Raw genomic sequence first — 144,179 nt, forward strand, 5'->3', positions numbered from 1 at the left:
TTTGCTTAATATCTTCAGCCAGCTAGTAGTTCTTCCTTTAGACCATTGATTTTCGATCATATTCAACCTCCTAAAATGGTACAATAACTGTATATTCTTTTCATCCTCTGGTGATGTTACCTGTATGTTCAATATTTTGCCCACAGCATCTTTCAATATTGCGACTGGATGCTTGAATTTCTGCCCCTCCCCACCCTCAGTTTTTTTTTTTTTAGTTTAAGATGTACTGAGTGTGCTCTACATTTTTTGTTTTCTAACTCTAGGTCTTTGCACATTTCCTCACAGAGTTTTACTTTATCTTCTCAAGTTGCCTTTGCAATTTTAAATTCAGTTCTTCGGCATCACCGTTTCTTCCATTTGCCTTAGCTGCTCTATAGGGAAGAGGTTGTTTCCAAGTCAGTTCTGCCATTCACTTTTTCTTTTTTTCTCATCTCTTCATGCTTGATGTTCATAGTATCATCCCACAGTGAGTCGGTTCCTCTGGCATTAGGGTTTATTATGTGAAATCTCTTCTTGATGTGTTCTCAAAATTTGAGTCAGCTACTCAAGGTCAAGGGTCGTCAAACTTTTTAAACAGGGGCCAGTTCACTGTCCCTCAGACCGTTGGAGGGCCGGACTATAGTTTAAAAAGAAAACTATGAACAAATTCCTATGCACACTGGATGAATTGGCTGCTAAGCAGGACAGGCAGCGGTGGCAAAAACACCCGCAGGCTGGATAAATGTCCTCTGTGGGCTGCATGTGGCCCGTGGGCCATGGTTTGAGGACAGTCAAGGTCATATTTTGTCTCTGGTAGACTTCTTTTCATTTTCTTCCATTTCAGCCTAAACTTGAATATGAGCACAATCAGCCCTTGCCTGGTTTTAGCTACTGAAATTGAGCTCCTTCACCATCTCTCTCCACAGATGCAGTGAATTTGATTTCTGTGCATTCTCTCTAGAAGTTTCAATGTACACACTCACCACTTGTGCTGTTGAATGATGTTATTTGCTCTTAAGAAGTCATTGATCTGGCAAAATTCTGTCATGTGATCTGCAGATGTAGTTAGTTTAAAATGAACACCTTATCATTTGTTATCCCTTTTGACATGTTTTAAGTATGCTATAGTTTTCATTATTTCCTGTTACCTTTTTTCAAATAAGGTTTTTCTATATTTTATTGTGTTATTCATATTGATTGCGTGTGTGTTTTCTTTTTGTTTTTGTATGCTTTTCTGTATATAGAATACAAGATAAGTAAATCTATAGAGACAGTAGCTGCATTAATAGTTTCTCAATTTTATGGCAGGCGGTGGGGAATGGAGAATGTAATGGCTAGAGACAATGTCGATTAGACACCTGTGGATGAAGTTAGGAGTGGCATCCAGCCTACCAAGCAGGTTGAAGCCTGATGGCACCTCCTTGAGCGTGTGCCCTTTCATACAAGAGGGAGACAGAGCAGAGCCCTTTACCTTCTATGGAACTGGATCCTGTGTCTGGTTCCTCAGACTCCTGCCAAGAAACTACTAATGGTGGAGTCATTCAGCTGGTCTGGGATTTATTTACCTCTGCATCCACCAGACTGTGAAACCTCCCCGCTCATCCCCCGGGTTCCTCATCCTGCTTCCTATTTATCTCTTTCTATAGCTATATGAATCAGAAGAAGCCTGCCTTGGACTTACCTATTGCTGCAACTGTGTAACCCATTTCTCAATATAAATCTCTCTGCATACAAACAGATACAATGTTTTGCTTCACTAGGGAACCCAACCTAACACAGGGAGCTAAGAATGAAGAAGAGGATGTTCTAAAATAGACATTAGTGATGATTACACAACTCTTTTGAACATCTTTAAACTGATGAACTGTATGATATGTGAATTGTCAGTAAAATTGTTAAAATACTTTTAATATAGCTGGTTTAGCACTAGCTAGCTAACAAATGATTCCAAGTCAACTTTATCCCATTCTGTCTTCCTCACAGACCTATTTTCAAGATCAGGTGGTTGATTAACCTACTGACAAATAATTTAAGCTGCATCCTAGTATTCAGTTTATACTTCACACCTGAGATTCTGGGAAATATGCTACAGTTCAGATGCTCTTAGAGTGTTGTGTTCTGGGGATTCTCAAGGACTGAGCAATCTCCTACTACCAGTTTGGGAAGAGATGAGGAGAACGATAAAAAGGCAACAAGTGAGGAGCTGTATCAGCTGGGGAAATTTTTATGAGAAACAGATGGCAGGAGGTGGGAACTAACCCAGAGAAGGAATAGATTTAAATGATGCTTCGCTATCTAGCAAGCCATCTACAAAGGACAAAATATTAGTTGCCCACAACATTAATCCAGATGGATAAAAATGAGACAATCACACAATTTCTCCAACAAAGCAAATAAAAGGTTGAGGAAGAGTTTCCCTTACAATCATTAGAGAACCTTCTGTTTTTAATATTCTGATAAACTGGCTGGACAGACCACTGTTTATACCTCTTACCTGGTGCGCCAAGCCTTGAGAGCGCATACCAGCATGAGGCAGCACAAGGGAACTAACTGAGAGATCTCGGGGCAGGCTTCAATCCCAGGTACAGCGACCCCCGCCCCAGAAGATTGCACTACACAGGATACTGAAAATGCAGCCTGAGGAAGGTGGCCGGTCTGCCCAGACCACAGGGGAGCAAACAAAGCGGTAGAGAGAGATTGAGAGAGAAAGAGAATTGCCTGGCCCACCAAGCCTCAAGGACTACATTCCTGCTCAGAGCAGCCAATGCACAGAAAGGACCATTGGACTGGCCGCATTATAGGACATGACTTCCCCTCACTGACCCGCGGTGCTGCAGGGGAAGCCCTGGAGACACAGTGTAGGACTGGTGCCCGGTCTAACACCCACTCCGCCCCCCCCCCCCCCAACCACCACCACCAACCAGGATGAAACAGGAAGGGAGCACAGCAGAGCAACAAAGTCCCAGGGAATTCCCAAAAACAGACTTCAGACTAAGACGGCAGGGCTTGGCACCTCTTCAGACCTGATTGGAAATCATTCATACAAGCCTGGAACTATTTATAGGCTTTTTTTCCCTTTTCTTTTTCCCTCCCTATGTTTATCTATACATAATAGTCAAGATAAACAATCCCCAGAAAAAGAAAAAGACTGGACTGATTGTTGAGGGGACATGGGAGAAGAGGAGTCAGGAGAAAGGGAAAGGGGAGCCAACAAACTCAGGGACAAGAGAAAAACAAGAGATCAAAAACCGATGGCCAGGAGGGTGTAGACTGCCTAGTGGAGTTTGAGGAAGTGTAATATAGCTGAGAGGAACTACAGAGAGCTGAATGAAGGTCGAACAGGAGAGTGGGACAGGAGAAAAGTAAAAGGAAATAGAGGAAAGAATTAGGAGGTAAAATACATTTATAGAGTTATAAATATAGGTAATACATATGTTAATATAGTAATAAATAACAATAGGCATATGGGTCTATGTACATATATTTATATGTTAAGTATTAAGGCAGCACAGGTATTGGACCTCTACCCAAGTCCTCCCTCAAAGCATGAACACTTTGTTCTAATAACCTGCCATTCTGATGCTCACTTGCCTGACACAATCGCTGAAGACAAATGTGGTGAAGAAAGCTGATGGTTCCTGGCTATTAGATGATATAGTGTCTTGGGTCTTAAAGGTGTGAAGATAAACAAGGACCATCTGGCAGGGAAGCAACAAACCCCAAATGGAAGAGCACACCAGCTTGTGTGATTATTAAGTGTCGATAGGATCCAGTATCAGGCTTCAAAAGATCCAAAACAAACTCCTTTCTGTGAACAAGGAAGGTCTGAGTGGAGACCCAAAGCCCACCTGTAATCAACTGGACATCCTCTCACAGAAGGGTCACAAGGAAGGAGTAAGTCAGCCAGGGTGCAGTATAGCATTGAATGTTGTGAAACATACAACATTCCTGCAGCTCTTTAGTGCGCCTTCCCCCGCAGGCTCATGATCCAGTTGTACCTTATGAATCTGGCTAAACTACAGCATGCACATTGGTACAGATAAGAGTTCTCGATCCCGGGAATCCAGGATAAACCCCTCAGGAACAGTAATGGGAGTAGTGAAACCAGGAAGGTAGGGGAAAGGTGGGGGGAGATAGGGAGAACCAATGGAAAGGACCAATGTATAACACCCCTCCCTAGGGGAAATGAACAACATAAATGTGGGTGAATGGAGACAGAAGATGGTGTAAGATATGAAATCAATAATAATTTATAATATATCAAGGGATTATGAGGGTAGGAAGATGGGGGAGGGAGGGAAAAAAGAGGATCTGATACCAAGGGCTCAAGTTTAAAGAAATGCTTTGAAAAAGACGATGGCACCGTATGCACAAATGTGATTGATACAATTGGTCTATGGATGGTTATAAGAGCTGTAAAAGCCCTCAATAAAATGATTAAGAAAGAAAAATATTCCTCAGTTCACTATATATATACTATACATGTATATATAGTATATATATAGTGAACTGAGGGATTTTTATTATATAAATATATATATAATGCCCAAGAGACCAATGTGACCATAGTGAGTAAAGTTGCTATGCAATATCAGAAAGTGTTGCTATTCATGTTATCATTTGATCAATTTAAATTTGTTCTAGCTTTTAATATTTTCTACTTTTTTGGTTGAAGTTTTTGTTTGTTTACTTTGTTATTTTTTGCTAGGTTTCTCTTCTTTCTTTGTTAAATTTTCAATGTTTTTCAATATATATGAAATCCCGGATATGTAAATGTATAGATAACAATCGGATTAAATATCCCTTGACAATATGTAAGGGAGGTTGTCGGGGAGGGGGGAGCTAATGACAACGAGTACACAGACTGAAGAAACTGTTTTAAATTGATTGTGGGGATGATTGTATGGCTCTGTGACACGAGCGAACTATTGAATTATGTGCATGCCAAAAAACCTGCTTTGAAAAGAGAAAATGTTTTTATTTATTGAATTGCTTTTATAAAATTGTAACTAAAACTATTAAAGGCAGCTAGTTATCATTATTCATATTAAGGATTTCAAGGGTTGCCTTATAACTTCTTTTACAGAGCTTTTAAACTTAATACTTGCAGCTTCACAAACGTTTGCTTTCCTTGCTAATGTTCCAGTAAATTTAATGAATATTCACTCAATAACAACTACACGGTGGCTTCATGAATGAAGAATGCATTCTCCTTTCTACCTGACAATACTCAATTCACTAGGGGAGACAACGCCCCAGTACCCATAAGGTGTGATATGCCTGTGATAATTCAATTACAGACTGATTGAATCAGAAACACAAAACACTGGACTTTGTTACAAAAATCCCAGAGCACTCCACATTTTTGTTTGTCATTCCCCTGGTCCCAACACCAAATCCCCTAGATCCTGGGATTGAGTTGTTTGGAACAATTTGTTATACCACATTGATTTCTTTCTCTCTACTTTTCTTCTTCATGCTGGGAAAGAGTCAATATTTCATGCCAGTCATGTACAAAGAGGTTGTAAAAATACTGTTGCACGCACTTTCAAACAACATCCAACAAAGGGATTTTTAAATCTAAGAAAATTGTTTTCCTGAGGGTTAAGCCTCCCCAACCCCACTCCCTGTCTGACTTGTGAGCGCAGTAGGGTATGGGTGAAATAATAAGGGCTGTAAGTCAGGAAGCCAAGCACTCAGGCCCTACCCGACAAAAAGAACGTTAGCCGACAGGCCACTTCATCCCTCTGATCCCCAATAAAATTCAGAGACCATAATTAATGTTATTCATAATTTGTTATGATCCACACAGTTGATGGCTTTGGTATGATCAATAAAACATAGGTAACCATATTTATGGCATTTTGTGATTTCAACCAAGATCCATCTGACACAGCAATAGTATCCTTCATTCTATAGTCTCCTCTAAATCTTGCTTGGATTTCTGGCAATACCCTTTTGATATATGACTGCAATCATTTTTGAATTATTCCCAGTAATACTCCATGAATTACACTCCAAATCCTCGGATATATCAATATCTAAGAGTACCAACTTGCTAATATTCTGATCTTGCTGTTGTTTGAACAATTACTGTGTCCACTATTTCATCCCAATACATCTGTATTTATTTTGCAGTGTTAACTGTAATTTATCCAATTTACTTTTCCAGATTGCATTTTTCAAAAAAAATAAAAAAAAACCTGTTTCTCCTGTGATCCTAACAGTATCTGCATTCTAGTGGCCTCGCATGCTTTCTCGTTCTCGTTTCTGCTCTTCTTATAAAGTATAGAATTTATGGGCATCATGACAACCATTTTCTTGAATATATCTTTATCTTTCTTGCTTCCCCATTCCACTTTATTTACTAGGCAACATCTCAACCTTCTTTAATCCTAACACTACATATTCTGTTCCTGCTTCTGAGCATATGAACGATTTGGAGAAAACCATACATGTCTGTGTGATTGAATCTCCTAAGTGACTACTTGGTTTAGGAGGTCCTCACTGGCAATCTATTATTTCCTTGACCAACTAGCAGAAATCAGAAGACACTTTTGGCACATGCTCACAACCGCTTCTCCCAAATGCCTGAACCTGTGTGTATATAAAATGTCTGCGCTTTTACCTGATGCCAGGGGCTTGGGTGGAGAGCAAATGTTTTGAGAATGATGAGGGCAACGAATGTACAAATGTGCTTTACACAATTGATGTATGTATGAATCGAGATGGGTGGTGTATGAGTCCCTAATAAAATGATTTAAAAATGTCTGTGCTTTTATATAATGCCAATATATGAAACTCCTTCCTTCACACCCTTTCACAGATATAACTCCAAGACTGAATCTTTTCTCTCAAGAAGCCCCATAAGGTAAATCTCCAGGAACTACAATTCATTATGTAGTCTACTATTCTCTTTATTGGAAAATACTTCTCAGCTAGAAATATGTCATGATTCTTATTAAAATCTAAATGGAACAACACTTTCCCTCATCCATGAACAATTGCTTAATTTTTCTTTTGTACTAAATTCCATGTAAGATTTATTTACAATCGGCATCTCCATTCCCTTGTCTCTCTTCATTGCTTTTAAGAGAGTCTTTTCTCCAGCCGAAGCACACTTTTCAAGATCGCCAGTAATCTCCACACCGATCAGACCACAAAATCTCATGGCCAGTCTCTAGTTCTTGCTTCTCTTGATGAGACTGTTACCTGCTTTTTGACACAGTCAGAGTCTGTATCACTGACTCAAACCCTTCCCCTCCCCTGGCCCTTAAGAACATCCCCACATTTTGGTTCTCCCTCTGGGGGAGGACCTAGTTCCTCTCACTAGTTTTCGTTGCTTCCCTTCATCTTCCTGTCTTAATCGTGGAGGATTCCAGGGCTCAAATTTAAGCCCATACTCCACTCGATTCCAGAACAATTTTATAGAATTCCATGATATTTAGCACCATCTTGGGACAAATGCTTCCATCATTTAATCTCCAGACCAGACATGTTTCCTGAATTCGATACTTACCAAATGCCTACTAAATATCTCAATGTCGATGTCTAGTAGGTATCACATTAATATGCACCCAAACTTCTTATTTCCAACCCCCACATTTATCCTTCCCACATTTTCCCTGCCTCATAAATGGTAACTCCGCGTTTAATAACATAGATAAAAAATATTGGAGTTATCCTGGATTTCATTTTTTAATCTCAAAACTCACCTTCAATCTGTAAGTAACATGTATTGGTTCTACTGTCAATATATATCAAGAATCTGGCCCACCATGTCCACCACCACAACCACTACAGTCTAAGTCACCATTACATTTACTTGAGTTATTGAAATGTCTTCTTAACTATCTCCTTGTTTGTACTTGACCTCTATGAGAATTATCAATAAAAGGAGCAATTTAAAAACTATTATGTCACTCCTGAACTCAAAATCCTTCATTGATTACCATCTTGCTTAGAATAAAATTATTTTCCTTCAATAATATAATGAATCTAAAGGATTTTCACTCTCCATTAAATCTCTAATTTCCAGACACCTATCCCCACCTACACATACACCCGGCCATGTACACACACTCACTTTGTTTCTACCACTAGCCTCCTTGTTAATCTTCAAACATTAAACATATTCCAGCTCAGAAAAATTGTATATTCCTATAATACTCTTTCCATAAATCTCCCCAATTGATAATGCCCACTTCTTCAGATGGATTGATCACTTTCTAACTCTTTTTTATTGTTTTATTTTATCTTTAAGTCTTATTTTATCTGACATATTCTATGTCTTTATACAAAATTTGTCTTTTTGTTCTTAACCTAGGCTTCAGATAGATTTCACTTCCGCCCAAAGAAGACTAACATAAAGCTTGCGTAGAATTAGTCACAGAAATGATCCCAGAAAGCAGCAGCAAAGGATCAGGGGAGAATAGGAAATAGGGAAAGCCTGTACAGGGATGAATGATCACTTTGGTCTTCTCTGAGTAATTGGTACTCAATTACACTGGTGATGGAGTGAATTCTGCATTGAGCTGCTAAGTACAAGGTTAGAATCCACCGGCTCCCCTAAGGGAGGAGGCTGAAAGTCGGCTCCTGGAAAGGTTGAAAGGTTCAGAACCCCAAAGGAGCAGTCTCCTCTGCCTCTTGAGTAGCTAGGGGTCAGAATCTGCTCGATGGTAGTGAGAGGTTTTGTGTTTTTGGTGAATCTTACTGGTTCCTACAGAGGAGCTTTCTGAAACGTAACCTGAAATGACTCATCTGGAAGCAAAAAAGAGAAGACCCAGTTTCCATCTTTGTTCTTATTAGTCAAGAAGGTTCCTCTGGTGGCTGGCAGCTTCCTACTTTGAGGTGGTTCACATGTATAAGTGTTGAGAAAGGTGAAGAGGGAAGAGCAAGGCTTTGTTCAATTGTAGCTACAATATGATGGTAAAACCTAGTGGAACCAGCTAGAATAAAATGTAGAACCCAGAAGATGGGAAATGGTCATAAGAAGTGTCCAATATTTGCTCCAAGATGTCAAACTGTGTCTGTTTTACACTGTTTTACACACAATATATAAAAGTGCATATAATCATGATAATTTTAAGCATAATGAAGTCCTGACAATTATGCACTCCTTATTAATGCAAGATAGTGTTCTGTGATAGCTAGGGCTTTTTTTGTGCCAACATGGCTCCCATAGGCACATGTGGGCAGAGTGTAGGCTATCAATTAGGTCACACCCTGATTGGATACTGACAGAGACAAATGGCTCTTTGAGGCCGGTCCATTTCTCTTTTTCCCTCCCTGGTGATCAGACCAGCACACTGCTGCCTGAGTGAGCCGCTCTGCCCCTGGACATGCACTGTTCTACCTGTGGATCGAGCCAACCCCAGGACTATTGTGGACTGGGTCACTGTGGTATGCTAGTCTAAGTTGCTGTGCCACCCCACCTTGCCGTGTTTGCTGCCTGCAGTCCAACTCCACTCATCTTGCACCTCCTGTTGTTTTGCATCTTATACCTTGAGGTCCACTGTGACCTGCTTTGCTATGCCTCTACTTTTTATCTTCCTGCTGTCTGCTTCCTTGGCCTTGGGCCAGTGGCTGGCATGAGCTTGAAGGGCCTTAAGTACATTAACTTTCCCACAACAGTGATTTGGACTGAGCTCTCAGTACTGCTGTGTGGATTAATTTGCTGGTGTATCCCTTTTTGTTGTATAAACCTATCTATCTATCTATCCATTAGAAAATCAGCAGTTTCCTGGTTTTGTTTCTCTAGAGAGCCCTGCCTAATGCATGTTCTAAACATCACCAAGTACCTAGGAGCAGTACTATTGTTGATTTTGGGTTACAAATGAAAACATAGAGAGTTTAAGTGAAATTTTAGTTGTCTGGTGATCCTGTGACAGAAATACCACATGTTGGTGGTGTTGTCAAAGAGAAATGTATTCTCTTACACATTAGAAAGTCAACATTTTGAGTGTAGGACTCCATCTCTAGTGGAAGTCTTTTCCCCTTCGTTGGCTCTGGACGGAGGTGCTTGTCATCAGTCTTCCCCGAGGCTTCGAAGGTGCTCAGCACAGGCTTCCTGGCTCCTGGGTCAAAATGATGCACTTTGCTCCCCTTCTTCTTTCCTGGTGATACTGGGCCGCCACCGCCTCTGCTCAGTTCTTTCTCCCTTTACCTCGTAGAAGGTAACAAGTGCTGCAGGGTGTACTGCAGGGACTCCCTCTTCCATCACACCAGGACACTGACTCCATCGGAGTGCCCTCGTTCCCTGATTACATCAAGGAGGATGATAATACCATTATAGAACTGCCAAAGGGCGTCACTGCATGACTGCCCAATTGCTGAGAACCATGGCCCCACCAAGATGACACATATTTTGGTGTGATACATTTCAATCCGTGACAAGGGACTTATAGTATTCAAAACAAAAATTGAACGCTGTCACTTCATGTTTCCAAGTATTACACTATATAATAGTGTTGGGACATGGTAGTGGCAAATAAACATTAGTGGATGGACTACAGCTCATGGGATTCTCCGATCTCTGACATTCCTCACTTTTCGCTTCTAAATTTGGCTTGACTCGAAGTGAGTGATCACTCATGGATCATAGATGTAGTCAATGTCTCCCTATCCGGAGCAGAACCACCTATCTTGAAAATGTGCTCATGAGCTCACTAACGCTACACACATTTTGAGCACATACAATGAGATGCATTTTCTAACAGTTATTAAAAATGTATGATGCTCTCTTCAAGAACTTAAAAGTCTAGTAGGACTTTCACAAGAGTATCCTGGGTGGCCCAAGCAGTTTATGATCAGGTGTTAGCCTAAAGGTTGGTGATTACAACTGCTAACTGCAAGGGCAGGAGTTCAAACTCATCAGCTGCTTCATGGGAGAAAAGTGAGGCTTTCTACTACCAACGAGATTTGCAGTTCTACCCTGTTCTAAAGTGTCACTGTGAGTTAGAATTGATTTGATGGCAGTGAGGTGTTTTTTGTTTGTTTTTAATGTCTCTGTAGAAGAATGGTCTAGTAATCTTCTTTCTTAAACATTACAGCCCAGGAACTCCTATGGGAAAGCTCTACTGTGAAATGTGTGAGGTTACTCTTATTCAGAATCAACTCCTGGGAGAAATAACATTTGTAGTAATAACCTCACTACAACTGCGAACAAGCATCAGGAGTATCCCTGAGAAGGGAATGGTTTTCTCTGCCTGAGCAGGGTGTGGAAGTAGCATCTTACTGTCTCCGCATCTTTAGTGACTAACAGTGAAGGACTGGTCCGCTCATAAAGAGAGAAAATTCCAGGCAAAGTAGCAGCAGATGCAATACATAAATTTGAAAAGGTAAAAATTCAAATAGCTATTGCTAACTTTGAATTTCCAAAGGGGCAGTTGACGAGAACAAAGAAGAAGAGAGCTTACCATGCAGATCACGTATAGTCTTATATGCTAAAGCCAGGAGAGCTTATTTTGAAGGTAAGTCACAAAATATTATTCAGGACAATGAGTTTGTGAAATTTATTTTCAAAATATCATCTGGGTGGCTGTGTGGGGAGGAGGGTGGTGAAGGTAGGCGACGGGGTGTGAGGTGATTACAATAATCTATAGGCCTGATCACTATATTTCTCTTTAAAGAAGACAATTCCATCAGTGGGGAAAGACATGTGGAAAATAAGTCTGAGGAGTTTAGAGGATGGTTTAGCTTATATTTTGGTTTAAAATATTTCTGAGTGCTTTGAACTTTCCCTATTTGCCATGCCCTCCAGGGAAGCTAATGAATGTGACCATCAGAGAATGCTCCCGTGCCCAGACAGAATTGTCCCATCCATACATCATTGTTGACAGCCTGCCACTGCAGTGCCAGGAGTCCCATAACCTTATTCTGTCATGAAGGTTGCTGAAGAGATTTACTGGGAATGCCTAGCAAATAAGCACTCCATACAGGTCTCCTCATCAGCAGCTTAGGGCATGATAGCAGGAATATAAAGTGCTGCATTATCAACACAGTTCTGCTCACAGACAGTGCTGGGCAAAGACTGCTTTCCCAACGTCAGGCAGGGCAACAGACCTCATCATCTGTAATCTCCCCAGCACTCACCACCTCTGTGTCAGGAGGGTCAGGTGAACTGGAACAAGAACAATAATCTAAACTAGCCAGGAAGGTAATAAGTTCTCCATGTGACCCCCCACTGATCAATAAGGTTTCCCCAATTGTGAACTTTATTTGATAGCCTTTTAGGTGTATTAGGCATGCAGTTTTCACCATAAATATTGTAATATAATTTGTAGAAATAATCTTATATTCTTGATAGAAACAAGTAAAAAGGATCTGTTCCTTCTTGTGTACTTTGTATTTAAGGTAAGATTATTGATTGTAAAAACAAATAACAATCTAAGAACCTATCAACATTGACAACCGATTTTTCCTTTCATTGAAATGTGATTCACATATACAATTCAATATATGTCAGTTATATCAAAAAGATTTATGAAAGCATCGCCACAATCAATTTAAGGACATCTCTTCTTTCTTGCACTCTTTCTTGTTAGCTCCCCATTTCCCTCCAAATTCAATGGTTATGCTTCTAGGAAACTATTAATCCAGTTACTGTCTTCATAGATTTATCTCTCCTAGATTTCATATACAGAAAATTAAAACAAAACACCAACAACAATGACAAAATAAAACAGAAAAAAAAACTCGATGGAAAAGAAAGCAGAAAATATTTAAAACTGAGACAAATATGAAATGAGTCAAAAGGCAGAGCATATCTGCAGTAATCTACCCTACAATGATCTGCATCTGAGACCGAGGCTATTCACATCCTTTGTCCAGAGTCCGAAGGTGAGTCAACAGGGGCTTATTCCCATGGGGACTAGGTAAATGGATTTGATTCTTTTATCGATATGATTGATGCTGTTGTTAGGTGCTGTCAATTAGTCCACTAATTCATAGTGACCCAGTGGACAGTCGAACAAGATAGAACCCAGTTGTGCCCCATCCTCACAATTGTTCCCATGGGTGACTTTGCAGTCACTGTATCAATGAACCTCCTTGAGGAATTTCCTCTGTTTTTGCTGTCCCTCTACTTTACCAGGCATGATGTCTTTCTCTAAGGACTGGTTTTGTTTGACTCTATGTCCACAGTGTATGACATCCAGTCTCACCATCCTTGCCTCTAGGAAGAACCTGACTGTACTTCTTTAGAGACAGATTGGTTTGTTCTTTTGGAAGTCCATAGTACTTTCAGGATTCTTCACCAGCACCCTCATTCAAGTGCATGGATTCTTCTTGGGTCTTCCTTATTCAGTGTCCAACGTTCACATGCATAGAAGGGTACTGAAATTACTACAGCTTTAGTCAGAGATATTTTAGACCTCAAAGTAATAACCTTGCTTTCCCACACTCTAAAAAGGTTTAGTGCAACAGATTTACCCAATGCAATGGATCACTTACTCTCCTGACTACAGCTTTGATTGTGAGTCCAGGCAAGATTTTGACCATAACTGCACTTATCATGTTATTTCTTATTGGTTTATTGTGAGAACTATGGTTGTCTTAAAAAAAACCCACTGATTTTATTGACATATACTTCACATATCATACATGCTAACCATTCAATCATCTACAGAAGATTGACACAATCAATTTCAGCATATTTTCTTCTTGTCTTCATTGTTACCAGCTCCCACTTCCAGCCCCATCCTCTTCTGCCACGCCCACAGGCAATTATCAATCCAGTTACTGTCTTCGTAGCTCTGCCTATCCTGGTTTCATGTACAGAAAATCATGCAAAACACAACCAGGAAGAAAACAACCAAACAAAATAAAAACTAACAACAATAGAGAAAACAGAAACATCTCAATAAAAATGAAATCAGAAAATACTAAAAGCTGCAATAAACTTTAAAATAGGTCAAAAGGGAGAGCAAGTAATTAGAATCGAGGCATATCTCCCCAAATCAGCTTTACAATTCTATGTAATGGCAAAGCTATTCACATCCATGAGTGTAATCAGAGGGCATTCACGGTAGGATTAATCCATGTGTTAAGCCGGCAAGTGGATATTTTTTGTTTCCACTATCATCTATAGTTTCCTGCAAGCCTGTGTTCACAATTGTTCGGAATTGAAGCTCTGATTCCATCCTCTCCTTCAGATTATTATTTTACTATCTACAATCCTTGGATCACACAGGCTGGTGTGCTTCTTCAATGTACACTTAGTTTATGTTTCATTTAGATTGGTAGTTGCTTTAAGACAAGACTATAAGACCTCAGATCCTATATTTATTGACAGTGAGACACTATCGGGTTTCTTCCTCACAACTTGCTTTAGCTCCCATATCTCCAGTGATCTCTTCATGAGAGTGAGCACTGAGCAATTCCAGGTCCTCCAAACTAATTGTTCTTAGATTGGGGCTAGATTTAAGTGCAAGTCCAAAATCCATTTGTATATCTATGGTCTGTATATGTCTTTCATTCACCATAAGCTATCATTATTTTATGATTGAGAACATTATAAACTATCCCTCATGGGGTACAAAGTAATTCTATTGACCATTTTGTTAATTTAGTCAATATGTAGAATTTAAAGTACTGTTGATAATAGGAAATTAAACAAGTATAGGTCAGCTTCAGATAGAAATACAAGAATTGTTGAATTCTACAGATTAAACTTGTAATGATTAGAGGCTGTTTACACAAAAGTGTGGGGGATGGAGATAAAGCAAAACTTTCAATAACACCTATTCACAAAGATAATACCATGCCTAAAAGATTAATGCATGCCATAATAAAGTAAGAGGACATTAAAATAGAAAATAAATGGTAGTTCCCAGCCATCAATCATTGGGCGCCCTTAAGGAAAGTGTTCCAAACCAAAGTTGCCACTTTCTTTATATTGAGTTTCAATCTATACTGAAGGCTGCAATTCTTGGTTTTCATCATCAGGTGCTTCAAGTCCTTCTCATTTTCAACAAGTTACGTTGGGACATCTGTATATTTCAGGTTGAAAATAAGCTTTCTCCCTATCCTGATGTTACATTATTCTCCATATAATCCAGTTTCTCTGATTATTTGCTCGGCATATAGACTGAATAACTGTGCTGATAGGACACAACCATAATGCACATTTTTCGTGATTTTCAACCATGAAGCACTTGCTTGTTCGGTTTGCACAACTGCTTCTTGATACATGTACAAGGCCAAAATGAGCAAAACCGAGTGTTCTGGAATTCTCCTTCTTCTCAAGGCTGGCCATAGTTTGTCCACACAGTTGGACATCTTTGAACAGTCAATAGAACAAAAGTAAACACAACACAAAATTTGTTTTGTGGTATTTTATACTTCCAACCAAGGTCTAGCTAACATCAGCAATGATATTCCTTGTTGCATATCCTGAGTATCTGTCAGTTCCCTGTCAATGCACTACAGAAACCATTGTTGGACGATGTTGAATGAACAACATTTTATTTGCATGTGCTATCACTGATACTATTCTATAATTTGAGCATTCTGTTGTATTACCTTTCTTTGGAATAGGTACAAATATGGATCTGTACCAGTCAGCTGGCCAAGTTATTGTCTTCCAAATTTCTTGGTATAGACAACTGAGTGCTTCTACACTTTATCAATTTGTTGAAACATTTCAGTTGGTGTTTCATCAATTCCTAGAGTCTTGTTTTTGGCTAATGATTTCATTGCAGCTTGTACTTCTCCAATACCATTTGATCTTGTTCAAAGGCTACCTCTTAAAATAGATGACTATTGACTAATTATTTTTGATATAATGACTCTGTACTCTTTCCACTTTCTCTTGATGCTTTCTGCTTCATTCAATATTGTGTTCATAGAATTTCTCAACATTTCTGTTCAAGGCCTAAATTTTTCTTTATTTTTTTGTTTAAGATATGCTGAGAGTGATATACATTTTTAGTTTTCTAAGTCCAGATCTTTGCATGTTTTTTCATAATATTTTACTTTGCCATCTCAAGCTGCCATTTAAAAAACAAGATATCAAGTCTTACTTAATTATTCTTTCTTAATCATCCACCTTAGCTACTCTGCTTTTAAGAGCAAGTTCCAGTCTCTTTTGACCCCAAACTGACCTTTTTTTTCATTCTTGCCTTTTTCTGTCATTTTGCTTTCTTCATGTCTGATGTTCTTGATGTCATCCCACAGCTCATTATGTCTTCTGTCTGTTATCAGTATTCAACGTAGTAAATCTGCTCTTGAGAGGTTTTCAAAATTCAGGTGGTATGTACTCAAATGTTCACTTTGACTCTTTTACGTTTGTTTTAATTTTTCTCAACTTCAATCTGAGCTTTTCTATGAGTAATTGATGGTCTGTTCTACAAACAGCCCTGACCTCATTTTAGCTGTGCATCTCGAGCTTCCCCATGGTTTCCTCTCACAGATGTAGTCAGTTTGATGTCTGTGTATTCCATCAGGAGAAGTCCAGGGTTATAATTGTCTTTTGTGTTGTTGAAAACTATATTTTCTCAGAATAATTTGGTGGTCTTAAAAGTTTTATAATGTCATTTACAACTTCCTTTATATCACCAAGATCAAAATTTCCAACTACTGCTTCTCCCTCTTTGTTTCTATCTTTCACATTCCAATCACCAATGCTCGATCAGTTTCAGACTGAAGACATGGGTAGACTTCCTTAATTTCTTCATCACTAGCTTCTGTGGTTGGTTCAGGAATTTGAATAACAGTTTTATTGATTGAATATCCTTGGATATGGATAAATATCATCCTATCATAGAATGTATTGTATTTGAAGATAGATATGAAACATCCTATTTGAAGAAGAATGAAATGCCATTCCTCTTGATTGTTTTATTCCTAGCATAGTACCCCATATGATTTTCTGATTCCAAAAACTCAATATCAGTCCATCTGAGCTCAGTAATGCCTAGAATAACATTTTATGTGACATTTAAATTTTTGCAACTTCCAATTTTCTTAGATTCACACTTCAAAAATACTACAAAAATGTATATACAACAAAATTAACGTAAGAAATAGTTACACTCAATGATACGCAAATGCATAACAGAAATAAATCCAAAAATCTTTGTTCAAGCTGTACTTCAAGCCAGCTGTCTATGGAGGACAAGGCCAGAGAATCAAATGCCTTAAATGCCCCAAATGCTACATGCAGACCAAGCAAGGCACATTGTCTGAAGGCAGCTTAAAAGCAATAATGAATTTTACTAATAATAGGTAAGTTTATATTTTTACCACTCATCAGCAACTCTAGACATCAGTGACACTCCTCTTCCCAACTATCTTTATTCATCCAAATTCTGAACCATTGCTCTAGTTATTGAAGTTCTTCCTAGGAACAGCTGGTATATACCACTTGTAGTATTAAGTCAGTTGCCATCTACTTAACCATGGCACCACAAAAGATTAAATGGTGACAGTGAAGAAATTTAAAAGTCATAGAAGCAGCATTTGAGTTAATTCAATATTTAAATTCAGTGTGAAACTTGGAGTTTTCATTTGTGTTTAAAATTTAAAGCTGAAGCAACATGAATGTGAGATGTGATGCTTTTGTTGGGTAAGTACGAATTCTAATACATAAATGAGATGGTTGACTGATTTTTTAGTAACTCTAGAATTTAAATTTGTTTGTACATATTGTCAATTATTTACAATGTTAGTAGCAACAAGAAATTAATAATTAAAAAGGAAGATTGCATAATGATTACTGACAATAATTTTGTGATATGAAGATGAGAGGTGTCTGTCAAAAACTAAGCCTTCTTGGGTATGAAACACATACAAAAAAACACTACAGCTTCAGTTACTTGCTATCAGAGTGATTTGGGGCAATCATACCTTCCTGAACTGTCTTCTTGTCCTCTGAAAAATGGCTAATGAAAAATAAGACTGAAATGGCAATATATACCAAACAAACAAACAAAAACATAGTTACTAATGATGACCATTTATTCAATGTATGAGGGTATATCCAAACCAAAAAAATGGATTTTTTTTCACTTAAAAAATGGATATTTTTCAAAGCTATGTATTTAAATTTTTATATCAAAGACCTTATCACTTTCAAAGTACTCTCCTTTACACTTAATACATTTGTCAAATATGTGATTCCATTCTTGGAAACATTTTTCAAATCCCTTTATTTGGGTGACTGACAGCAGCTCCCTCATTTTTTCATCATTTCTTCTATGTTATCAAATCGCTATCCTTTCATACCTCTCTTCATTCCTGGAAACAAAAAGAAGTTGGACCAAGTGAGGTCAGGCGAGTAAGGTGTACAAGGCAAGAGAGGCATGCTGAATTTTGCAAAAAAATCTGGTACACTGAGATGGCTGCACAAGTAGGTGCATTGCCATGATGGCAAAACCAGTCCCTCATTTGCCACAAATCAGTCCTTGTCACACACTGTTATGCAACCTTTTCAGAACCTCTAAATAGAAAGCTTGATTAAGAGCCTGACTTGGTGGGAAACAAATTCCAAGTAGACTATCCCCCTGACATCACATCCGAGTTTGGGGGCACCCCCGCTGTATAACTATGTGCCAAACCTGTGCCAAGCACTCCACGCACGATGCTGGATATATTCTATTTGCCCTTGCTAACACTTTCTCCAATATTCACCTTCCTCAGAGCCCATGGGAGGATTACACCGATAGAGTCCCTCATTCTCTGGTCTGCCTTCAGACTCAGTCATTTAGACACACTTCAAGGGAAAGAGGAAAATACAATAAAATCCAGGTATTTATGCCCCTGTCTCTTCCCTGGCCAATTCCTCTGCTATTTACAATAGCCTTAAAGCATTGATCTTGTTGGTACCTTCTACCAGCCCTCTCTCTCTTGGAGGTCCAACCTGGTAACACTCCCTCCTCTTGCTCTTTAATCCTTGATTGCTAATGTATACCTTAATCTCATATAATCATCCTCAACTTCTATAATAGCCCCACATACAGCACTGTATCTTTTAGTGTCTCAGACTCTGGCTATACTTTTTGAATGGTCGCTTTTTCATTAACCTTGAATTACCCAATTTGAGTATGCCAATTTGAAATTGTCAACAATTTTATTTTACTTGGATTAATGTTCAACACTCATGAAAGTAGCAGTGAAGAATTCAAATTATACATTTCATTGGTCAAGTCTAGTACAAGACTACTGCAAAGGGCTTAAGAGCAAGGATGTCACTTTGCAGACTAAGGTGTGCCTAACCCAAGGTATTTTCAATCACTTCATATACATATGAAATTTTGACAATGAATAAGGGAGAATGCACAATTGATGCATTTAAATTATGGTGTGGTTGAAGGATATTTAAAGTATTATGGACATCCAGTAGAACAAACCAATCTCTCTTTGAAGAAATACAGACAAATTTTTCCTTAGATGTGAGGATGGCATGACTTCATAGGGTATTCCAGACATGTTATCAGGAGAGACCAATCGCTTGGAAAGGACATCATGCTTGGTAAAGTAGAAAGTGATGGAAAAGGAGGAAGATCCTCCATGAGATGAATTGACAAAGTAGCTGCAACAGAAGCTCAAATATGGCAATTGTGAGGATGACACTGATCTGGACAATGTTTTGTTTTGTTGTACGTGAATCCTCTATTGTTGAGAATGGACTTGACAGAACCTAACAAAAGCAATGATCTCTTTCCTGTTGAATCATTGACTGCTATGGATACATTATATTACTTAATCTACACAATTTTACAGAGGAGATAATATCAATAAACCCATTTTACAGATAAAGAAACCAAGCTTTGATGGTTTATTTTATAAAAAACTGTGCATACTTTTAAATCAAATCACTGCATCAAAATATTAAATTGTATCTGTCTGTAGGCATGCAGAATCTGGGCACTTTTACTACTGAGTAAAGCCAACATTCATTTTCTGCCTTCTGCATGCTACAAAGTATTTGACTTACTTTATCTCTTTAGAGCCTCCTACCAAGTCAGTAATGTGGATATTACTTATATTTAAAAAGGAAAAGAGCTAGGGAGGGTAAAAGATTTGTTTATGTGCCTCTAGAGATTTGCAGTTGTTTACAAAATATATAACAGCATAACAAGTGAAATTAGAAACCTGATAAATTTTAAAAATAGCAATCAATTGATGCTAATTGAATCTGAGCCTAAATCTCTGTTGTTTGAAGACTATGGTGTAAGGAGCTGCTTTCCTTTCTGTCCATATGACATAGCCACCAAAACAAACACTATTATTGAAATAAAAGAAAGAATAAAATAAAACAGCTTATCTATTCTATTATTTATTGACAACAAAATCTACCTTCCATGTTGATAAGGTTTGTACTAGATAATCTACTGTCTGTCAGTTGACTTGTGTGTTGCTGTGATGCTGAAATCTATGTCACTGCTATTTCAGATGGCAACAGGGTCATCCAAAGTGAACAGGTTTCAGCAAAGCTTCCAGACTCAGAACAGACAGCAAAGAAGAACTCATCTCCTTACTTCAGAGGAAGAAGCTGCTGAAAAACCTTATGCATAGCCTCAACGTATTTTCAAATACTGAAAGCCTAAACAAAGGAAGCAGAACATTGTTGGCGATGCAGCCAGCAGATACACCTGTCAGGTCCATTAAGAGGAGCTGATTTCTAGGAAGGGAGTAGACCATGGTGATATGAGTTGGGTAAAACTTGTGGGAGTGGAGTCTACATGCTCTTCATTTGCTGATGGGCCATGACTCAAGGCAAAAAGAAGAAAGCTGAAAAAATATTCTAATGGCTGGAACTTGGAATGTGAAAAGTATGAATTTAGAAAAATTCACAGTGGTTAAAACGAAATGGAAAGCATGATGATTGATATCCTAGGCATTAGTGAGCTGAAAGGCACTGGTATTGGGCATTTTGAATCAGAAAACCATATGATTTACTATGCCAGGAATAACACAATCAAGAGGAATGACTTGGCAACCATTGTCAGAAAAGATCTTGCTAACTCTATCATGAAGTATGATGGTATCTGTGATCAGATTATACCTATCTGCCATCAAGGAAATCCAGTCAGTATATCTTAAATTTATTCAAATTTTTGCACCAACCAAAAATTCAAGTGATGAAGAATGTGTTAGACAGTTAATATACTGGAAGTCCTTCACCACACAAGGGCTACTGGATCCAAGGTCAAGGAAGCAGACAGCTATGGCAATGCAGGCTGTATAGCCACAGGCAGCTGATCGGGTCACCGATAGTCAGCAGCTCAGGAATTTAATGAAGCAGCCTGGATGGCTACTGAACTCAAGCAATGCCAGGTGACAGGATCCAATAGTTTCAAGCTCAAGCACTGTATATACCACTAGTGTGGCAAAGCAGGTCTCAAAGGAACCTCAAGTTCTAGTGACATTATTCATGGGTTGACTGTACCACAGGTATGTAGCTCACAAGTTGAGGCAAAGAACTAGCTAAAGCAGCCACACACTGGTCCAATCACCAGAGAGCAAGAGAGAGAGAGACAGGGCTTGATGAACCATTTATCTATTTGCCCTCCAATCAAACTTTAAACTTATTAACCCCATATATTCCTATTGGCCAGGTTGACACAAAAAGACCTACCTATCACAAAGAAATTGAAGAATTCTACCTTTCACAAAGAAATTGAAGAATTATATCAATGACTTCCGTTGGAAATGGATCACACATTCCACCTAGGTGCACTGATAGTTACTGGTGATTGGAATGCAGAAGTTGGAAACAAAGAGACAAGAACAGTAGTTGAAAAAGATGGACTTGGTAATAGAAATGAAGCTGGAGATCACATGATAGCATTTTGCAAAATCAATGACTTATTCATAGCAAATACCCCTGTGAACAACACAAAAGGTGACTTTCAACAACACAAAAGGGGAACATAAAGTTCCCCAAATGGAATACCCATAAATCAAATTGACTATATCTGTGAAAAGACACGGTGGAGAAGCTAAAAGTCAGCAGCTAAAACCAGATTAGGGGCTGACTGGGAAAGAAAGCACCCATTGTTCCTATGTAAGTTCAGGGTAAAACTGAAGAAAATGGAAACAAGTTTAAAGGAGCCAATACTCACTTGAATCTATCCCACCTGGATTTTGAGAACATCTCCAGAAATGACTTGACCTGTTGAACCCTAATGACAGAAGACCTGGTGAGCTGTGGGAGAACATCAAAATCATAATTCGTGAAGAAAGTAAAATCTCATTTAAAAGACAAGGAAGAAAGAAATAGTCAACGTGGATATCAGGAGAGACTGAAACTCACTATTAATTGGAGGTTAGCTAACGAAAGTGGAAGAAAAGATGAAATTTCAAAGACAGCTCAAGAAGACAAAGCTAAATACCTTAATAAAATGTGAAAGGACCATGAATTGCAATTTTGAAAACTTTTATGGGAAAATTATTGAAGGATGCAGGAAGCATCAAAAGAAGATGGAACAAATACAGAGTCATTGTGCCGGAAAAAACAAAAACAGTCAACAGTCCATCATTTCAGGATGTAGCATATGAACAAGAACCAGGAAGAAGTTCAAATTGCACTGAAAGCCTTAGCCAAAAATAATGAATTGACGACAGAGGACCCATTAAAATTTTTTAGTAAGCTGGAGAAGCCCTGGAAGCATTCACTCATCTATGTTAGGAAATTTGGAAGGCAATTGGCCAACTGACTGGAAGAGATCCATATTTGTGCCTATTCCAAAGAAAGGTGACCTTACAAAATGCTAGAACTATAGAATAATATAATTGATATCGCGAACATGTAAAATTGTGCTTAAGATCATCCAACCATGATGGCAACAGCACATTGAAAGGAAACTTTCAGAACTTCAGGCAAGATTCAGAAAAGAACATGGAAGAAGGGATAGCATTGCTGATGTCCGATGGATCTTGGTTCAAAGCAGGGAATGCCAGAAATGTATTTACTTGTGTTTCACTGACTATGCATGGGCATTTGACTGTGTGGATCATAATAAACTGTGGATAATATTAAGAAGGTTTGGAATTCCAAAATACTTCATTTTGCTCATTCATAACTTGTACATGGATTTTGTACATGATTTGGTTTGCAGTAGTAAGACAAGGAATACATGACAGACTAATTCCTACAGGTTATGTCCTGAAGGAGCAGTCTAGCATTTCTCTTAAAACAAAATAGTTCATTATATATGTAATTGTCCTTAAGTGTAAAGATATTAATAAGACACTGTCCTACCCCCCCCCCCTGAATCTCATAATGTGGAGTGAATAGACAAACCATAACCTGATGATGATATCAAAATATAAGGAATGTCACAACTGAGGACAATTACAGTATGTTGACAATTTATTTTACTTGCTTTGGAAAAACAATTACTGTATATACTCGTGTATAAGCCGAGTTTTTCAGCACAAAAAAAAATGTGCTGAAAAACTGGAGTTCGGCTTATACACGGGTCAGTGGTACCCCAGCGAGATGTAACCTTGCTGGGGCCCCCAAGGTAATGGGATATGCGCCCGTTATCTCACGGGTGATTGCCGTTTTTCCACTGTTCACTGACACTGCAGGGCTTTGAATGTTTGTTTACTCACAGCTAACCAATCAGAGCCATCCTATGACATATATTTATATTGAATAAGCCTTTTAAAGACCATATGCGAAGGATGTGGCATGAATGGATGTCATCTGTTCAAGCCCAAGTAACCAAAGGAGGAAATCTCATGAAGCCTGACATAGAGTTCATAGCAAAGTGGGTTCGAGATGCATGGGAAGACATTCCAGAAGACATGGTGCGACGTGCCTTCCAGAAATGTAGTATTAGTAATGCTATGGATGGCAGTGAAGATTGCGCTTTGTATGAAAATGACAGCAGTGATGGTGATGATGGAGATCTCAGTGAGGACAACGTCTATGATGACCTCACACCAGCTGAAGCTCTGCATTGGGATATGGATGATGATGAGGAATCCAGTTTTGAAGGATTTTAACTCTTTACATTTTAACTTGGTTGCTGATTGAGCTCAGGGAAGAGTAGTCTTACGGTATCATTGTTGATACCTTATTGTTTTTGTTGAACCTATTTTCCACTTACTGTATTGGTTTAAATGACTTGCTGTCCTTTTATTTATGTTTTTATTTAAAATAAATATTTAAATACATTACCCACTGATATCTCAATTTTTAGTAATTTTATTTTCATTTGTTTTGATTATTGAAACTCACCAATAGCTTCTGCATTTTCCACCCTAGGCTTATACTTGAGTCAATCAGTTTTTCTGGTTTCCCAGGTAAATAATTAGGTGCCTCGGCTTATACTCTGTCGGCTTGTATTCGAGTATGCAGGGTAATTCTTCCTGTGAGAGGGCTATGGGGTGATGAGTAGCAACAGAACAATTGGAAAACACAAATGGCATTTACATTGTGCTTTGAAAGTTGAGTGAGTAGGTATTTGGTAGACAAAGGGATGAGGAAAAATGTCACTAATAATTTTGTAAACAATGATAGGAAGGTGAGGGAAACATGTACAATTGGGGAAGTAAGTGATCCAGTGGAGTTTAGGTGAGCAAAGTTCAGGTTAGGTAGTTGAAAGGAAAAGAATGCATGCCAATGTGCAGGCTTGTATGGGTATGTGCCACGCTTTTTACAGTCTTGCAAAGAACAGGACTAATGATGGACACACGCAAACATGATGCACTTCAGCAAGCCAATCCCTGCCTGAATATAAATAAGTTCTGCCATACATTCTAAGTCATGCATATCACTAGGTAAATGATTATGTAGGTGTGTATGTATATTTATCTAGGGACATAATTAAAATGTCTCATAATTTCTGACAGTACCTTATAGACAAATTGCAAAATAGGGATAGAGAGGAGAAATGACAAGAAAAGAGGCAGTGCTGTAGAACTGACAAGAAAAGAGGCAGTGCTGGAGAAATGACAAGAGGCAGAAATGGTCTGCTTCTCTGTAGTTTCTTCTTATCTTTAAGTATCAAAGATCCCCCTACCCTCTGAAAATAAGCCTCTGATCTTTCAACCTCTACTTGGTTCATATTCTCTGTTTTCATATAAAAATCCCCATATTTTTCAGCCTCTCTCATTTCCAGAAGTATGGTAATAAATGTTCATTAGAGAACTGGACTCTACATCAAGCACACCTGTAAACTGAGGACTTAAACGGAAAATCCATGATGTTTGAAGAAGCAGAAGACAGCTGTACCAAGAGTATCGATCTGTCAGTAGGCCAATAAACATTGACTCAGTATATCAATGCCCTAGTTTCTGTATTAAGATATGTATCATTTTGGAAAACCTGTGACTGACATTTCAATGAATCCCTAGGGCCAATATAAGTCATATACAACATGATGGCAATCAGTTGTTATTTTCTTTATAGTAAAAATAATGCACAATAGTAGTTCTAATAAACCAGCTAAGAAACAGAAGAAAATAAGACATACATAGTCACATACTTTAGAAGTAACTACTAATAATCTTCTGTCATATGTCTGCTAGGTTGTCATACTGTAGTGCAGTGGTTCTCAACCTTCCTAATGTTGTGACCCTTTAATACAGTTCCTCATGTTGTGGTGACGCTCAACCATAAAATTATTTTTGTTGCTCCTTCGTAACTGTAATTTTGCTACTGTTATGGATCAGGCGACCCCAGTGAAAGGGTCCTTCAACCCCCCAAAGGGGTCGCGACCTGCAGGCTGAGAACCGTTGCTCATATTGGCTTGTGTGCTGCTAGGATCCTGGAAGCTGTCACTCGTATTGCAAATACCAGCAGGACCACCCATAGGGAACAGGTTTCAGTGGAGTTTCCAAACTAAGAACAAGCAACAAAGAATGAATTAGCTGCTCATTTCAAAAGAAATGGCCAATGAAAACCTTATATATAACATGGAAACATTGTCATATATGAAGTGCTTAATGAATGAATGGAAGCTGAACACTGTTGGAGATCATGCTCGAGGATGGAGCCCCCTGGTGGGAAGGCATTCCAATGTGACTGAGAAGGCGCTTCTTTCTCGGAGTTCACCAGGAGATGTAAATGGACTAAAGCTAAAGGGAGTAAAGACACCAAAATCTGTATTTGTTGATGTGGAACAATTCAAAAGTAGAAGAAACAGCTGGGGGGAAACCTACTAATAATTGGAACTTGGAATGTATGAAATATGAATCTAAGAAAACTAGAAGTCATCCAAAAGGGAAATGGAGATTATTTTTTTTTAAAGAATGGAATACAGAAAGATCAATATCCTAGGTGTTAGTGGCTGAAATAGGCTTGTAAAGGCCATTTCGAATCTGAAATTCATATGGTTCACTATGCTTGGAATGACAAAATCAAGAGGATTAGGGTTGGAATCATTGTCAAAAAGGCATTTCATGATCCATCTTGAAGTATGATGTTGTCTTTGATTGGATTATATCTATCTATCTTTAAGAAATCCAATGAATACAATGATTCAAACTTATGCACCACGGCAGAAGCTAGTGATGAAGGAATTGAAGGATTCCACAAATGTTTTCATTTGGAAATTTATCAAACTTAAATTCATTGATGTTGTCTAAGATTTTGTCTTGCTTGGAGCCACAGTCAGTGTTTATGAAAGCAATAGTCAAGAAATCAAATAATTTATTGTATGAAGTAGAAGTGTGGCCATCCTTTCCTCTAAGGAGCTCCCTGGTCATAATTCTTTCAAGATAGATTTGTTTGTCTTTTTGGAAGTTTGTGGTACTTTCAACATTCTTTGGCAGTAGCACAATTAAACTGCATTAATTTTTCATTGCCCTTACTCATTCAATGTCAAATTTTCACATGGATATGAGGCAATGGAAGATATGATGGCTTGGGGCAGACACACCTTAATTCTCAAAGCAACATCCTTGCTTTTCAAAACTCTAAATATGCCTTGTGCAGAAGATTGACCCAATGCAATACATTATATGATCTCTTGCCTTTCTCTCACAGGACCTTTCTGACCTCGTGGACAGTAGTCACCTTGGGTATAAAAGATACAAACATCACATCCACATCCTTCTCGACCCTGAACTTCAGATTCTGAATGTTTCTTTTTGAATGTGCAGGCAGGTCCACAGCAGTCCCAGGAAGGTTCACACCCTTCTTGCTGCCCAGGGAACCATTGTTATCCACCTGTCACCAGGAAGGCAGCACCTTCTTTCTTTACCTGCAGAGAAACAAGCCCATCATCGTCTTAGATCTTGCTACCCATTTCCACCACATGGCAAATATTCCTGTAGTCTAGCTACAGCACATTCTCGTCACACTTTTCCATGTACTTATTATTCAGAACCATCTTGAAAGTATTGACCTCAAGGAAGCCGCTGCCCTTGGTGAGCCAGTTGGGATCTCAGGTGCCTTAGTGTCCAGGGCCACAGCAACTGGCTGCTAGAGAATGGGGTCAGAAGAGAAGTTTTCTGTGGTGGCATGCACAACATGCCCAATCTGGATGGTTTCATGATTTCCATGAGAGAAGTTCGTCTGAGCCATGTTCATTCCAGACTTAATCATTTTCAATATTTCCACTGACCAGGAGGCCCAGCCATCATATCTTCCATTGCCTCATATCCATGTGAAAATTTGACATTGAATGAGTAAGGGCAATGAAAAATTAATGCAGTTTAATTGTGCTACTGCCAAAGAATGTTGAAAGTACCACAAATTTCCAAAAAGACAAACAAATCTATCTTGAAAGAAGTATGACCAGGGAGCTCCTTAGAGTGTTCTGGGCTATGATGGGGCCGAGGAGACATGCAGGCAGCACACATGATCTAGGAAGATGTGTGCCATGGCGGTGCACAGCTGCTGGGTCTGGATGAAGGCAGACCCCAATTCCTTATGGGGCCTCGATGTGGCTTCTGAGGTCCTCTGGAGAGGTCCCCACGGTCTGGTAACCTGCTTCCAAATTTTAAAAATCTTGAAACCTTTGTTGTGTACACATTTACTCAAACATTGGGTCATCAAGAGTAAGAATCAGAATTTAGTATTATGTGGTCTAATCTTATGCAGTCACGCATGCTTCTTCTTTTCTTGCAATGTTAGTCATTTTTATATTTTGTTATGTCTGTTCATTTTCTGCTTTGGGGCCTTTTTTGGTAATAATTAAGAACAGATCTGGGTTATATGTTGAGTTGCTAACTGAAACCGCCAGCACGACAGCAGGAGAAAGGTGAGGCTCTCCACACCCAGAAACAGTTGAAATCTTGGCAACTCATAGGAGCACTCCTACCCTGTGCTCAGATGGATGTAGTGAGTTCGAATTGTGTTGATTGTATGGGAGAAATTGGAAAACATTTCATGTTTCTTCTATATTCTTAAGAATTTACATCAATTGGGAATTGTCAGAAGCTTAAAGGTTTAATATGTTTCAACTTAGTAACTATCATGGGGTAATAATTTGGCAGGTTGGAGACAGGAATAAGGTGGTGTTAATTTGAAAGTTTTTTATTTTTAAATTTCTCCCATGTTTTGTTCTTTAAACATTTTCTTTAATTTTCTTTAATTGGTACACACAGTTTGTCTTTCAACACGTGAGCACAGAGTATTTAATCCAATCTCGTACATCTGTTTCATCTCCTCCCCTTTCTAGGTCATATTTATATTTTCATCTTTTTTTATTCCTTGATTAGTCTTGGTTAAAGATTCAGTTATGGTAAAGTTCTTGAATTTAGCTAGCAATCCCTACCGCTTGACTGTTTTCCAACTAATGTCTCCGTTGACCTTTATTAAAGCCTTCTGCCTACTCTTCTTAAGTAAATCTTATTGTTATCAAGCCTATTCACGCAAACCGTGATGATTTTCACTAACTTCTAGTACACTTAAGTTGCCAAAGACTGAGGAAGACCTTTCACTATGCTCTACACGTTTAACAAGTTAGTGTGACATTATTGGACACGTAAAAGTTTAAATCTCTCAGAGCTTCAGTAAAGATCATACCTTTACCAGCATAAAATAATCTTCTTCAGCCCACTCATTGAGTTTCCCTGGAAATTCATTAATTTATTTTTTAACTTATTTGACTATATTCTGACAGGTGTATTTTAAAAAAATGCATATATTTGAATTTTGTTTTCAGTCAATCAAAAAATCTGCTGCTTTTATCTTTCAAAGGGTTAAGTGTATTTTCATTTATTGTGATAGATTTGGCCAATCTTTTAACATTTTGTTGAACCAAAAATTTTTACATATCCTTGATCAGTTTTTTGCATATTCTTGATCTTTCTGTTTTCCCTAGGTTTATTAAAATTATTTTATTTTTTGATGTCAAATTACTATTGAAGTTTATCATTATGAACTAGTTCATAAAATGTGCATTATTCACATTATTGACTTTATAACTATATACAAAACAACTATTTCAACATTAACCTTAAATAGTATTGGTTTTATTAATGAATACTAGTTCTCTTATAACCTGACATAATTGCAGTTTGCAAGCTCTGAAATAGTTCCCGGGCTGTATTCACCAAGAGGAGGAAAACAGCCAGGGCTAGCTTTACTTCTAGTACATTCCCACTTCCCCCAAAACAAAGCAAAACCTACTGGCCCACGTTGTTTCCAACTCATTTTCTAGCTGTGCATACCCTCTTCTGTAACATTTCTAGCATTACCAAAAGAGAATACCCACCATTTTTGTGCACTTTCTTGGGATTATAGGTGGAGAAAAATATATTTTAAGTATATTGACCCAGATCAGAATCTTGAATTAAAAAAAAAAAAACCTTTTGAAAAAAAGGCATTTTAAAAACATGAAAGCTTGGTAATTGAGAGATATTTAATTCATAGTAATATAAATGTTGTGTTGTTGTGTGCCAGAGTTGATTCTGATTCAGTGATTCTATGGAAATAGGAATTTTGAAATTAAAATTGTACTATAAACCAATGGCATCCACCCTTTAGCCAAAGCATTTTGCCTTTCCATGAAATAATAGACACGGGAGCCTAGAGAATAATCTTACATGTTGTGTTTCCTAGGTGTCCATCATCTGTCCTTGTGAATTATAAAGGTGCTTTTGATTGATTAACCAATTATAGATCTTAAATAAGAATTATACTCCTACATAGAAAAGACAGACAGAAGAGAAGCAATATCTAAGGTTTACATTTGATAGCTATCTATAATAGAAATTAAAGATTATTCTTTTACTGTAACTTTTCTTAGAAATGATGCATCTGAGATTTGACATAGCAATAAATTGAAGTAGGTGGGGACTTTAAAATGTTCATGGAAACTGGAATTTTAAAGAATTGAATGATTCCACACATTTTTGAAATTTCTTTGTGTTGTTTTTATGGGGAAATGTATTTGTGAAGTTTGAAAGGGAAAAGAGACAAATTACTTGTATAGGAAGACCGTGAGCATGAGGCCACAATAGTGTCCCAGGACTGTGGACTTGGCATGGGGCTGCAAATACGGAAGTTTAAAACGGTGTCCTGAGGTGCTGGTGAGTCATTTGTGACTTGTAGGAGCTCTGTGAATAGCACTCTGAAAACACTGCCTGGTCCTGGACGGTCCTCACAATTCTGGATGAGCCCACTGTTCCAGCTACTGTGTCACCTCGGCTTGTTGAAGACTTTTCTATTTTATGCTGCCTCTGTTATTCATTGGCCAACTTGCAGATGAAGTGATTGAAAACACTGCATGCATCAGGTGCACCTGAGTCCTGGTTATGGCACATTGTTTAAAAGAGGAAAGGTGTGGGGCACTTGCTGAAGCCTGAGTAACCTAATCATCTTCCAGCCATTGGCATCCACACCATAGTTATCCTCCCAAGCACATCTCAAAGCCTAGAGGTTCTGAGCACTTTGAAACATTTATGTCTGTGTAAATGGCATGTCAAAACATTTATATCTGTGTAAATGGCATGTCAAAAATCAATATTAAAACTGGTTCAACAAAAATACTGTAAACTTGTGAACCACTGTCTAAATAAAGTATCATAGTTACTGCGACAATCAATTATGTCATTCAGTGAAAGGACAGAGAAAATTTCATTGTAATTCATGTGTGTCCCTTTACATCAACACATCCAGGTCACTTAAATAAAATGTTACTTGTTTGGGGAACCTGAACCTCATTATTAACAGTGAGATATCTTGATTAAATACTTATATGGGGGAGGCCAGTCTCTAGCCAGACTGGGCAGGGGGCGACCCTTGGGCGCTGCACCCTGTCTTGGACATGGGGGAGGGGGCGTTGCCACGCAATCAGAGTCCCTCCTGGAGACGCTGTGGAGAAGAGCTGAAGAGCTGGACACGCGGGCCATGCACAGGCCAGGGTCCCTGGCCTAGGGCGAGGTCAGTGAGTTCCCACCGGTGGGCGCTGCGATGGCGCCAGGTGGTGGTGGAAAGCGCGGCCCAGGGACCCCAGAGGCCTCTGGGCCAGGGATCTGGAGGGAGAGGGAGCTGACTCCCAGGCAAGCTGGAGTCACCCTAACTGGGCGGAAAGTCGTGTCCTGCACTGGCGTCTGCCAGCAGGCGCAACCCTGTCCTGGGCACACGTGCTGCGAGGGCAGGTGAGAAAGGGGTCACTCTCCTCTTCCCTGTCCCGACCCCATTGTCTTGGAGTCGCAGTGGCCAGAGCCCAGGTCCTCAACAGGTATTGCCTACACTGAGAGGAATGCCTTCAATGTTTTATCGTTACTCTTTTTCATTAGTAGTTGATCAATGGGCTCAGACTTGGGCTCACTGTTGTGCTGCGGGGGGGTGGGGGTGGTGGTGGTGGATTTTAAACGGTTCAAGAAGCCTAGAGTAAAAGACCACACAGAGCACCTTTGTCCACCCCCTCTCCCTCTCCTTCTAGAGCCACTCGGAATGAACGTTTTGTTTTGTTCCAGCCAGCCACGTGTTTTCCAGGCTTCTCGGTTTTGCAGTGTTTTCCTTTCCATGGGGCAGCAGAAATACACACACACGCACACACACACGCACACACACACACACACAAATAAATAAATACTTATATTGACTTACAAACATGGAATCAAAGAATTCTGAAATCAATGAGATTTTAGAGTTCATATGCCCCTCGTGTAAAATTCAGATGTTGCAGGTGATTGCATGTTTGACTGCTAAACTCAAAGTCAGCAAGCAGAAACCACTAGCTGCTTAGGCAGAAAAAATGAGGTTGTCTGCTGTTGCAAATATGTATAGCCTCAGAAACCTTACAGAGGCTAGCCATGGTTGGAATCATCTCCATAGCATTGGTATTTATACACCTCATCGAACTTCTAGGTCTCCATCAACGCAGCCTTGTGTATTGTGATGCTGAACAAGTTTCAGTGGAGCTTATAGACTAAGATAGACTAAGAAAAAAGATCTTGCTATCTATCTCAAAAAGCCAGCTATTAAAAACCCTATAGATTACAGCTGTTCAATCCTCAACAAGTCATGGTGATGGTCCAAATTTAGCCTTAACGTCATTATCTATGCTGTTGCCATGAGCTAGGACTGACTCAATTGCAGTTCGGAGTAAACAGTCCAAAAATTATGTTGTCAAACAATTCGACCCTTCTCTACATCCATGGCACTTGAACATGTCTTTACTCTAGGCCCTTCATGTTCTTTAAAATCACTTATATATCTTGACCTCCTTCTTTCTCCATTACCACCACTAGACTGAGCATGATTCAGGGCAGGAATTTCACCTTATTTGTTTTTATAATATTATCTCTTATGGTGAAGAAAATCAGGTGGCATAGTGGTTAAACACTGGGCTGCTAACTTGAAGGCTTGTAAATCACCAGCCACTCTATGAGAGAAAGATAAGATTTTCTCTTCCCACACAGAGTTACAGTCTCAGAAACTCAACCAAAAACTGCTTGACAGCAGTGAGAGCTTATCTCTTGCAATAGTGTGTGGCTGTTTTGATAGGAAAAAACCCTTTCTATTTTTTGTACAAAAATAAAATCATTCTCTGAAAAGGGGGGTTGTTTGATCTCATGGACACTGAATAAAGAATGGCTGACAACAGTTTCCTTCTGAAGACATTTTTTAGAATATCCAGAAACAAATTTGTAGGTACTGATTTTATATGCAATGAATACATTTATGAGTAATAAAAATATTAAGAGCTCATGTTACTTTTTCCAAGGCAAAAGTCATAAATTTGGATTGACAATGGTTAAAAAAAAAAAAAAAAGGAGCCCTGTGGTGTAGTGGTTTCACATTGGACTGCAGTCCCCGTGGTTAGCAACGCTGTGGGCCAGAGCTTGGGCCTTCTACTCCAGTAAGCAGTTACAGTCTCAGAACCCCCAGGGGGTCTCCATGAGTCAGCATAGACTTGAGGGCAGTGAGAATGGTAAACGAAGACTGTGACATCTGTGGTTTCTTACCACTTTCCTCGGGTGGCATCCGATTGATCACTACAAAATTAGCTTAATTTGGCTGTACATCTGTGAGATGTCAGCAGTTTCCATTATTGCTTGTTCTCACAAGCAGGCTGTTGAAACTCAGTATCAGATCCCTCATAAGGTTATCACTAAGGATCTTATACCAAAAAATTTTGGCAATGGCCTCTGCATGACCTTCAGAGAAATCCTTGTTTGCTGATTTTGGTACCAAGATGAACAACACATTCTCTGCATACTGAGTTGGTGAATCTCATGGACACGGAATAAAGAATCACTGATAACAGCTCCTTTTTGGCCGACATCATAAGGAAACTTGGAACTACGTTTCAGCAAACTCATGTGTTTATGCTATTTCAGTTTCCATTTCAAATTTGACTTCTTCCTTTGCTGATTTGTCACCACCCTCCCTTTTGTTCTCCCTTCACTTCATCGTAGCTTAGCTTTCTTCACTGTCTTTTTGCATGACTAACCAGAATCCTTGAAGGTAAGTGGATAGATAGACTCCTCTGTCGAAAGTCTCTCCGTCACTCTAGCTAGCATACTGGCCCAATTGCCACTATGAAAAATGCTGTTTTCAAATGGCTCAGCTTCGGTCAACCAAAATCAAAAATAAGGAGTTACAATTCGGCTTTCCTGTTCTTTCGCATTTCTCTGTTCCTTTTTTAATCTTTCAGTGTGTATAACAGCCATTCTCAACCTGTGGGTCGCGACCCCTTTGGGAGTTGAACAATTCCTTTCACAGGGGTCGCTAGATTCAAAACAGTAGCAAAATTACAGTTATGAAGTAGCAACCAAAATAATTTTATGGTTGCGGGGGGGGGGTCACTACAACATGAGGAACTGTATTAAAGGTTCGCGGCATTAGGAAGGCTGAGAACCACTGCCCCAGAAGCTTCAAATGACCTTCACCACAAGCTAAGTATACAAAATTGCTTCTTCCACTCAAACTCCACTAACCAGCCCTCTGCCTCACAGGGATGAAGAGGATTGATTAGAGACTAGATTTCTAAAAAATGTATAATCTCATCATAATTTCCTCTGCCTCTGTACTAGCATTAACATAGTGCCTAGCATCTAACAGATATCTGGTCATTGAAAGAATAACATCCATAACCCAATCTTTGCCATTTATCTTAGTTTCCTAGTGCCACTGAAGCATAAAGGGGGTGGCCTTTGAGGACATAATTTTATCTTCTCACAATTCTGGAGGCTAAAAGTCCAATTTAGGGTCTCAAATATGTTGATTCTTTCTGTGAACCTTTCTCCTATTTTCTGGTTGGCAATTCCTGATGTTATTTTTCTTATATAATGAAATCTACCATTTCCTATGTCTGAGTGTCTCTTTGTCTAATCTGCTTTTTTCATACTTCAGAAGTGATTTAATTTAGAATTCACCCATGTATAATTACCATAACAACAAGACTTAATTTCCTAATAGTTACAAGCGCAAGTACTAGGAACAGTAACTTCAAAAAATTTTGTAAGAGAGAATGTGAAGACACAATTCAATCCAAAACATTATCCTACACAATCAAAGAAGCATCAAAGAAGGATGGAAGAAATACACAAGTCATTTGACCAAAAAGAACTAGTCCACATGCCTCATTTCAAGATATAGCATAGGATCAGGAGCCAATGGAAGAAAGAATCCATGGCTTCAACAACAACCAAACACACCAGGGCTCCAAGAACTGAAAGAATAAAAAGTGAGATGTTTCAACATACTGATGAAACCCTGGAATTACTCACACACCTATGCCAAGAAATCTGGAAAACCACTCCCTGGCCAACTGATTAATAGAGATCTATTCCAAATTCCAGATCACCTATTCCAAAGAAAGGTGACCCCAAAGAGCATAGATATTATGAAACGCTATCAATGACATCACACACAAGTAACATTTTGCTGGAGATCATATAACAATGGTTCTAATAGTACATTGACAGAAATACAAGAGGACATGTAACAAGAGATATCAATGCCGACCTCAGTTAAATCTTAGTTCAAAGTAGAGAATAGCATATTTACTTCGTTACATGAAAGCATTTGAATATATATCAACTGTGGATAAAAATGAGAATAAGAATTCCAGAACACTTTGTTGCATGCATGGGGAACTTGTACATGGGTAAACAGGCAGTTGTGCAAATAGAACAAGGCAATCTGCCGAAAAAATATAATTAAAACATAATTCTTGAGCATATATTTTATAGGAGTTCCTGATGTAAGATCTTTGTGGGTACAAATAAAATTTTTAACTTTTTCTTAAAAAATGTGTGATACAGAAGGTGAACAATGTAATAAAGCCTAAATTTATAGTACAGTTCCTTAGTGGTACTGTAGGTTGGGCATTGAGCTTCTAACAGCAAAGTTCACAGTCTAAAACCAACTAGTGGTTCCCAAAGGACAAAGATGATGTTTTCTGCTTTTATAAAAATTCCCAGTCTCGGAATCCATTCACAGGGCTACTATGGGTTAGAATCAACCAGATGGTAGGAGGTCTAAGGTTTTTAACTTTTGTTAAATTTATAATACGGCCAAAGTTGAGCTACTCAGAAAATGGAACACTGAATGCTCTCAAGATAGAATGTTACTGTCCAGTATGGTAGCCACAAACCACATGAGATTGTCAGTAATTCAACATGTGAGTGGTCTGAATTGGAAAGTGCTGTAAGTGTAAAATACATACTGAATTCCAAAGACTCAGGGTGATTGCAGGACACCCCATTGCTAATTTTAATGCTGATAATATGTGGAAATGCTAGTTTGGAGATATTACATTAAATAAAATACATCATTAAATATTGTAATGTAATGTAAAAATAAAAATGACTAATATGGCTTATATTAATTTTCTGCTCAGCAGTGCTAGTCTGGAGCAGTTTCTTAGCCTCAGTGCTTAGGTAGTTATGGACCAGATAAACCTTTGTTGGAGGAGCTGTCCTATGCATTGCAGAATATTTAACAGTACTTGATAGATGCCAGTGGCATTTTCTTCTCCACGTTGACAACCAAAAAATACCTCAAGATTAGCATATGCCACCTGGGAGATAAAAATCACTCATGTTCACCACCACAGGCTTAGAGTAAGCAAGGAAGAATTCTAGGAAGAAGTTAGAGGTGGATGTAACTGTAGTTGACTTTTTCTCCTCTAAGGAGCTTATGTATTATCAGCATTTATGAGGAAATGTCATAAGACTTTGGCAATATGTTATGCAAGGTGTGTGTCATGATCTCATTTTGAAGATATAAGAAGCATAATGAAGAAAATATGAACTGTGTGATCCAAGAACTGGGTTGTTCTAACTCTGTCTCTCCTTGCTGTGTGGAATTTACCAGTCTTATTTGAGAATAGGGCTAGTAAGTAACTTTTGAAGACAGAGTTGTTATGTAGCTGGAAACAAAGGAATTGTTCCATATGAATAACTTTTAAAAATCACTTTATTGGGGGTTTGTGCAATTCTTATCACAATACATACATCCACCCATTGTGTCAAGCACATTTGGACGTTTGTTGCCATCAACATTCACAAAATATTTGCTTTCTATTTAAGCCCTTGATATCAGCTCCTCATTTTCCCCTCTCCCTCCCCCTCCCTGCTCCCTCATGAACCCTTGATAATTTATAAATTATTATTATTTTGTCATATCTTACACTGTCTGACTTCTCCCTTCACCCACTTTTCTGTTGTCCATTCCTCATGGAGGAGGTAATATGTAGATCCTTGTCATCAGTTTCCACTTTCTACCCCACCTTACCCTCCACCCTCCAGGTATCGCTACTCTCACCACTGGTCCAGAAGAGATCATCCGTCCAGAATTCCTTGTGTTTCCAGTTTCTGTCTGTACCAATGTACATCCTCTGGTCTAGCCATATTCGTAAGGTAGAGTTGGGATCATGATAGTGGGGGGAAGGAAGCATTTAATAACTAGAGGAAAGTGGTATGTTTCATTGATGCTACCCTGCACCCTGACTGGCTCGTCTCCTCCCCACGACCCTTCAGTAACGGGTGTCCAGTCGCCTACAGATGGGCTTTGGTTCTCCACCCTCATTTACAATGATATGATTTTTTGTTCTTTGATACCTGATACCTGATCCCTTCAACACCTCGTGGTCACACAGGCTGGTGTGCTTCTTCCATGTGGGCTCTGGTATTAAGGCAACAGATGGACATTGGACCTCCACTCAAGTACTTATTCAATACAAGAACACTTTGTTCTATTAAACTGGCATTCCGTAATGCACACCTTCCTGACAAGATTGCTAAAGCCATATGTGTGCATAAGCAAATGTGGTGAAGAAAGCTGATGGTGCCTGGCTATCAAAAGATATAGTGTCTGGGGTCTTAACAGCTTGCAGGTAAACAAGCAGCAATCTATCTCACAAACACCAAAGCCCACATGGAAGAAACACAGCATCTTGTGTTACCACGAGGTGTAGAAGGCACCAGGTATCAGACATCAAAGAACAAAAAATCATATTAGTGGGTGCACACCTTCCCAAAATGACCACTGAAGACAAATAGTGAATAAGCAAATGTGGTGAAAAAAGCTGATTGTGTCCAGCTAGCAAAAGATAAAGCATCTGGGGTCTTAAAGGCTTGAAGATAACAAGCAGCCATCTAGCTCAGAAGCAACAAGGCCCACATGGACGAAGCACACCAGTCTGAATAACTTTTGAAGCTTTGTTTTATTAGCGATAACTAAGAACCGCATCACCACATATATCTCCCACATTTGCTACTTACTGCCTGAATCACAGATTTTTTTTTAAAGAAAGAAAGCCATCATCCATTATAAGTTCCCTGAACTGTAAGAGGTTAAGGCTTTGAATGCAAGTCTTGAAGTTATCCTCATTTTTATTTTCATGTAGAAAACATAGATTCAGAAAATTAGAGGGTGTCATGTGAAAAATCCTGAGAAAAAGGAGGCGGTATTCAAACCCAGATATACTTTGGATCCAAACTATGTTCTTTCTACAATATCATAAATCCCTAAAGTGCTGCCCCACAGCACCCCAGAGCGCTGATACTTACAGATAGAGTGAAATATGATCAAACTGACCAAAGACATTTCAAGAATTCTTTATTCAAAACAGAAATCACTGGAGGGGAGAGTCAAGATAGTATCCAGGTAGAATCACCAGCTCAGTGCTTCTGTTGCTAGATCAGAAATTTAAGAGGTAAGGAGGAAAATTTTGGAATGCTGGCTGCTAAAAATAGATAAAGTTTAGTAGGCTCTGGTTCAGACCTCCCCCTGAGATGTTCATCCACAGAATGATTCGAGAAGTGGCTGAAATGCTCTACGTTCACCACATCTGCCCATGGCTCAGCTATTCCCTCACTAGATCCCGAAGCACAGTGTCTGCCACTCCTTCCTACACCCAAGGTACAAGACTCACACTGTATTTTCCCCAGGCTGCTGTCTAAAGGTGGTTGTAATCGCAGGCTCACAGACAGCCTCTGAGAACTAGCCACAAGACCACTCACTGGAGTTCCCCTTTCTGCTAGCCACACTGCTCCTGCATTCTCTGACTTTGCATCCTCCCTCCAGAGCCAGGAACAGAATGACTACATTGGCCTTCCCCTTTCCCCATCTCCCCAGCTCTGCAACTGCTACTATGGGTAATGATAGATAATTAGACACTAATTTTCAGCAATTGAAGAGCGCCTGGAATTTTTACCCATGACAGAACACAGATACCCACAGCACAGCCTGCAGAGGTGTGTAGGAGAATGAGAGAGAGTGAGAGAGAAGGGCGGGGGAAATGGGGGATTCAGATCCAGTTAGCCCCAAACCCACTGAGCTAATCTGGTCCCCCTTCCTTGGGGGACAGCATGGCACAGCCCTAATAACTGGGCACTTGAGCTATCTATGAAAAGCCAATAGCCAACATCATAGTCAATGGAGAAAAGACAAAAACAATGTCACAGAAAAGGGAAGGCTGGATAAGGATGGCCCTTATCCCCACTTCTTTTCAATATCATACTGGAGGTCTGAAGTAGTTTATTGTACCAGCCTGGCCAATAAACACATATGGGATTAATTGAAGGATGACTCGGCCAGCCTCTCTTTTCTTGTCTCTCGCTCTTTGATCATCAGACCAGACTGCGACTGCCTTGCTTGTTCTACGCGTCAATTTGCAAGCTGCACTACCTGTGGAACGCATAACCTGTGGACTGTGTCGCTATAATTTGAGGTTCCTTCAAGACCTGCTTTGCCACATCATTGGAATTTACATCTCTTGAGCTGGGGAATGACTGTTGGTGACCTGGCTGACTGTTAGTGACTTGCCTTGTTGTTTACTGCCTGTTCCGGTATAGCCGTAATTCTCTCTACTGAGGACTACCTGGTGGCCCTCAAGACTTGAAGGACTGCCAGTGTCTCACAACTCTCACAGGAGTGAGTTGCACTGAACCATTTATACTGCTTTATAATATAACTGTTCCTTTCTTGTGTTATATATCTATCTTTCTGTATAAAATGTTTAGCAATCTGGTTTGTCTCTCTAGAGAACCCTGTCTAACACAAGGTCCTAGCTAACAACGTAAGGTAGCAGAAGGACATTAAAGGTATCCAACTGAGAGAGGAGGAGGTAAAACTATCACTAATTCTAGACTACAAGATTCTTTATATTGAATACCTCAAAAGCTCCACAACAGGAGTACTTACAGACATAGAGGAATATGGAAGAGTGGCCGAATACAAGATCAACAAAGAGAAGTCTATTGATTTGCTATATACATGAGACAAAACCATGGAAGAGGAGATCAAGAAGGCAGTACCCTTCACAATAGCCAAGGACAAATAGAAATATCTGGGGATATATTTAACAAAACAAACACCAAAAGACTTATATAAGGAAAACTCTAGGACCTTCCTATAGGAAGCCAAAAGCAATCTCCATAAATGGAAGAATATCTCATGCTCATGGATTGGAAGATTCAATATAGTAACAATATCAATCTTACCCAAGGCACTATATAAGTTTAACATTATCCTGATTCAAATACCAACAACCTTCCTCAGAGAATTGAAAAAAACTGACCACCAATTTCATATATAGAGAGAAGTAGCCCAGAATTAGAAGAGAACACCTCACGAAGAACAGAGTTGGAGGGCTTGCCTTATATGACTTTAACACCTACTATAAAGCCTCAGTGGTCAAAAATCATGGTACTGGAATAATGATACATACTCAGAACAATGGAAAAGAACAGAAAACACAGAAAGAAAACCATCAGCATATAGACAACTGATTTCCTTGACAAGGGTCCCCAAAGTATCAAGTGGGAGGTGGATGCCCTCTTTAACAATGGATAGTCACCTGTGGAAAAATGAAACAAGACCCTTACCTCACCCCATACACAAGAACAAAATCGGTATATCGCAGCCAAAAAGTAAAACCCCAAACTATCAGGTCATCAACAAAGGAATCGGGACAAACCTAAGAACCTTGGCACAGGGAATACAAAGGCTAACTGTAATAGGGAAGGGCACAAAAACAGATGAAGCTAAAATTTAAAAAATGGGATATATTAAGGATAAAACACCTATGTGCATCGAAAAACTTCACCAAGAGATTAACAAGAGAACCCACAGAGCAGGAGAGAATATTGAGCAATGACACATCTAAAGGCATATTACTAAAAGCTACAATACCCTCCTATCCTGCAAAGAGAAGAAAACAGTTAAGCCCAGGAGGAAGTGGGAAAAAGTCCTCAACAGAAGTTTCACTAGGGAGGAGACCTCAATGACCAATAAACATATGAGAAAATGTTCCGGGTCATTAGCCATTAAAAAATGCAAATGAAACAACTATGAGATACCACCTAACACCCTTGAGGATAGCCCAAATCAGAGAACATTAAATGTTGAAGGGGATGGGGCGAGATAGGAGCTCTCCTCCACTACTGGTGGTTGTGTAGCTATGTACAGTCACTGTGGAATGCCATCTGGTGAAATTTAAAGCAAATAAAAATTGAGTTACTTTACGACCAGCAATCCATCTACTGGGCATAGACCCAGAAGGGGTAAGAAATAGACCACCAAGACCAGTCATCTGTTCTCCAAGGTTTATTGCAGCACAATTCAAAATTGTAGAGAATTGAAAACAGCCTAATTTCCATCAGCAGATGAGCGGATAAGAAAATTCTGGCACATAAAAACAATGGATTACTACGTATCATTAAAAAGCATTGATGATCGCATGAAGCATGTTGTCTCATGGGAAGAGTTGGAGAAAATTATGCTAAGTGCAGTTAGCCAATCACAAACGAACAAGTACAACATGAGTCCACTGTGGTAAGTATAACCAACACAATAGACTTACACGCTGAGATTCAGACAATCAGGCAGGAGACAAACCAAACCTAAGGATGTATGTGCCATTCCACACAAAGAAAGGGAAAGGGATGGGTGGGGTGAGGAGAAGGGATAAAACTAAAAAGAGGGAGAAGATGGCACTTGGGGAGTAGGCCACCTAGTAGGGGGAGAGAATTGCTGAAATGTGCACAGAAATGGGAGAGTGAGTGCAGATCCCACCATGGCATGCCAAACCTTGAGAGCAGTTTAACCACATAGAGCAACTCATGAACAGAGAGGTCTATAGGGCTGGCCCCTATCAGCGTCAAACTGACACCCACAACCACCCCCTGCAGTATGTACTCCAAAGGGACTACACTAAACCTACAGGCTGGGGAGAGGGGCCAGCCTGCCATGCCCATACAGAAGCAAGCCAAGAAGAGAGAGAGAGAGCAAGAGAAGAGACTAGACCCCATATTAGCACACCAAGCCCTGAGGCTGATGTCTGCAAGCAGCTGATAAGGCACAGAGAGGACTCTCAGCTGCCACAACAGCTCCAGACAGAATGTCCCCACCCTGGAGCATACTGTGACATGGGACAATACTGGGGACACACAGTGGGGCGTGAGTCTTGTCTGACCACCCCCACAGTGGGGCAAACTAAGAAAGAAACATACAGATTAGCAACAGGAGCAAAGCAAAGCCACAAAAGCCTGGAGGAGCTGCAAAAATCAACTTCAGGCTAGAAGGGGCAGTTCCCAGAACTCCCCAGAACATGTGGAGAGATAGTCATAAAGGTCAGCAGACAGACCTGGAATTATGTATGCTTTTCATTGTTTGTTTGTTTGCAGGTTTTTTGCTAGTTTGTATTTTCTTCTCTTTTTATTCAATCTTTTATTTTCTTTTTGTTTTGTCTCAATTACTGGTGTTTTGCATACCTATATGCGATAAGCATGAGAAACAAGTCAGAGGAGAAAGCAACAATTGGGACAGAGTTCCAGAGGGACCTGGGGAGAGGAGGAGATGGGGAAAGGAGCAGTGGTCAAACAAAGCCATAGACAGGGGAACAACTAAGGAATTAATAGCAGCAATGAGGAGGACCTGTAGGGACACTGGGGTGGTAGAACAACAACAATCTAGCTGAAAGGAGTTACTAAGAAGCAGAAGAAGGATGAGCGTGATGGTGGGGCAGAAGGAAGGTACATTGAAACAGAGGAAAGGTCTAGGAAGCAAAGTTAGGGATAGAGTTATAAACATAGGTGTGGACATATGTAAATATATCAATTCATAAAAATGGAGGTATTGACCTAAGCGCATATATTTATATGGAAATAGATTGAGGAAGTGGATGGACTTTGGGCCTCTACTGAAGCACCACCTCAATGCAAGAACACTTTGTTCTAACAGCCTGGCATTCTGTGATGCCCATTTTTCTGGGACAATCACTGCAGACAAAATGGATACATAAGTAAATGTGGTGAGGAAAGCTGATGGTGCCTGGATATCAAGAGATATCGTTTCTGGTGTCTTAAAGGCTTGAAGTTAAAGCAGCCATCTAGCAGAGAAGCAGCAAGCTCATATGGAAGAAGCACACCAGCCTGTGTGATCATGAACTGTTGATGAGATCAGGTAAGAGGCATCAGAAGAACCAAAACAAAACAAAAAACACATTGTTGAGAATGAGGGAGTTACAGCAGAGACCCAGACTCAAAACCCATCTGTAGGCAATAGAACATCCCCTCAAGAAGGATCACAAGAAAGGGATGAGTCAACCTGGGCACAGCATAGCACCAATAAAACACACAGCATTCCTCTGGCTCTTTGAGGCTTCCTCACCCCCCACTATCATGACACCCATCCTGCCTTTCATTTCTGGCTAGACTGGAACATGTACACTGGTACAGATAAGACACGGAATCCAGGTCAGACAAACCTTTCAGGAACAGAAATGGGTATAGTGCTCCCAGGAGAGTAGAGGGAAAAGTGAGGGGAGGGAGAAAGGGGGTACCGATAGCAATGATCAATGCATAACCCCTCACCTTCACCCCTGGGGGGGATGAACAACAGAAACATGGGTGAAGGCAGACAGCAGTCAGTGTAAGATATGAAAATAATAATTTTTCAAGGGGTCACGAGGGTGGTGGGAGGGGAAGAGGAGCTGGTACCGAAGGCTCAAATAGAAAGTAAATGTTTAGAAAATAATGATGACAACATTTGTACAAATATGCTTGATACGATTGATTTGTGGATTGTTATAAAGAACTTTAAGCGCCTCCAATGAAATGTTCTTTGAAAAACAAAAACAGAATTCACTGTCTCTACCTCCTTCTATAGGGTCACTCCCATTCTTAATAATTCTATAGTAATGTAAGACTTGTGGGTCTGGAATTTCTTCTAAAGACTCTGTCCAGGGAACTATGCTCACTACATAACATTTCTTAATATACCTGCATTCCGATTAGGTCTTTGTGTCCACCCTGCCACATGAAGGACCAATGGCATATATAATATTGCCTGGAATATGGGGAAGGAGAAACTAAATTCAGGTCATGTAGACCCAAAATAGGGGCAGGGAACATGGGGAGGTGCACACCAGCATCAACAGAAGGCTTTGCCATAAGACCACTTACTAGAGAGTTCTCTGGAAGAATAAGCCAAAGCATTTGTCATCAAATCAATTCCAGCTAATTGCAAACTCGGGTGTTTCAGAATAGGATTGCACTCCTATGAATTCCATGCTTTTGACCTTTCAGAACCATATCATCAGGCCTTTTTCCAAAGGTACCGTTGGGTGGGTTGGGTGGGTCAGATGACCATAGATTAGTAGTCCAGCACTTAACCATTTAAATCACCCAGCGACACAGATAACAACAGGAGGCTCTACCACTCTGCCCTATACCTGGGGTCCCTGAGTGAAGAGAACTTGAGCAATAGGCAAGCAGGCCCCATTTGAAAGCTCACTTCCCTGATGTTCTCCTATGAGCTGATGTAATACAAATAGGCGAGACAGATTCTCAAAGAGGATTACAGGGTTTAAGTGTGCAGACTATTCAAGAGTTTGAATTAGTTCAGTCACTGGAAAATATAGATGTCTTTATTCAGTTCCTTTTTCAAAGCTGGGTGCTTCTTATCTATCAATTGGAGGATGCCGAGAGGCAGGTTTACCTGGTTAAATAAGGATTATATTCATTTTTTCACGCAGACGAGACTTTTCTCAACATTTAAATCTTTAATGCGCCCTCGGATAACAAAGTGCTGGTACTGCCTGCGCATGGCTGCATGTAGCAAGATGGCTTTGAAAAGACAGTCTCCGGGATGTCAGACCTTCAAAAGAAACCAATTTGCTTCTTGTTTACACAGCAAATTACATTTTTAAGCGACACATCATAACCGATTAAACCTGAAACATCTTTCTTTAAGGTCAGTGTATACCTTATAGGATTACTCAATCCAAGGGATCTCCTGACCCCTCCTGCCATCAAGGTCAGAAGGAAGAAAGCATCCCATAAATAGCCTCCCCCACTCCCATCTGAACCTGAAATATAGCCTCTTGCACACGACACAGAGCACCCCAGGTGAGAGTTACAGCTACGGCCATGCCCAAAGGAACTAATCAATACTTAACTTTTCCTCGGACAGCCATCAAGCAACATTTTATTCTAAAGCAAATAGATTGCACTTAATTCAAGCCAGTGACTTTTTTTTAATTACCAGGGGGCTTCATTTAAGGCTCTTGTTTTTTGGGGGTCTAGTTTCTGTGTGGATCACATCTTGATTGCTTCAGCCACTGAGACCCATGAACACATTTTTACCTGTCAATAACATGCTACACAGAGTCAAATGAGGTGCACTTAGCAAGAGGGCATTCAAAAGATCTAATTTTTTTTTACCGGTAGGCAGGAGAAGCAGGTGTAGCATGCTTTCAAAAGATTCATAAGTCTTGAGACAGATATGTCCATGAAAGACCAATGGAATGTTGGGGGTTGCTTTCTGGAACTACATACTGCCAACATGCTATTGTTCTCCACCATGGTCCCAAGCCTTCCTCTTCCTCTTTTGGTTTTCAGGCTCCTAGATGTGCCACAGAGGGGGATGCTCCTACTTGTACAAGGCCAACTGTTCAGAATGGGTTCTGAGGCTCAGTGAAGGCCTACCTGAAAACTTATTATAATGACTTTTCCATGAATAAAATGCACCATGAGGGAATCAGCTCTTGGACTGAAAAGCTATCAAGCAGCAGAGGAATTAATAAAATTAGTTCTGGGGTAGAACAGAGGATATAACTGGGGACAGTGACTAGAAATTTATTCTTTGAGCAAATATTTATTGAGTACTTAATATACACAGTGCACTGGGCTAAGAATTAGAGATGAAGTAGTGAACAAGACAACCAAGGATAATATATTCAAGCAGAAAAGAAATATAAAACATAGTTAACATATAAAGAAGAAAATATGCCAGGAGCAACCGTGATACAAACAACTAAAGCCAGAGACTATAATGGAGGATTATTGGGAGGCTATTTTAGATTTCTTAGCTGTCTGTCACTTCAGCAAATATCTAAATCACAGGCTGAAGTGAACAGTGTAAAGATCTAGATAATTCCAGGCAGAGGGGAAAACCAGAGTAACCTTAAGGAAGCGAGGAGTCACCTAAGTTCACAATGAGGAAGCACACTAGCTTGTGTGCTCCAGAGATGACAATGACATAATTCGAATCTGGTAAGGAGAGAAGCATCAGAGCAAACATTTTGACCACCCAATTTGTGGAGGGCTACGTGGGCCTGTGGGAGCCCGAAACCCATCTGCAGAGTATGTAGTCAGGCTGCGCCACTGGCAGACCTGCAAGAGTCTTGAACGGCCAAGGGCAGAGACCGCTTTCATCTTGATTATGCTGGATCGACCTTGATACTTGGCCAGCTGACCACCCCATGGAGCTGAATTTGTTCTGGGTGCAAGAATCTCTTATCAGTTCCATTACAGAAATTCCTTCCCTGGCTCTTTTAGTGTTTGGGGGCAGGTGGGTTGGGAATGGGGGATCTGTCCATTCTTACACATTATTTGCATCTTTGTCTGTATACTATTATGTGTTTAGCCTTTCCACCTTAGCGTAATTTTGGTTTTTATTGTTTTCCCTTGGGTTCTCCCAGCTCTGAAGCACAGGAGGACTGGATGCATAATGAGAAACACTGATGCAAGGGGTTCTAGGGACTGCAGGGATGGGGTGGGGTGGATGATTGGGAGGGCAAGGGGATCTAGGGAGTGATTGGTGAAGACAGGAGGGGGAGAAACACAAGAATGGATTGAGGTCTCATAACTCATCTTGGAGAAAATTTAACCATGGGAGGGGGAATGCTGTAAAAGAAATTGATGTAGACGATTGGACAATTCTCCTTGATATGATTGAACTATTCAACTATACAATATGTAAATTACTTGCCAATAAAACTTACATGGAAAAAAAGTGACTGAGCTTAGGTTGTTTGCAGTTAACAAAGAAGCCCAGTGTGACTCAAGCAAAGTAAGTCAGAGAGAAAGTGGGAGGACATTCGTTTGGAGAGGGATCAGAGGCTGATAGACCAATGATAAAAAGTTTGGAGTTTGGAGCATTTTAGGCTGGCGTGATATCACTCGCTTTGCATCTTTAAAGAGCCACTCGTCTTAGAAGAGGAGAGATAAAGACAGGCACATGTGAGTGCGAAGAGCACGCAAGCAGTTCAGCTGAGAAATATGGTGGTGCATCCTAATGCGGTACTGAGGTAGATGAAGACGGGAAAGGAGATACTCTGAATCATGAGGACATGCTCTGAGTTTGGATATTTCTGATGAGTCAAAAAGAAAAATGAATATTTAGAAAGGAAAATATTCTAAATTATAGGAGGGGTCCATCATTTATTAGAGCTTTCCAAAATCATCATGGACAACTTCAGAAGGAAGTCCGTACCCTGGAGGTAAGTCAGTCTTTCAGCGGGGATATTAAGAAAGAGGCAGCTCTGAACACTGACTAGTAAGAAGGAACAAGTTTCCGTTTTATTTTGAATCCATTAATTTTATGCAAAATCTCTAGAAGAGGCTCCACAATCCACATCATCAGCTATTGATATTCTTATTTGAAAAACATTATTCAAATGCTCTCTTCTCTTTACAGAAAGTTGAGAGAAAGAAGCAAAATAGTAGTGAGGGGCATGGTACAAATAACCAGATACAATGAAGCGCAAAGGGGATGAGGAAGGACTGCGCTAAGCAAGGCTAGTGCTGCTGCCTTTACAACACCGACTGGCAAGCCCGTTACCATGATGGAGGTTACAGACAAAGGCAATTCAATTGACTGACTACATGGTGAGAGCCCAATCTACTCTAGACATTGTATAAGAGAGTAGGAGCATGAGATGAACCAGACATGGTTACTGCCTGCAAATAACAAATAGCTGCATTCTCACCAGAAGTAATATGACATTCCTCTGAAATTAATTTTCATGGATCTTTAATATTTAAATATATAGAGTAAGGACCTCTGAGTGAAGTAGAAACATACCCACACATCCACACACAAATGCAGGCATTTTCTAAAACCACAATCTCTTTCTTGCATAAAGATCAATCAATAAGTCCTTTCTTTGGTGAGAATTATGATCCAACTTAAAATGTTGAACAAACAGCAACAATTGACAGGACGGTAAAAGGCTGGGAATGCTGGATGCTGTGATATATAAATGAAGAAACGGCATAGAGGACAGGTCTGACCCCTTTGACGGCACAAGGGGGATGGAGAATCCAACTCCACACCAGTCCAAGCCAAGACACAAGGCAGAGGGCAGACATGTCTCCACCCTCCAACTTCCTGTCCCTTATTCTGACATCAACTGCCCTTCTCAGGACCCTATGCTTAACTGGGTTAGATAAGCCATTGCAATGGACAAGCAGAACTCATAGACAATACTCACGATTATGGGGATTACGGGATTTATTAGGGAAGCTAACAGGTTACAAACTGCTAAGGAACAATTATTTTGTCAGTTGTGTCAAATGCTAGCAGGATTATCTATCTGTCTCTGATGCTCAACTTCTCGGTCACATGGTCCCTTGGCCTCTGCCTTTATTCATTTCATGGGCCAAAAAGGTCACTGCTCTGCTTCCTGGGTGTGGCACTGCTCTCTTGCTCTTTCGCTTGGTCTGGATGCCATGACCTCTCCCATTGCAAACAAGGATCTTGTATGTGTTGTGGCTCTTCTTTCTTGGTGGTCATGGAGTTTCTTTGTTCCTGCTTCTGAAATATCTCACCTCTATGCCCAGTGGAATGGCAAAGCTGACCAATCCTTGAGTTCTCATCCTCTATATCTTATATCAAGATCATTACAGTGTTGAAAAGCAAGGGTATTACTCTGGGGACAGAGGCATACCAGAACCAAGCTGTGGTATTGTCAATTGCCTCATGTGCATGTGAAAGTTGGATACTCAATAAGGAAGACCAAAGACAAATTCATGAATTTGAATGATGGTGCTGGTGAAGAAAATTGAAACTACCATGGACTTCCCAAAGAACAAACAAATCTGTCTTCAAATAAATACAGCTAGAATGTTCCTTAAAAGAAAGAATGGCAAGACTTTGTCTCATGTACTTTGGACATATTAGACTACTCTCTGGATAAGGATACCATGCTTGATAAAGTAGAGAGGCAGCAAAAAGCTAAAGACCCTCGACAAGATGAATTGAAGCAGTGGCTACAAAAAGCTCAAACATCACAATTGTGAGGACAGCGCAAGACCAGGCAGTGTTGCATTCAGTTGTATATCTCTCTGAGTCCGAATTGATTTGACAGCACCTACCAACAACCGTATATCTTACTTACATGTTCCCATCTAGTCACGTGGTGGAAGTTACCGAGACTAGATAGAAGAAAACTACCAAAGAACTTCAGCTCACTGCAGTAAAGGCGCCTTGAGTGAGAGCTATGTTGAGAGTATTTAACAACTTCAAAATGTCTTTTGATGCTGTGAGATCATGTATTCAAATTTTAATATAATCTATTCAAATATATTCAAATTCAAATATATTATAGGAAATGCAAACAGGTTTTAGTCTAGCATGGTAGTTGAATGAAATCTTCAGATTTCACAAACACCATAGAATCACACCCATTCTTGTTCTCCTCTAAATGCAATGTGTGTGTGTGTGTGATTTCGTATTTTTATGTTGTGTTTTATAATGGAAATGTACAAAGAGTTCAAAATTAGAAGCAATGATGTGTCAGACAAGATGTGCCCATCACCTGCTTCAACAGTTTTGTGGGTTTATTTTAATCATTTAAAAATACTTTTATTAGGGGCTCTTACACCTCTTATCACAATCCATACTTTCCTCCAATGTGTCCAGCACATTTGCACATATGCTGCATCATCATTGTCAAAGCATTCTCTTCCCACTTGAGCCCCTCATATAAGCTCCCCATTTCTTCCCGCTCCCTCCCCCGCCCACCTTCCCTCAAGAACCCTTGATAACCCAAGGTGAATGGGGGAGTGGGGGGCAGAGAGTGGAGACCCAAAGCTCAATGCCAATTGGACCTCCCCTCACAGAGGGGTCACAGGGAAGAGATGAGCCAGTCAGGGTGCAGTATAGCACCGATGAAAAACACAACTTTCCTCTTGCTCTTTGGTGCTTCCTTACCCCCATTATCATGACCTCAATTTTACCTTACAAATTGGATTAGACCAGAGCATGAACACTGCTACAGATAAGAGTCCGTAACACAGGGAATCCAGGATAGATCAACTCTTTAGGGCCAACAAGGAGAGTGGAGATACCAGGAGGATTTAGGGGAGGGTGTGGGGAGAAAGGGCGAAACAATCACAAGGATCAATCTAGAACCCCTCCCAGGGGGATGAAGAATAATGGAAAAATGGGTGAGGCGTGACAGAGAATGATGTAAGATACGGAAAAAATATTTAATTGGGGGCTCATACAACTCATCACAATCCATACATCCATCCATTATGTCAAGTACATTTGTACATTTGTTGCCATCATCATTTTCAAAACATTTTCTTTCTATTTGAGCCCTTAGTATTAGCTTCTCATTTTTCCCTTCCCTCTTCCATCCTCCCTCCCTTTTGAACCCTTGATAATTTACAAATTATTATTATTATTTTTCATGCCTTACACTGACCGATGTCTCCCTTCACCTACTTTTCTGTTGCTCACCCCCCTGGGAGGGAGTTATATGTCGATCATTCTCCCTCAACCTTCCCTTTACCCTCCTGGTATCCCTACTCTCATTATTGCTGCTGAGGGGTTTATCTGTCCTGTATTCCCTGTGTACTCATGTACAGATCAGAGCTGTATTATTTCATCTGTGTTAAGTATCTCTAACAGATGAGAACAATTTAAAAATATAATTGTAATTTTATCATAAAAATCAACTTTACCTACTTAGTAAAATAAAATACTCTGGTACAGTGCTTTTTCTATTATTTACTTCCAATGATTCACATATTTTATATTCCCCAATTGAATTTGGACAAAGTCTGGAATTTGCCTGACCAATAGAATACTGAAGATAGTATGTTCTGCCACGATGATGCCTCTGGCCCCTAAAGGCCTGGTAGCGTCCCCTTTCATTCTACTGGAATCCCTGAGTTGCCATATAAAAATTCAGGTTCCTTACTGGCTCATCCTGTAGAGATCATGTAGAAAAGCCTTTGGAAGAAAAACAAAGGACCCTGCTTACTTTCCTACTTTGTAAATGCAGCTAAAATAGAAACATCATGAGTGGTATCCTTAACACACACACTTTTCCTTACACTTTAGGAGGGCAGAGGTTCAAAGTCAGTGCTCTGAGTATAGGGAAAGCCTTTCCTCTCCATCAGCTTGGGATGAAGGGTTCTGGCTTTTCATCTTCTGTTCCTTGATCCATTGGCAATCTGTCCTCTCCCATCTTTGTGTGTGTGCTTCCGTGCCAACTGTACTCCTTTTATGTCTCAAAGTTAGTGATTTAAGACACATCCCACACTGAGAGTGCCTTATTGACATAACACATAAAGCCTATTCGCAAATAAAATTCCATCCACATAGACAGCATATGCCGACACACTTATGCCAGCACACATTTATCTATAACACCAACCAACAACAACGAAAAAACAGAGACCTCAGTCATATAACTCTAGTTAATCTATTCCAATCTGTCCCAGGAATTCAAGTCTTTCTCACCCAGTGTCAGGCACTGGGCAACAAGATCTGAGATGTTCTGCCCCAGCAGGCATTACATACATGATGACCAGCTATTTCTACTGTCACCTGACTCACAGAAAGGTGAGCAAACATAAAGGTTTCACTTTTAGGCAACTACATTTTGGCATAGTATGTTACACAGCCACAGAGAGCCTATACATCCATATTCTCATCTCCTCAAATTTTATATAATAAATTTTAAAACTTTTTGAGTTGTGTCTTTACTTGATTAGTTAATGTGTCTACTCAGTCTCTTCTTAAATTTAACCCTCCAAAACTCTCTTTATCCTTACAATATTTTTATTGATGACACTGGATGGATTCCCATATGTAGTTTTCCATAGTCTAAATATTACTGGGAGACCTGGGGAGGAGTGGCTTATGAATTGGCTGCTCACTGCAAGGTCAGTAGGTTGAAGCCACCAGTACCTCTGCAGGAGAAAGATGAGGCGTTCTACTTTGATAAAGGTTTACAACCTTAGTAACCCAAGGGGCCAGTTCTATTTTGTCCCATTGGATTACTTTGATTTTGAGTTAATTCTATGGCAGTGAGTTTTGGAATTTTTGAGAGGATTTATTGATCATTCATCTTGGAGTATTGAGCATGTTTCAGCATCTTCCATGGTTCCTGTAAATTAGTATTTACAGGTAAAGGTTTGAATAGATTCAGGTATATATATTTTTAAATTTTAATTTCCATTTTTTCCAGGTATTCAGAATTCTCTCTATCATTTTTAACTGAAAGTTCTTATCTGCAGTGTATTCTCAAGACTTCTCATCCACCAAAATTATTAAGTAATTTTCCTTGCCACAGTAAATCTGTGGCCAATATTATTCTGTCTCACACAAGATACTGTATGTAGCCTTCATCATCATATCACAAAAAGTAGGTGACAAACCTGAAGACCAATCCACAAAACAATGAATGTAATAAAGTCGTGTGTGTATCTTAACTGTTATTCTACACCAATAAATCTAGAGTACAGTTATATGGACAACTAACTGGAAGAGATCCAAAGTTTTGCCCATTCCAAAGAAAGGGGACCCAAGAGAATGTGGACATTATTGAGCAATAGCATTAGTATTGCATGCAAGTAAAATTTTGTTGATGATAATTCAGAAATGGTTGCATTGGGCAGCTGCCAGAAATCCAAGCCATATTGAGCAAGAAATATCATTGCCCACATCGGATGGCTCTTTCAATCAGGAAGATGTTTACTTATGTTTTATTGGCTATTCAAAGGCATTTTACTGTATCAACCTTAACAAATAGTAGGTAATATTAAGAAGAATAGAAATTCTAGAACTTCTTATATTCATTGCAGAAGCTAGTTGGAACTGCTTAAACAGAACTCAGGAGTACTAAATGATTTAAAAGCAGAAAAGTTTTGGACCATATTTGTATCCTTTTATGACATCTGATATTTGTGCTGAGCAAATAATCTCAGAAATTTGACTGCATGAATTGATGGGAGGGCAATTAAGAATATGAAATATGCTAATGATGCTATCTTGCTTGCTAAAAGCAAGGAGGACTTGAAGCAACTTGCTGCTAAAGATCAAATACTGCAATCCTCTTTATGGATTGCAACTCAGTGAAAACTGAAATTCTCATAACTGGACAAATTGAGAAAATGTTAAAATTATCAAGGGGTTAATTTTGCTTGGCTCTACCACGAACACTCATGTAGCAGTCAAGAAATCAAATGGCATATCAACACATGGGCAAAAATACCATACAAGAGTTATTTAAAGGGGTCAAAGAGCAAGGACTGAAGTACACCTGACTGGTTGTATTTTTTTCACTTATCCCATATGCATGTGAAATTTAGACAATGAATGAGGAAGACTGCAGAAGATATGACGTATTGAAATTATGATTTTGTTGAAGAGTTTTGAAAATACCATGGATTACCAGCAGAACATATAGAGCTATCTTGGTAGAAGCCAGAATTCTACTTAGAAGCAAAGACAGTAATACTTCATCTCACATACTTTGGATCTGCTATCATGAGAGGCCGGTCCCTGGAAAAAAACATGATGCTTGGAAAAGAGGAAAGGCAGCAAAACGAGGAAGATCCTCAATAGATGGACTAACAGTAGCTGCAGCAAGTGACTCAACATAACAAAATAACAATTGTAAAGATAGGATGTGTGAATATTGTTTCATTCTGTTGTACATGGAGTCACTATGGATTAGAATTGACACGGTGGCACCTCCCAACAAGGATATGGACTGTTAGAGGCATGGATGCATCTGTATGGGAGGAAGCACAGCCAGAAATGGCTTAGAGCCATGGTCCTCCACCTTCCCGATGTCACAGCCCTTTCACACAGCTCCTCATGCTGTGGGGTCTCCCAACCATTACATTATTTTTGTTGATACTTCATCACTGTAATCTTGCAACTGTTATGAATCATAATTTCAATATCTGATAGGTAGGATATAGTTTCATTGTTGCAAATTGAACATAATTAAAGCATAGTGATGTATCCCCCAAACAATATGTAATTATATATGGCAAAATATTTATTTCTAATTACAAACAATTGAAATTTTGTCTTGAACTATGGTGTAGCATGGTAACACTCTTCATGCCGGGCACTCCTATGTGGGTATATCTGCATGTGGGCGGACCCACCTGGAGATGGATAGAGAAGCGGTGTCTCGATTCCTAAGACCATCGGAAATATGTGTCTTCTGATGGTCTTAGGGGTGATTGATCCCTGTAAAAGAGTAGTTCAACCCCCAAAGGGTTCATAACCCATGGGTTGAGAACCAAACCACTGCCTTAGAAGCTAGGATGGTCAGACTGTGTTTCACATACTTTGAGCATGTTATTAGGAGAGACCAGCCCCTATGAAAGAAAGCATGCTTGGTAAAGTCCAGGAAGACCTTCATGGAGATGGACTGACATCGTGGCCGAAGCAATAGGCTCAAACACAACAATTTTGAGGATGGCCCATGGCTGGGTAGCATTTAATTTTATTTTACATAAAGTTGTTATAAGTTAAAACAGACAGCTACACCTAACTACTACAATTTATCCTACCTATGAAGATTAAAAGGACAAGAATAGAGTTACTCTAAATATTTTAACCAATACATAGCATGGAAAAGAGAAACACAGTTTGTTCACCAAAATTTCTCCTCCAAATTCAGCCTTTCATGGACACATCTGACACATCTTAACTGTGCGTGTGAGTGCATTTCAAGGTGAAAAAGCATGGTTTCACTTCTCAGCTATGGGTAGGAAGCATATGAGTAATTAGTTTGAATTGTATATTTAAAAGTCTGTAATAACAAAATCAGACAAAATGTTAAGTGAATCTTAGGACAGGGGAAAAAAAAGTATTCTGCCCGAGAAAAGGGGGGAAGCTTTACAGAGAAGGTAACAATTTGCTGTTGTATTTTGATGACCTTATTATGTAGAAAGATACTGGACTCAAATTCAGCTCAAAACCCCCATAAAAGTGCCTGAACAAACATGATTTTTGAGGGTTTGTGTGGTTAAAACTTTGAAAATAATGTCTTGGAACAAAGGTAGAAAATACAGAAAATGTTTTTTTCTTTCAAATGTTTGGTATGTGTTTGTCAGTTTTTCAGTACCTGAAACCCGGACTAGATGGACCTATAGATGAAACAACAGGATAAGGGTTCCTGGGGTCTATGCTGGAGGTGATGGGTGGGAAGCAGACAAGAACTGATGTCAAGGAGTTCAAGCAGGAAGAAAATGCTTTGGAGCTTATCGTGGCAGCAATTGCACATTACTGCTAGGTGTGATATTTGGAGCAGCTCCTAATAAAATGGCTTGAAAAAACAACAACAATGAAAAGTGAGTGGAGGGAGTAGAGTTGGAGAAGAAAAATGAATGTTAACTGAGAATATCCTTATAGAATACACTAAAGTGGCTAGCATTTTTCCTGTAGACAAATGGAAAGTTTGTAGATGTTAACAAAAATTTGTTTTTAAAAGAGCAGTTCTACATTTAAAAAAGACTTGTGTTTTAAGTTAAATAGATGAAAACTAATTTAATTCCTAGAATACTCTATCACTTCACTTCCTCTATCCTATATTCTGTCTTATGACCTTTTTTTCACTTGTAAGTGTCTTTTGCCATATTGATTTTTAATCCCACAAGGTTGTATTTGGCTGATTTTTTTCTCCCTTTTAACTGGTATGTTAGACAGGGTTCTCTAGAGAAACAAAAGCAGAATGCTAATATATATATATATATATATATATATATATATATATATATATATATATATTTATAGATAGATAGATAGATAGATAACATAAGAAATAAACAATTAAATTATAAAGCAGTACAAATGACTCAGTACAACTCACTCCCATGAGACAGTTGTGAGACCCTGGAAGTCCTTCAAGTCTTGAGGGCCACTGGGTAGTCCTCTGTAGAGCAATTCAGGCTATCTGGCCACAGGCAGCAAACAGCAAGGCAGGTCACCAACAGTCAGCCAGATGACAGGGTCCGAGGGTCCTTAGCTCAAGATATGTAAATTCCAATAGTGTGGCAAAGCAGGTCTTGAAGGAACCTCAAGTTACAGTAACGCAGTCCAGGGATTAGGTGTCCCATAAGCAGTGTAGCTTGGAAACTGAGGCATATGTTTATTCTAAGACCTCATATGTGCAAGGATTTTGGAGTAATCTTGTATGTAAAAGAGTTTTAGAACTTCATGTTCAAGTATTTAGGAGTAATCTGAATTTGAAGGTGGGTTTTAATATTACTAGGTAGATAACCCTCAGAACTTGGAGTAGAGAGATGCCAAGGTTAATCTGTTTCAGTTCCCAGTCCAAGCCCAAAGAATTTCTCTAGCATTCAGACAGAGAGTGCTCCACTAAGCTGTGAGAACAAGGAGTCTAAACCTCTCTGTTTATGTTGGAAATGCTTTACAAGATAGGCTCAAAATTCCCTGACACCACTCATGTCCTATCCCATGCACCTTCAACATCAGACGTCATGGTACCTCAGCACAGGCTGCACCGGCTGGCATCACACACTGCTGGTGGTACTGATATTAAAGAACTGTACTGTCATGCAACCTTGTAAGGCAATGATGAATCAAGCTTAGGAGAATTTGCACAGCATTAGAAGGTGAGGTTTCTAAACTCTGTCCCCTCTAAATGGGCAGACCAGCAGGCATTTTCCAAGTCATCGCTCTTTGCCCACTAATCTCTATCTAATCTTCAGAGTTCACAATGGAAAACAGTTTTCAGAAATGCTCCAGTTGATCTCAGTTCTTGGGATCAAATTTAACTTAAACCATTTCTAAACAATCAAGCAACTGACAGCTTTCTCCCAAGTAGAAAAATGTATATGCCACACTCTACTGTTCTTTGGGAAAACTCTCCTCTGGCAGGGAGCTTGTCGGCCAGGTCTTATATATAAGAACCAGAATGTGACAAGGCTGAATGATAAATTCCCTGAAGAAGGCAGTTATGGAAAGTTAATGCAGTCAAATTATCCATTACACTTATGACTTGGGGGTGTGCAGGGGAAATCAAATAACAGATGAGTTCAGTTTTTTAAAAATGTTTCAACATGTAAGAAGACAGGATAGTTAAAAAGGAACAAATAGTAAGATTAATGAAACATAAACCCACAGGTTAATTTCAAGTCACATGTCAGGGACTTGGTTTAGATCAACCCTCAACAAGAGAAAAAGCATGAACCCAATTTCCCACAGGCAGCACAACTACCTTTCTAGATGATTGCTGTAAGAAGCTAATTCCTAAGTCCAAAGCCCCTAGTGTACAAGCAATTTATTAACATGTGACAGTCTCACAAACTACCCATCTCATGCTACTCCAGAGGATGTCTGTAGGTTGGGAGCATGTACAGTATGTTCTTTTCTTCTACTGTTTGATACCCTTATTCCTTAGCACCTTCTCAGAATAAGAGAAGAGTGAAATTATATTTCTGCTTCTGTGTGATTGTAAATGTTTTGGGACATTTCTTTTCTCATATTGTCTGGAGAGGCCAGTCCCTGAACAAAGCGTGGCGGGTGGAGTTTAGGGACAGGGAAAGAGAGGAAGGTCCTCGACGAGATGGATTGACACAGTGGCGACCACAGTGGGATAAAGAATATGGTGAGGATGGCACCAGACTGGGCAGTGCTTCCTTCCATTGTGCATAGAGTTGCTATGGATCATAACCTACTTGATGGCACATAACAAGAAAAACAACACGAATAACAAACATGTTTTGGAAACAATATAGCTTAAGAAGCAAGGATGGCAAGACTTTATTTCCTGTACTTTGGACCATTCCCCAGAGAAGGAAATCATGGTTGGTAACTTAGAAGAAGAAAAAGAAGAAGAAGACATTCAAGGAAATGGATTGGCACAGCAATTATAACAGTGGGCCCCAAGAAGCAACAATTGTCAGGATGGGGCATGGTGGGAGTGCTTTGTTCTCTTGTACATAGAGTTGCTATGGGTTAAAAGTGGTTTGACAGCACCTTAGAACAACAGCATATTGTTTAAGAGAGGCATTTTCTTTTTTAGATCATTTTATTGGGGCTCATACAATTCTTATCACAATCCATACATCCATCCATTGTGTCAAGCACATTTGTACATTTGCTGCCATCATCATTCTCAAAACATGTGCCTTCTACTTGAGCCCTTAATATCAGCTCCTCATTTTCTCCCTCCCTCCCCACTCACCACTCCCTCATAAACCCTTCATAATTCATAAATTATAATTTTGTCATATCTTACACTGTATGACATCTCCCCTAGCCCACTTTTCTGTTGTCTATCACCCAGGGAGGGGGTTATACGTAGATTCTTGTAATCGGTTATCCCTTTCGATCCCATATTCCCTCTACCCTCCAGGCATCACCACTGGTCCTAAAGGGGTCATCTGTCCTGGATTCCCTGTGTTTCCAGTTGCTATCTGTACCAATGTACATCCTCTGGTCTAGCCAGATTTGTAAGGTAAAATTGGGATCATGATAGTGGTGGGGAGGTAGCATTTAAGAACTAGAGGAAAGTTATATGTTTCATCGTTGCTACCCTGCACCCTGACTGGCTCATCTCCCCCACAACCCTTCAGTAAGGAGGTGTCCAATTGCCTACTGAGGGGCTTTGAAACTCTACTCTGCACTCACCCACATTTACAATGATATTATTTTTTGTTCTTTGATGCCTGATACCTGATCCCTTTGACACCTTGTGGTCACACAGTCTGGTGTATTCTTCCATGTGGGCTTTGTTACTTCTGAGCTAGATGGCTGCTTGTTTATCTCCAAGCCTTTAAGAACTCAGACGCTATATCTTTTGATACCCAGGCACCATCAGCTTTCTTCACATTTGCTGATGCACACGTTTGTCTTCAGTGATCATATTGGGAAGTTGGGCACCTACTGATAAGATTTTTTATTCTTTGATGTCTGATACCTGGTGCCTTCTACACCTCGTGGTCACACAGGCTGATGTGCATCTTCCATGTGGGCTTTGATGCTTCTGAGCTAGATGGCCACTTGTTTACCTTCAAGCCTTTAAGACCCCAGATGCTATAACTTTCGATAGCCAGGCACCATCAGCTTTCTTCACCAGATTCGCTTATGCCCACATTTGTCTTCAATGATCGTGTCAGGAAGGTGTGCATCATGGAATGCCAATTTAATAGAACAAAGTGTTCTTGCATTGAGTAAGTACTTGAGTGAAGGTTCAATTCCCATCTGTTGCCTTACTACTAAACCTATAAATATATGCATGTAGGTCTATTTCCCCACCATCCTATATAAACATATTTACATATGCACATGCCTGTATTTAGACCTCTATAAATATTCTTTGTCACCTAGTTATTTCCGCTATTTCCTTTTACTTTCCTCTTGTCCCACTATCATGCTCAGCCTTCACTTGTGTTTCAGTAATTTCTCTTGGTTACACTGCCCTTGCTGAATCCCTACCAGGCTTCGAGAGCCATTTTCATAGAATTGCTCAAAAGCATACAGCATGGAAGAGTGCCTGCTTAGAAATTAGTTGTGAAATAGGAAAACTAGCTGGAAGCTTCTGGAAGATAATCTTGATTTAGACCTATTTTCTCAGTGGTTACCTCAAATGTTGTCCTCCACATCCTCAGTTTTGCTTTCTCTAAAACTGTCTCTGCTTAGACAATCAATTTTGTGATGATCATCGAAAGGGGCACTATACCCTAGTGTTTAAGATCATGATGTCAATAATGAGAAGCTAATGATCACCTCTGGAGCCATGCTGCCTGGATAGAAGTCCTTGTTCTGCCCTATACTCACTATGCATTGCAGAAAGGCTACTTATATTCCCTCTGCCTCCACTTTTTATCTGTAAAGTAGGAATAACAATGTACACCTACATCATCATTTCTTTGAGAAGATTAAACTAGTTACGGTGATAGTTGGGTTTTGTGTCAACTTTACTTGCCCATGATTCTCAGTGGTTTGGTAATTAGGGGCTGGTAATCTTCCACGATGTTACCTAACAGTGTAATTAATCCCATGATGGAACTGCTGTTGGCAGCAAAGCACTTGTTAAAGGATTGCAGAAGAGTGAAGCCTCTTTTCCCACGTCAGAGTCCTCATGCAATGGAAAGAAAGTTCCTCGGCGGTAAGGCCTACTCTTGTAGCAGACTCTTTGGAAAGACTTCTCTCTTCTCACTGGTCTGGATCCTGCATTTCTCACATACTTGCAGTTCTTTGGACTTGAGCCAAACCCCCGCTGATCTGGGGGTTGGCTATCAGAGTTCAGACATATTGCCTGCAAAACTTAGGTTCACTAGACTTCACAGCCATGAACATGGCCTGCTGACCTTAGAATCATCCTCTGTGCCTCCACTAACCTGAATTCTTCCCAATTCCTGGTCCTTCTTCAAGCTTCTTAGTTTATCAGTTCTGGGAACCACATGAGTCAGTAAAAGGTTCCACATTACATCTGACCCACAGATTTGAACCTGACTGATTTTATCTGCTTCTAAAATGTATAAGCCACTGCCTTGACTGAAATTTATATAAATATATATACTATAAATTTATATAAATATATACATATATATTTCTCAGACACAGAGAAATTTTTTAAGTGTTAAATAAATTAGAGTCATCAATGTCCAGAAACAAATGAGAAAACACCAAACATAAAGCTGTCTGGCGTTGGGTAATTAAGGGTGATTTTTATCACATGTAGAATGTGGCCTATATATACGTCAGCCTTTTTGCTAGCTCTGAGGCCTGTGCTATGTGCTAGTGAGGCAATTTATCACTGACTTGCCAGAGCAAGGCCCTAACTGGACACAGAGGGGATAGTGCTGCCCTGCAGGGAGCCAACCCATGTCCTTCTGAACACTCAGTAGAGCTGCTCACAGCCAGGGGAGATTCTCTGTGGATAATGCACGGGTCATTAAAGTCCTGCCTTGGAGATAATGTTCTGCCTTCCCATAGTTCTCAGTTCTTTTTTAGAAATATCTGGCCATTTTATCAAGCGAACTATAGCTAACATAAATCAGTAACTTCATTTTTGAATTTTAATTTTTTTCCTGAAAATTCCCAGAAGAAAGATAAAATTATTTTCAGTTAAAACTCCCTGGTAAATTGTAAAAGGGCCAGATATTTGCTCATATGGCAAGTGATTTTAAAATGTGAAACACTGATATGAGAGACTCCTCGCCAGCTGGAGAACGAGTTTTCATTAAAAACCAAACAAAAGAAGACTTGCAGAATATGAGGCTCTATTTTAACTTTAGCGTATTATGAAAGGCTTGTTTAGGTTAAATAAACCAAATATGTCCATTTTGTTTATTTTTTTGTTTTCAAAATCAGAAAGGCTTTATTTTCAAAGACAAACCCAAGAGCACTGAGGCCCACTCCCCCCTCCCCAGGGAAGTGGGGAGAGAAACAAAAGAGAAAACGCCAGTCAGTCCGGCTATCAACGAAAAGCCAGAGGGGTCTGCTGCTGGTGCCGATAGGGGCCATGGGTTTGGAGGGCCTTGCAAGGCAAGGCCAAGAGGGGAGGTGGGTGACAGTCTTCAGGGCCTCTCTTGGCTTTCTCCGTGCTAGGGAGCGTGCTCTGGTTCAGTTTGGGGGAATAAAAACCACCAGCTGAGCATTTTACAAAGAATGAAATGGCAAAGAGCAATGGCAAGAGGGCACGAGGGGACTGGAGGCTGGTGCTAAAGAGATAAGGCGGGTGGGGGTGAAAACTTTTCCACCCTGGCTGGCACCAGGGGAATGGGGGCCGCGTTAGTAAAGGCTGGCCTTCTTCATGTTGCGCAGGACCTCCTGCTCGCTGACACCCCATCACCGTCCATCCACCTCATCGATCCTTCCTGCAGCTCTTCTTCAGTAAGATCCTCGCCCAACTCCCTGGCCACGGGCTTCAGATTTTTGAAAGAGATCTTGCCAGTTAGCTCATCGTCGAAGACCTTGAAGGCTTTCAAGATTTCTTCTTTGGTATTTGTCAGACATTTTCTTAGTCATCACAGCCAGAAAGTCACGGAATTTCATTTTCCCTGTGCCTTCTTTGTCAATTTCATTGATCACTTTCTTGATCTCTTCCTTCTTGCGCTCAAAGCCGAGGGCACTCATGGCGACCTTCAGCTCTGACACGATGCTACAAGTTCCATCTACATCAAAGAGATCGAAAGCTTCGCTGATCTCCTGTGTCTGGTCATCAGCGATTGCAGGCTTAGAAGACATCCTCTTGGCTGGGAAGTTGATGCCCTGCTTGTCTTTTTAAAGTTGGAGGCCATCACGGAACAACTCCATTGAGCGCTGTTATGGCAACCCACATACGTCCATTTTAACCCTGGGCAGAAGAGAGTTTCATCCAAATCCTTCTTAAAGAATTTCAAGGTTCAAATAAACAGTTACCTGTCTTTAAGAGAGCACCATGTTTTGGTAAACAGAAACACACACACAGTCAAAATTATTGCTAGTAGTTGAATTCATGCACAGGTTCATTCTGAACCACTGGTGTTTGAATATGCTGCTCCAATCAGTGGAGGACGGAAGACAAGTGTTCTCAGTACTAAACTTGTCTTATCTCATTAAAACCTTCATAATAAGGCCAGATGAGAAAGAGTGGCTTCCACAGGAATCTGCTCACGCAGATAAATTTAAGGCAGAGAGATCAGCTCAGAAGATTATGGCTACTTGTTTTGGGAGTTACAAAGAATAATCTTGAAAGACTTCTCAAAGGACATAAGATGACCACCGGGCCTTGTATGAAGAAGTTTTAAGAAAATTGTAAACTACTTGTTGAGAAGAAGGCCTGGGAAGTTGCAACAAGGAACTTTGCATTTTCTTTTCCATTCAGAACAATGGTCCTGCTTATTCTTCAAGTGACTGCTCATTCTGGGACTGTTTATGGTCATTTCACTGGGAAAACTGTGACAGGCAGGTTTATTGTGCCAACATAGCCAATGAACACATGTGGGATTAATTGGAGGGCAGAAAGAGAAATGGCTTGGCAAACCTCGCCTTTCTTGTCTCTGATCATCAGACCAGTGTGGGGCCACCTTGTTCTCTGCCTCAATTTGCAAGCTACACTAACCATGTGACATCTAACTCATGGACTGTGTCGCTGTAGTTTGAGGTTCCTTCAAGACCTGCTTCACCACGCTACTGGAGTATACATCGCCTGTGCTTGGGACTGTCAAACCCTGCCATCTGACTGACTGTTGGTGACCTGCCCTGCTGTTTGCTGCCTGTGGTCGGATAGCCTGAATTTTTCTACAGAGGACTATCCTGTGGCCCTAAAGACTTGAAACACTGCCCGTGTATTAGCTGTCTCACAAAAGTGAGCTGAACTGAACCATTTGTACCACTTTATTGATTAATTAACTGTTTATTTCTTATGATTTATATAGATATATAATCATTAGTGTCCTGTTTTTTTTTTTTCTTAGAGGACCCTGTCTAACATAATTGGTACCAGGAGTGGTTCTAGAGAAATAAAATCATAAATATGGACTTCTTAAATTGATTCTCCAGTTTTATTGTGCTTAAAAACACTGATAATGCTACTTCTGCAATGAAGGGATGAATAAGTCTGTGACTCTTACTAATCCATGACGTGAAATAGGAAAGGTAATATTTACAGTATCACCACTAATAGATGAAGTGCTGGTTAAAGAAGAGGCTCTGGGTGATTGTAGGGTTGATATTTTCCAGCAGTTTTGTCAGGATGACAAGTATATGGAAGCTGGTTGGCTAGTCCTCCTTGCAATGGAAAGTATGATTAAGGAGAGGGATGGCCTCAGAGCTTCAGAAGCGCACCTCAAGTACTTAATAGCAGACCTAAAAGCTTCTGCATGTGCTACAAAGGAGAGCCTTCCCTCCTCTAGTAATAGAGTTGACATTGCTGAGAAACAGGTCCAGAGTCTCATCATGCGAGTGGCTGAATTACAACAACAGCTGAATTGCAGATTTAAAGCAGTGTCTGAAAATAAAGTGAGGGCATCGATAGGAAAAAGTTGGGACCCTGAAACATGGGATGGGAACATATGGGCTGATGATCCAAAAGAGGAGGATATTGATCCCCTAGAAATGATTGAGCCACTCCAGTCAATAGATCCACCCCTACCATCTGAAGGTATTAATCCACTATCAATAAAACAACCCATACCTGAGCAGATTAACCAAACTGTTCAAGCTGAAATGCCAGGTGGGGTTGCATCAATAGCATTTCCCAAGGGAGATGCCTTACAAGATATTGCTGAGAGGACCCGGGAAATACCCTCACCAGCCATTATTTCCTCTAGGCTTGTAACTAAAATTAAGGCTCTGAAAGCTCCTAAAGGTGAGGTGAGATGATTACCCAAGAAGAAGCATGCTATACTCACAAAGATCTGCTCAAGTTTTCTAATGCATATAAGCAGAAGCCTGGGGAATATCCCTGTGAATGGTTACTAAGGGTGTGGAATACTGGTGCAAAAAATGCAATATTAGACCGATCTGAGTTTCTGGATATGGGACCCCTAAGCACAGACTCTTCTTTTAATGTCTCTGTGAGAGAGGCTAAAAGAGGATCTGATTCTTTGTTTGGTTGGTTCACGGACTGCCAGATGGTCTAAAGTAGACCAACTTGAAGTACCTGACCTACCTTGGTACACCGTAGAAGAAGGCATCCAAAATCTTGGGGAAATTGGCATGTTGGAATAGATCAGGATATTCCAATAGACCTAATAAGGGGCTGTCCTGAGGACATATCTTTCACCACAACCATAAGGAAAAAGTTTGTGAAGTGGGCCCCAGTATCTCTGAAGACTCCTGTAATTGCTATTTTATGAACACCAGGATTAAGGGAGAGAACTGCCGTAAACAAACTCCAACATTTGCCCACAATGGGGCTGATTGGGCCCCGTGATGGTAGAGGTCAGGTGTCAGCACTGAATAAACAGAGACAGGGTGGGCGTGGTTATAACAGACAGCTAGTTTTCCTGTCCTAATCAAAGCAACCTGTCTCATGTGGACTTCTGGCATTGGCTACTTAGCCACAGTGTCCCTAGGAGTGAAATACATGGGAAATTTACTAAATATTTACGTGATCTTTACAGGCAGAAGAATGCTCGATCAGGTGAACAGCAGAATAGACGCTCATGATCATTCAATAAATTCTCAGACCCATGTCAGTTTACAGACAAACAACCCATTGAATGAAGGGAAGGCCAGGTCCCTTTGAAGGAGGACCCTGCTACATCACCAAAGGTCTATACTGTTAGTCCTTCTCCTAGCCTTCCCCAAAGGGACCTGTGGCCTTTCACAAGAGTGACTGTTCACTGGGGGAAAGGAAATAATCAAACTTTTCAGGGATTACTAGGCACTGACTCTGAACTGTCACCAATTCCAGGAGACCCAAAGTGTTTCGAAGGCCCACCAGTCAGGGTGGAGACTTATGGAAGTCAAATTATCAATGGAGTTTTAGCTCAGGTATGCCTCACTGTGGGTCCAATGGGCCCCCAAACCTATTTGGTGGCTATTTCCCCAGTTCCAGAATGCATCATTGGAATAGACATACTTAGTAACTGGCAGAATCCCCATATTGGATCCCTGAATATGAGGGTTCTGTAATGTGGAATAAGGGCTATCATGGTAGGAAAGGCCAAGTGGACACTAGTAGAACTGCCATTGCCTGGGAAAATAGTAAACCAAAAGCAGTACCGCATTCCTGGAGGGATTGTAGAGATCAGTGCCACCATCGAAGACTTGAAATATGCAGGGGTGGTGATTCTTACCACATCACTGTTTAACTGACCTATTTAGCATGTAAAGAAAACAGATTGATCCTGGAGAATGACAGTGGATTATCATAAACTTAACAGGTGGTGACTCCAATTGCAGCTGCCATTCCAGATGTGATTTCATTGCTTGAGCAAATTAATACTTCTCCTCGCACTTGGTAGGCAGCTATTCATCTGGCCAACAATGCCTTCTCAATACCAGTCTCGAGACTACCAGAAGCAGTTTCCCCTCAGCGGTCAGGGGCAACAATACACTTACACAACTCTCCCCCAGGGGTACATCAACTGTTCTCCCTGTGCCAAAATTTAGTCCAAAGGGACCTTGATTGCTTGTCTATTCTGAAAAATGTCACACTAGTCCATTGTATTGTTGGCATTATGCTGATTGGTCCCACTAAGGAGGATGTATCAAAGACTCTAGATTCATTGGTACAACATCTATGTACAAGAGGTTGGGAAATTAACCCAAATAAGATTCAGGCACTCTCCACTTCAATAAAATGTCTAGGGGTCCAGTGGTGTGGGGCATGTTGAGACATGCCTACTAAAGTGAAGAATAAGCTACTGCATCTGGCCCACCTAACAGCTAAACAGGAGGCACAACACCTAGTGAGCCTCTTCGGATTGGGGAAGTAACATATCCCTCATTTGGGTGAACTACTTCAACCTATTTACCAAGTGAGATGAAAGGCCTCCAATTTTGAGTGGGGCCCAGAACAAGAAAAGACTCTTCAACAGGTTCAGGCTGCCATGCAAGTTGCTTTGCCACTGGGATCATATGATCCAGCTGACCCAATATTGTGCTAGAATTGTCAGTTCTAGATAGAGATGCAGTGTGGAGTCTCTGGCAGACCCCTATTGGTGAATCACAGTGTAGACCACTGGGATTTTTTAGTAAGTCCTGCTATCTTCTGCAGACAACTAATTCCCCTTTGAAAAACAGCTGGTGGCTCTTACTGGGTCTTGGTGGAGACTGAATGCCTCACCATGAACCACCAACTCACCATGAGGACTGAACTGCCCATCATGAACTGGGTATTGTCTGACCCACGTAATCATAAAGTTGGACATGCGCAGCAACACTCCATTGTTAAATGTAAGTGGTATATATGAGCTTGGGCCAAAGGAGGACTTTAAGGTACAAGTAAGCTACATGAAGAAGTGGCCCAAATGCTCCCAGTCTCCACTCCTGTCACAGTACCTTCCTTCTCCCAGTCTGCACCTGTGGCCTCCTGGGTAGTTCCTTACCATACTTTAACTGAAGACCAAAAAGGCCATGCTTGGTTTATGGATGGCTCTGCATGGTATGCTGGTGCCATTCGTAAGTGGAGAGCAGCAGCAGTACAGCCCCTTTCTGGGTTCTCCCTAAAGGACAGTGGTGAAGGGACATCCTCCCAATGTGGAGAACCTGGAGCAGAGCACCTAGCCTTTCAGTTTGCCTGCAAGGAAAAATGGCCAGATGTGAGACTGTGTTCATGGACTTTGGCTAATGGCTTGGCTGAATGGTCAGGGAATTGGAAGGAATATGATTGGAAAATTGGTGACAAGAAACTATGGGGTAAAGGTATGTGGCTACACCTCTGTGAATGGGCCAAGAAAGCAAAGATAATTGTGTCTCATGTGAATGCTCACCAAAGGGTTACCTCTGAAGAGGAGGACTTGAATAATCAAGTGGATAAGATGACACATGCTGTGGAGACTGGTCCTCTGCTTACCTCTGCCACTCATGTTATTGCCCAATGGGCACACAAACAAAGTAGACATGATGGTAGGGATAGGGATGGTGGCAGGGATGGGTGCACCAATGTGGACTTCCACTCACCAAGGCTGCCTTGGCCACTGCCACTGCTGAGTGCCTCATCTGCCATCAGCAGAAGCCAACAGTAAGTAAAAAATATGAGACCATTCCTTGGAGAAATAAACCTGCAACTTGGCAAGTTGATTCCATAGGACCACTTCCGTCATGGAGGGGGCAGCGTTTTGTTCTTACTGGAATAGACGCCTCCTCTGGATATGGATTTGCCTTCCCTGCACGCAACGCTTCTGCCAAAACTACCATTCGCGGACTTACAGAATGCCTCATCCACCGGCATGGCATTGCTTCAGATCAAGGAACTCACTTCACAGCAAATGCAGGGCAGCAATGGGCCCATTCCCATGGAATTCACTGGTCATATCATGTTCCTCATCCTGAAGCTTTTGGCTTGATAGAACGATGGAATGGGCTCCGAAAGACACAATTATAGTGCCAAGTAGGTGGCAACAACTGGCAGGGCTTGAGCAATGTTCTACAGGAAACTGTGTATACTCTAAATCAGTGGCCAATATATGATGCTGTGTCTCCAATAGCCAGAATTCATGGGTCCAGCAACCAAGGGGTGGAAGCTGGTGTGGCACCATTTACTATTACTACTAGTGATCCCCTTGTAGCATTTTTGCTTCCTGTCCCAGAAATCCTATGCGCTTCAAGCATGGAGGTCCTGGTACCAAAGGAAGGAACTCTCCCACCTGGAAACAGAGCCTGGATTACACTGAACTGGTGCTCCTGGACACTTTGGGCTTCTCATGCCCTTGGATCAATAGGAAGGGTGTCATTGTACTGAGTGGTGTGATTGATCCCAATTACCAAGGAGAAATTGGACTGGTGTTACATAATGGAGGTAAAGAAGAATATGTCTGGATCCAGGAGATTCCATAGGCTGACTCTTAGTGCTACCACACCCTGTTATTAAAGTAAATAGTAAGTTACAGCAATCCAATCCTGACAGGACTTATAATGACCCTGACCCCTCAGGAATGAACGTCTGAGTCACTCCACCAGGCAAAAAACTACAGCCAGCTGAGGTGCTTGCTGAGGGCAAAGGTAATACAGAATGAGTAGTAGAAGAAGGTAGTTCTACCTATCAGTTACGACCACATAATCATTTGCAAAAGTGAAGTTTGTGATTGCTAATTCATTTTCTTTATATGTGCCTATTGAATATCTTTTATTTGTTCATGTAAGATGTAGCAGATATAATTGGACTCTGTGTGTTTTCATTTATATGTATGATAGATGATTGATGTTAAGTATAAGTGGAATTTCATTCATGTCTGGAAATTATATATGGCTAAAGAATTGTTTACCAGTGCCAAGTTGACAAGGGGTGGATTGTGACAGGTAGGTTTATTGTGCCAACATGGCCAATGAACACATGTGGGATTAATTGAAAGGCAGAGAGAGAAATGGCTCAATGAGCCTCACCTTTCTTGTCTCTTGCTCTTTGATTATCAGACCAGTGTGAAGCTGCCTTGATTGTTCTTTGTCTCAATTTGCAAGTTACACTACCCATGGGACACCTAACCCATGGACTGTGTTGCTGTAGTTTGAGGTTCCTTCAAGATCTACTTTGCCACGCTACTGGAGTATACATCGCTTGAGCTGTAGACTGTCAGACCCTGTCATCTGGCTGACTGTCAGTGACTTGCCTTGCTCTTTGCTTCCCATGGACAGATAGCCTGAATTTTTCTACAGAGTGGCCCTCAAGACTTGAAGGACTGCCCGTGTATTAGCTGTCTCACAGAAGTGAGTTGCACTGAGCCATACATACTGCTCTATAGATTAACTGTTTATTTCTTTATATATATAAAATCATTAGTGTCCTGATTTTGTTTGTCAGAGATTCCTATCTAACATAAAATCTGATCTTATTCAACCTAAAACTCTGATCTGTACCCTTCAGATTTTTGTTTGTAAAACTGAAAGAACCCTGAAAATAAACATAATTTGATTCCCTCATGGATTATACAACAGCCATTTTGATATGATGTATCAAAATGATGATTGCAGAACTCTTCAAAGATGGGTTAGGAAGATGGAGGATGTGCTAAACACCAATGGACTCACATTTTGGTATTTTTGTTTAATGAAAGTTTCTGTAATTTTGAACCCCACCCTCCTCTATTAGTATGTCATATTGTGGTAGCTTAATGATTGTGATGCTGGAAGCTATGTCACCAGTATTTCAAATGCCAGCAGTGTCACCCAAATGGAACAGGTGTCAGCAGCTCTTCAAAAGAAAGCAAAGAAGGAATAAGCTGTCCAATGTTGAGGAGTTAGCCAATGAAAACTTCATGGAAAATATCGCATTGCTATCGGAAAATGAAAAGTATTGGAGACGAAGCAGCACATGGTCACAGATAGTGTCTAGAGATGAACCCACAAGGTCAGAAGGTAATCAAAACATGACTAAGGAACTGCAGCCAGCTCAGAGTAGAGTCTACTGTAATAACATGGATGGAATAAAGCCTGGGGGAGTAAAGCTTTCAGGACCCTTATTTGTTGACTAAAGATGAGAAGAAACAGCTATAAACACCAATTAATATCAGAACATGGAATGTATGGAGCATGAATTTAAAAAAATGGAAGTTATAAACAACACGATGGGGTACATGAAGATTGACATTCTAGACATTAGTGAGCTGAGATGGACTAGTACTGACCATTTTGAATCACAAAATCCTATGGTTTACTCTGCCAGGAAGGACAGATTCCAGAGGAATGGCATTGCTTTCATCATCAAAAAGACATTTCAAGATTGGTGTTAAAGCAAAATGTTATATTTTGATTTAACACGAGTTTCTGTAATTTTGGACCACTATTTATGTGTCAATGTTGGTCTACGCTGGCTTGTGTGTTGCTGTGATGCTGGAAGATATATCATTGATATTTCAAATACTAGTGGGGCCATTAAAGTCAACAAAAATATGCTCATATGTAAGTTCAAGTTGAAGCTTAAGAAAATTAAAATTAGTCAACAAGCGCCAAAATATGACCTCTGGCATTTTGAGAACATCTCAAAAACAAATATGATACTTTAAACACTAATGCCAGAAGCCCCAAAGAGCCATGGGGGATGATATCCAGAATCTCGTATCTGAAGAAAGCAAAAGGTCATTAAAAATACAAGAAAGAAATGATCAAAGTGGGTGTGAGAAGAGACTCTGAAACTTGCTCTTCATCTTACAGTAGCTATGACAAATGTAAGAAATTATGATGGCAAAAAGTTGAACAAAAGGCAAACTAAAATATTATAATGAAATGTGCAAGATCTAGTGGTATAAAATTAAAAACAAGAACATGCACAACATATCTTGAATTGAGAGAACTCAAGAAAAAATTAAAGCCTTAAATTGCAATATTGAAGTATTTTAACAGCAAAATATTTACAATGCAGGGAGTATTAAAAGATGATGGAAAGAATGCAGACTTGAGGTACTAAAAGAACCAGTCACCATTAAACCACTGCAAGAGACAGCATGTGAGCAAGAAGCAAGGATACTGAACGAAAAGGTTCAAGCCAACAGAAAGCTCCAGGAATTTACAGAATGTCAGTTGAAATGCTTCAACAGCTGATACTGGAAGCACTCACTCATCTATGCCAGGAAAACTGGAAGACAGATACTCGGCCAACTGACTGGAAGACATTCATATTTGTATCCATTCCAAAGAAAGACCACACAATACAAAGTAAAAATTATAAAACAATATCATTAGTATCACATAAAAATAAAGTTTTGTTGAAGATCATCCAACAACAGCTGCAGTAATACATTGACAAGGAACTACCAGATGTTCAGGTTAGATTCAGAAGAGGACATGGAGCCAAGGAAATTATTGCTGATATCAGATGGATCTTAGATGAAAGCAGAAGATACCACAAAAATGCTTACATGCATTTTCTTGACTATACCAGGGCATTTGACTGTGTGGATCATAACAAAATATGGATGTACTTGAGAAGAATGGGATTTTCAAAACACTTCATTGTGCTCATGTGGAACCTGTACACGGAACCAGAAGCAATTGTAGGAACAGAAAGTGGGCATACTACATGTGTAACATCAGGTAAGGGGTGTGGCAGAGTTGTATCTTCTCACTATACTTATGTAATCTGTATGCTGAACCAAATTATCCGAGAAGCTGGATCATATGAAGAATAATGTGGCATCAGATGTGGAGGAAGGACTTGATGTACTTAGGAATGAAGATCAAGAGGGAATGCTCAAGGGTAAGGTAACGTAACGAAGAGGTATAGCTGTAACCCAGGTGGGGACGGAGCATGGTAGTGGGGCAGGAGGAAAGCCAAGGGAAATAGAGGAAAGAGCTAGGAGGCAAAGGACATTTATAGAGGTCTAGACAAAGACATGTACATGCAAATATATATATGAGGATGGGGAAATAGATCTATGTGCCTATATTTATAGGTTTAGTATTAGGGTGGCTGAAGGACCTTGGGCCTTCACTCAAGCACTCCCTCAATGAATGAATACTATCTTCTATTAAATTGGAATTCTATGATGCTCACCCTCCCGACACAATTGCTGAAGCCAAAGCGGGTGAACAAGCAAATGTGGTGAAGAAAGCTGATGGTGTCCGGCTATCAAAAGAGATAGCGTCTGGGTCTTCAAGGCTTGAAGATAAACAAGCAGATATCTAACTCAGAAGCAACAAAGCCCACATGGAAGAAGCACACCAGCCTGTGCGATCATGAGGTGTCAAAGGGATCAGGTATAAGGCATCATCAAAAAATTAATAAATATCTTACCATATTGAATGAAGGGGGAAGTGCAGAGTGGAGACCCACAGCCCATTTGTCGGCCACTGGAGAGCCCCTCACAGAAGGGTCTAGCGGAGGAGATGAGTCAGTCAGGGTGCGACGTAGCACCAATGAAGAATACAGCTTTCCTCCAGTTCCTAAATGCTTCCTCCCCCACTCCCCACCCCTCCACTACCATGATCCGAATTCTACCTTGCAAGTCTGGATAGAGCAGAGGTTGTACACTGGTGCAGATAGGAGCTGGAGGCACAGGGAATCCAGGGTGGATGATACCTTCAGGACCAGGGTGTGAAGGGATATACTGGGAGGGTAGAGGGTAAGTGGGTTGGAAAGAGGGAACTGATTACAAGGATCCACATGTGACCTCCTCCCTGGGGGATGGACAACAGAAAAGGGGCTGAAGGTGAGACGCTGGTAAGGTAAGATATGACAAAATAATAATTTATAAATTATCAAGGGCTCATGAGGGAGGGGGAACAGGGAGGGAGGGGGAAAAGAGGACTTGATGCAAAGGACAAGTGGAGAGCAAATGCTTTGAAAGTGATTAGGGCAAAGAATGTATGGATGTGCTTTATACAATTGATGTATTTATATGTATGGATTGTGATAAGAGTTCAATGAGTCCCTAATAAAATGTTAAAAATAAATAAGTAAATAAAAATGTTAAAAAAATAAAAAGAACTGCAGCCTTCAGTATAGATTACAACTCAATGTAAAGAAAAGTCACATCCTCACAACTGGACCAATAGGCAACATCATGATAAACAGAGAAAATATTGAAGTTGCCCAGATTTCATCTTGCTTAGCTTCATAATAAATGCTCATGGAAGCAGCTATCAGGAGATCATATAATACATCGAATTGGGTAAATCTGCTGCTCAAGACATCTTCTGAAGTGCTGAAAATCAAGGATGTTACTTTGAGGACTAACGTATGCATGATTTAAGTTATGGCTTATTTAATTGCCTTATATTCATGTGAATGTTGGATTGAGTAAGGAAAACCAAAGTAGAGTCAATGTACTGGCCAAAAATATTAGAAGTATCGTGGTGTGCCAAAAGAACAAACAAATCAGTTTGGAAGAAGTACATCCAGAATGTCCCTTAGAGGCAAGGATGGGGCACCTTTGTCTCATGAACTTCGGTCTTGTTTCAGAAGAGACTAGTCCCTGTAGAAGACCTCACGCTTTATAAAGCAGCAGGGCAGTGAAAGAGAAAGTCCCTTAACAAGATGGGTTGACCTGGGGACTGGTTGGCTGGGTTCAAACATAAGAACAATTGTGAGGATGACACATTGTTTGGTTCTGTTCGTAGGGTCAGAACTGACTCGATGGCACCTAACAAAAACAACAATAATTTTGTAGCAATTTTTTTAACTTAACCTAGTGTGACTGTGCTTGTGCATATATGTTTTTATATTTATATTTCCATACATTATGTTATCTCTGTTTATGAGAGAGTGAATCATGGAACTTGATTTGGGAGACAAGAAGAAAGTTGGTTTTCTTTTTTGTTTTGATTGGTAAACATTTCCAGAGTAGATCATCATTATTACATATAATAATTTATATGCATTTTATTTCAGTTCATCCAATCCCCTCAATTTACCATCGCTTACTGAACTTTCTCCCCATGTTTCCTGTTTCCATTCATCCATATTTCCTAACTTTATTGAATGTTGTCATTGAGTAAAAGTGGCCCTTTTGTTCTGAAATGGTTGCTTATTTTATCACAGGATTGAATTCAGTTCCAGACCTGAAGTGCAGCTAAGAACGACAGTCTCTGTCTGACTTAGAAGCCTCGTCTCTTATGATTTCTAGGTTCCTCTTTTAAAAAGCAGGGTTACTAGCATATAATTCACATATCATACTTCTTAATCTGTCAATCATTTTAGGAAAAGTGTGAAACCACACATCATCCTCTCTAGGTAAATATTCTGAGTAGTTCAGTACTTATAAGGACACTAGACCAGAGGGAACCCCACGCCAGCTGGGGTCAAATTGTCAAGGGGGGGAAAGAGGGGTATATAATGTGAGGCTGACATGTAAATTTTTGATAAAGTACCTGCCCCACACCCACCACCCAGCCAGACTGAGAGCCCTATCATAGGGAGGAAGGATATGGATGGGAAGAACAAGGCAGGAGCGGAGGGGAGGGGGAGAAAGCAAACACATCAAGGGGAATATAATTGGATATTTGCTGGTAAGAGAAGAGGGAGGACTGACTTCCTGGTGTGGGGAAGAAAGACAGAAGGCTCTGGAGACATTAGTGGGGTATGCCTTCGGAGGTATGGACCACAAGGAGCACATTAACTTGGGCTTCGGAATGCATCCTGGGGCCCAGGTTGGTTCCTGGGGTGGGTTTAAACACCAAATCCTGGATCTTCAAGTTGCACAGCCTGCTCCAGAGGGTCCAACAATAACAATCTACGTGGGAATTCCAGGGGTGAATTGGACTCCACCTCAGACACACCTAGAAGTTGAGGACTTAGGGTGGAAAATACAAGATGTCTGAGGAAGCAGAAGACAGCTGTACCAATTTTGGAGAGCTGTTGGTAGGCAGACAAAGTCTTGCTACAACAATGACCTTTATGTTGTAATAGATATGTATCATTCTGGCGAACCTGGGACAATCATTCTGTTGTATTTGGTTTTGTTTGTTTATCAGGATGTATCTCAGAGGGGCTATGGAGGAGGGGGAGTTACCCTCTTGAGATTGTGATACAAATTTTTCTGTTTTTCAGTAAATGAAACCCAATATTAATGAACCTATAGGGATAGCAAGTAGAACAAGGGTTTCAGGAAGCGGTGTAGGGGAGGAGATGTGCTATAAGGGAAATTATGTCAAGGTGCCCAGGAAGAAATAAGATGTTTGGAAACCAATTATGGAAGCAATGGTATAATTTTGCTTAATAAGACTGAATGTTACAATAACATGTCACATGGGTTCATTCCCTATAATAAATTGAAATAAAAAAACAAAAACAGAAATCTAGGAAAGGGTTTGGGGCTCACACTAAATCCCAGCTCCAACTTAAGAACAATTAGTTCCGGTACCGTGGCCCTGCTCGATACTTACCTCCAGGAAGGCAACACAGTGGAGAAGGGTGCTATAGCAAAATATGGTGCAGAAATTAAGTGGTGCCCAGCTATCAGATAAAATAGCATCTGGAGTTTTAAAGGCTTATCGTTGAACAGGCAGCCATATAAGTGAGATGTCAATTAGGTCCAAGTGGAATATACACACCATCTTCAGTTACCAAAGGATTGACATCCATATAATCTGAAATCAAAGGAGGGATCAGTAATCAGAGCCTAAATTGTGAGGATCCGGTGTGCAGAGGTGATGGATGACAGTGGAAGCCCTAGAGTCAATGGGGGAACTACATAGGTTATCAGCTTCTGGTGAATTCCCTCCACCCACAGTTGAGGAACAGGAGGAAATGGTTACTAAAGAGAGTGCTTTAGAGAAATGATTATAGGAGAGCAAAGGCATAAATCTGACTTGGACAGTTAAAACTTGTCACCAGATTCCCCCTATGATGCATGCTGGACCAGATCTGGTTTCCAAATTTTTATGTATTTGGGGGCTGTATTGTTCTGTTCAGTTTGGTTTTTGATTGTACATATTAGGGAGTATGCCAGAAGTGTTATGTCATTGAGAGTCACCCTCTTGAAGTTGCGGTATATGGTTTTTGTTTGTTTGTTTGTTTTGATGTGTGAATCCAGGACCGATGAGTCCTAGCGTTAGCAAGTGCAAAATGGGATTTGGCGGGAGGAGGGCACTGAGGTGGGGGCAGGGTGAATGGGATGAGGACACAAGGGGTCCATATAGAAAAAGAATGTTTGGAAACGGATTGTGATAGGACATGTACAATTCGGCTGTATGTGATTAAACTATGGAATGATTTAATATATGTATTAATCCTAATCAATAAAAGAAAAAGAAAAGTCATGGACTCATTGCCACAACTAATTTCAGAACATTTTCTTCTCATACTCATTGTTGTTAGCTCCCCATTCCCCCTCCTCTCCCTTATCATACCCTTCGGTAATTAACCCAGTTACTGTCTCTTTAGCTTTACCTATCCTATATTTAATATACAGAAAACCATACACAACACAAATGAAACAATGACAATATGAAACAGAAATAAAATTATAAAAAGAAAGCAGAAAATATTACGGATGGAAACAACTTTAAAATGGACCAAAAAGAGACCAAATGATAAGTGTTACAGTTAAACCAAACTACAGACACCATCATTTCCTTTAAAATGCCCTCCGGAAAAAAGAAAGCTTCTCCTTGTCTGACAGCAGGGCCATTCACATCCCTGGATGCCTTAGAGGGGACTCTCCAGGACTCCCTGCAGAGACCAGAGACCCTACAGAATGGAGTTGGGCCTCCTATTGTCATCATTGCCTTTTGCAAATTGGGCATTTTCAATTTAAATTCCAATATCATTCCCTCATTCAGATTTGGGTTACATTATTTATGATCCTTGGTTTACGCGGGCTTCTGTGCTTCCTCCATGTGGGCTTATTTTTGCCTCACTTAGAAGGCTGCTTGTTTGAAGACAGCTTCAAGATCCCAGACACTATTCTTTCTGATAGCCAGGCACCATCTGATTGCTTCACCAGGAACTTCTCATGTAATACTATTCAGAGCAGTTGGTGGTGGTGGTGGCCAGGCACCACCTAGTTCTGTCTTCACAGCTATGGGACTGCTTTTGAGCAGTCCCTCAGTTCATTGGACTAATTGCTTCCATACGTATTTCTATTTTCATAGCTTGTATTACCTCTGGACTGGGAGAGACCAAAGGTTGCACCTTAGATAGCTGCTCGTGAACTTTTATGATCCCAGTCACTACCGATTCTAGGAGGATACTGAGCATTTCCTTTGGGAACTCTTATAGTCCTTTGTTTCCCCAAGACTATGGTCTGGTCGCCCTAACCTGAGGAACTCACAGAGTTTAACTATGTCTTTAAATAGTCAAAATTTTGCCTCCTTTGTGCTCCATCACACTCATGGGTATATTTGTAGTGAAGGCAAGTACTTGTGTACAAAAAAAACTACTTCTCCAAATTTATTTAAACTGGTTCAGTTCTCGGTTTCAATTGTGTGTCAAAATCAGGTTTGGAGAGATTTTTTTGTCATGTGTAATCTATGGTAATCTAACGATCCAAGCAGATTGAGTATTGAGTCAGTGAAAATTTATTTATTTTTATGTGAATTTTACTTATTTGAAAATAGTAGTTTACTTTGTTTCTTAAATAAGGAGAATACATTTCACATAGTCAAGTTAACCTGCATAATGGCATATATTTCATTATCAATAGATGAAATATTGTATTTTCTTATTGCTGAGCAGCAGATTTTTACATGATAGATCCACTGTTTCTATTGAAATCACCTGTTAAGCCTGTCTAGTATTAATGTAGTGAGTCCTAACTACCTCATCATTCTCCTAGTTGCATATGCTCAATCACGCATGGTTATTGTTATTCTTAGGCCCTGGTACATCTGTTCTGCCTCATAGTAACACTATGTCCAACATAACAAAATGCTACCTGATCCTACATGTCCTTAAAGCATCTGCTATGCTTTCTATCACTGTTATTCAATATTCCTCATCAACTCCACAATTTGAAGGTAATAATTCTTCAGTTTGCTTATGCATTGTCCAGCTAGTTCGTGAGTAAGAAGGAATTGAAAATATTACTGTCAGTCAAATCTTAGTCCTGAAAGTGCCATCCTTCCTGTAGAACAGAGATCTTTTTGTAGTAGATTTGCCCAACACAATATGCTATTTGACTCTTGACTACTGTTTCCATGGCTGTTGATTATGAATCCAAGTAAAATAAAATCCCTTGCAACTATAATATTTCAGTTGCTTACCATGGTGGTGTTTATTAGTCTGGTTGTAAAGACTTTTGTTTTCTTTGCATTATGGTGACTTCATCAGAAAATACTTCATGTGCTCTTCACGTTAAGCAAGGAAGTTTGCTCAGTCTCCATACGGCAGGTTGCTCTTGTGCCTTCCTCCAATCCTAAAGCTGTGCTCTTCTTCATATACTCAAGCTTCACACATAGAGACTGTGTGTAGGGATGGAAAAACATATGCGGTGCAGCTGAATTACCTGCAGTTGAATTACCTGGTGTAGTTCTTTCTAGCTAGTCTTTGTAACTCCCACAAGATGACAGAGTAGGAGGATGAAAATAAGGTATATGGGATACTGGTAGGGGGTTAGTCATTTTTCCGAATGCAGTAGATTTTAGTCAGTCATCTGAAGAGCAAGAATGAGATACTTCAACATTACCAAGAAAGAATAGGCATCACCAGAATGCACTTTTTGAACCCCAGATCCATGTGAGATGTGCTGGCAGCAGAGGCAGTGGCAGAGACAGCAATAGAAACTGAAGTACCCACAATATGAGATCGAGCTGTGAGCCTCCCCGCTGAAGAGGCCAGTAAAGCTGAATTCTTTGAGGAGGGTGGTTCGCTTGCAGCACAGGGTGCCATTTGGGTACTGCCCAATGCTAAAGGAGATTTGTGCACATCCGCCCAAGCAGAGCAGAGAACAAGGAGCTGAGAGATCAAGGGCAAAGGAGAGGTGTGTCAGGGAAGAAAGCTGAGGAGATGGTGCTCATAACTGGAGAACTACTGTTTCTAATCCGGAAATGTAACATGTTAAATTTTCTAATCAGTTCCCATAATCAAGAACATGTTCTGGAAGTTCTGTGTAGCCATCACAGCAGATAATCAAATGCAGCAGAAAAGTAAATTGTCGTGGGAGGGAAGGATGGTGCAGGAATAAAGAAGCTTGAAGAGTAGAAGCATGTCTGACCTCTGTCACATAGGATTCAAAATTGGGCGGGTGCTTCTCTTCTTTTCATCTTGTGAAGTCAGAGAGTATCAGACAATATGCATATGTCATTCTTAGAGGATACAAGCCGGAAATACACCTTTCCTGATTTTAAATCTTCAGTAGCTCCTTGATTTTTGAAATAACTAGCTCTTGATCTATGTTCTGGTCACACATGAACACAATTATGTGTTGTATAAATCTCATTCTTTGAAATGCCATCTGTCACTTATTGTAATACACATAGTTAATGGTATTGCTTAATAATCAATTCACAGATGGACATCTGTCTGGTATTTTCTGTTTTCAATCAAGAACCATCTAAAATCAGCATGAATACATCTCATTCTCTTTTCTTTCTACTTGAGCCCCTGGTATCAGTCATTTTCCCCCCTCTCTCCCCAAACCCTCCCACCCTTGTGACCCCTTGATAAATTTTATTATTATTTTCATTTCTTATATCATCTGCTATCTCTTTTCACCCATGTTTCTATTGTCTGACCCCTTGGGGGGGGTTAATACATCAATCACTGAGATTGGTTCCCCATTTCTCCCCTCTTGTCCCCCACCTTCCCCCTACCTGAGGGGTTTCTTTGTCCTGTGTTGCATACATTGAGAGCTCTTATATGTCTAGCTGCATTTGTAAGGTAGAACTGGGGTCATGATAATGGGGGATGGGGGTGAAAGTATTAAAGAACTAAAGGAATGATGTGTGTTTCGTCAGTGCTATACAGCACCCTGCTGGCTTGTCCCTTCCTGTGACCCTACTCTGAGATGCCCAATTGTGTACAGATGGGCTTTGAGTCCCCACTCCATCCCCCCTCATTTGTATTGATATGATTGCTTGTTTTAGGTCTTCTGATGCCCAATACTGTTGCAAGTTCAAATAGATGTCAGCCACTGCAATGTCTTGAAATTTAGAAGAGTCTTTATTCACTTTAGCTGGGCTACCAAGAAACTAAAGACATTTCCCCTCATAGCAGTCCTGAGTGAAATTCTCATTCCATCTTTAAGGCCAAAAACTCATTTATCACCTGTCTAGGGTTCAAGCAAGCATGAAAAAATGCAGAAGGCAAAATTAATGGATTAATTGTAATTTCAAGGAGAATAAGCATACAATACAAGGTACATTCTTAGTCATAAAAGAAACTACACCAATATTGATCATAACAGTTACCATAATAATATTATCATAAAAGAACAAATACCAAAATTGATTGTAACATATTGGTTATCATGACAATATTAACTACACCATTCAGATTACAACAGCAAAGGGAACAATACTGAAAAATAATCAAAACAAATGATATATTGGTGAATAGTCAAAACTAATTATAGTTTCCTGAATCTGGGAACATGGGAGTACATTCTAAAATTAATCACCAGCAGAGGCTTTCCCATAAATGGAGGGAAAATGGGCAGGTCAACTTTCTGAGATGGAATGGAGAAACGGGCAAGTCACTTAGCAGCTAACAAAAACGGAGTTTCTTTTGCTAGTCTTCCTCAGAACCTGATCCCATTGACACCTCATGATTGCACAAGCTGGTATGCTTCTGCCATGTGGGCTTTGTTGCTTTCCTGCTAGATAGCCACTTGTTTAAGTTCAAGCCTTTAAGACCCCAGAAGCTATATCATCTAACAGCTGGGCACACTCAGCTTTCTTCACCACATTTGCTTATGCATACATTTTCATTTCAGCGATCCTGTCAGGTAGGTGAGCATCACAGAATGCCAGGTTATTAATACAAAGTGTTTTTGCATTGAGGGATGAATTGAGTAGAGGCCCAATGTTCATTTACTACCTTGGTACTTAACATATAAATATATGTACATAAGCCTATATCCCTATTGTTTTATATGAATATATTTGTATATATACATGCCTATATTCATACCTCTATAAGTGTATTTTGCCTTCTAATTCTTTTCTCTTACTTTCCTCCTGTCCCACTATCATGTTCGACCTTCATTTGGCTCTCAGTAATTCCTCTCGGCTACATTGCACTTGATCAAACTCCACCAGGTACTCTACACCCTCCTCACCATCAATTTTAGATCTCTTGTTCTTCCTTTGTTCCTGGGTTTGTTGGCTCCTTCTTCCCTTTCTTCATACTACCCCTCCTCCCTGCCCCCCAGAATCATTGGTCCCATTTTTCCCCATAGAAGTGTTTATCTTGCCTATCTTATATAGATATACTTGGGAGTGGGGGTGGGACAGAAGAGAAAAACAAAAAAGAGCCCATACATATTTCCAGGTCTGTCTGCTGGCCCTTATGTATGTTTTCCAATCAAGTCTGATGAGAAGTAAAGTCTGTTTCTAGGATTCCTTGGGAACTCTGTTGCTTTGCTCTCGTTACTGCTCTGTTGTGCTCTCTTCATATTTCGCCCTGGTGTTAGGGGGTTAGACTGAGCACAGTGCCCACACTGTGTCTCCAGAGTTGGCCCCTGAAGCTCTGTGGGTCAGTGAGGGGGTATTGTTTCGCCTGGTGGGGCCAGCCCTACGGATCTTTCTGTGCCTTGGCAGCAAGAGGTTGTCCTGAGGGCTTGGTGGCCCAGGATCTGGTTCGTTCGTTTTCTCTCTCTCTTCTCTTCTCCTCTCTGTTCTAACGTGGTCCGGGCAGACCCACCACTCTCCAGAGGCTGCATCTTCAGTGCTGTCCTCTTTCTTTGTCTTCCTTCCTTCCTTCCTTCCTTTTTCTTTCTTTCTTTTTTTAACCACAAGAGAATTTTATTTTAAAACAAATGGAAAATATCCTTATCAGTCAGCATACTGGCCTCAATGCTTTTTGTTTGGTTGGTTTTTGTTTGTTTTATTATTTTATTGGGGGGCTTGTACAACTCATCACAATCCATACATGCATCCATTGTGTCAAGCACATTTGTACATATGTTCCCATCATAATTTTCTTAACATTTTCTTTCTACTTGAACCCTTAGTATCAGATCCTAGTGTTTCCCTCCCTCCACAAAACTATTTCCCTTCCTCATGAACCCTTGATAATTTATAAATTATTATTATTTTTTCATGTCTTACTCTGACCAATGTCTCCTTTCACCCACTTTTCTGTGGTCCATCCCCCTGGAGAAAGCAATGGGACCAACGGTCCAGGGGGGACATAGGAGGATGGAAAGGGAAAGAAAGGGATGTGTCAACCAACCCAGGGACAAGGGAACAACAACTTATCTAAAATCTATGGCAAGGAGGGTATAGGATGCCTGGTGGTGCTTGATCAAGGGCAATATGCCGAGAGGAATTATTGAAACCTGAATGAAGGCCAAACCTGATAATGGGACAAGAAGAAAGTAAAAGGAAATAGAGGAAAGAACTAGGAGGAAAACAACATTAATATTGGTCTAAATATAGGCATGTACATATATAAATATATATAACAATAGGGAAATAGATCTATGTATATATATTTATATGTTAAGTATTAAGGTAGCAGACAGACATTGGACCTCTACTCAAGTATTCCCTCAACTCAAGAACACTTTGTTCTAATAAACTGGCATTCTATGATGCTCAGCTTCCCGGTATGATTGCTGAAGACAAAACAAGTGCATAAGCAAATGTGGTGAAGAAAGGTGAAGGTGCCTGGATATCAAAAGATATAATGTCTTGGGTCTTAAAAGACTGAAGATAAGCAAGGGGCCATCTAGCTGAGAAGCAACACAGTCCACATGGAGGAAGCATACCAGCCTGTGTCATCATGAGGTGTCAACGGGATCAGGTATCAGGCATCAAAGACCCAGAACAAATAATCATATCAATATGAATGCGGGGGGGGTGCATAAAGTGGAGACCCAAAGACCATTTATAGACAGTTACATGTCCTTTTTCTATAACCTACTCTGAATCTGGCTTTCATTTTGTGTCCAATTGCTTCAAAAATGCACCTGAGATTTTGCAACCCACTTCTAGAGGATTTTCATTTATTAATCTCATTCACATTTCCATAACTTCTTCCTCAACCATACTGATGATATCAAGCCTGTCTCTCTTAATTTTCTTATTATTTCTTGTCTATATCTTTTTTACCGTATATTTGTTTATGCTACACCTTATAAAAATTCAAGCCTCGAGTTTCAATATTTAAAAATATTATGGGTAAAAGATCTAATGATGGAGGAAACATCAAATGAAATGATAAAGAATACATGGAGTGTACTGTATCTAGTTAAACTAGTTGACTAGTTAAAATAGTTATACTATTTCAAGAGGTAACATATGAGAAAGAATCAAGAGTACTGAAGGAAGAAGTTCAAGCTACACTGAAAAACATCACAAAATGAAGCTCTAGCACAAAATCATGCAATATCCATTGCAATCTTTTAGCACACTGATATAGCACTGGAAGAACCCACTTGTCTATGCCAAGAAAATTGAAAGACAGCTACTTGGTCAACTGACGAAAAGATCCATACTTGTACCCATTCCAACAGAATGTTCAAAATTTGAAAAATATCATTAATATAACATTCAAGTAAAATTTTGTTGAAGACCATTAAACAAGAGTCACAACAGTACAGGGGCTCCCTGAGATTGAGTTGATTCAGAAGAGGACATGAACATATCACTGCTGACACCGATGGCTCTTCGTTGAAAGCAGAGAATACCGGAAAGGTGTTTACTTGTGATTTGTTGACTATGCTAAGGCATTCTACTGTGTGGGTCATAACAAACTATGGCTAACCCTGAGAATAATGGGAATTCCAGAACACTTATTTGTGCTCAAGTATAACTTGCACATGGATCAAGTGGCAGTGTGAGAACAGACGAAGGGACTACTGCATGGTTTAAATTCCGGAAAGGTGTGTGACAGGATTGTACTGGAACACCAGACTTACTTGATCTGTATGCTAAGCAAATAATCATGAAACTGGATTATATGAAGAAGAATGTGGCATCAGGATTGGAAGAAGCTTATTAACAACCTTCAGTATGCTGATGACACCACCTTGTTTCCTGAAAGTGGGGAGAACTGGAAGTATTTTCTGATAAAGATCAAGGATTGAAGCCTTCCATTTGGATTACTGACAAATGTAAAGAAAGCCATAATCCTCACAACAGGCCCAATAATTAATATCATGATAAATGTAGAAAAGATTGAAGTGGTCAAGGAATTGGTCTAACTTGGTCCATAATCAATGTGCCTGGAAGCAGCAGGAAAGAGATTCAAAGATACATTGCATTGGGTAAATCTGCTGAACAAGGTCTCTTTAAAGTGTTGAAAAGCAAGGATGTTACCTTGAGTACTAAGGCACACCTGACCCAAGTTATGGAATTTTCAATTGCTTTATATGCATGTGAAAGTTGGACATTGAATACGGGAGACCAAAGAAGAATCAATGCATTTGAATTATGATGCTGCCGGAGAATATTGAAAGTGCCACGGACTTTCAAAAGAACGAACAACTCTATCTTGGAAGAAACAAAGCCAGAACACTCCCTAGGGCCAAGGATAGTCAGACTTCTTCTGACATAGTTTGGTCATGCTATCAGCAGAGACCAATCACTTGGGAAGGACATCTGCTGGGGTCATCAAGAAAGGGGAAGACTCTCAGCAAGATGGGTTGACACCACGCCTATAACAATAGCATAACAGGGCCTTCACACATAACTGTTGTGAAATGGTGCGGGACCAAGAAATGTTTCATTGTGTTGTATATCATGTGGTTATGAGCTAGAGCTGACTCAACAGCACCCAACAACAACAAGCTCTTCCAATACAAATGCCAACCTCTTTCTTTCCAGCAATTAAAATATTCCATGTTTTAAGGCCACTACAAAGTATGCATCTTATAATTATATACTCAAACTCATTGCCTTTGAGTTGATGCTGACCCATAGTGACCCCATAGAACATGGTAGAACTACCCTCTGTGAGTTTCTGAGACTGTCACTCTTTAGTGAAGTAGAAAACCCCAACATTTCCCCTTGGATAAACTGGTAGTTTTGAACTTCTGACCTTGTAGTTAGCACCTCAATGGGTAACCACTATGCATACTATCAGGGCTCCTGATTATATATGAGGGTAACCCCAAAAGTGTTGCTATTAGCATCTTCAGTTCATCTATGCATGGGTTCATTCCAAACAAAATGTTTTTAAACATGTGTCTCCAATCATTGGATCACTGAAGGCAAGCAATCTCAATGAAACACTAGTTTAACTCATTTTTTTTTTTTTTGGTAAAAAAGAACCAAAAGGATGCTTTTCTACCATAGGGAAGAGGAAAGAATTTTTATTTCTGGAAAAATATCAGTTTTTTATCCAAATACAAAGAAATATCTTCCTAAATCATTTAAACTTTGCAGAAAGTTAATATATGGGTCAGTCTGGGTAGACCAGAGAAACAAATTCATAGATACTCATATGTATATAAGAAAAGGGTTTATATATAAGAGCAGTTGAATATTGAGAAAATGTCCCAGCCCAGTCCAGATCAAGTCCATATGTACAAAATTAGCCCATACTTATATAAGTATTTTAAGTAAGATCAAAGTTAATAAAGAAAATGCTATACCATTTATTATAACCAGGGCATAGTCTTATATTTACTAACATGCTCCAGAGAGAAAGATCTGATCAACGTAGATCAGGGATCTATTGGGTGAGTTAAATCTAAGTGGTCAGCTCACAATGTAATAGAAACTATTTTTAGGCATTCCAAAGGTTTAACCTTGATCACACTTCTTAAAGGACACAGGATAATGACAGAGTCTTAGGAAGTTCAGAAAACTAAAAACTGCTTTGGTGATTAAATAGCAGAAAAGTTGTTGGGCTGTCATTCACACGTCAGAAGATTCTAACCACCAGGGAGAAAAATGGGATTTCTACCCCGGTAAACACTTGTCCTCTCAGAAACTCACCTAGGCCGTTCTACATTGGGAACGGTCAACTGTAGCAACACTGTGTTGACACAGTTCTACATAGTGTTGCTACGAGTTAGCATGGACTCAATGGCGGTGAGTTTGGGTTTTTGGATAAATACAATGTACTTGTTCATTTTCAAGGCTAACAAGGGATGTCCTGTGACGATCTTACCCCAACCATCCTAGACTCTGATCTTGCATTTCTAGTATTATTTTTGTTTCCAAAACTCAAAGAGCATTTAAAAGGAACACGATTTAGGACTCTGAAGGATGCCAAAACTGCCCTTTGAGGTAGTATGAATTGCAAATTGAAAAAATTTAGGGGGAAGGGTGAGAGAGAACACCTTCAGAAGTGTATAGACCTAGGTGGAGTATATGTTAAGGAAGAAAATCTTCACATTTTGATATTTTTGCTTAATTAATGTTTCATATCGTGTCAAAATACTTTTAATTTACCCTCATTTAAGGATACTAGATGACAGAGTGAATGAGTCCTGGTCGCTTAGTGGTTAAGCACTCAGCTTTGAACAAAAGTGCTGACGGTCTGAATCTACCAGCCCTGGAAGAAGATGAGGCAGTCCACTTCGTGGAACCCTACCGAGCCTTGAAGTAATACTGAGACCAGCTCTTATCTTACATATGAATGGGTTCCAGAGGGGCATGATCTTCAAAGAGAACGCTTACATACAACAGTTAGGATGCAGGGGTCCCGGCAGTACAGGCACTCCAGGCCCCAGAGCTCAAACACTTAGGGGCAGGTTTAAACACTTTCCTGGCATACAGCCTACCACATGAGACACGGTTACACACAAAGGGACAGTTTGCAATTCAAAGGTTTGCAAAGAAACATTAACACGGGGGGGGGAAGGGGGGGTTGAGGTTAGGAACATGAAGTAAGTGGTAAGTTTGACACTGCTAACTTCTGCAGCTTTAGTCAGGGAACCGGAGGCAAGTGTCAGCTTATATTAGGCTGAGAGACATAAGCTCCTGTGACTGAATCATCAGCATTTTCCTATGGGCCACCAACCATGGCAGGCGGCGGTCCTGTCCTGTTTGCCTACGGAGTAACAGCTGATCTAATCAGCCTATATACAGTCACTATGAGTGGACACTGTTCTTGAAATAGACGATCGGATTTCAAACTCAAACACAGTGCTAAAACTATGGTGGCTATTGTTAAATGCTGTTGAGTCTGCTCCAGCTTACAGCAGCCCTCTGTACAATAACATGAAACACAACCCAGTCCTGCACCGTCCTCACAATTGTTCTCCTGTCTAAGCCCATGGTTGCAGCCACTGTGTCAATTAATCTTATTCAAGACCTTCTTCGTTTTTGCTGCCCCTCTACTTTACCAAACATGATGTTCTTCTGCAGGGAAGCATCTCTCCTGATCACATGTACAAAGTATGTGAGATGAAGTCTTGCCATCCTTGCCTGTAAGGAGCAGTCTCACTATATTTCTTCCAAGACAGACTTGTTTGTTCTTTCGGCAGTTCAGGGTACCTTCAATATTTTTCATCAGTACCACAATTCAAATGCATCAATTTTAAGTATCTCCACATTTTTCTTCAAGGAAAATCAAAGAAGAAGGAGGAACTGTGGAGGTACTTAAAATATCTACACTTAATGAGATTCAAAATTCTAAACTGTAAAATGGACATAATTCAGGAGACACTTTTTTTTTAATATCTCTTGTGGGTTAGGAATTGCCTCATATCACGGGGGCTACAAAAGGTCAGACCTCTGAACTCCTCGGGTCAGTATATTGACCAGCAAACTGAGAAACATACAATTTTCGGAGACTAAGGAATATAATGGAGACAGTGATACAAAGCTAACTGGGTAGGAGGAGGTTGTCTGTTTTGGGTGGAGTTACGAAAAAAGGAAGCTGAGGCGTAAAGCAGACCTCCAGCTAGTGACAGGATAAAATGGGCCTGGAGAGAGATGCTGCAGTCTGCAAGTCTAAAGATCTGGAGATAAGAACACTCTTCATTTTTACAGCCCAGGAAGTCCATTTCACCCCAAGCAACCCCATGTGCCCGCGGGACCCCAGGGGTTTGTGGGCTGCACTCAGGAGAGCAACCGACAGCCTGGCTTCTCATTCCGACTGCTGCCCGTGGTGTTCACATCATCAGCCTTTAGGTTCGGAGTTAAATGTAAGTGGTGATCCAAAGATAAAATTAAATTTCGTTCTAATTGTACCAGTTAACTCAATGTGATGTAACACTTTCACATTGTAAACTGTTCCCAGGGCTCTGCTTTCATCCCTTCATGAATCTCTATTATTTTACTCTTTAGATTGACATCAAGGCCCACTGCTTCATCAGAAGTTTATTCAAATTCAGATTAGAAGATACAATGAGAGAATATCCACAAAAATGGCAAGAGGGTTCTAATATTAAACCTTCCACGTTTGTTCTTACTTCACTGTCTCTCCACTTTTCCTCACTGTCCATAGCATGCCCAAGTGTGCGCACACACACACACACACACACACACAACAGAACTAAGTCTAAACAGAGAGTGGAAACACAAAGTGCCAGGCTGTTCCTGTCCTTCATGGAGCAGACAGATCAATCCACAGATAAGCACTGTAAAGTGTGTCTGGATACCCTTTGAATTTAAAGGTCTCCATTTTGAAACATCATAGAACACATGTGTAAATATGTGGACTCCAAAATTCAGTGTAATTTTCTCAACAGTACTGGTTGAATACACTGCCATGCTCATCTTTACAAATTTTTAAAAATAATATAAACAGCTTCCTCTGTATAAAATCTCAAAACTTATGCTCTGTCCTTACTTTTCTCCCTTATCTTTCAGACGTCTCCCTTCACTTTCATCTGTGTGGATACATTTCTAAAACTGGAGGAGGAATGCAAGCCAGAGAAGTATCGTGCCGTTTTGTAAGATAGAAAGAAAAACGTTTACTCTTTCCTAAACAACAAATATAAAATGAAATGGGTGTACAGTCATGCAACAAAGATGTACCAGGCACCTGAAACTGATAAAAAGTTGTAAAGTAATGAAGCCTATTCTCAACAATCCTTAGACCTGACCAGTGGTAACACAGAATGGAATCAGCATAGCAGTTCACAGTGGAGTTATTTATAGCACGAAAATAAAAATAGAGCAAGTTTTCAGTCAAAAATATGTCTGAACACTTCCACTGTTACAGTTATAATAAGCTCCGTGGGAGTAGGAAAAATGTGGAAGGTATTATTTCTGCTTGTGAGAAATTCTCAATAACATTATCACAAGAGTGATATATCAATAACAATATCACAAAACACCATACATGTCTTAATTCATAAAGCTCTTTGGCATCCTTGTTTTCCATAAGGCTTTTTTTGCATCCTTGTTTGCATCCTTGCTTTCCATCCTTAAAACTCATCCAGAAAGCAAGGAAGGTCGCCATTATTCTCAATAAACTGCAAGCCTCCAAGAGCTCTGCTGACTTGAAAAGTCGCACCGGGGAGAAGAGCAGGACGTCTTCACGCCGAGCACTGGGGCAGCCTCTTGCTTTCACAGACGATTTGAGCACATGTCGCATACATAATGCCATCATAACGTTGTTGCTGTTCATCGCCATGGAGCCCGCGTCCCTCCTGACAATCCCATGTGTAACACAACAACACTTTGCCCACTCCAATGTTATATAAGTTAATGTTTTCCTGTGGGCACAAGATTTTCGGTGGATGCTAATCAGAAGATAATTATCAGGTTTTTCTTTATATTCTGTATTAGTCTGAAACTCCATTGAGATTTGTTCCCTACAGGTGATCCTGCTGGTATTTGAAGAGCAGTGTATAGTTTGTAGCCTCACAGCAACATGCAAGCCGCCACAATGTAACCAAGAGATAGTGTCATGCATATCACACTACAATAAAAAGGAATAAATTGCAGATAATATAGCATAGGGATAGCAAATGCAAGTCAGGATAAGCAAGGCAAGACACAGAGCACAGAAAAGTGATAACTCTCCATTGGCCTGGTTTTGGGGAACTATGTGGAGGGCAAACAGAGAGAAAAGGACGATATTCCTCAAATATAGGATAACACAAAAAAGACAGCTTAAAAGCATGCAGCTGCAGCAGGTCACAGGCTAGTGATGGCTGGGTGCTTCTGGGAATAAAGCCAGGGTAGCAATCAAAGAGGACTGGGTTAGTGCCTGAGTCACCGCTGAGGGTCTAGTAGATACACAGTTGTAGTCAGGAGATCCGTTAGAGAATATGAAGAGAGACTTCGTTGGGTGGCGTAATGCAAGGAGTTGTGCTAGAAAAATCCAGGCGACTAAGCACAGAACAATAGACGATTGAATCAGGTTCATTTTTACCTAGTTCCTTAGCAATTATGTGGGTGTCATCACAGAAAGAATTAGTTAATAGAAGGGCTATCACTGGTAAAAGGACAAAAACAGGACCAGTGTCAGCATCACTGAGGATTTTCTTTAAAGAGGCTCTATGTGCTTCAACTAGAAAGCTTTGTTTCCTCTCACCCTGACTGTGGCCTTTAGAAGTACCATCAGTGCTGATGGGAGGGAGAAGTACTCTGTGGAGGGAAATACTTTGCATGGATAGGAACAGATGTTTATAGGGCTTACTTAACTCAAAGGCATTGAGATTCCATTCTTCAGAAGGAAACTTGTGTGCAATACAAAAATCGGCCACGTCAGGTGGTATTCCCAATGAATGCCAGAAATAGCCTTAATTTTGGCTCAGTCTGACACCACACACTCTTTTTGTTGAGGCTAAAGAGGCAGAATGGCATGTGCAGACCTAAGCGCTTTCTCTTTAATCCAGGATGTTTTTTCCATGAGAGCCATATCATGCCAGAGGGAAAATTTTTAAAAAAACAGGGAAGCATTCAGATGTTTTCAGAGAAAAATGGGCTTCTGGTGATAACACAATTAATGAAGCCACATTTTTTGACTCTGTGAACCCATTATGGTCATCCAAGCAGATAGGAATCACTGGGATGAAGCATGTCAATTATTCACGTTCTAATACAAACCTCCACTTTCTGAGATTTATAAACAACCTCAGCCAACAGATGCCACATCCTCTGTTCAGGCAGTCACCCCAGTAAGACCTGGCCACTTGTCTAGAATTTTTGTTTATATCTTTGCCTTCCTTGTTAGATGGTTAGCTATAGGGACCCCATAACATGCCCGGTGTCACACATCACAAAGCATGATACAAAGTAGGATTAGTAAATAGTCCTATTTGTTGTCCACAGAAAGAAATGATCATGGAGCTAAGTGGTAACAACAGAAAGTAGGTGAAGGGTGCCAGAGGATGATGTAAGATATGAAAATAATAATCTATAACTTATCAAGGGTTAAGGAGGGAGGAGGACAGGGGAGGGAGGGGGAAAATGAGGAGCTGATATCAAGGACTCAGGTAGAAAGAAAATGCTTTGAAAATAATGATGGCAATTTATGTACAAATGTGCTTGACACAATGTATGAAGGTATGGACTGTGATAAGAGCTATAAGAGCCCCCAATAAAAGTATTTAATTAAAAAGGTGATGATATAATCTTCATGATTATATATTGGCAATCCTTAAGGATAAATCTCCTAATGAACTAGCCAAAGGACATCACATCCCTTCCACACTTATTGCCTAAGTTGAAAAGATCATCTGCTTCATTTGTCCGGAGTTCTCTTCCTCCTTCTTCAAGAACCCAGATTTTCCTTGGGGGTCCTTCCTGACCTTCTGAGTACGTAACTTGGGCTGCCTTTACTTCGTGAACATAAGGGAGATAAAGAAGCTCAGCCTAGATGAGAGAAGTTCTCCATCACCAACGCTCCGCCAATCACAGAGATCGGGTCCAGCTGGACATCTGACTCAGGCAAAATCAATATGCATAGCACTACTCAAAACTGCTAAGAGGATGAGGGAAAAGCTGCTCTGTTTTCCAGATATGTCAAGTGGCAAACATCGCACAGACAGGAGCTTCTGGGGGTCATTGGTGATGCCAGGGGAAGAACAACCAGGTCGAAATGGAGCCTATACCAAAGACAGACAGGTGAGAAGGGGGACAGGCAAAGTCCAGGTGATACTGCAGACATTCCGAATGCCTCCACCAGAACTTCCTGGTTGTTTATCCTAAACATTTTGAGTTAAAACTCAGTCAGTCTGTGGTGCTATAAAATGTCTTCTTTCCAATATAAGAGAAGAACCGATACATGGTTATTAAAGGAAAGAGAGAGGATTAATCCTGCTAAAGAAATATGGTAAGTCTTCTTTAAGGGACCTGATCTTTGAACCCATGTATTCACATGTGATGAAGACAAAAATGTTGCAAGCAAAGCAACTTGCACTGGCCCTCAGCCACTGCAGAGTAAGGGAATAGTTAATTACAAAATATCAGAAGGAATTCTTTTAGCATAATTATTCTTCTGTCTTTGTAAACCCAGGCTGCGCTGGTTACAATGCCTACATGGATTGGTGAAACGAGGACTTGCTCCTTGGGTCTCAGTGGGTGTGAAAACACGCTGCTGCTCCTGATTGACTTTCGGCTTACTAGAATTTCCTTTAACCTGATCTTCAGTTGACAGATTACAATGTTGCTAATGGCTGCCTGAAATGAATTCCATTACCATAGACTTAATTCTAACAGTATCATCCAGAGACACGGAAGATATCCAGTCTTCATATGACAGTGCTTCAAAAATTTATGGAAAAATAAAATTGAAAGATAAGGAAATTTTCCCTTTAACTCTTTGAAACCCTCTTGTACATATAAGAGCACGTGTCTCTTAATATCAATGATAAATTTGGTGAAATAATATGTTTTGTGATTTGGATTTGTGGGAACATAATTTCCAAGAGAATGATGAGGCTGTTTGCTCCTCTAAATGATGTACAGTCTCAGCAACCTGGAAACCGTATATGGTCCCTAAGAGTCACAATAGAATGGAGAGCAGTTAGGTTGGTGTGTGCTTGTTTGTTTGCTGCCGGTGTTGGAGAACATCATATTAAAATGTGGGGGCTGCTTCTGGTAACGCTAGCTGCTGGTGGAGCTGGGGCAGTGGCATGGACAGCACCCACAGGAGTGAGCAAAGACAAACACGCCGAAAGGGAGAAGAGCACGCTCTGCCCTGCCCTGCCCGCTGTGCCACTGGTGTGCAGAAGAGCAGCGGCCCAGGACACCACCACCACCACCACGCATGCCAGACAAAGCCCAGAGTCAGTACAAGAGCCTTGTCCTCTACCTCACCTGCCTATAGTCAACCCTTGACATAACTCCGCAATGTCTAGGGTCTTGAAAACCATGAGGAGAAAATAATAAATCGGAGCAGACCTATTTTCCTCAAAAAATTATTCACAAAGAGCACACGTGTGGTCAGACATGATTGGAGTGAACAGTAAGCAATGTGTACCTTTGTGCAGACAGATATTGATATAGATAGCTATCTGTCCTCTATATGACTACCAATCTACGCACATATACATCTTATAAAAATATCTGGAGATCTCTGGCTGTTTCATACTAAAAGGAAATCAAACCAAGTCATTTCTGACTCATAGAAACACCATACAGGATTTCTGAGGCTGTAAATTTTTACAGGATCAAATTGCCTCATCTTTCTCCCCCAGAGAGGTTGGTGGTTTTGAACTGCCTACCTGGTGGTTAGCAGTTGAATGCTTAAGCAGGGGATATGTATGTACATATCACTTCATATATATTTGTGTGTATGTGGAGTCATTTTCTTTATAGAAATTGACAGAAATGAAAGGGAATTTTTTTCAAACTGATATAAGTTTACTTAGCATATAGTTTGCAAATCAAGATAACATTTTACCAGAGAGTCCAAACATTCTAAAGATGAAAGAACCTTTCTTATAAAATATAATCTCACCATATTTGTAGGATATCAAGCTAATCCCAGTACTTGGAGTAAACCTGCCCTGTGAATTTCCCTGGCTATAAATCCTTATGGGGGTAGAAAGCCTAATCTTTCTCCCACAGGGAACAGTTGGCAAACTTGAACTGCTGACCTTTGGGTTAGCAACCCACAGTGGAACCCACTGTGTCACCAGGTCTCCTTATTTATAAGAAAGCTCCCTGAAACACATCTTCTAGTCTACCCAGGGGGTTCTGTTTGTCAAAATGGACAGTGCATTGATCCCTCTTCAGAAGGGATCAGGCATAAGGCAAATTGTCCTTACTAATTAACCAGAGTTTAAGTTGACCTTTTGAATTTTTCAAATTTATTTTTATTGTAGAAACTATGCCAAACATAGAAACAAAAATGTGAATTTTAGCAGACAAGCCTGCTACAGGCTCCAGGTTCAAGAGATTACCTTCAGGGCAATAGTATGGGTGAGCCCCAAAATCTAAATGCCAGGATAATTAAAAACTTTTTAACAGGGCAAATGAATCTACACTTGTGGATCGTTATTCAGTCACAGTAGAGAAGTCACACTCAGGGATGAAAGGAGGACCAGATGCTGAGTGGGCAGACAATACACATTCCTTTCCTATCTGACTCTAGTTAAGTCTCCCCCACTTTTTCTTTTCTTTTTTTTTTTAAGGTTAAGGTAGTTAGGATTGTTACTTGATTTTTTTCTTGTAAAGACTAAATTGACTTTAATTTTTTAAGAGTAGATTTAGACCTATAGCAATATTGTTCAAGTACAAAAACAAAAAACAAAACAAACCCCTGCCATTAGTAGATGCCAACTCCTACTGACCATATAGACCAGAGTCGAACTGCTGCTGGGGGGTTCCAAAGTAGTGAATCTTTACAGGAGTAGAAAGTTCCATTTTTCTCCTGTGGAATGGCTGGTGCTTTTGAACTGCTGGCCTAGAAGATCACAGCTGAACCTGTGACCACCAGGCTCCTACAGCAAGTACAGAGAACTCACCAAAACCCTCTCTTCCCTGTGCATGCATCTCTTCTGTTATTTAAAGCTGGCATTTGGCCATTTTCACTTTTCTTCACTTGCTTTTTAGCATGTGCTTTAGATGAAAGTTTATATGACAAATTCATTTTTCCCCTCATTAATAGTGCATACAATAGCTGTTCCCCATGAAATTCGTTCCTGTCCCTGTGTCATGACCATCATCATTCCTATACATATATGCGAGTACATTCCCATGTCACTTTTCTCCCCTATGTATGTGGTACTAAGGCAACTTAGGATACATAGTTGCCTACATTTGTTGGAGCTTCAAAAAGTTTGTGGAAAAAAATAGAATTAACAGATAATAGAGTGTGGATGTTCACAAATCTTTGTTTGTTGTTATTGAAGTTGCAGGACTAGATGTGTTGTATTGTTTACTGAGGTTCATTTCTCTGACAAACCCCTGAGTATGTGCCTTGACCTTGTTCATACTGTGCTGACTTTCCCCATTCTGTGTTTTCCAAAAGGCGATTTCTTGCTTTCAAGATTTCTTGGGGACCATTGATCCAAGTTGCTGGCCCTCAGTGTAAGTCCAACCACTCATTCTGACATATTCTTTCCAAGTTTTAAAGCAAGATGACAGGGAGGAAACCTCTATTGCCCCCAATGAATTCTCATTGGCACGCAACCAAGGCAGAAAAAAGGAAAAACTTAAAATCAATTGAGCCATAACTGATAACCTAGATAGAAAGAATTACATCATATTCTATGGAAAGATTGGAAACTCTAATCTGAAGAAAAGAAAAAAAGTCACTTGAAAATTTTTAAGTTCAAGAGTGTCCAAGAAGCATGAGAATATTATTTAATAATGAGATGGCTTCCAGTTATGCATTCAGTTCGTGTGTGTGTGTGTGTTTCCAATGTACCAGAAGTTGCTCCAGTTATTCTGAATCTGAGTTCTAGCCCACATTTGCTTTTTAGGACAATTATAACAAAATATTACAAACGGGGGTCTGATAATAAGCTAACATGTATTGTCTCCGTTATGGAGGTTGCACGGCTAAGATCAGAGTGTCCATGAAGTTGCTATGTGTTGAAGGCAATGAACTACCTAAAGTGCCAAACTCAAGATGCTACAGGTTAGTGTCAGGTTAGGGAGCTAGAGGCCTGGAAGCTAGAGGGAACAGAAAACAGATATCTGTAGAGAAGAAGGACCTTTGGCCTCTGGCTATTGAGTAGACTGGGAGACAAAAGGACAGGAGAAAATCCAAATCTTGGGTAGAAAGACCAAGGAGAATGCCTTTCTTTGACTTCAGGACTTAAGATAAAGGACTAGGTCTTATAGTACAAATAGAGAAGAAGAAGCTAGGTGAGCATAGTAGATGGTAAAATGAGGAATTGGGTGGAGACAGTATTTTTTAGTGTCAAAGAAGAGCATGTTCTTTAGGGTTCTCATCAGTTTTTTCCCTGCATTCTGCAACCAGAAGCAAAGAAGGTGGTAAAACTTCATTAGCATTCCCAAATTCCTTCCAATTCTGGAAAGAAGTATCCAAAAAGATCACAAACTGCATATCTTATGAGAAGGGAACATTTAATGTCTCTGTTGTGGAAGATCAAAGTCTAAAATTAGATGTCAGTCACTGATACCTTTTGAGACTTTGAAAGAGAATCTATTCCATGAGTCTCCAAAAATTTTTAATGGAAAACCATGTTTTGTAGTCACATCCATCTGGTCCTAAGTCTCACATGGTTTCTGCACATAGTGAATGCCTAGTGAATGTTTTTAATAAATTAGAACTTGTGTCAATTTTAAGTAATAAAAGAAAACCAGTCTTATTACTTTAAATCAAAACTTATATTTTACCCTAAAACAATATTGCCCATCCTTGTCCACCTTTCTTATTTACCAAACTTATCTTTTAATGATCTCACTTTTCAAACCCTAAAGTTTACCCTCAAATGTTTCAGACTTGTCAACTTTTAATTATTTAACTTATCATCCGGATAGATCATTGACTCCAAGAGCATATATTTTAGATTAATTTTTTAAATGCTTAAACAGTAGTAAAGTCATCAGAATTTATATGTGGCCTTCATAAAGTCTGATTTTCAAAGCTATCAATCTAATGTATGTGTTTCCAAGTTTTAAAAGCTCGACTTTGCTATACAGACATATTTTATCCATCTATTTTGCAATTCTGAATTAAGTCCCTTAAGAAAAAAATCTACAAAGAAATGTAATTAGCATAAATTAAAAATCAGACAATGTCATCATCCTTAATGTATAACAATATAGAATCCTTATTCATTTGGGAAGATGCCTCACTCTCCATGATGTCACACGAATACTTTCTCTTTGATATTAAAGCCTTGGAGCTCAGTTGTAAAATTAAACTTTCTTCCATTTTTATGTAAAGCTTGGCACCCAGCTACATGGACATATTTACAATAGAAATTTGGTGATGAGGACAATGATGAAAAGGGGCTTCATAGCCTTTTCCTTGAAAATTACTCAACCACATAATCATTTCTGTCCATATAATCCTCTCTTCTTAATTTCCCATTAACACAGCTCATGAGATCATTGTTCTAAATAATTCTTCTTCTTTAAGTGACTATACCTTTCCAAACTTCTAAACAGTTAGAACGTCCTCTATTAATCTTTGCATAATGGATTTCATCTGGTAATTACTCTCTTGAAGTTTATCTTGTCAGCTCATAAATAATGCCTCTTTTTAATCTCCCTTTTTTTTTTCAGTTTCTTCAACATTTGCTCTATCTTCCTTGAAGTGAGAAACCGCAAACAGAATGTACTAGACTAGATCACTGGAATCCTAGGCATTTCCCTTCCTTCTAAAATATGTCGAGCTCCACTTCCCTAGTTCTGAATGTTAATTGAACGAGTCATTCTTTTTTCTGGGTTTCATAACCCCTGCATCTCATATAATCAACTTTTATGTTGTATGACTCTGCTTGGGATATATAATTGTTTTCCTGCATAGTTACTGGTAGTTAAAGCTAATCAGTAAAGAGATTTTTTTATATTAATATAAATCATCGGTTTAATTTATATGCAAGGAATATGTACCTAGAAGAGGCTCTGTGTAATAGGGCATTCACATTTGGAGATTTTTACCTTGTATTTTTATTGGTAGGAAAAACACGGTTGAATCTGAAAGAAGCAAATATGACTTGGCTTGTTAGAAATACCTCCTACTCAGAAAGATATTTGAACTAAGGCAAAATGCTGTTTCTCATAGTTTTTAAACAATAAAATATTTAAAACAATACACAAAGTAAAATTAATGAACTCAAGAAGTGTCTGTTAGCAAAGCCCCTTTCTCCTCATGATGTGGTTACTTGAAAACTCACTGCCATCAAGTCAATGCTGGCTCATAGTAACCTCATGTGGGTTTCTGAGACTGCAACTGTTTATGAAGGTTAAAAGCCTAGTCCATTTCTGGTAGAGCTACTGGTGGTTTTGAACTGCTGACCATGTGGATAACAGCCAAATGCATAACCAGTATACCATCAGGGTTATGACCAGTATAGGAAAAATCACGTGGATAGTATTCCATGTTCTCTTATTTGGCCCACTTTATGTGCATCACTACATGGGAAAATTCAAGTGTAATTTAAGAGTGGACTTGAGTTCCTAACTAGCATGCCAGGCTTCTTCCTCAATGGCTCTTGTCATCGCTGGCCTTTGTTAGAGAAGTTTGAACCTACTCAAATTGATGTAAGAAGATATCACCCATTATAATTCTTAAAAATAAGAGTTCGAGACTGGATGGAGCATGAGTGGAACAGATAGAAACAGTATGGAAAGACCAAAGATACAGTATGTGACTCCATTCCACCACAGTTCTTGGATGGAAAGCCTTAACTGCAAATGGTGCCAAGCAGCAAACATCAGAGTCAAAGAGCAGTTAGCCTTGGAGCTCCCAACTACAGGAGCAGAAGATCCCAACCAACAACCAAAGCAAAAATCAAGTTACTCAGACTCTCTGAATCTAAAGCTTTATAGAATCTCAGTAAGAACGAACATAGGCAGCCTGATGAATTCTTGCAGAAAAGTATCTCCACAGGTGAAATGCCCCATTCCCTAGCATGGGGTTCAGTTGCAGACAGTGGGTTTCCTAGAGAATTCAGGAGGTGTGAACTATAACTGGTGATACTATCAGAGGGGGTGACACCAACTGACTGACAATAACTTTTCTGGGCAGTGTGTGGTAGTTACATAATCTGGTGGCTTCACAGGAGAACTCTGCCAAGCATTGAGGGAAGAACTGACACGAATCCTACAAAAACTCTTCCAGAACATAGAAAAAGACGCAAAACTCCCAAACATTTTCTGTGAAGCTAGTGTTACCCTGAGACCTAAAGCGGGCAAGGATCCCACAAAAACTGAGAACTACAGACTAGTACCGCTAATGAATATCGATGTGAAAATCCTTAACAAAATACTGGCCAAAAGAATGTAAAAGCATATAAAACAAATAATTCACCATGTCCAAGTTGGGTTCATACCAGGGATACAGGGACGGTTCAACATATGAAAGACAATTAGTGTCATTCACTACATTGACATGAAAATTTGTAATAACCACATGATAATGCCAATGGATGAGGAAAAAAGCCTTTGACATCTAACACCCACTCCTGTTTAAGACACTCAGAAAGGTAGGAATGGAATGGAAATTTCTCAATATTATAGAAGCTATATATGAAAACCCAACAGCCATCATGATAATCAATGGAGAAAGGACGAAAACAATCCCACTGAAAAAGGGGACAAGACAAAGATGCCCTTGCCCCCAGTCCTCTTTAACATTGTAACAACATAAGGAAAAGAAAAGACATCAAATATCTGGGGAAGGAAGAGACAAAACTACCATTATTCACAGACGATATGATTTTATATATTGAAAATCCCCAAAACTACAAAAGTGGAGTTTTGGAAGCAATAGAGGAATATGGCAGAGTGGCAAGATACACGATCAACAAACAGAAGTCTATCAGACTGCTATATACATCATGTAAGATCACAGAAGAGGTGATTAAAAAGGTAGTACCCTATTCAATCACCAAGCACAAATTGAAATATCTAGGGATATACATGACTAAAAAAACAACAAAAGATTTGTATGAGGAAAACTACAGAACACGATTACAAGAAAGCATTAGTGACCCCAACAAAAGGAAGAATATCCCATGCTCATAGATCAGAAGACTCAATATAGTAAAGATGTCAGTTCTGCCAAAGGCACTATATAAGATTAATGCTATCCTGATGAATACCATCATCCTTCTCGAAAGAATTGGAAAAACTGATTATAGCTCCACATGGAGAGGGAAGAAGCCCAGAATTAGCAGAGAACTCCAGAAGAAGGATAAAATGGGAAGGCTTGCTTTACCTGACTTTAGCACCTATTATACAGCCACAGTGGTCAAAACAGTATGGTAGAGATATAACAACAGATATTCAAGCCAATGGAAAAGAGCTGAAAATCCATAAATAAAAACATTAGCATACAGACAACTGATTTTTGAAAAGAGCTCCAAAAATATCAAATGGGAAGCAGATGTCCTCTTCAATAAATGGTGCTGGAAAAAAATGGATATCTACCTACAGAAAAATGAAGCAAGACCATTACCTCACTCCATGCACAAGAATAAACTCAAGGTGGACCACAGACGTTGAGGTAAAACTCCAAACTATCAGGGCCATTAATGAGGGAATTAGGACAAGCCTGAGAACCTGGGAGCAAGAAATACATATGTTATTGGAAACAGGGAGGGGCACAAACACAGAGGAGGCACAAGTTGACTACTAGGATATATTGAAGATAAAACACCTGTGTACATCAAAAGAACTCACCGAGAGTAATAAGAAAGCCCACAGACTGGGAAACCATCTTTTGCAATGACACATCAGACAAAGGCTTTATTGCTAAAACCTACAATACTTTGCAAGCTTACCATAAGAGAAACACTAATTGCCCACTAAGGAGGTGGGCAAAGGACCTGAACAGAAGTTTCACAAGGGTAGAAATCCAAATGGCAACAAACATATGAGAAAATGTTCCTGATGATTAGCCATAGAGAAATGCACATTAAAACAACTATAGGATCCTACCACCTAACACCCTCAAAGACAGCTCAATTTAAAAAATCAGCAAGTACTGTATATACTTGTCTATAATTATGCCAACTTTTTCAGCACATCATTTTGCTGGATAAGCCCCCCTCAGCCTATCCATGAGTGAGGGTCCCACTTACCTGTTCTCCGGTGCAGTGTGGGTATTCTCTGGTCTCTCCCACTCATCTGTGGGTGCCTCTGTGGGTGGAGGGATGACTGCTGATGGCACCGCTCTTTTCTCCTGCACACTGGCAGCCTCTGTGTTGTCCGTGCTGTGCTGCACAAGAACCTGCCCGCTTCTGTGTGTTGGTACCTGGGGCGCACCGCATCCTGCTCAGATGAATGTCAGAAGCGGCTGTTCTTCTCCTGCTCTTCCAGGGCTGTGACCAATGATATAGTCGTTACAGTCTTACCCTTGCTCTGCCCAAGCATTACTCACCAATGACATAGCCTTTACAGTCTCTCGCCCCCTTGTTCTGCCCAGGCATTGCTGAATAAAAGTACTGGTATATCTCTGGCCTTGGATATAGAGTACGTTTATTTATAGTACTTAGTCTGCTATATTTTACTTTTTATTTTCTTATTAATCCCTGTCTGGACCCAGTGTTGACTATGCTTGCATAGAGCAGCCTGTGTCAGGCTCATCATATCCACACTATATTGTGTATGCACTGTGTTCCTACATGTGTTCCAGTAGCACTTTCCACACATATGCTTAACGCTGCATATGCAGTTACACAGTGCATGCACAACGGAACATGTTTATTTTGAGCCCTAACTGTGAGATTGATTTGGCGGTGTAAAGAAAGAAAGCAAAGGTAGAAAATAGTTTCAGAGGTTTATTCCAGAGCTCCCAGGGAGGGAAGGGACAGCAGAGAAAAAGGACAGGAGCATCCAGAGCTCCCAGGTGTGGTTCATGGGCTCCCAGTTGGGGCCTCGCAAAGTCACACTGTCCAGGAAAGAGGTGGAGAGTTTTATAGCCGGGTCTGGGGGGAGGGAGTAGCTGGGGGGTTTTCAATTGCAACTTTGTTTTCTGTAGGTCTGGAGCTAAGCAACAGCATTAAAAGTTATCCGTTAGTCTTGTGCACGTGGTCCTGATGGCCAATGAAGGGAAGGAGGTGGAGGGAGAAGAGGAGTCTGGCCTCTCATAGCGTCCTTGAAGTGTTTTCACCAGATGTATCTCCATCCCGCCTGCCCTGATAACTCCCGCTTCAGCCTGAATTAACACAGGCTGCTCTATGCCAACAGCCATTGTCATCACATTCTGGAATATCATCAGCCTGCATTGGGCCTCAAACTGTACAAGCTGTGCTGTGTACGTGCAGTAAGGCAGTGTGCGTAGTAGCACAGCTCATGCAGTAACACGGCGTGTGTAGTCATTGTTGATACCGTATTGTTTTTGTTGACCCTCTTTTCCACTTACAGAGCTAATTTACTGTTTTTCTTTGAAATATATATATTCAAAAACATTTACCCTACTGATGTCTCGATTAATATAATTTTATTGGTATCTATTTTTATTTTGAAATTATCAGTAGCTGCTACATTTCCCACCCTACTCGAGTAAAGAAGTTTTCTCAGTTTTTTTGTGGTAAACTTAGGCACCTCAGCTTATATTCACGTAAGCTGATACTTGACACTTGAGTATATACAGTAATAACTTTTGGAGGGGTTTTGGAGAGATCAGAACTCTCTTCCACTGCTGGTGGACCTATAGGTATGTACAGCCACTATGGAAATCAATTTGGCGATATCTAAAACATGAAAATCGAGCTACTAGATGACCCAGCATTTCCCCTACTGGGCATAAGCCCAGAGAGGCAAGAAAAAAACCACAGCCAGACAGCTGATATTAAGGGCTCAAGTGGAAGGCATATGTTTTGAGAATGATGATGGCAACAAATGTACATATGCACGTGACACAATGGATGCATGTATGGATAGTATGATAAGAATTGTACAAGCCCCCAATAAAATGATTTTTTTTAAAAAGAATTAAGGTAGCAAATGGCCATGGACCTCAACTCAAGTACTCCCTCACAGAAGAATACTTTGTTCTAATAAGCCGGCATTCTGTGATGCTCACCTTCCCGACACGGTTGCTGAAGACAAAATGGGTGCATAAGCAAATGTGGTGAAGAAAGCTGATGGTATCTGGCTATCAAAAGATATAGCATCTGGAGTCTTAAAGGCTTCAAGGTAAACAAATGGCCATCTAGCTGAGAAGCAATAAAGCCCACATGGAAGCAGCACAGCAGCCTGTGTGATCATGAGATGTTGATGGGATCAAGTAACACACATTTAATACCCAGAACAAAATCATACCAATGTGAATGAGATGGGGGACACCGAGTGGAGACCCAAAGCCAATCTGCAGACAATTGAACATCACCTTACAGAAGGATCCCAGGAAGAGATGAGCCAGTCAGGGTGCAGTATAGCACCAATGAAACATACAAATTGGACTAGATCAGAGCATGCACACTGCTACAAATAAGAGCCCACAACACAGGGAATACAGGATAAATAAACTCCTCAGGGCCAACAATGAGAACAGAGATTCAAGGAGGATAAGGGGAAGGTGGGAGCAGAAAGGGGGAATCTATCACAGAGATCAACATATAACCCCCTCTCAGGGGACAAACAAGAGAAAAGTGGGTGAAGGGTGACTGCGGATCATTTAAGATATGAAAATAATAATCTATAACTTATCAAGGGTTCATGAGGGAGGGAGGGAGGGAGGGAGGAGGAGGGAAGGAGAAAATGAGGAGCTGATATCAAGGACTCAAGTAGAAAAAAATGCTTTCAAAATGATGATGGCAATATATGTACAAATGTGCTTGACACAATGGATAAATGTCTAGATTGTGATAAGCGATGTAAGAGCCCCCAATAAAAGTCTTTAATAGAAAATAAAATAAAATACCCATAGAGTTAGTTATAGCAACAGAAATATTTTCCATAATTCCAATTTACATATATCCTTAAACTTACCAGACTAAACTCTCTGCTACTTTACATTTTGAAATGTGCAGTGCACTTCCGTCATAGCTGTCGTCATTCCCCAGTGACCCTGTTGAAGTGGCAGAGGTAGGAGAGGAGACAGGCTAGCACAGGAATGCCTGCTCAGATGAGAGGGAAGGGGGGCGGTGAAGTAGAGCTGCCTGCAGGCTTCCGTGTCCAAGACGCTGAGACCAAGGTGCCATGTGACTGAGAGGCTCGGGATCACAGAGAAACTTGTTTTTAGGCTAAGGAGAGGTGCTGTGGTGGGACCAATGACTGTATCCTTCATGTTTTAAGATTCCGACTTTTGGTAAATTGTCAACTTCCCTGATAAGCCTCCATAATCATGACTATTTTTGTGAGTTTTGTGTGGCCACTGCAACACATTATGAAAGTCAGCAGGCTGGTGTGTCATGGGAGGAATGGCTGGCATCGGAATCAGGTAAAAGAAGGATAAAACATGGAGGCATGTCTGAACTTGGTCTCATGGCAACCGGTCTTGACCAGAGTGGAGCTGGATTCTCCTCTTACCAAGTCAGAGGTGGTCAGATGCCTACTTCCTCAGCTTGGAACCTACAAAATAGAAAGTCATATAGCACTTGATTTTGCATTATAAAAATTATAAATATGTGGATTACGCAAGTAAGGGTAACTCAGAAATTCCCAACGTTGCTATGCATCTTCCCACTTGTGTTGACGATAGACACTGACCATACTTTTGGCTCATTGAATTGATGGAAGCAGCCTTTCGGTAAGATGACTAATACTGTGCTTCAAGTAGCCATTGAACTGCATGAAAGAGAAAGGCAGCTGTGGAGGTCTGGAGCGGCCTCACTGAATGATGGATAAAGTCATAACCCACTGCCATCGAGCTGATTTTCACTCACGTCAACCTCGTGTGTATCAAAATAGAACTGCTCTCTATCAGTTTTTTAATGGCCATTTTCTCAGAAATAGAGTTTCAGGCTTTTCTTCCAAGGCACCTCTAAGAGGATCCAAGCCTCTGGCTTTTCAGTGCAGCCAAGCACATAGACCGTATGCACTACCTTGGCAGATTAAGTCCCAGATTTCCCTCGAGAGTTTTATTTGATAGCTTCTACAGTTCTTTTGTGCTATTTCACTCTCAATATATATATATATTTGTTTTATATTAACTTGTTTTATGTTCACATTCACTGCATTTGGGAAATCTTAAGAGCTCTCAAATGTAGGAAGGGAGGACCCAGGCTATTTCTTTATTCTACATCAAAAAGTGTAATAGGAGTTGTAGAGATTTTCTTTAAGTAGCTTCACAGATTTAGAACAATATGAGTATAATTCGCTTTGTACAAACGAAATCAACTCAGTTCATAATGGTGGTCATCTCCTATTATTTAGCAAGTTCTCTATACTTATACTCTTGTCTATTTTAGGTGAAAACAATGAACTATTATTAATGAATGCAATTTGATTAGGAAACAAAAATCCAAACTCAAGGTTTAGAGAGTTAAAATGATTAAATAATTCACGAGGAGCTCTGGTCCCATAGTGGTAATGCATTCGACAGAGATCTGAAAGGTCAGAAGTTTGAAATCACCTGTCTCTCTGAGGGAGAAAGGTCGGCTTCCACTTTCCTTACAGAGTTACAGTCTCGGGAACTCCTGGGCAGTTCTCCCCTGCCCTACATGGTCACTGTGCACTGACATCTGGTCCTAGGAGTGCCTTACTCTCGAGCGGCATTAATGCATTCATCTATGTCTTTGGTTCGAGACTACCTTAGTCGCAGCCACACACTCGGCAAGTTTTAACCTTGAAGCAGACATTGTCGACTGAGTCCTTGACATCCGAATAAGCTACAAATGTTTACCTACAACATTTTTATAAATACTGAAGGAAAAAAGTTGAGCATTTTAGAAAAGAATACATATTTGGGCAAGAACTTGTGGAGGAATGGTAGCAAAATAAACCCAAAAAGAGAGTTGAGACGAGGGCTCCTGAGGAAAAACAACCACTACAAAGTCATGGCAACAATGTCACCTTCTGGTTGAGAACGCTGACGCCACCCCACTGTGCTTTGGGCGACTGCACACAGCTCACCAGCATTTTAGGAGAAAGGTGCACAGGTTGGGAAAGCAAGCACTTTCTGATGACATGCTTGGGTCATCTGCACAAGTCCTCACCATGGTTTAAACTCTAAATAATAGAACCTATTTTTGAAGGAAAGAAGCAAAAGGCACAACACTGTTTGAAAAATAAAATCCCATCAGAAAAGTTTAGAAATTGTCATTTAAAAGATTGTGTCTTTAGCACCAAGAAGGCTATAAAATAGTTGAGATCCCATTGTTGAAAATGAATGTTCCTTTTTAGCCTTATATTGATAGTTTATCAGGATCCCATGATGATACTTCTTTGTTAGGAGAGACATGCCTATGTTTGGGGTACCCCCCCCCGAGGTTATTACTCAACTATATAATCACTGAGCAAAGCACTGACTTCAACTTTACAATGAAGATATTAGACACAAGATCTCTGATATGATTTTAGCCTTCAGGAGTTTACCCACTGCTATCGGGAGGTATTCAACTAAAGAGTCTCAAAACCAAGTGCCAAACTCACTGCCATGGAGTTGACTCCTTCTCATGCCGGCCCTAGATGACAGGCGAGAACTGCCCCGGTGAGTTTCCATGATGGGAACTCCTATGGGAGTGGAAAGCCTTTTCTTTCTCCTGTGGAGTGGTTGGTGGTTTTGAACTGCTGACCTTGTAGTTAGCACCCTAACTCACAACCCATTATGCCACCAGGTCTCCTCTCAACGAAAGAAGCTAGTATTCAAGAAATGTAGACTTATTGTCAAGGATGTGACCATCTCATTGCATAGATAGTACATCTTGGCTTCTGAGTGGGGTGAGAGGAACCTAGAATAAAATTAGAACCATTCTACAACCCAGAATATGTAGTTCTAGAATAACCCACAGTCCGCATTGTGAGATGAGAGATAACAGGTTATCACGGCATCCCTGTTGACTGTGACCCTCTACTCCCACATTCTCAAGGCTTGAAGAATGTTCCAGACCAAACGGAAAAGTATAATGTCACAAATGAAAAGGAGCACACATTTTCAGATTATCCCTGATATCTAATATACCCTGAATTTTCCCTTGTACAAAATTTCTAGAGAAATACCTCATTGTATGGACATGGGAATTTTAATAGCCCAGATGCACACAGTCCTCTCTAGAGACCCACAGAGCGTGTAAAGAGCCAGCAGAGTGCAGTAGCAGCCCTTGAAAAACCAGCCCCTGGAAACAGCACAAAAATTCCCATTTCATCTCTTTGTCTGTGTAGATCCATATCTCCATGGAGAAGAAGCCGGTCTCTTTCTATGTTTAGATCCACCTCTGTTTAGTGTTCCCTGCACAGCCTGAAGTGAACACAAAGGACAATGCCATTTCTAAAAACCTATTAAGAAAGAAGGGGGATTGGTCTTAGGCTAAAGATGCCACAAAAGAGGTGATAAACCCTGGGCAGCTGGAGTTTTCCTGGGAGTGCCCACTGACCTCAGGGTGAAGGAAGCGCTGAATGTATGCTCTGAGCAAACACTGGCAAACGCTCGCTGCTCTAGATTAGCCCATCAGGTAAGGATCCTTAACTGAAGTCTTCTCAATTTATTTGACACATAAAATTGCCTTTTAAATCTCCAGACAATCGATTGGCAGGGAAGAATGATTTTAAAATGGCAGGTTTTGCAGGTGGGAAATACCTTGGTTTTTGGCTTCACACGAGGAAGAATTCATACCAAAGCCCGGTTTGTGATCCAAGTGGATTTTTAGAAAAGGCCGGAAGAAGTTTCAGGTTTTACAGTCAGTGAACACGGGCAACCTCATGGGGCTGCGCACCCACACGTGGTGGCCTGAGGCCAGAGAGACCAGGGCACAGCCGGCAAAGGAGCAGCTGGGGAAAAAAAAAAAGTCCCAGCCTTTAGGGCCTTGGGCTGGGAGGCGTGGTCAAAGGTACTGGTTGACCCCATTGGCTGAATTAAGTCCACCTGGCCGAGTTTGGGCCAACCCAGGTGTACCGCCTCCCTGGTTGAAGGGCTGAATTTGGAGCATGCCTCTTAACCTTAATTGGCTTTCACCTTCCTGTAGGGGACCTTGGCATGTAGAGGCACAACCGCTGGTTCCTGTCTAGCTACATAACAGGTTTGGCTACTTACAAAGCGTTGCGACCAATGGGATTGTGTAAAAATGACTGTCGTGCCCGTGGCTGCAGGCTTCTGGCATTTCCAAGTACAACTAGATTTCTTTCCCCAGAAGACTGCACCTGGGCACAGTGATTCTTCATACAGCAGTCCTGTAATGCTCTCCTCTTCCGATGCAGCGATTTTATGAATCGGTCTGAAGTCCGTGGCAACGCCTGTGTTTCACAGAGCTAGTCTTTTCGGAGAGCTGACTTTATATTTGAGGATGTTTTATCCTTCGAAGATGACAAAGAGACTTCAAAACTAAAGGCAAAGGAAACCTGAGAGAATGTGCCAGAAGTGACCCGCACTGCTCCTCACCCACAAATAGGAAAAGTCACCTTAAATATCTTAAATAAACAAACAGTCCTTTCTGGCTTCGGAAGAGTGGGCCATAGAATCAGTGCGTTCTCTTAAAACCACCTAGGAAAAAAGTCAACAACTGAATGTAACCAGGTGTACAGCTCTGGGGCCGCATTTCTCTGGTTCAGCGGCCTCCTTCTCCATGGGACAATGGCAAGTGCAGTTCCCGAACCCCGCTCCTTGCTGCCCTCTGGCGGACGAAACGGTGACTGGCCAGGTTGGGTGAAACCCATCCAATTGCTGTGAGCACATTGCTATAAAAATGTAATCTCATGATATCTTTCGTAATATCCTTTAAAAATATGAAAGACTTTAATCCACGAGAGATAGATTATAAAGCTTAAAAAAACATTTCTAATGTCAAATCTCAATTCTTTCTGTATCTTTCTCAAACTGTATATGCGATGAATATGTAAAGGTATTTTAAGCTTATTATTAACACTTCAGAAGGCAATGAAAGAATGGGCTACTTTGTGGTAGCTTTCTGTTCAAGTGGCTATAACAGAGCACCAGTATTGTGTGATCACATGTGTCTATCTGCATGGACCTGTCAAATGACCTGTGCCTCTTACATCCAGGCAGATATAAGGCTGGAAGGAGTGAGACATATACACAATCCGTATTTGATATAAAGACACCTATCATATCAATACGGCATGTAAATAACTAACTTTGTTATAATACAACACTGGATGCTGATTTTAGTGGAATATTAATTCAGTATAAATAAAGTTCTCTTTTTCATGAGGTTCTCTTTCCTCTTTTTCCCAACGGTTTTACTGGCACATAATTCACACAGCATACAATTCAATGGTTTAAGCACACCAAGAAAAGTTGTACAATTATCACCACAATCAGTTTTGGAATAGTTTCTTCATTCTTGTGTACATCCTCATTAGTTTCCCATTTCCCCTCAACCTTCCCAGGAATAACCCTAAGGAACCATCCATGTAGTTAACATCTCTAAAGACTTGCCAGTCCTGGTAAACACAGAAATGCCAATTCAGAAAGACACTTTAAAAACCAACAACAATGACAGAGTAAAATAGATAAAAACCTCAATCAAGCAGAAAACATAAAATATTGAAAACTAGAACAACTTTAAATGGATCATACGGGAGAGCAAATGTTAGGGTACTGCATTTTAATCTGCCTGCCTCTGCGACAATCTTTTGCCAATGTATTCTGCATAAGGTTATTCACCTCCCTGGTCCATGGTAAGAGAGGATTCACCAGGGGCTTAATCCACATGTATTTACCCTCCCCCCTCTTTTTTTTTAAAACAAATAGTTTTTAAATGGGTCAAAATGTAGATAAAGTGATAAGAACTTACCTTCAAACCTAATTACTTCTGCTATAACCGACTTGACAATGCTCTCTGTCTGATAACAGGGTTAATCAGATTCCTCCACTATGTTCAGAGCAGATTCCCCAGAGACGTATTAATTCATGTGTCCACCCTGGAAAGGAGTAAATGGATGTTCAGTTTCCACTGTCATTCATAGCCTTCTGCAAATGAGGTATTTTAAATGTAAACTCTGATACCATTCCCTCCTGTAGATTTGGCTTATATTATTTACAGTCCTTGGAGCAGGCTGATGTGCTTCTTCCACGTGGACATTGTTGAAGTCTTTTACCTAGATCACCCTTCCTTCTTTCAGGTCATCCAAATGCCACGAGGACCCATACAGACAGCCCTGTCTCCTGTAGAACTCACTCAATGCTGTGATCAGACGCTTAGAGTCCTACTTTGTGTCAGACCTTGCCATTGACACGAAGGAGCTGTAACAACATTCCTCTTTTCCTTTAAAAATGTGAAATCTCTGTTGCTGATTTTTTGACCATTTACCCATTTGTCCTCAGATATCCTATAAATTTAGTCTGTGCCAGAGTCTACCAATCCCTCCTGCACAGATAGTGGGGAAAGTGTTCTCGCCTTTGGCCTAATCTCTTCTCCACCTACAACCTTCCTGATAACAGTCTTTTGCTCCCTGACTTCTACTCTGGAGCTCTAATTACAATGCAAATAATTCATTAGTTTATACCAATCCAGTGAGCACTTAAGCATCTTCCTCAGAGTGACCCAAGGAGCAATAGTTCACAATATATTTCTACAATAAACTGTTTCCATCGCCAAATGATAATGGGAAACATTATTCCTTTTTAAAGATCAAAAGTGAAGATTGACAGAAATTTTGCAGTAAGGAAATTCATTGATCTTTGTTCAATCCCACATCTCCAATTTTTTTGATCATTGAACCTTTGCACTAGTAACAACTATGTACAATAAAATAACTGGTGAGCCATGGTACATGTTACAAGCTATGTTCCTATATATTTTAGATATTTGTCATTAATGTTTTAGGCTAGACTGCAACCAAAGTGACTTTGTCTTTGAAAATGTAGTAATAATAATCAGTAAATCATATTATACAGAAGATGAGCGTATGCCTAACAAGTTGTCATTAAATTGGCCCTAGCTCATTGAGAGTCTATGTATGTCAGAACAGAACTGTGTTTCTTGGAGTTTTTCAGTGGCTGTGATCTTTTGAGAGTCACTCAATAAGTCTTTTTTTCTTCTTGGGAATCTCTGGTGAACCTAAACATCCAAACTCGCAGTGAACAGCCACGAGCTCCAACCATTTGCACTACCCAGCTACTCCACCAAGCATGATGCGGCTGGTGATGAATAAGTGCCCTATGATTGCTCAACCTCTCTGGAATAATCATTTGTCAGATCTCAAATTTTCCAGAGTCTTACATAAATACCACTTTTATTTATGTATTCTGGGGCTTGGTCAACTTCTGTTCTCATTGTTAGGTCCATTTCTTTAAATGTACTCTTGAAAAAATGGGTTGACAGATTATCTGAAAAAGAATTAAAGGCAGAACATTGACCGTGAGCTACTGACTTGCTGCTTGACACTGAAAAAGTACTTTAATATCCTTAGTCCTCAGTAATGTTACTTCTAAAATGAAGCTTCTGAGAAAATGACCTGACCCACATGCTGAGTGAATTATGTAATCATAACTCATGCATGGTCAGAAGGTAAATAAAGACAAAAATATGCAGATCTCATTTTGCTCAAATGCTTGAAATCTAAGCCTGTGTATTTGTCATATATAAAGAGGAAGCCTGCTTTGTGTGTGTTGCTTTAAGCATCTCTCCAAAGATTACAAACTTCATGGGAAAGAGGTGAATTTTCTGGTTCAAAGAACGCAGTTCAAATTTGTTCTGCTCTGTAGGCTATTTGATCCATGCTGAACAGAAGTGTATGGAGAAACGAAAGGGCTCCAGCTGAAGTGAAGACTTCAACTGAACTGAGAAATGCAGGTGTTGGCATTAGAGGAGCTACTGCCTACCTGTCCCATAAGCCATTCTGAATCTGCAACCATCAAGTCCTACAGCCAAGGCCTGTCGTTGACTTCATTTGTTCCTGGTCAGAAATTTATTACAAAGCTTTCAGAGAAAATAACATTGCTTTCTGAATGCCATCTGAAATGACTTATGTTTCCTGTGGCATCTCATTGAGCCTCAAGATGGATCTCACTTATGAGGAAAGTAGAAAAGCGACCAGCTTCCCAGTGGACCGATTAACAGAAAGTATCCCAAAGAAAGTGAACCCAGGGAACTTTTAGAACTGTTTATGCTGGAAAGTTTTGAAAACAGGGAAGTAACAAGGTTCATGTTTCAGTACAAACTGCAGAAAATCCGATAAATAAGATGCAAATGTAAACTTCTTAACCCGAAGACCTCATACTATATAGCTTTAAATCACAATTTCTCTGTTTATATGGAGTTAAAAGAATAGCGGTTCTTCCAAATTTACGATGTAATATATTCTATTGCTTTGTAAACTACCCTGTCATCACTCTCCCCAAAACTGTTTCAAATGTACATTCCTCATACCTATATTTAATTATGTTTCTTGAAGTCATATATGTGATATTATGACCACCATCAAATGTGTTGCTGTTGTTGTTGCCAGGTGCCATCGACGTGATTCTGACACACAGAGACCCCATGTACAACAGAATTAAACAACATCTCACATGGGTACTTCCTTTGGCCTACTAGTTTTCAACAATATAGTCGTGTTCCAGAAAGAGAAAATATATTAATTTATTGTTACATTCTCATTACCTAGAAGGTTGCTTAGAAAATGCTTAGAAACTCTACAAATGTTTACTGCTTACATTGACTATTTTCTTTCAATGCATAAAATCTAATCTTCTTATTATAGCTATCAGCCCTCTGACTTCTTCAATATGGCCGTTTACCACTCTTAAATACAGCACTGTGATGAGGACTTGGACAAACTTTCTCATCACTGTCCAACATGGTAGTCATTAATCATATATGACTACTGAAATAAAATAAGAACATCAGCTCCTCAGTCACATTAGTTCAACGGGGGCCTATGGCTCATGAGTGTCATATTGAAAACACCAATATCAACTACTTAAACCATCACAGAGAGTGTGATGGCACTGTACCAGTATAAAGTAGCACCTGCCATACTGTAGGCACTGAGGAAATTATTATTCAAAGAACAATTTCCTAGCAGTAGGAAAAAAGCTCCAAAATACATTGAAAATGCTTGTTCTCCCCTTTTCAAATTTCTTTCAAAGGAATAATCAAGGTGCAGTAGAATTGGCCACACTGACAGAGCTATCAGAGCCCATCCAGACAAAGGGTCTCTAAAGGGAAAGAGTCCTTTGGATGTCACAAGAAATGAAAGAACAGATACCTCTGCCAAAGCTTTTGCTAATGTGATACCTTTAAATATTAAGAGTGATCATTTCTTTAGAGGTTCAAAATTTCACGTAAAATATTCTGAAGAAATATTTAGAAATTTCACATAATGAAAAATTACAGCTTCTCATAAGGAAAGAAATAAGAAGGGCATAATGGAGATGAGAATGTAAGAAAAAAGAATAGAGAGAAGAAAAACAAACCCAAACCTTGTCCTTCCCAAACCAAAGTGGAATTGACCAAATCATAGCAAGCTTATCAGGGAGAAAGGGAGCCTTCTGAAGAAACAAAATTAAGAAAGGAAAGTGAGTCGTGATTATAGTTTGATGATTTAAAAGATAATACAGAGAAATGAAAGTCTGATATATGCTACATTATGAATGGACCTTGGAAACCTTGCACTTAGTGATACAAGTCAGACATCAAAGAATGACTATTGCCTGATCTCACATCTATGAAACAAGAAGAACAGTCCTGTGCCTAGAGACTAATTTATTAGTGCTTATTAGGGACTGGGATTGAACTTGGAATGGGGTTATTGCTGAAGGGACATGAGTTTCTGTTTGGGGTGATGTAAATTTTGGGATAAAGATAGTGGTGAGAATATCATTACATTGTGAATGTCATCAATGTTGCTGAGTTGTACAATTAAAAATGGTTCTATATGTATTACTACTATACTTTCTAAAAATAAAGATAATACGATAAAAAAAGAAAGGAAAAAGAAAAGTTACAGCTTCTAACAATCACGATGCAATTGCTGTCTTTGCGTTGGTTCACCTATACAAGGTGCTCTCTAAAGAGCAGTGCACCGTTTAGGCACTGTGACTGCATGGATGCACATTGAAGGATGTCTATACTCATAGAGATTAGTGGTCTCTACAGTGCAACTATAAACAGATAGATTGAGAATAAAGAAGAGTTGTAGTATCCGTTAAAAGCTTGGGGGAGAACACCAAATCTGGCTGTTAGATTCTGGGAAGACTACCCAGAGAAGCCAGTGCCTAAGCTAGGTTTTGTAAAAATGACTTAATTCGCAGGGCAAAGATGATAAAAGGTAACGTTGGGAGAGAAAGCGGACTACAGGCAAAGGGAACACTGCCACGCATTCTCTCAGCAGAGATGAGAGCGAGCATGCCACTGTGAGATAGGCTGCACTGGGACTACTGGGAGAAAGAAGCCTCGTTAGTCAACTCCTTGGGTTTTGTGAAAGAGAAACTAATTGCTGAAAATGAGAAAAAGCTAAATAAAATAAGGTTGTGATAAATAATTAGGGTCTGGAAAGAAGAAAATTTAGTAAGATGCGAAGTTTTTCTATTCATGCAGGCCCAAAATTGGATTGACCGCCAATATCATTTTCAATCCAGACAAAGCTGTTCCTATCACTTGATTAAAATTGGGACATCATAATCTTTCATGCAAATTTATAGTGGATTGGCAATGGAACATTTTTCAAATGTCCATCTTAGAATCACAGAGGAAGAAACCTCACGGGCCCCTCAGTAGATCCTGCTGCTTCCCGAGGGGACCACCCTAGATTTCTATCAGAGGAATACTTATCCCCCTCCTAGGGAGCATCTTTGGAGGTCTATCAGTGAAGAATTGGGCTGCTAACTGGCAAAGTCGGTGACTCAAACCCAACAGTACTCCACAGAAGAAAAAATGAGGCTGTGTGTTTCCATAAACATTTACAGCCTTGGAAACCCAGAAGAAGTTCAATTTGAGTTAGAATTGAGTTGATAGCAATGGGTTTGGTTGAAGGGATGGAACAGAAGAACTCAAGTTGTAAATTACACTGTTACATTTATTCCACCACTATTGGTAATATAATAAGCATAGTGTCCCCTATGGAAGGGCCCAAGTAAATCAATATTATCAAAGCCTGTAGTTGGCCTTTAACATTTCCCTACCCAAATAATATTTTCCTATTTGTTATTCTCCATTAATTTCCATATGAAGATATCTATGCCTTCTGTTTTAGTACTACACAGATAGTACTTGATCTATTTTGAGCTCTTATGAACTGCACTACTGACTTTTTTTTTTGGTACCTCTTCACGTTAATGATATAGAAGCCCTGGCGGTACTATTTACCTGTTGGGTGGCTAAACATAAGCTCAGCAGTTCAAAACTACCAGCCACTCCAATGAGCTTCTCTACTGCTTTAATGAGTCACAGAAACCCACGAGGGCGGTTCTTCCCTGTCCTACAGGGTCACTATGAGTCAGATTTGACGGGATGACAGTAAGTATCCTTAGTAATATATGCTGTATAAAATTTGGCAGCTGATGGTATCATTTTTAGATGTTCACTTTCATGTGCTTATAAGTAAACTCCCAAACAACTCTCAAACCTCCTAACTCCCAAAACAAAGATTGGATGTATAAGGATGCTGATAATCAGAGGTAACAATAATAGATTTTTAAAAGAGAATTCAACTTCTGTCAGAACTGATTTACATGGGATCAGAACTCGTCATAAACTGGGCACAACTTCTACTTAGGTAATCCTGATATTATTTAAAACATCTTTAAAAATTAACCTACTTAATCCTCAACTAAAGAATCATGAAAAAAACGCATAATCATCTCCTTATAAAAGAGAGAATAAGACTCAACCATGGTAACACAACACAATTACCAATGACATTAAAACTTCATAGGGGCCTCAACTTCATAATGGCCTCAGTAACTGCTCGAAATATTATTTCTTTCTATAATAAAGATCCAAATCCCTTTCCTTTTCTTCAGATTTTGCTCTAATATATGAACAGGTTTAGATAAGCCAGATTCTTTACTCCAAAACACTTCCAACAAAAGTTCTAAAAGAGCAAACTCTAATGGCCAACCAGGGAAGGAAAATAATTATCTAATTACACAAGGTGTCTCCACAGTGCCTGCGCAGTTCACTGTTCCAAAACAAAATTAACTCATGCATTTATGTCAGCCTGCTTGCTCTTGCTTGAAACTTTTAAAATAAAAATTTAGAGAGAGAAACATTTCTGTAAGTTGCAACATTATGTGTAAAAATAAAATAATATGATATGCTATCTGGACACAATTTAGAAATGGTTATGGGAAAACACTGGAAATGCTCACTGGTCTAGGCCAATAAATTTAGAATACAGCACCCAGCTGAAACAGATGCATGCTTATGACCATTCCAAAAATTGGAAATTAGTGAACAATTTCATCATGTAGGTAAAAATTTGATGAAGATAGTTCAAAAAATGGTTACATCAACCACTAGCAGAAGTTCAAGCTTGATTCAGAAGATTATGGTGGAATAAGGGATATTGCTGCTGATGCCAAAAATATCTAATCTAAAAGCAAAGGATACTATAAAGATGTTTACTTGTGTTTTATTGACTATACCAAGGCATTTACTGTGGGGATTACAACAAATTATGGGTAATAATGCAAACACTGGGAATTACCTAACAGCTGTACTCATGAAAAGCTGCACACAGACCAAGAGAACCATGCAAACAGAAAAAGGGGGTGCTATGTGGGTTCAAATCAGGAAAGATGTGCAGTAGGGTTGTATTCATTCACCATGTTGATCCAGTCTCTATGCTAAGCACATAATGGATTGGAAGAGCCATACAGCATAAGGATTGAAGAAACACTAATTCAAAAGCTGTAATATACACATGGCATATCTTCATTGCTGAAAGAAGATATCCCAGGTTTTCGAGACACCCACTTATATGCTCAGATCCTGCTATAAAATATGCACATTAATTCTTGGAGTGGAATGTGAATGATGGTAGATTGCCGCTGATTGCATTTGCCCTGTTCAACAAATACATCCCGGGATTGGGTATGGACAAATCATGGAACTGATTACAGCTGATTATAGTGAAGAATCCAGATTTGAAACAGCACTCATTAATCATTAAGGCGGCTGTGATCATTCAATTTTATGTTAACCTTCGTGGGTCAGGATACTCCCATCTTATGTTCTAGCATAGTGTGGTCGACCCCTAGATGGGCTCCTCTGTGATGCAGCCAGCAGGTGAGGGGAAACTAGCCCTCCTAATTCTGGCCACAGCCTTGATGAAATTGAGGAAGGTTTCAGTTAGGGTACAACCTAGTCTCAGTATAGAATGACATTGTGGCAGCCAGTTGACGTCTCCTGCTGAATTTGGATCCTGCATCTAGTTCATCGACCTCCCATGTTTTGCCAGGAGCCATCAGTAGACAGCTGACCATACATTCATTTGGTTGATCTCAGATTCATTTAGCCTGTTTTCTTAGTGGTTCATCTTCCTGCTTTCTGTTCAACAATCCGTGAAGCTACGGGAGTAAGGAGAAGCTTTGGTTTACATAAGACCCATAGACTTGTACCATAGATATACCCACCTCTACAATTGTAAGCCATATTTTGATCTAAATCTATTTTTACATACATATATAAATATCGCTGTTTTGGCTTCTCTAAAGAACATAGCCTAACACAAAGGTATAGTTAAGGAAAGTTGTAGCGATACATTCAAATCACCAGAATTCAAAATAGAGATGGGTGTCCTAGGAGAGGTGAAGATGAAGAGATCTGGGAGCCATTGTGAAGGCGGAGAAGTCAGATGGGATTTTAAATTGAATTTGAAGAATGCATTTCACTAGAGAACGCAGCAGTAGGGGAATACGTGAAGGAATCCACTCTCAGTAAAATTGTGAATGACTATTGTATCTTAATGAATTTCAAGCAAAATACCAAGATGCTAACCAGAGTTTCAAGCCTCTGCTAGGAGCTTTCGGGGAAGAATCTATCAATACATTCAAATATTTGGTAGGCACTCCATGTTTGTGAAACACAGAATTTGGCAGCGATTGCATGGCAGTAGGTAATCATCACTTCCACTCACAGCAGTCTCAGTGTGAAAATCTGAAAGACATGGGCTTTGACTGCCGTTTTTAATTCTTTGCCCAATCATTTTGACATCAACTTCCTTAATCTAGGCTTGCCTTGGCACCCAAAGCACCCTGCTGCCACCATTCATCTCCCATTATGTTCTGTCAATGCCTGCCCAGATTTGCTCCTACTTTTGAGACACATCAAGCTAAACTGATGTTTCAAACTGTGACTACATGTGTGATTAGCAGAAGAACTGCTGGTTCATTGTGTAGGAATCAAATTCCGGTCACATACACCAAATTTACTGACATCCAGTAGCTTCTGACTCAGCAACCCTGTAGGACAGAGTACAGCCTCCCTTGTGGGTTTGTTTGTTCTTGTTGTTGTTTTTTTTCAATAAATCTTTTTATTAGGGCCTCTTGCAGTCCTATAGCAATCCATACATCAATTTTATCTAGCACATTTGTACATATGTTACCATCATCATTTTCAAGACCTTTTCTTGCTCCTTGAACCCCTGGTATCAGTTGCTCATTTTTCCCCTCCTTCCCCAACACGCACATCCTTATAACCCCTTGATAATATATAAATTTTTAAAATTTTCATATTTTGCACTATCCGTTGTCTCCATATTTCTACTGTTCATCCCACTGGTGATGTGTGTGGGGTGGGGTAGGGTAGGGGTGTGGATGGTCCTATGGGTTTTTGAGACAAAATCTTTCCTGTAATAGAAAGCCTCATCTTTCTCCTGTGAAGTGGCTGATGGTTTCTAACGGCAGACTTTACAGTTACACCCCACTCTGTAACCCATTCTGCCGCCAGAGCTCGCCTCTGATCTCCCCCGGTGAAGGTGAAGTTTCTACCATTGGACCATCCTTGGTACTTTAAACACACACACACACACACACACACACACACACACACACACACACACACGAGAGAGACTCGGCTTGGACTTCGGCCATGCCTCTCTAGTTCACCTTTTTCTCAACACAGAAAAGTTTCCATGTCTTCCTCCCATCCATTTTCTGTAAACAAGCTTTATTTCTAAGATATTATGCATCTGCTATTAGCACATTGCCTGTAACAGGTATGGTTTTCACAATCAGGACTAAACAGCTTGTCTTGTTTCTGAAGTTGACACGTTATCCATACAAAGATAAAGTAGGCAATGACCAACTTCTCATGCCTTCCAAACTATCATGTCTATCCTGTGTTTTGAAAAGGCAATAAAATCAATTTAAAAATTTAGGATATTTTCCAAACATCAAAGGTTTAAACCTTATTCTTTCTTGGTTGTCAAAATTACTTTAAACATTTTTTTCCTTTTTTTTTTACATTTTAGCAGGGGCTCATACAACTCTTATCACAATCCATGCACATACATACATCAATTGTATAAAGCACATCTGCACATTCCCTGCCCCAATCATACTCAAAGCATTTGCTCTCCACTTAAGCCCTTTGCATCAAGTCCTCTTTTTTCCCCCCCTCCCTTCCCGCTCCCCCCTCCCTCATGTGCCCTTGGCAAATTATACATTATTATTTTGTCATATCTTGCCCTATCTGGAGTCTCCCTTCTCCCCCTTCTCTGCCATCCATCTCCCAGGGAGGAGGTCACATGTGGATCCTAGTAATCAATTCCCCCTTTCCAATCCACTCACCCTCCACTCTCCCAGCATCGCCCCTCACACCCTTGGTCCTGAAGGTATCATCCACCCTGGATTCCCTGTGCCTCCAGCCCCCATATGTACCAGTGTACAACCTCTGCCCTATCCAGCCCAGCAAGGTAGAATTCAGATTATGGTAGTTGGGGGGAGGAAGCATCCAGAATCTGGGGGAAAGTTGTGTTCTTCATCGGTACTACCTCGCACCCTGACTGAACCATCTCCTCTCCTAAACCCCTCTATGAGGGGATCTCCAGTGGCCGACACTTGGGCCTTGGGTCTCCACTCTGTACTTCCCCCTTCATTCAATATGTTATATATATATATATTATATATATATATATACACACACATATACATACATATATATATATTTTTTTTTTGCATGATGCCTTATACCTGGTCTCTTTGGCACCTCGTGATCGCACTAGCTGGTGTTCTACTTCCATGTGGGCTTTTTTGCTTCTGAGCTAGATGGCCGCTTGTTCGCCTTCAAGCCTTTAAGACCCCAGACACTATCTCTTTTGACTGCCGGGCACCATCCGCTTTCTTCACCACATTTGCTTATGCACCCATTTGTCTTCAGCGATCCTATCATGGAGGTGTGCAGTCAATGATATGATTTTTTGTTCTTTGATGCCTGGTAACTGATCCCTTTGGGACCACTCGATCACACAGGCTGGTGTGTTCTTCCATGTGGACTTTGTTGCTTCTGAGCTAGATGGCCGCTTGTTTATCTTCAAGCCTTTAAGACCCCAGTCACTATCTCTTTTGATAGCCAGGCACCATCAGCTTTCTTCACCACATTTACTTGTTCACCCACTTTGGCTTCAGCAGTTGTGTCGGGAGAGTGAGCATCATAGAGTACCAATTTAATAAAAGAAAGTATTCATACATTGAGGGAGTGTTTGAATAGAGGCCCAAGGTCCTTCTGCCACCTTAATACTTAACCTATAAATATAGACTCTTAGATCTATTTTCCCTATCCTCATATATATATTTGCATGTACATGTCTTTGTCTATACCTCCATAAATGCCCTTTGACGCCTAGCTCTTTCCTCCATCTCCCTTGACTTTCCTCCTGCCCTACTACAATGTTCCGTCACCACCTGGGCTACAGCTATACCTCTTCTCTACGCAATCTTACCCTTGATCATTCCCCACCAGGGCTGCCACTCCCCCCTCTCTACCATTTTGGGTCCCATGTTCTTCCCTTGTCCCTGTGTTTGTTAACACCACTTCCTTACCCCCCTACCCCCCCACCCCAAGTCCCCCCGGAACTGTCGGTCCCATTGCTTTTCCTCCAGATAGTTCATCCAGCCTGTCCTATTCAGACAGACCTGTGGAGATACTAACATGCATGAAAACAAGACAGAGGAAAACAAAGCAACAGTATACAACCAGACAACAAAACAACAAAAACAAACCACTGACAAAGAACAAAACACTTCACAAAAGAAAAGCTTGCAGTTCGTTCAAGGATCATTTGCTGGCCCTTAGGAGCATTTTCCAGTCCAGTCTGTTGGGGCACCACACCCTGGCCCCAAAGTCCACTTTCAGCATTGCCTGGGGACCTTGCCACTCCATTCCCTTGCAGTTCCGCTGCACTCCCCCAGTGCTTTGCCTCGGTGTGGTGGAATCATGTCAGGTGCAATCCCCACACTGTGTCTCCGGTGCTGTCCCCTGTATCGCCCTTAGTCACTGAGGGGCATCATTTCTCATAGTGGGGCCAGCCATGTTGTTCTCTCTGCGGACTGGCTGCTCTACTCAGGAACATCATCATCACGGTCTGGTGGGCCAGGCTGTGCTCCACTCTCTCCTCCTGCCCCTTCATCTGCTCCCGTGTGCTCTGATCAGATGTGTCCATCTCCCGGAGCTGCAGAGTCAATGTCGTCCTTTGGAACGAATTCTTTTGGGGGGAGGGGCAGGTATCCACTTAATTTATGGTTCTGGGGCCAGCCTCCCAGACCTCTCCACTGGTTCCCTACTCCACGCTGGGATATTGCACTCACACCTTGCAGCACTGGGTTGAAGTCTGCTCCCACTTTCCCTGTGGAGATATGAACAATACCCTCCCCTTGGGTGGATTAGTGCCCCATGCCCTCACTCCCCTTTTCTTCCTTATATTCATCCTTTTATTTTCCTTTCCCCACCTCCTCCACCATTGTCTACCATGTGCATCCCTGGTTTTGGTCTGGTCTCTGCCATACTACACATTCTTCACCCCAAAAATGTTTATATACAGTAGCTTTTTCCCCTATACCACTTTTGCTTTTTAAAAAAATTTTTAATTCTTACCTCAGCGGCCTCAAGTTGTACTTGTCCTTTTGTGCCTGACTTACTTCGCTTAGCATGATTTCCTCCAGTTCTTCCCATGCCGCTATGTGCCTCATACGTTCATCACTGCTTTTTAGTGATGCGTAGTACTCCATTGTATGTATATACCACAGTTTCTTAATCCAATCGTCAGTTGATGGAAATTTGGGTTGCTTCCAACTCCTTGCAATTGTGAACTGTGCCACAATGGACATTGGAGCACAGATGTCTGGTCTTGGTTTGTTTCTTGCCTCTTCTGGGTATATGCCCAGTAGGGGGATTGCTGGGTCACATGGTAACTCTATTTCCATCTGTTTTAGGTGTCGCCAGATTGATTTCCATAGTGGCTGTACGTACTTACAATCCCACCAGCAGTGGATGAGAGTTCCTGTCTCCCCACAGCCCCTCCAACACTTGTTGCTTTCTGAGTTTTTGAATTGGGCTATCTTTGCGGGTGTCAGGTGGTACCTCATTGTTGTTTTAATTTGCATTTCTCTTATGGCTAAAGATCAGGAACATTTTCCCATATGTTTGTTGGCCATTCGGATTTCTGTCCCTGTAAAATTTCTGTTCAAGTCCTTTGCCCACCTTTCAAGTGGGCTATTGGTTTTTTTCTTTTTGGAAGCTAGCAGAGTATTGTAGATTTTAGTAATAAGGCCTTTGTCTAATGTGTTATTGCTAAAGATGTTTTCCCAGTCTGTGGACTCTCTTATTGCTCTCTTGGTGAATTCTTTAGATGTACACAAGTGTTTTATCTTCAGTATATCCCATTTGTCAATTTGTGCCTCCTCTGTGTTGGTGTCCTTCCCTATTTCTGATAGCCTGTGTATTCCCTGCGCCAAAGTTCTCAAGTTGGTCCCAATTCTCTCATTGATGGCCCTAATAGTTTGGGGTTTAACTTCAAGGTCTGTAATCCACCTTGAGTTTATTCTTGTGCATGGAGTGAGATAAGGGTCTTGCTTCATTTTTCTGCTGTGGATATCCATTTTTTTCCAGCACCACTGTTAAAGAGGGTATCGGTTCCCCATTTGAATTTTTGGGGGCCCTTATCAAAGATCAGCTGTGTGTATGCTGATGCTTTTATTTCTGGGTTTTCAGTTCTCTTCCATTGGTCTGAGTATCTGTCATTGTACCAATACCATGCAGTTTTGAGAACTGTGGCTGCATAGTATGTGCCAAAGTCAGGTAAAGCAAGCCCTCCCACGGTGTCCTTCTTCTTGAGGAGTTCTCTGCTAATTCTGGGCTTCTTCCCTCTCCATATGAAGTTGGTAATCAGTTTTTCCATTTCTTTGAAGAAAGATGATGGTAATTGTATCGGGATGGCATTAAACTTATATAGTGCTTTTGGCAGAACTGACATCTTAACTATATTAAGTCTCCCAATCCAAGAGCATGGAATATTCTTCCATTTGTTGAGGTCGCTCTTGGTTTCTTGTAATAGTGTTCTATAGTTTTCCCTATATAGATCTTTTGTTTTTTCAGTCAGGTGTATCCCTAGATATTTCAATTTGTGTTTGGATATTGTGAAGGGTACCACCTTTTTTGATCTCTTCTTCTGTGGTCTTATCTGATGTGTATAACAGTCTGATGGACTTCAGTTTGTTGATCTTGTATCCTGCCACTCTGCCAAACTCCTCTATTGCTTCCAGTACTCCCCTTGTGGAACTTTTGGGATTTTCCATATATAAAATCATATCATCTGCAAATAACGATAGTTTCACCTCTTCCTTCCCCAGACGAATACCTTTGATGTCCCTTCTTTGCCTTATGCTATTAACTAAAACCTCCAGCACGATATTAAATAGGAGTGGGGACAAGGGGCATCCTTGTCTGGTCCCCTTTTTCAGTGGGATTGTGTTAGTCATTTCTCCATTGACTACCACTTTGGCTGTTGGTTTTTCATATATAGCTTGTATTGTCTTGAGGAACTTTCCTTCCATTCCTATCTTCGCTAGTGTCTTAAACAGGAATTGGTGTTGGATGTTGTCGAATGCTCTTTCTGCGTCTATTGATATTATCATGTGATTCTTATACTTTTTCATGTCAATGTGACGAATAATACTAATGGTCTTTCGTATATTGAACCATCCCTGCATCCCTGGTATGAATCCCACTTGGTCATGGTGAATTATTTGTTTTATACACTTTTGTATTCTGTTGGCTAGTATTTTGTTAAGGATTTTTGCATCGATGTTCGTTAGGGATATTGGTCTGTAGTTCTTGATACTTGTGGGATCCTTGCCGGGTTTGGGTATCAGAGTTATACTAGCTTCATAGAAGGAGTTTGGGAGTTTGCCATCTTTTTCTATGTTCTGGAAAAATTTCTGTAGGATTGGTATTAGTTCTTCCCTGAATGCTTGGTAGAATTCTCCAGTGTAGCCATCTGGTCCAGGGGATTTTTTTGTTGGTAATCCCTTGATAACCTTTTCTATTTCTTCTATTGCTATGGGTCTGTTGAGATTCTTGATGTCCACCAAGGACAGTCTAGGGAGGGATTGTTTTCCAGAAATTTGTCCATGTCTTCCAAATTGATGGATTCATTGGAGTACAATCCTTCATAGTACTGTGTAACTATTCTTTTGATTTCATTAGGGTCTGTTGTAATGACCCCTCTTTCATCCCTTATTCTTGCTATTAAGATTTGTTCCCTCCTTTCTTTGGTTAGGTTTGCCAATGGTCTATCGATCCTGTTTATCCTTTCAAAGAACCAACTTTTAGCCACATTAATGTTTCCATAGTTTTTTTTAATTTTTCCTCTCCTGAATCTCAGCCCTGATTTTTATAATTTGTTTACTTTTGCTATTAGTAGCGTTGTCCTGCTGACTCAGCTCTAGTTTTTGTAAATTTTGTGTCAGCGTATCCATCATGTATTGCTATGAACCTTCCTCTGATGACTGCCTTTGCTGTGTCCCAGAAGTTTTGGTACGTTGTGTGCTCATTTTCGTTGGTTTCTAGAAATTTCCTGATTTTGTCTGTGATCTGCACCAGTATGCACTCCTTTTGCAGTAGAGAGTTATTCATCCTCCAATTATTTACTCTTATTTTCTTTGTCTTCCTTTTGTTGATTTCCAGTCTTATGGCACAGTGGCCAGAGAGAGAGGTCTGTATTATTTCAATGTGCTTAAATATATGTAGATTTGCCTTATGCCCAGCATGTGGTCTATCTTCGAATATTTGCCATGGGTACTTGAAAAGAATGTGAAATTTTTTATATTTGGATTAAAAGCTCTGTAAATATCTATTAGATCAAATTGTCTAATTGTGGAGTTTAGCTCTCTACTCTCCTTGTTGGGTTTCTTTCCCTGTGATCTATCTTTCTCAGTGAGTGGTGTGTTGAAGTCACCCACTATAAGTGTCGAGTCTGTGATTTCTTTCTTAATCTTTTGGAGTGTTTGGTTGACGTATTGAGCTGGTCTCTCAGTCGAGGAATATATGTTTACAATGCTTAGTGGTTCATTGTCTATCATTCCCTTGAGCATTATATAGTGTCCCTACTTATCTCTTCTTATGGTTTGCACTTTGAGGTCAACTTTATCCGAGATAAGGATTGCAACCCCTGCTTTTTTTGTATTGCTGTTTGTTTGGTAGGTCCTTCTCCAGCCTTTGATTCTTAGCCTATTTGTGTCTGTAGCCTTGAGATGTGTCTCCTGTAGGCAACAAATTGATAGGTTGTGTTTTCTAAGCCATTCTGAAGTCTCAGTCTTTTAATGCCTGAGTTCAGGCCATTGATATTCAGTGTTATTATCTCCATGTGCGGACTCTGTGATGCCATTTTATACCTCTTGTGTTGGGAGTTTTCCTACTTTCCTTTCTCATTAGTGTGTGTTTTCTGTGTGTATCATTCTTGACTTCTTTCCATCCTTAAGCAATTGCTATCTTGGGGTCTCTTTTCTCTTTGTTGTGCTCTGGGTGAAGTTGTTCAATGTGTTGGTCTCTTATTTGTGCTTGTTGAGTGTTGTTCTTCTTCCCATACTGAGTTGGCGAGGATCTTTTGTAAGACTGGGTTTGTTGTAATGTATTTTATCAGTTTTTCCTTGTCTGGGAAGACTTTTACTTCTCCATCGATCTTGATCGATAATTTGGCTGGGTAGAGTATTCTTGGATTTGCGTTGTTTTCTTTCAATTTTTGGAATATGTTACTCTACTCTCTCCTTTTTTTCATAGTTTCTGCTGATAGGTCTGAGCATATCCTTATGTGGAAACCTTTATATGTGATTGCTTGTTTTTCCCTAGCTGCTCTCATAATTTTCTCCTTTTCCTCAAAGTTGGATAGTTTAACTATTATGTGCCTTGGTGATTTCTTCGTGGGGTCCTGTCGTGCTGGTGTTCTTTCAGCCTCCTGGATGGTTGCTTGGTTTTCATTCATTAGCCTGGGGAAGTTTTCCTCCAAGAATTCTCTCGCTATTGTTGCAGATGACATCTTTGTTGTGTCTTCCTCTGGTAGGCCAATAATTCTAATGTTGTTCCGCTTCATAGCATCAGACATAGCTCTTAGGTTTTCTTCGGCTTCTCTGATGCTCTTATTAGATTTTTGTTCACGTTTATTAAAGTCTGCTTGACTGTCCTCTAAGACACTGATGCGGTTCTCTGGTTCCTCCAATCGATTCTCAAGGAACGTGATTTTGCTATTGTTTTTCATTATCTTCTCCCTAAGCTCCTATATTTCCCTTTGGTGTATGGCTTTTATCTCCTCTATCATTTCATCCTTTTTCTGTATTGTTTCCCTCATATCCTGCATGGCTTCAAGCAGCATTCTCAGAGTTTCTTTGTATGGCATCTCAATGTCTGCTTCTTCTATGAATGTTGCTATGTTCAGGACATCTGCCTTTGTCTTTTGTTTCTCCTTTTTTTTTTCGTTGAGGTCATTGGGGCTGATGGCTGTTTGCATTGAGTTGTTTTTGAGGGACCAGGTGCCATTTTCTAGTCTCTCTCTGGAAGACTTATAGGAATGCTTCTTCGAACTGCCTACAGCTGATTTTGCTAGGGGATTAACCTACCTCTTTATCTTCCTGTGGCTTCCCTATCAGGGGAGTGCCCCAGATGGCAGGTCGGCTGCCTGCCCCAGTGTTGCAGAGGCTGGACTGAAGTTCCTGCTATTAGTTGAATATTGATAAGTGTTGGCTGAGCTGCCTTATGTCCCCAGGTACACAGGCAGGAACTCCCTGGTGAGAAGTCTGAGGAGTATCCCCTGGAGAGCAAGCAGGCCTTTCCCTAGCCTTGGGCTATCTATGCAGGGTGGTGCTCAACTTGCTGGGTATGGCCCAGGCCCAAATGTCCTAGGGCAATGGGAGTGCCTCGTAAGTGTGCAATGGAGTGTGAGAGAGCAGGTTAGAAATAAGAGGGGGAGAAAAATTAAAAAGTGAGACCAGACTGTGCAGGGGTATAGGGAAGTGAGGGAAGCAAAAGCAACTATGTAGCTGAGTCCCACTCCCTGCCTGTGGACCTGCAAGGGCCCACTCCCTGCCCCAAGCCCCAGTGGTAGTCTGCAGCTGGGCCTCAAGAAGAGTCACAAGAAAGCTGCTGAGCAGCCCCCAGAGAAGTGGGGGGACAGAGAGCAGAGATGTTAACAGATGCTGCAATGTAGCTGAAACTTGATCCCTGCCTATGGGGCTGTGGGGGTTTGGGTTTAGTCCCTGCTCAGACCACATGGCGTGGCAAGCTGTGGCTGTGCCTTGAAAAAGCCCCTGCACAGCCCTCCAAGGCTGCGTGGGAATATAGAGCCGAGAAGCAAACAGAAGCAACAATGTAGCTGAACCCTGATCCCTGCCAGTGGAGCCCCAAGCTTCCTGTCCCTGCCCTGAGGCAGGTAGGGGGATAATATGGTTGTGCTGAGACCAAGCCCTGCTACAGGCTCCAAATGGTCCCGGCTTGGACAGATCCAGCAGCTGGGCTAGGGTCCAGCCCCAGCCGGCTTCCACTGAGGTAAGCCAAAAGCCCCCAGCCCCTCAAAACCCCATGGATCTGTGCCTACTTATCTTTATGATACGCCTCCTGCGATCCAGTGGCGTTGAATTTCCCTCTGAGCAACTCTCCTGGGCTGGATTCTGTGGAGTCCCTCTGGTATGTGTCACTCCGTCGCCATCTTCCCGGAAGTCCCCACTTTAAACATTTTTTTCAGATGCATATTGAAAGTAACAAACAAACCCACTCCAATTAATAATACTTTTAAATTTATTCTAAAAGAGGTAAGAAAATATTTAAAGTGTTTTGTTGGTAGGGCCCCAGTTCATACATGCATGGGCTCATTCAAGGCAAAACTTAAAAAAAACCCAAACTTCTCTTTGATCCATTAATTCCTGGCTATCGGCAAACTCAATAATCGACTTGCCTTAGTTTCCGTAGGGTTCCTTCAGATACAAAGGACACTAAAAAAGTATTGCGCAAAGATCAGTTAGTTCAAAGAGCTGATCTTCCCATCAATCCTTTATGCAAGATCGAAGACTGTATTTGTAAATATAGTCTATTGTCATTTTACTCTTGAGATGTATGAATTCTTGATACATTCTGGATATGTCTCTTATCACATATTTGACTTGCAACTATTTTTGTCTCCTTCTGTGATTGTCCTTTCACTTTCTTAATGGTGTTCTTCAAAACATAAATTTTGATGAACAGTACTTTTGACGAAGATTATTACATTTTGGTATCATTTTGAAGAATCTTTTGTCCAATCTGAGGTCACAAAGCTTTACTCCTGTGTTGTTGCTTTTGTTTTTCCTAAGAATAGTTTACTTTTTAATTTTGAATTAATCATTTTATTGGGGTTTGTTCCTACAAATCTTATAACAACTCATAATTCAATAATATTAAGCATACTTGTGCATATGTTGTTATCAACATTTCCAAAATAATTTCTTTCTACTTGAGCCCTTGGTGTCAATTTCTCTTTTTCCCCTCCCTCCCCGATCCTCCCACCCAATAATCCTTCATCAATTATATATTATTATTGTTATTTTGTGTCTTACAATGTCCGTGATCTCCCTTCACCCACCTTTCTGCTATTCATCCTCCTGGGTGGCACTATCTATCCAACCTTGTGATGGGTTCCCGTTTCTCCCCCCACCACCCCGCTGTCCCCACCATCCCCTTCCCCCATGATAGCACTATTCCCCATGATTCCTGAGGGCCTTGGCCGTCCTGAATTCCATGTGTTGAGAGCTCTTACCTGTACCACTCTGTGCACTCTTTGGTCTAGCCGGATTTGCAAGATAGAACTGAGTCATGGTAGTGGAGGAAAGGAAGTATTCAGTAACTAGAAGAGTGATGTGTTTCATCATGCTATACTGCACCCTGCTTGAAGAATAACTTACTTTCATGTCTTTACATTTAGTTTTTAATGAGTTACTATAGTTTTCTACATATAATCAGTCATAAATTTATTAGCATCCATGATGTTTTTAAAAAATAGAATACTACATGATTTGAATATTATGTCAATACATATAGACAGTCCCTGTATTAAAACAGGTTTCATTCCTAAATCTATCTGTAAATTGAATTAGTGTGTAAATGGAAAGTTAGATATGCTTGAGGTCTAAAGCCATTCAAAGATTTGTATTAGTACATAGTGTAACTTTCTATGTATAAAAATAATAAATACACACTACCTGGAATAGTAAAATATCTTTAACCTAGTAATACAAAAATAACACTTTAATACATGTCTCAAAGTAGTACCTATTTGTTAGTTAGAACCATTGTTCATACACCCACATTTTAATAGAACAGATTTTATGGGGCTTGAGCCCATGTTTGTATATGTTCTCAGCTGTTGTACAAGATCCAGCAATGTGTTCAATTATGTCCCTCCGAACAGAGATAGTTTCAGTTCTTCATTTCCAACAGGGAAGCATTTTATTTATCTCCATGCTTAATTGCTCTGGCTCAAACATCCAGCGCATCATTCTATAGATATGATGAAAGTGGCCATTCTTATCTTTTGCCTCATCCAAAGAGGAATGCTTTCATTCTTTTTCTATTCAAAACGATGCTAGTGATAGATATTTCATAAATCTACGTAATTAAGTTCAGGAAGTGATGTTCTATTCCTAGTTTTTTTAATTGTTTTTTTTGTTTGGTTTTAAATTCATTGAAAAGGTCTTTTTCTGTCAGCCCTTTTCTACTTCAATTAATATGATGATGCATTTTCTTTCTTTCCATTCTATTAATGTGGGTATTTCATTGATTGGGTTTCATATGTCGAATATCCTTACTTTCCATTTCTTACATTCTACTTAGTCTTGGTATGTAAACCTCTTTATATATTGTTGGCTAGTATTTTGTTTTAAATGTTTACATCTATATTTTATTATGGTATTCAGGACCTGCTGCAAATTGGAATTGATTCTATGGCAATGAGTTTGGTTTTGGGTTGAGTTCAAGGAGCTCTGGGTGTGTAGTTGGTTACATGATGGGCTCTTAACCAAAAGGTCAGTAGTTCAAACCCACCAGCCCTCTGCTGGGGAAAGATGAAGATTTCTGCTACCAAAAAGATTGATTTCCTTGGAAATCCATATATGAAACACTAGTATTAGTTCTTCATTAAATATTTAACAAGATTCATCAGTGAAGATGTTTTAAAACCTTTGTTTTAAAACTGTTAATCCAATATCTTGAGGTGTTATAATTCAATTCAGATTTTCTATTTGCTTTCGAGCCAGTTTGTAGTTTATGTTCCTCTCAGACTTGGTCAATTTCAGAATTATTGAACTTGTTGTTGATATTGAGTTGTTCCTTTAGTAGCCTCGGTGGCATAGTGGGCGGCTTACCAGCTCTTCTAGGACCCTTTCTGACAACAGTCCAGGCGTGTGCCTAGCCTTGCCAAGCAGAATGCACTGGAAAATGGATTGTTGCAGCTGCCGCAAGCTAACATTTTAGCATCCTATTGTTGATCTTTTATGATTCATTTAAATTTGTTTTAATTTTTAATATTGTCTACTTTATTTTAGATGGATTTTTAATCTGTTTTACTTTGTTATTCTTGTTAGTTTTTCTTATTTGTTAATTCTTTTACAATGTTATTCTGTTTATGAAATCCAATATTGGTAAATCTATAGGGAGAGTAACTAGACTACTGACTCCTTAGGGGTGTGGCAGGGGAAGTTAAAGGGAAATGGGGAGCTAATACCGATGAATACAAGGATGAAGAAAATGCTCTAAAACTGATTGTTTTGATGATTTTATTCTTCTCCTGATGCGATCAAACTACTGAAATGTATGACATGTGAACTGTATGCCAATAAAATTGTTGGGAAAAGAATGAGGAACAGTTCAGGTGCCGTTGCTTTTATAGGAAGCATTCCTGGATGATTCGATGATGGAATAGATATCCTTATCCTTTCGATATATTGCTGCATTCGGTGTCATGCCTCTGATCATGCTGCACTGGCCACACACCTGCTGCAGCATCCTTTCTATGGAGTAAGGAAGGTGACTTCAGGAACACATCCCTGGTGGACGTAAGCTGCCTACACATTCATCCTTTGGGAACAATTTTGGCCAATCCATTAGTCCTAATGTGGAGCCCTGCCCTGATTAGGGTTAAATAAATGCAGCTCAGAAGAAGCCCAGGTTATGTGGGGCTAATCATTAAGCTGTTAACCGCAAGATAGGTCATCCGTCCCTACCAACACCTCTACAGGAAAAATATGAGACTGTCTATTCCTGCAAAGAGTTATCGTTTTTGCAAACCTTTAGAGGGTGACTTTGATTCAGAATTAACTCTTTGGTAGGGTTTGGTTTGGGGGGTTTTGGAAGGTGGTAATGTGTGACCGCTGTGACCAGCATGAACAATCAAAATCTGCTATTGCCCAGTTAGGAGGTAAATTCAGATATTAGTGGGTGATCCAAAGCAGGGGAAATAAAATTCTCCCGCAGAATTTAGAACATTTGAAAATAAATTTTCTTTCTTCCTCTGAGACTCTTGCTAGAAGAAATATAATGGAGGTTTGTTTATTGCTGATGCGTGTGTGTGTGTGTGTGCGCGCGCGCGCCCAGCTGCTTGCAGGAAACAGAATGCAATAGTTAAGATGAGAGCACTATATAGAGGGAGAAGGTAAACAAAAAGAATAAAGTGAATGGAATGCAGGAATGGAAGGATGGATGGATGGATGGATGAATGGCTGGATGGATGGATGGATAGGTGGAAGGGTGAATGAATGGAGAACCAATGATTTTCAACATTATTTAAGCACCTATAAGTAGCCATGGCTGACCCTCACATTGCCCCTGGGTTTTCTCATACTCTGGACGCAAGTAGATTTTGCTGGCTTTGCTGTCGTTGGTTATGAATGTGAGTGACCTTTTGTTTCCTGCTCTCTTTTTAATTCCCTCTTCTTTATTAATATTTTCTTTGACTATTCCATTTCTATCTATAGCTTTCTCTTTCAACCCTGGATTTTCAAAATTGTATATTTTCCTGTAGCCTCCATATTCCAAATCATTTCTTCTTATCCTATAAAAAGAATTTTTCCTTTGTTTTTGTTTTGTATTTTTTAGGTTCTGGTCTATTGAGACTATGCTAGTTAACAAGAAGGGATCCAAAATTTGCTCAGAGTACAAGCAAGGAGGACATTTTGTACCTTAATTAAAATAAATAACTAATGGTGGTTTGCTTACTTTAGCTACACTTGTCCTTTAAATGCCAGTCTTCTAGATCCCCACCCTTAAGCTCAGCCCTTCCAGCTCCACACACTTGTCCTCTTGGTTAATCTTTGCAATATTCATGCCTTCGGTGGGCATGTGCAGCCTGATGAGTCCCAAACATTTGCCATCTTACCTTCTCATATTCCTTATAAGGATTTCTATAATTTCCCTGAGCTTCCAATAAGGTAGCTCTCGAGTCCTTTTGTGCATGTGTGACTAAGTGCAGCATCTTTCCCCCGGTCTAGCTCTCTTCCAGTGTTCCCTAGCTCCTTGAATTTTCCTAGGTCACTAAACCAGAAACCAAGGCATTATGAACCCAGGTGCCTTTTTGTCCTCCACCTTATCCCATAAAGTGCTAACTTTTATCAGTTTTGCCAACTAAAATATCTTATCTTTTCCACATCCTTCCTCACTCTCAGCCATTGCTTTATACCAGTCATTTACCAATTCTATCTTTAATCATTGATTATTTCTTAATTGATAATCATATTCTTGACTCCAGTTTTCTCTCTTCCACAGTGCTGCAAAATGATTTTCTCTGACAAGTGTGATCGTTTCACTCCATTCTTAACATGGTAGTAGTTCTCACTTTCTTGCAGAATAAAATCCCAACTAGTATGACTTACAGGAGCCCCGGTCAGGTGTATGTTAAGCCTGAGTCTTCCAACCACAAAGTCAGCAAGTCAAAACCACCAGCCACTCCACAGGAGAAAGAAAATGCTGTCTGCTCCCATGAAGCTTTTCAGCCTCAAAAACACTAAGAAACAATTCTACTCTACCCGAGAGGGCTGCTATGGGTCGGAATGGGTACCGTGGCATTGGGTTTGTTGGTGTTGCATTATGGCTTATCAGGCCCTTCATGATCTGTCTCGTGTCTTATCTAGCCTCATCTTTCAGCCTGTTCCCACATTTTTTCTCTCATTTAGTCACATAGCTTCAACATCAAACTAAAGGGTTTCACATTTTAATATTTCATAGGAAATTGTCTCCTACACTAAACTGTGTGACCAGGGACACTGTAAATTTCTCTGGTCCTTTCTCCTCTTGTCCATAAAATGAGAGGGTAGACAAGATATTCTCTATGAAGTCCTGCTGCTTTGCCTCATTCAATATCATCTTCTTCATGATATTAAAACACATTTTAAAATAAAAATTCTAGTAGAGGAAAAGAGTAAAATGCAAACCCTGCTTCACTAAACACAACTGAAATCTCCTTCAGTAGCGGGATGGTCATAAACTTCCATTTTGCATTTCCCCAGAGCCTACATGCTGAGCATAATAGGCCACAGGAAAGAGCAATAGGCTAGAGAGTTGTTAAGTGTCTACCTGGGTAAAGGGGAGGACAACATTCCAAAAGAGAGAGAAGAAAAAATGTAAAGCTAATAAAAGACATGCTAAGTAGTTAAAAATTTTGTTGCATACAAGAATGATGATCTGAAGTGTACATCACCACATAATTCACAATAAAATGAGGTTTAATGAAATGCTCTGGAAATGTGGATATATCAGAAAGAATAATCCCTGGATATAGATAGACAGTGTTATGTCTAAGTCCTGGATACATCTTCTGAGAGGAGAAAAGGAGAGCTTGCCTACTTCACAGCTTCTCGACAAAATCTTCATGAGTTTCATTAACAACTCCTACTTGAAGCAAATCAAAGAATTAATGATGACTGTTTATGAAATGAAGCCCACAAATCTTTCCCGCTGGCACTACTATTGAGATTAATCTTACTTATTTGTATCTTCTCCAAGAAAAATAGATATCAAATGAAATATTAGGGTTATTAATATAGAAACCAATAATTTACATTAGGACTGTGCCCTCCTGTGACAAATGCTCTGACACCTATCAATTAATTTAAGTGTATCACTGATCTCAACCAGCTATCGCAAATTAATGGGTTATATCACTACATGTACAACCTCACTATCAATTATCACATTCACTTCAAAGGACCCAGGATGAAGGGAAATAGACATCTGAATCTCTGGAACATTCCCCCACCTCCACAGCTGAATTCTGCCCATCCATCATCATCCCATTACAATTACTACAGAGATTGTCTACTAAGTCACCTCATCAGACATTTATGGATATGGTTCAAATGCGTAATGCCTGGATATAAACAACATCAGGCTACCCTTTCCATATTAGAGGAAACTATCTTCCCTGACCTGTCAACCTGGGTAGCATTTTACAAATGGATCCCTGTGATCAATCAGTCAATCAGTCAACCCATTCATCTGTATCAAGCAGATTAAATAGCAGTAACAGCACCTGCAGTAAAACAAATACTCCCCAGCACATGACTGCTTTGTAAAGAAAGAACTTCTGAAAAATCTTTAAGCTGCTGACAAAGCTCCTCCGACAATGACGTATTTGCCAGTTTTCCCAATGCTTAAAGTGGGAAATTCGTAGTGTAGGAAATGTTCCTTGTGGATAATCTTAGCAACACTCACATTTTTCTAGCTGTAAAACTAAGGCTCAAAGGGGCCAAACATCTTGTCCATACAGTGCAATGGCAAAAGATGGAAAGCAGCCACTGTCAAGTTGATTTGAATTTATGCAGATCCCAGGTGTTCCACTGCAAATGTGGACTTCATGGGGTTTTTAATGACTGACTTTTTGTAAGTAGAACCAGTCTTTCTTCCGAAGTAATGGACCCCCACCTCCCACATTTCTGTTAGCATCCAAGCACATTATCTGTTTGTACCATAGGGACTTTAGAAAAATACTTTCTCTACACATGGTCTTATTGTTAGAAGATCAAAATACCTCGAGGCAGCACATTTAGACAGGCCATCATATTACAAACACCTGATTATAGACAGCCTAGAGCAGGCTCTTACATTCTTCTGTCTTTGGTAGTGTCACTAAAATCAAGCGTGTGAACAGTTAATAGAAGAAAGCAGTGCCATATTCGTCTCAGTGGCTCCTATATATGACAAATGAACATAATGTGGAGGACATAAATTAGGAGGACAGTTGCTTATCCTGTTGGCTTCCTCTTAACATATTAAAGTGAGAACGATTAAGATTGTGAGGAAGAATGATCCTGGACCAAGTTTGGTATATTCCTCAGGGATATTAAGATCTACAGTGAAAACCCATCGCTATTGCCTTAAACTAAGCTGAAATTAGGACTGAAAGTCCTGTACCTCAAGAAATTCCTTAGTTCCAGGCAAACAAGAATTGCTGGTCAACTTCACAATAGGTTAAGTGCACCATGAGTTTATTCTTACTGGAGCAGAGGGAAACAACTGGTCTAAGTATTACAACTCACAGACATCTAATTTATTGTTACAGTATATAATGATTCAGCCAAACAGTGAATAACTCTAACAATAAGTCAACACAAGAGTTGTTCATGCTTCAAAAATATATGTCAGAACTGATACTGTCACCAATCATCAGTATGAAATTTGAATTTAATTTTGAGAAGACTGAATTTTTTTAACTCTCTAAGACAAAGTAAGGCTTTGAGGCTCCCAGACTTTGATAATTGTAAACATCTCCAATTCCAGTAAGAAAATAATAAATTAATCATAATTTATTATAACAGTCAATTAACTGGGAAAAGCTTTTAGATGCCCCTCCCCAACACCCTACCCTCCCTTTTTTTCTAAATCATTTTATTGGGGGCTCCTACAACTCTTATCACAATTCATACATACATCCATTGTGTCGAGCATATTTTACATTTGTTGCCATCACCATTCTCAAAACATTTGCCTTCTACTTGAGCCCTTAATTTTTACCCTTCTCTCCCTGCTCCCCCCTCCCTCATGATCCCACTTCTCAAGAAGAATGTATCATGGCTCAACATAAGATAAGCACAATGACCCAAGAAAAGCCCTCACAGAGAAAGGAGACCTTTCCCAGACTGTAGGGAGAGCAACAGGAAACAAAGACACAAGCAGTCAAGCTCTCTTGGTGTGTAAGGAGGCTCTGATGCAGCCTCATTTTGTCCCAGACCCATAGGTCAACTTGGAAAGTGCAAAGTATGAATCAAGGAAAATTGGAAGTTATAGAAAATGAAGTAGAACACATAAAGATCAATATACAAGGAATTTGTTAGCTGGAATGACTGCTATTGGCCATTTTGAGACAGTAAGCCATATAGTATACCATGCAGTGAAAAACCAATCAGGAGGAATGACTTTGCACTCTGTCAAAAAGGACATTGCAAAATCAATAATAAAGTACAATGTTCTCTGTGATGAACAGTTATTATTCGAAAAATATAAAACAACCACAAAAGCTAGTGATGACAAGGTTGAAGAATTCTACGAATGAATCCAGTCAGAAGTTAATAAAAAATGCAATCATAGTGCATTGATAATTTTTTACAATTGGAATGCAAAGTTGGGAGCAAAGTATAAAGAAGAGTTGTTGGAAAATATCATCTTTGTGAGAGAAATATTTACAGCAAATACTTGTTTTCAATACCAACGGTGTCTCTACACATGGATCTCTCCAGATGCAATGCACAGAAATCAAATTGACTAAGCTGTGGGAAGAGATGCTGGAGAACATCAATATCAGCAGCTAACCAGACCAGAAGCTGACTGTGAAACAAACCATCAATTGTGCATATGTAAGTTCATGTTGAAGCTGAAAAAAATTAAAACAAGTCCATAAGAACCAAAATATGATGGGTATACCCCCAAACAGTTTTTTTCCAAAGATATGTATTTAAAAAATTTTTAAAACAACCTTGTCACCTTCAAAGTACTCTTCATTACACTTAATACATTTGTCAAATCTGTGATTCCATTCTTGGAAACATTTTTCACTCATCTTCTTGGATGGCTAACAGCACCTAACCTCATTTTTTTCTTCACCTCTTCTACATCATCAAATAGCTGTCCTGTCATATTCCTCTTCATTCTTGAAAACAAAAAGAAGTCACAGGGAATGAGGTCAGGTGAATAAATAGAGTGGGGCAAGAGAGGCATACTGGTGTTTGGCTGTGTGAACAGGTATATTGTCGTGGTGGCAAAACAAATCTCCTATATGGCACAAGTCAGGCCTTTTTTGGTGACACACTGGCACTCAATCTTTTCAGAACCTCTAAATAGAAAGTTTGATGAACAGTCTGGGCTGATGGAAAGAAGTCCAAATGCACTGTACCCCTCATATTAAAAAAATAAAAGAGCATTGTCTTGATCATTGATTTCAATTGACCAGCATTTTTTGTTTGTTTGTTTTGTTGGTGAGGGGACAATGGAATCATCCACTAGCTTCATTGATGTTTGCCTTGAGGGTCATAAGAATAGCACCATAACTTGTCACCAGTAATGACCTTGGGGGGAAAAGTCTGGGTCGCTTTGGAGCTGTTTTTTTTTTTCAAAGCCTGGAATATTACCACTCAACGCTCTTTTTCCTGTTCAGTCAGTCAGAACCCAAGACATAAATTTAACAGTGACCCCTCTTATTCCCAAATCTTCCATTAAAATTCACTGAACCAAGCTCCAAGATAGTCCAGATAACTTCCACATCACTTCAATGATCTTCCATCAGTCTTCGAGCACAAGTGCACGGATTTTATCGACACTTTCATCCATTTGAGAAGTTGACAGGTGTCCCCTTTTTGAAATGAGAAAGCTACTGGGACACTTAAGTTTTCCCCATAGCACTGTCCTTGGAAGCTCTGGTCAACCTCCCAACAGTATTTTTCCAGAGCAGAAAACAGCATTTCACAACCATACGCTGTTCTCTTAAATAGGCCATCGAAAACTGCTTCTAAGAAACATTCACTGTGACCAGAGAGAACCTTCCCAGGGGGTTCCACTGAGTGCACTAACTCAGAGCTCACCTGAGGGGCAGAGATGTTTACTATGAAAGCTCCTCTCGGTGGAGCTTCTTTTCCCGGTTTTCTTTGTGTACCCCTCGTATCACCCTGCATCTATCCCACCTGAATTTCAAGAACAGATTTGACTCATTTAACACTAATGACAGAAGACCTCAGGAGCTGTGGGACGACATCAAGAGGCAGAAAAGATCAGAGTGGATGTTAGAAAGGACTGAAACTTCTCTTAATCATCGGATAACTAAAGAAAATGGAAGAAACATTGAAGTCAAAGAGTGGAATGGAAATTTTCAAAGGTCAGCTCAAAAAGACAAGCCTAAATATTATAATGAAATGTGAAAAGACCTAGAATTAGAAAACTGAAATGGAAGAACACACTCAGGATATTTTATAAACAAAACAAAACCCTCAAAAACATTTGAGCCTCAAGTTGCAAATGAAAGATTCTATGGGGTGGGGCGGGGCAGGGATGAATGATGCAAAAAACAAAACACTCACTGCCATTGAGTAAATGCCAACCTACAGTTATAGAGACCCTACAGGACAAAATAGAACTGTCCCTGTGAGTTTCCAAGACTGTACCTCATTATAGGAGTAGAAAGCTCTGTCTCTGCTGAAGCAGCTGATGGTTTTCAACTGCCACGTTGCAGGGTGCAGCCCAACTGTAATCACTCCACCACCAGGGATCCTTTTTGAATGATGCAGAATGCATCAAAAGAAGATGGAAAGAATACACAGAGTCATTGTACCTAAAGAACTAGTCAACATTGCATCATTTCAGGAAGTGGTATATAAGTAAGAACCAATGGTGCTGAAGAAAGAAGTTCAAACTATTCTGAAAGCATTAGCCCCCTGAAAAGGCTCCAGGAATTGATGTAATGCCAGTTAAAATGTTTCAACCTCAGATGAAGCACTCACCTGTCTATGCCAGAAAATTTGGAAGATAGCTACTAGGCCATCTGACCGGGAGAGATCCATATTTATAGCCATTCCAAAGAAAGATGACCCAACAGAATGCTCAAATATAGAAAAACATCATTGATACCACATTTAAATAAAATTTTGCTGAAGGTCATATAACAACTGTTGCAGCAGTATATTCACAGGGAGCTGCCAGAGCTTTAAGCCAAATTTAGAAGAAGCTATGGAACAAAAAACATCGATGCTGATGTACTTATGCTGTATCAACTATGTCAAAGCATTCAACTGTGGACCATAACAATCTGTGGGAGGCCTTGAGAAGAATAGGATTTCCAAACACTTCATTGTACTTCCGTGGAACTTGTATATGGATCAAGAGGCAGTGGTGTGAAATCAGGAAAATATGTGCATCAGAGTTGTATCCTCTCAGCATACTTATTCAAGCTCTATGGTGAGAAAATCATCAAAGAAACTTATATGAAGATGAATGTGGTATGAGGATCAGAGGAAGGCATATTAACAAAATGCAATATGCTGATGACACAACCTTACTTGCTGAAAGTGAGGACTTGAAACACTTGCTGGTGAAGGTCAAGAATCACAGTCCAGTATGAATTACAAGCCAATATCAAGACGACAAAAATCCTCACAACTGGGCCAATTGGTAACACAATGAGAAATGGAGAAAAGATTGAAGTTGTCAAGTATTTTGTCCTGCTTGGATTCATAGTCAGTACTCGTGGAAGGAATAGTCAAGAGAGCAAATAATCTATTGTACTGGAAAATTCCTGCAAAAGACATGATTAGAATTTTGCGAAGCAAGGATGTTACTTTGAGAACTAAGGTGTGCCTAACCCAAGCCATGGTATTTTTCAATAGTTCATATTCATGTGAAAGTTGGACGTTGAATAAAGAAGACAGAAGAAGAATCGATGCACCACAAGAGTGTTCCTTAGCAATAAGAATGGTGAGACTTCATCTTGCATACTTTGGACATGTTGTCAACAGAGACCAGTACCTGGATATGGACATTATGTTTTGTAAAGTGGAGATGCAATGAAAATTAGGAAGGTCCTCAAGGAGGTTCATTAACATCGTGGCTGCAACAATTTGACTTAAGCAATTGAATTGTGAGGATGGCACAAGGCTGCGCAGTGTACCATTTTGTTGTTCGTAAGGTCTCCATGGATCAGAACCAACTCCATGGCACCTAACAGACAACAGGTCTCCAGATTGGCTAATGATATGCTGTTAACACTTGGTTGTTCAAAGCCACCCAGCACACCAAGGGAGAAAGACCTGGCAAATTTTCCATAAAAATTATAATCAAGAAAATTCTATGGAGTAGCTCTGCTCTGTAACACATGGAGTTATCATGATTTAGGGCCGAGTTAATGGCAACTAACAACTGCTGGGTAAGTTATATGAGCAAAATCAGATCATAATTCTATCATTCAAATCTAAGCTGCTCACACAGTAGGCTGACAATGTGCATTTTACATAATATAATTTAAATCATTCATGATTATATAATGAATCTTCTATATTATCCTGTGTTTATGAAGGTGACAGAGTAAGTCATTGTACCATTTACATGATTAATTATGATTGCAGAGTTGAAGTTTCCCATCTTCTTACTTGCTACCAATTTCCCTCTATTCCATAGTAACTATGAAGATTGACCTAACTGTTATGAGTTGGTCATAAATAAATCACAAATTCTTTTCACAGAATAGACATAATTAACAAAGGTTATATTTCTCATTTTCATCCTAAAATGATGCATCGTATTTTAAACAAAACAAAATAAGACTCTACTTGGGATTCCCTTCCAGATACCATTCTGGATTTACAAAAACATTTACTTTTGTGAGGAAAATGTCTGCACCTCTGGAAGATAAGATGCAGACAGTAGAAATGAGTATGTGCACACCTGGTCCTGAGCAGTCCCCAGGGAGCACCTAGGTGCTAGAAATTTTTAGTGTAGGAGGAAAAACAAGCAATGTTCAACTTGTCTTAAGAGGAAATTTTGATGTTGCTTATATCGTATAATTTTCAAGGGTTCTCTTTAACACTTCACCCTCATATTTAAGTGAACAATCAATAATAAACTGTGTTGAAAGATACCATGAGGCCCGAGGACAATTGTATTTGATTTTAATTTCTAACAATGGCTTATCAGTCCAGACCTTGGGATGAGGCCAAGGATGAGAAACGTGTAGGATTTAGTACATATATCCTCTTCTCCAGGAAACTTTCTTTCACTTTCCCTAATACCCTGACACTTTTACTCCACTTCTGTGAGGGACTCTGGGTAAGCTATACCATAGGCTTCATTAGATCATCTTGTGATTATCTGCTTGCCTTTGCCACTGTAAGAAGTTTCTCTAAAGCAGGGGTGTCAAATATCTTTTCTGCCAAGAGACATTGCATATTTACAAAATCGTTCAAGGACCACAAAAATTATCAACTAAAAATTAGCCTGCTATTATTGGTCAAACATTTAATAAACTCATCTCTCATATGATAAGTGAGCTGCTTCTCTTTGGTGAAGCAGTGATGTTAGCTGGTATTGATAGTTTCATGGGCCTTATATGAACTACAGGATGTTCTCTGCCTGCTGCTCTACAGCAAGGCCTATCGTGCATTATTTCTTCTTCTTCCTAGACATAGACATAATAAAGATGCTGACAAGTACATTGTTTAAAACAACAAGTTCAAGAGATCAACGGTTGCCAAGAAGGCTTCTAAGACTTCTTCCTGTTCATTTATATCCTTAGGATTAATTTATTTTATGACAATTATCTGTTTGTATATTCTCTCATCATTAGATTATGAAATTCTAGGGGTCATCCATATATCTTAAAAACCTTTGGATTGCTAAGTCTACTGCTGGATAAATGTTCACTGAATAAATCTCAACTAAGAAATTACTTGCTTTCTCTTTATCGTCAGTGCACCAATGATAGTTCAGAATTTTTGAAAACTAGTTGGCATTCATTTTCGCCACTAGAAGAGTAAAATCAGTTAAAGGACCTGAAATAGTGATCACAGGTATCAGATAGGGGACAGACCATGCCCAGTGACGCATACAGCATACCAACATAAAGAAGGGGGAGAGAAGGGTGTGGGGGAGAAGAAAAATAAAAGGAGGAATCAAGTCCTCCTTCGAGGACTTTGTTCTAATAAGCTGGCATTCTGTGATGCTCACCTTCCCGACATGATCACTGAAGACGAGATGAGTGCATACATTAATGTGGTGAAGAAACCTGATGGTGTCCTGCTATTCGCCTGGGGTCTTAAAGGTTTGAAGTAGCAGGGAAGCAACAACACCCACCTGCATCACAAGGTGTTGATGGGACCAGGTATTAGGCATCAGAAGACCTGAAACAAACAACCATTTGGATGTGAACAAGGGGCGTCAGAATGGAGACCCAAAGCACATCTGTAGACAATTGGACATCCCTCACAAGGGGCACCAGGAAGGGACTTAGCCATCCAGGGTGAAGGATAGCGTCAAGGAAACACACAACATTCCTCTAGTTCTTCAATGCCCCACCACCACTACCATGATCCCAGTTCAACCTTACAAATCTGGCGAGACCAGAGCGTGTACGCTGGTACAGATAAGAGCTCTCGACATGCTGAATCCAGGAAAGATAAACCCCTCAAGATATAATGAAAGTAGCGATACCATGAGGGTAGGGAGAACTTGGAAGAAAAAGGTGGAAAAAGGGAGAACTGATCACAATGATCAATGTACAACCTCCCCGCCCCCAGGTGGGCGGGAAACAACAGAAACCATAAATGTGGGTGAAGGGAGACAGAGTGGTGTAAAATATGAAAATAAAAATAATATATTGATCTACATATAACCCCCTCCCTGGAGGATGGACAACAGAAAAGGGGGTAAAGGGAGACATCAATCAGTGTAAGACATGAAAAAATAATAATAGTTTATAAATTATTAAGGGTTCCTGAGGGAGGGAGGGTGGTGGAGGGAAGGAGGGGGAAAAGGAAGAGCTGATACAAAGGACTCAAGTAGAAAGAAAATGTTTTGAAAATGGTAGTGGAAACATATGTATGCATGTGCTTGATCAATTGATGCATATATTGTTATAAGTGCTGTAGTGATTTATTAACAAAAAGAAAAGAATTCATTAATTTATAAATAGT

General features: G+C 40.1%; 1 pseudogene; it reads right to left on the bottom strand.

Annotated features, from left to right (window-relative positions):
• Positions 1-62,101: 62,101 nt before the first annotated feature.
• Positions 62,102-62,610, bottom strand: LOC142454702 (centrin-2 pseudogene; annotated as a pseudogene).
• Between the last annotated feature and the right edge of the window lie 81,569 nt (positions 62,611-144,179).

This window comes from Tenrec ecaudatus, chromosome 8 (genome assembly GCF_050624435.1).
Source record: "Tenrec ecaudatus isolate mTenEca1 chromosome 8, mTenEca1.hap1, whole genome shotgun sequence".
NCBI lineage: Eukaryota > Metazoa > Chordata > Mammalia > Afrosoricida > Tenrecidae > Tenrec > Tenrec ecaudatus.